General features: G+C 42.5%; 9 protein-coding genes and 1 non-coding gene across 12 annotated transcripts; 8 read left to right on the top strand and 2 right to left on the bottom strand.

Annotated features, from left to right (window-relative positions):
* The first annotated feature begins 10823 nt into the window (after positions 1 to 10823).
* LOC102716387 (NAC domain-containing protein 2-like) lies at positions 10824 to 13229 on the top strand. The gene is made up of 3 exons (XM_006649959.3): positions 10824 to 11140; positions 11274 to 11593; positions 12134 to 13229. The coding sequence occupies exons 1-3, from the start codon at positions 10975 to 10977 to the stop codon at positions 12794 to 12796; spliced, it is 1149 nt and encodes a 382-aa protein (XP_006650022.1). The 5' UTR covers positions 10824 to 10974; the 3' UTR covers positions 12797 to 13229.
* An 8356-nt stretch (positions 13230 to 21585) lies between these two features.
* LOC121054048 lies at positions 21586 to 21724 on the bottom strand. Its single transcript, XR_005811515.1, has one exon. It is a non-coding gene; the product is annotated as a small nucleolar RNA Z247 (small nucleolar RNA).
* Positions 21725 to 31288: 9564 nt separating this feature from the next.
* Positions 31289 to 33308, top strand: LOC102716106 (ricin B-like lectin R40C1). Its single transcript, XM_006649958.2, has 4 exons — positions 31289 to 31847; positions 31953 to 32459; positions 32563 to 32791; positions 33020 to 33308. Coding segments are annotated over exons 1-4 (1122 nt in total). The 5' UTR covers positions 31289 to 31463; the 3' UTR covers positions 33022 to 33308.
* Positions 33309 to 50099: 16791 nt separating this feature from the next.
* Positions 50100 to 52059, top strand: LOC102715831 (NAC domain-containing protein 46-like). The gene is made up of 3 exons (XM_015834391.2): positions 50100 to 50458; positions 50566 to 50843; positions 50975 to 52059. The coding sequence occupies exons 1-3, from the start codon at positions 50257 to 50259 to the stop codon at positions 51557 to 51559; spliced, it is 1065 nt and encodes a 354-aa protein (XP_015689877.2). The 5' UTR covers positions 50100 to 50256; the 3' UTR covers positions 51560 to 52059.
* Positions 52060 to 58095: 6036 nt separating this feature from the next.
* Positions 58096 to 63292, top strand: LOC102715553 (U11/U12 small nuclear ribonucleoprotein 65 kDa protein). The gene is made up of 12 exons (XM_006649956.3): positions 58096 to 58509; positions 58754 to 58825; positions 59004 to 59210; positions 59801 to 59882; positions 59974 to 60156; positions 60243 to 60401; positions 60486 to 60656; positions 61262 to 61349; positions 61465 to 61523; positions 61753 to 61818; positions 62592 to 62761; positions 62831 to 63292. Exons 1-11 carry the CDS (start codon positions 58298 to 58300, stop codon positions 62673 to 62675), a joined length of 1383 nt encoding a protein of 460 aa, XP_006650019.1. The 5' UTR covers positions 58096 to 58297; the 3' UTR covers positions 62676 to 62761; positions 62831 to 63292.
* Positions 63293 to 65809: 2517 nt separating this feature from the next.
* LOC102711244 (thioredoxin-like 1-2, chloroplastic) lies at positions 65810 to 67914 on the top strand. Its single transcript, XM_006651276.3, has 4 exons — positions 65810 to 66155; positions 66463 to 66639; positions 66750 to 66914; positions 67371 to 67914. Exons 1-4 carry the CDS (start codon positions 65934 to 65936, stop codon positions 67638 to 67640), a joined length of 834 nt encoding a protein of 277 aa, XP_006651339.2. The 5' UTR covers positions 65810 to 65933; the 3' UTR covers positions 67641 to 67914.
* Positions 67915 to 77217: 9303 nt separating this feature from the next.
* On the top strand, positions 77218 to 81632 carry LOC102715277. Its single transcript, XM_006649955.3, has 4 exons — positions 77218 to 77361; positions 77989 to 78520; positions 80208 to 80248; positions 80378 to 81632. The coding sequence occupies exons 2-4, from the start codon at positions 78193 to 78195 to the stop codon at positions 81359 to 81361; spliced, it is 1353 nt and encodes a 450-aa protein (XP_006650018.1). The 5' UTR covers positions 77218 to 77361; positions 77989 to 78192; the 3' UTR covers positions 81362 to 81632.
* Positions 81633 to 87242: 5610 nt separating this feature from the next.
* LOC102710681 (phospholipid-transporting ATPase 1-like) lies at positions 87243 to 102993 on the top strand. 2 transcript variants are annotated; one of them, XM_040522060.1, is made up of 7 exons: positions 87243 to 88809; positions 90554 to 90890; positions 100707 to 101391; positions 101472 to 101595; positions 101677 to 101896; positions 101972 to 102430; positions 102517 to 102993. In XM_040522060.1, exons 1-7 carry the CDS (start codon positions 87243 to 87245, stop codon positions 102725 to 102727), a joined length of 3603 nt encoding a protein of 1200 aa, XP_040377994.1. In that variant the 3' UTR covers positions 102728 to 102993. The 2 variants fall into 2 exon arrangements, with proteins under 2 accessions (XP_040377994.1, XP_040377995.1); XM_040522061.1 differs by lacking the exons at positions 87243 to 88809; positions 90554 to 90890 and adding exons at positions 97974 to 99860; positions 99954 to 100260.
* A 2605-nt stretch (positions 102994 to 105598) lies between these two features.
* Positions 105599 to 107132, bottom strand: LOC102710390 (ricin B-like lectin R40G2). Its single transcript, XM_040521565.1, has 5 exons — positions 107025 to 107132; positions 106772 to 106894; positions 106311 to 106664; positions 106097 to 106216; positions 105599 to 106005 (listed from the first exon to the last, which is right to left on the bottom strand). The coding sequence occupies exons 1-5, from the start codon at positions 107130 to 107132 to the stop codon at positions 105772 to 105774; spliced, it is 939 nt and encodes a 312-aa protein (XP_040377499.1). The 3' UTR covers positions 105599 to 105771.
* Positions 107133 to 125362: 18230 nt separating this feature from the next.
* On the top strand, positions 125363 to 128836 carry LOC102710108 (WUSCHEL-related homeobox 6). 2 transcript variants are annotated; one of them, XM_040522650.1, is made up of 3 exons: positions 125363 to 126217; positions 127718 to 127893; positions 128373 to 128836. In XM_040522650.1, exons 1-3 carry the CDS (start codon positions 125446 to 125448, stop codon positions 128388 to 128390), a joined length of 966 nt encoding a protein of 321 aa, XP_040378584.1. In that variant the 5' UTR covers positions 125363 to 125445; the 3' UTR covers positions 128391 to 128836. The 2 variants fall into 2 exon arrangements, with proteins under 2 accessions (XP_040378584.1, XP_040378583.1); XM_040522649.1 differs by lacking the exon at positions 128373 to 128836 and having other exon boundaries at positions 127718 to 127983.
* Positions 128837 to 132652: the final 3816 nt, after the last annotated feature.

Here is a 132652-nt window from a genome sequence, read left to right as displayed (position 1 = left end):
ACACTTGGCGTCAAGAGAAGAGATCGACTCAGATATTTCTTTTCTTCATCATCTTTTATTAGAGCGTTTACCCTCCACGCGCCAATCGGATTCGCGTCGCGCGTCCGTGAGTCCAGCGAGAGGCCAAACGCCAAAGCCAAGCCACGCGCGCGCGCGCGCGCCTAACCCCCAAAACACGTCACTTTCCGACACGCGCGCGCACGCATGGGTCGCCGCCCTCCCCCGACGACGTGACAAGTGACAGGCCACGATCCAGCCGGGGGCGCCCGCCGGTCACCGGGGCGCCGTCTTCTCCGCCCCGCGGACCGGCCGCCTCGCGCGCGCCGCGCTCGCGTCACACGTGTGTAGCGGATGCTTCAACGCAACGAATTGCATGATGGAGCTATTCCAGCTAATGGGTTGGATACAAATGGCTTAAATAATTTGGATTATATTTGGTTGGGTGTAAATGGACTGTAACTTTAAATGATCTGGATCGAATTGGGTTATAGAGACAAATGAATTGGTATGGAGTGAATTTGATTAGATTATTTTAGGTTCTAAATGGATTTAACCCGTGGAGGGTAAATGGATCATTTAATTGGATAGCTAATAGATAAAATAATACACATATGTGGGGCCCACATATTAGAAATCGACCAAAATTTGCACAAAGTTGCTTTTATACATAACAAATCATCCCACTAAATTTTAGTCAAATTTGATAAATTTTTATAGTGTGAATGTGAATTTTAAAATTTTAAGTCCGAGTTTATACATATTAAATGGTGTATCTATTTTGTTAGAGTGAGTTGAATCCATTTTAACCAAATGAGTTGGTGCGGGTTGGGATAAAATTAAAGTTGGATTGGTTTGAATTAGATTCCAATAAAAAATAATTGATGCGAGTTGGTTTAGAAGACTAATTAGCAAAGAAATTAATTAGAGCGAATTTAGATTGGATTACAATCCACTGATAGACTTAGATAGAGCCTCGCCGGCCTCCCCTGAGATCGACCAACTGGCCGGAACGTGGCGGCCGGCCGGCCGGGGGACGTTGGATATATGTCAGCCTGCCGTGCGTGCGCCACCGCTCACGCGCGGTAGCTAGCTGTACACTGATGATGAATTGATGTCTTGATGACGATGAAGTCATGGAGAGTACGTGCGCTTGCGCTCAGTGGGTTGATGCGAGCGCGAGTGAGCTGGTTAACGCCGTTTTTATTTATGGTAATAAATTAAATTTAAAATTTTTACTTTAGAGTTAATGTTGAGGTTTACGATCGAAGATTAATTTTTAAATTGACTTTTATATTGATATAAATATATATAAGTCTTATTTATAAATTATTGTTCGTTTATAAATATACCGTTTATAAAAAATACAAACCATCACAACATAAATTTGAAGGAGATAAACTCCACGTTGCTGTCGAGCGACCACGCGCCCTGTCCAGGAAGGGGCTTTGGGTTTTCTTTTAGTTCATTTGTCTATCTCATACACTCCCTTTTCTTTTGCCAAAACTTAAAGGCTTTCGCTTTTTTAGGTGCTTCGATCGGGTATAAGTATAACCTATTATTTATTTAACTTCTATGTGAACTGTCTTATCAGCTAGCATATTCCTCTACAAGAAAAAAAAAAGGGGGAAATCCGATATTCTAATTATGGCATGGTTGAGACTCTGTACTATTACTCTCTCCATATTTTTATTTTTATGTATGACACCGTTGACTTTTAGAATCACGTTTGATTATTCGTCTTATTCAAAATTTATATCCAAATATGCAAAATTATAATGCATAATTAAAGTTTGTATAATAATAAATCATATTATAATAAAATAATTAATAATTGTATAATTTTTTTGAATAAGACGAATGGTCAAACGTGGACATAAAAGTCAACGGTGTCATATAAAAAAATATGGAGGGAGTATTATTTAACTGCCTATATGTATTTCCCTTTTGCACGGTGCATTCACACGTCTTCTAAGCATGCTTTAAGGCTTTAAGCACATGCATTTCCTGGTGGCTGGTGCTAGGTCAAGAGCAGGTCGAATCCTATACTATGATACAGAGGCTATATATTATGCTTGACTTGTACAATACATACTGTTCGATATGCGTAGATAAACATGAACATAAAAAGGCCATGCATATATGCCATGGCTTGCAAGTACACTTTTAAACTGGACAAGAGGAGAAATGCTATGAGGAAAGAGTCCGGACGCCCCTGTCAATTTTGATCTAAAGGCAAGAAAGCAACCGCTACACATCGAGCATATGATTGACTGTTCAATGCATTATCCTGGTCATGGCTTGAAAACTCGATCTCTAGGAGGAGGGGCCGGGAGGAATATTGCTATCAGCATCTTTTCGTCGAGTGCAACAACTCAACACTTCCAGCCTGTGAAGCTACTGCTAGTCCAAATCAACGGGCGAACCACGAATGATCAGCTCGATCGCTAGCTCCACCTGTTCCGTATTTTCTCTGCATTTTCCACACCAAGTGCGCGCGTACCGTTTCCAGGCGCGCAAAAGGGGCGAGCGATATGGGAAATCGCTCTGGCGCAGCTTGCTAGCCCCAGGAAAAACACATACTACATACGCATGACACATGCCTGGTTAATTAGTTTCCCATCAAAACACACCAGAATCATCAGCCAGGTCTCTCCTGGTAGCTAGCTACTCAGTCCATTCATGTATACTATGTCCGTTCCACGTTATAACATCAGCTAATATTATTTAGATTTATGTAAATATTAATAAAAATAGTGGCATGTATAAACGTATATCTTAATTTATAATTAAATATATCTACAACTAATATCTCTGTTTTATATTATAAAATTTTCTGGCATTGTCTAGATTCATTTGTGTGCTAATTAATCTAGACACATATTCAAAACATATATACATATATATATATATAGATATATGGATGAATTTAGTTAAATCTAAAAGTTTTATAATCTAAAATAAAGGTAGTACATATGATAATATGAATAGGATGGAGTAACTCATAGTCATAGGAATGTACGCGGATTCGCGATGACAATCGAGAGTCACGCAGCTCACGCGCGTTCAGTTTGAAACACGACGTATTCGAACTGGTCTCTCTGCGTAGCGTGCCTGTGCGATGAGCTGAGCTTTAATTTTTCTTTCTCTTTTCCTTTTCGTTCTTTTTTTTAGAGAGAGAAGAACTGACGCGTGCGTGAGATGGTGTGAGGTTGCATTCAGATCTCGATCAAAAGTTCCAACTGAAGCTAGCTCTCATGACCATGATTTGCATTGACCGCCATACCATGCCATACATCTCTCCTGACGTCGTCCGACGGCGTCACCCAGATGTGTACCTCTGCTGCATGCGTGCGTTCCTTCTTGTTTTTCTGTCCAGCTCGCGAGGAGGAGACGTGCAGCGGCCGTCCGCTGCGTGCCGGGGGGGGGGGGGGGGGGGGGGGCCGTTGGGATATGCCGGCCGATCGAAGCCGAATGGCTGGTGGCGATGAGCTTTGCACGCTCGCGCGCACGTGGGGGAATACCGGCCGGCGGCACTTCCGGATAATCACAGGAGGACTTCTGGGACACGCGCCTTTACCGATTGCACTACTCCAGCAAACTCTTCGTCGAGGCCATGCATGTCACCGTCTCCTACCTCGAGCCGAGTCTTTTTGTCTCGTACTGTGACTTCCCCGGCCCCAACCCCGAATTTAGTACTCCCTCTAAATTTTTTTATATGACGCCGTTAATTTTTAGGTACACGTTTGACCATTCGTCTTATTTATATAAATTATATAATTATTAATTATTTTATTATAATATGATTTATTATTATAGAAACTTTAATTATGTATTATAATTTTGCATATTTGGATATAAATTTTAAATAAGACGAATGGTCAAACATGATTCCAAAAGTCAACGGTGTCATACATGAAAATATGGAGAGAGTACTAATTAGCTTGGTCCAACCTCACTCTTTGACGACCCCGTCCTTCTTCACGAGCACGCCTAGGAGAGAGGCGAAGACCCGGGGTGCAAATGCGGTATGTCCGGCGTCGAATAATTTATCGGAAATACTAGGGGATGATGTTCTCCCATCTATCCATTTATCTACGGGACTGCTCCAATGGCAACTGTAGAGGAGCATGTGGAGGATCACCATACAAATATGGTGGATTCTTTGTTTAGATATAACTCCACACCTCATAGGTATGGCTCGATACCAAACTGGTATATGTAAGAGCATCAGTTAGCTGGTACAACTAAAGTGTCACTACCTACATGGTGCCATTCATTTGAATGTGATACATGCTATATCAGCCAAAGTATTATCCTAGTACTGACATCTATTGTCGAGACTATTTTGGCATTGGTCATTACTAATAAGGTATCAGTTGATATAACCCTACTATCAATTGGTACTAACTAATAATCAACCGGTATCTTCTAGTATTATTTGATTCTAGTTTGGTATGAAATTTAATATTGGTGAGGTATTATGTTTGAACCTTATAGGAATCATTCCGTCTAAAATAGGATACTGTACGATAGCAGCCCCCACAACTTATTTACACCCACATCTTTTGTTTCTGCTTATACTTATAAGTCAAAAATTAAATTTTTAACCTTAAATTTAGATTTGATTTTTGGTTTTTTCACTGAAGTTTATTTTCTAGTCTTAGACTTTTAGATTGCTAAGAACACACATATAAAAGTCTCATTCACAAATTATTTTTCGTTTGTAAATATATCATTTGTCTTTTTCCATGAACAATAATTTGTTTGTCTTTTCAGTGAAAAACCAAACGACATATTTACAGACGAAAGATAATTATGAACAACCATTATGCATGTATTCTTAGCGATCTAAAATCAAAGGTTGAAAAATAAACTATAATAAAAATCTCAAAATTAACTCTAAATTTAAGATTGAAAATTTTAAAGTTTGGCTTATAAGCATAAATAGAACAAATGTAGGATCATAAATGGTCTTTCCCACATCAAACGTGCCATTGAGGTGAGGGGCTCACCCACTTATATCTTAGGTCCTTTGTCCAAATATTGGTGTCCCTCAACCTTCACTATATCAGGGCCCCCACCGGCTCACGGTCCATCAGGCCTTCGTACACTGTGTCTATCGAGTCAGAGATGTTAAACTAGCCAGACTCTGATACCAATGTAGAATCGTAAATGACATTTCACAATTTAAAAGCTAGCCATTGATGTGAGAGGCTTCCCCACTTATATCCTAGGTTTTTTGCCCCTCTACAATCAATATGTGACTATTAAAAAAAAAGGTTAGGATTGAGAGCGTTTCCGTGTGTTGTGTAATAGATCCCAACACGTTTTTTTTCTAGAGGTGTTTACCGAGTCTCTTAGCGTTAAAGCATCTCTCTTTTATTTCTAACTCATCTGAGTTTTTACTCATGCTTATTAAAATACCCTTCTGTGTGTCGGTTTATTTTTAAATAAAAAAGATTAACCAAAGGTACGCATGTATATGTTTTAGTGGTGTGTGTTTTTGTGCTTAATTTGACATAGTCACATAGCTATAAGCCTGTTAACGAACGAAGAGTATTGTCAGACTTCAGTTTTAGTTGGTAACAATAATATTCCTTGGTGTAAAAGGCAACACATTATATAGTACTTTTTTGGGGGAATTGGAAGAACAAATGACAAAAGAGAAATGGTACGTACGATTTAGGATGGGAATGGTTAAGATATGGATCAATTAAACCTTTTTTTTTTATTGAGTTCATGAATATATGTTCAATAGTTTCAATCATGCCAAGTTCACTGTGTGTCTGTGTGGATACTGGATAGGTTATCCATGAAGACGTAGAAGAAACCTACGTGGATCTCATATAAAAATAAATCAAAATTTATATAAAAATATTTCTCTTACCACTTTAGTTAAAAATGATAAGATTTTGCAGTGTGAACATGAGTTTAATCTTTATATCTATCTGTACATACTAAATATGTAAATATGGATGAACAAAAAGTGGGTTAAATAGGTAAGTCAATAGGAAGGATCAATTCATAATCCTAGGCTCTTAAGGTTATAATCATTTTATCCATTTAAATTATAGGGACACTATTTTAAATACATTAAAATATATTATATATAGATTCAAGTGGATAAACGGGCCGAAAATAACCGTTCTCGACCTGATTTAGGACACTCGTGATCAACTTTTCACCTAGAAAATAATTGTTTCGTCCATCCGATGATATATTATCTAATCCACTCCATATTTACCCTTGTGTTGATGTAATCTGTGAACAATGACAGAGCTACATCCGGGAGTCCGGGTTGATCATCAGGGTGTCCCGTGGCCGTTCGAACTCCACCAATAGATTAGGAGTCCTATAATAATATATAGAGATTTGCTCTAGTCCAATAAAAAATACCTCGAGTACCGGTTCCTTGAAATACCAAATCGTTTTATACTATTAGATCTAGCTGAGTAGAATATGTAATGTTAGATCAACGATCAGAAATAATTTGGTACCGCGAGCTACTGATACCTCAAAATACTTTTTATCATTTTTTATTGGACTTTAAAATTACTCGTTAAATGAACATCGTCAGCGATAATAGGACGCTCTTCACCACCATTATATACTGAAATGGCCGATTCTCTATGTTCCTTAGAGAGCAGTCTTACGAGGATAAACACAACTAGTTTTCATGGGACTGTCATGATGGAGACTGACAGTGATAGGATCGATCCCAATACCCATTTTCACCAATATCCACGGCTAACACTCGTATCGATTCAATCATGTCTTGTCGAAATTTCAATGGTTAAATCGATCAATAGCAACCTAATTTCCGTACTGTATAAGGGAAATGATCACCCTAACTAGTACTCCTACGTAATGGCCTCCGGAAAAGAACGATACGCTCCAAAGGTAGAACACAAAGGAACTCTATCGGTAGATACGCGTCGCATTCATACGACTTTTGAGACTTTCTACGTGTGCGTACGTGTCATCGCTCACAATATACATCGCCACATTATTGAACATATTTACTTAGAAGAAGAAACAGTATGCAGTCGAAAATTTAACTACTAGCTTTTCTTCTCCTTCTTCCTCCTCTCGTTATCTCATACGCACCAATTGGATATTTTTCTCGCGATCCCGCGCGCGGTTGGCGGAGCAAGCTGAATCGACCGTGGGGGTGATCTTTGCGCAGGAAAAATAACTAAATGACATATTTATAATTAAATAATAATTTACGAATAAAAGATCTAAAAGTCAAAACTAACCATAAAGCACGATAACAGAAATCTTCAGATATACTCTAAATTAAAATTTTAATTTATAGGGTAAGTAAAATAGAAAAAAAAAAGATTCCGTGTTACCGATCGATCTATCCACCGTGGCGGCGCGCGCGCGCACGTCGTCGTCGTCGCGGTCGCTGTCTCGCCCGCCCGCCCGGGCGGCCCACCACCCTGCCCACGGCCGCGCTCTCGCGCCGGGGAGGGCTCGACACGTGTGCCGCCGACAGCGACAAGGCGAATCGCGCGACGACAACCGCAAAGTTACTCGCTATGGAAGGCCCCTATTCGGTCGCCGGATGGCGACGCACGGCCGGCCGCGCGCTGCCGTTTTTGGGCCCCAGCCGGCGGCCCGCGCGCTTCCGGCCTTCCCCATTCCATCGCCGCACCGCTCACCGCTCGGCCTAGCTCGCTCGCACATCCCTCTCTCCTCTCTCTCTCTACTCGCGACGTCATTAGCCTCTATCTAGATCGAGTCGACAGATAGGCTGGAAGATTACACGAGATGCGACCCGAGCCCCCGTCCTCTCTGATCACGATTAGGATAGATAATTACGCGCTTAGGCTAAAAGCTAGCCACACAACCTAGCTGCTAATTCCGTCCATGGAAAGCCACTAAACCTGGCTATCCCCAGCAAGATAATTACGCCATTAGGCCACGGCTTGCCCGAAACGTTCGCTCGGCGTGGGCCCTACTTGCTTCTCCACCGCAGGGGGGAAAAACGATCGATCGGACGTGCTGGGGTCTCCATCGCTCGCTCGCTCGTGTTAGGATAAAGATTAGGTTTTGTCTCGCTCTGCTTAATTACTTCTCTTATTAATTAGGAGAGATATATACCATCATCACCTGGGATTAGATTAGCTGGATTGGTGTTTTGTGTTGTACGTGATGACCTTTAGCTAAACCAGGCTAGAGGCTGGCACACGTGTTTACCTGGCAAAGGCCGGAGACTGATGACCCTTTGCCATGGATTTTATCATTCGCCCGTTTTATTTTTATTTTTTTAAAAAAACTCTCTTGATTTAGTGGCCAAAAACCTAACTCGATACAGCTGGTGGGGAAGTTGACACATGGAAGATTAATTTACGTGAAAAAGAAGCTGATATATCTCTAGATTCTGTTATATCTTCTTCGTACGTGGAGCGGTGAAGTACCCCCATATGAGATGGGTTATGTTTATATGGGATAAGCAGCATCAGGGATTTGGCCTTTCGATAGAAAAAGACTTGGCATGCATGTCAGGTCACAGCTTTTCATCATTTCATTTCAGTCAAGGCTCAGGAGTCAAATACATGGCAGATTGTATCTGTCGAGTGGTTACTGTGCTGTGACGAAAAAAAAATTGACAAGCAATTGAGTTCCCACCTAGCTTTTGGCACCATATATAATTTTTGTCCCGATTCACCTCCGGATCAGATTGCTCAGCAGTGACGAACAAGAATAATATTGTGGTGGTAGTTTTTTTCCTATCACCACTCTCATTCGACACATTATATTTATTTAATTTCTTTTTTAAAAAAGCTAGCTTTTCGATGACGGCAAAATTTCACAGCCCATGAGGTTTGATCATGCAAAACTTCTGGCCTCTTCGCTGTGTACTTTAACGTGATCTAGACTAGTGACAAAAGCATATATGGTTCAAGGCGAAATTAACAAAGACAAGCCATCATCGTCTGATGAGGATGGTACTACTATGTGTACTACAGTTTCTTTGTTTCGCCAGACTAACCTACCGGTCCGGTTTGTCTCTGTGCCCTCTTGCCGAAAATGACCCAACAAACAAATCTACTCTCGCAGCTAGCCTTGTTCTCACACTAGCATCTTGGATCGAACTATATTTAAGACCGTGCTCACTTGCTAGGCCCACAAACTTTGTCAACATTCTTCATTCTTTTGTGCTTCGGGTCCTTTTATATCTCCACACAGATCGACTTGTAACTGTTAAAAGAATGATATTTTCAACTGTCGAAGCTACCAATAGGAGTACCGTAGATATGACTAAAAGCTCATTCCCTACGTCCAAAAATATAATTAGTTTTAAAATTCAAATTTTACACCACAATTAATATACACGTTCCCGCGATGATTGTTATGATTCTCATCACATCAACGGTTTGTTTTATTTATTCTTTGATTGTTTGAGCTATAGCTAATAACATGTGGGGAAATTAATGAACAAACCAACAAACAAAATATAATGTATGGGCAAAACTTTTATAAGTGTTGTCAATGATTTTAAAAACCAATATAAAAAATATTAGTTTGAAATAGTTTTAAAGTTAGGTTTCAAAAATCACAATTTTTCTGTGGCTGGTAAATAGACAAGCAGATGACTAGAGGCTTATTAGTTTGCATGCACGGATCAATTCATCCAAAAGATTTGCCAACACTTTAACACTCTCCCTCGTATATATGAAAGCTACTTTACCCTAAGGAGGGCAAGGAAATTAAATAGGATATACCTTTTTGTTTAATTTTATTAGTGAGGATTCAACCTTGAGATCATTTGTTTTTATATGACACATATTAAATTATAAACATGAGTGAACTCATTCAAAATTTTAACCGGAGGAGAATTTATTCCATACTTAAGAAAATACTTTTAAGTAACCAAAATTGTACTTAAAATTTTGGTATCATTTTTTTTAAAAAAAAGTGTCACATTTCAGCATATTCTAAAGAGGTAAAATTGTCCAATCTAGTGAAAAGCACATATGTAATTTATATGTTGTCACACTAAGGATAGGTGTGGATCGGTCCATGGTTAATTCGTAACCGACTATAGTTTAAATAAATTAAATACACTTTATTTTTGAGACCTCAAACTAAAAAAAAAAGTACGTTTGATCAACTTAGACACGATAATTTGAGAATAGAAATTTGAGGATCGATTCACTATTGATCCATTGAGCTGGCTCTTCCAGTTCCATGTGAGATGAGTACCACTTAACAAGACGTACACACGCCCGATTCGTTCCCGCACATATTCCGAGAGGACCTCTCCCTCTTCAGATGGTGCAAAACGGCTGCATGTTGGGATCCTGTCCGGTTGATGATACGGATGATGACACGCCAACTAGCGGTGGAACTCTCATCCTCCCCCCACGACCAAGAGAAAACCGGCCCGACCGACCCAACCCGCACCGCGCGCGCGCGTGCGTGCGCGCCGCCGAGCCGCGCCAAGGCACACGTGGCGCGGCCACGGAGTTTCACCTCTCGACGTCGTCCGTCCGGGCGCTCGCCTCGCCCGCAGCACCGCACTGACCGCGCGCGCGCGCCGCCCGCCCGATCTCCGGCGCCATCACGTACGCCGGACGCAAGGAGAATAACGGACGACGACACCGAACGTAAACACGGTCCAAACTCCGGCACGCCGCGTGCGCGCCTCCCCCATCCTGCCCACGCTGAGAGCCGGAAACCACAGGAAAAAGGTCCGTGGCGGCCGCGGCCACGCATCGTCATCATGCAAGCGGACAAAAGATCTGCGTGCATAAAAGGAGCCCCTCCCCTCCCGTCCCCAAAAATTCGAGCCCCTCTCCATTTCTCGGCTCCTCTCTCGGTCTCTCCTCGCCTTAGGATGCGAGCTCGCTCGCTCTAGCTAGCTACATAGGCCATCGAGGTAGCAGCAGAGGAGAGTGGTGGGTAGCTAGCTAGCTAGGGTTTCTTCTGGTGAAGGAACGCAGCTGCGTGCGAGATCTCGAGATGGTTCTGTCGAACCCGGCGATGCTGCCGCCGGGGTTCCGGTTCCACCCGACGGACGAGGAGCTGATCGTGCACTACCTCCGCAACCGGGCCGCCTCGTCGCCGTGCCCGGTCTCCATCATCGCCGACGTCGACATCTACAAGTTCGATCCGTGGGTCCTCCCGTGTTAGTACCCTCGCCGATCGGTCGATCCATGCATGCAGATCGATCGATCGATCCCCCCACTTGCAGCAGTACTACTACGCTCCTCCAGTGATATCTGTAATTAATTTGCGATTTGTGCGTGATTTTTGATCAGCTAAGGCGGCCTACGGCGACAAGGAGTGGTACTTCTTCAGCCCGAGGGACCGCAAGTACCCGAACGGGATCCGGCCGAACCGCGCGGCGGGCTCCGGCTACTGGAAGGCCACCGGCACCGACAAGCCCATCCACAGCAGCGGCGGCGGCGGCGGGAGCAACGAGAGCGTCGGCGTCAAGAAGGCGCTCGTCTTCTACAAGGGCCGCCCGCCCAAGGGCACCAAGACCAACTGGATCATGCACGAGTACCGCCTCGCCGCCGCCGACGCCCACGCCGCCAACACCTACCGCCCCATGAAGTTCCGCAACGCCTCCATGAGGGTAAGCCTCCAGCTACTCCAAATTAATCAAACAACTTGTATTAACTAATCATGAACACACACAGAGAAAAGAACTAGCAAACCCTAGCTTGAACTTGCTATGTATGCGCCGTATATCTGTTCATCTACGTGTGTTGTTGCCGCGGTATTAATTGTGTGCTAGCTAGCTCGATCACGCGCACTTGCATGCGCCGTGATTTTTTTTGGGGTGTTGGTTTCTGATGATCGGTACGGGTTCGTCGGCACGTCAGTATTATCGCATCGGTTTGTGGCTTGCCAATAGACGCAACTCGCTGCTTTTAGTGTGTCTGTTTTAAAAGAGGGTGTTCTTTAGGCATACTTGGCATGGTTGCGCAAGTCAATAGATCCGACAATGATAGGCACGATGCATACGTGTTGATGACTGATTCATCTGCATCTCCCCCAGACTGACGTTAATCTGTTTTTTTTCTTACTCTTAATCTAGAAATTCTTGATTACGTATATGCATCCGTGGGTGATTAATTGGTCGATCGATGTGCGTGAATGTTTATATATGCAGTTGGATGACTGGGTGCTGTGCCGGATCTACAAGAAGAGCAGCCACTCGCAGCCGACGGGCGTGCCGCCGCTCTCCGACCACGAGCAGGACGAGCCGGGCGCCTTGGAGGAGAACCCGCCGCTGTACGCGCCGTCGTCGTCGTCGAGCGCCGCCATGATCCTGCAGGGCGGCGCCTTTCCAGCGCTGAACGCAGCCGCTACGCAGAGGACGATGATGCAGAAGATCCCTTCCATATCCGACCTGCTCAACGAGTACTCGCTGTCGCAGCTCTTCGACGACGGCGGTGCCGCCGCCCTGGACATGACGCGGCAGCCCGACAACCAGCACCACCACCACGCCGCGCTCCTCGGCCACCCTGTCATGAACCATTTCCTCGTGAATAGCAGCATGGCGCAGCTCGCGCAGATGGACTTGTCGCCGGCCACCGCCTCGACATCAGCGGCAGCAGGCGCGCACGTCGAGGCGGCGGCCACCGGGAAGCGCAAGAGATCAGACGCCGAGCCACAAACGAGCCAGTCGCCTCCAGCTGCCGCGGCGGCAGCCAAGAAGGCGAACGGTTCTTGCGTTGGTGCAACTTTCCAAATAGGCAACGCCTTGCAGTTGCAGGGATCACTGGGACTGGGCCACCAGATGCTGCTCCACTCTAACATGGGGATGAACTGATAGTTCTTCGTACATACTACTGCAGTCTAAAACTCTGAATATAATTGCACATGGCGAATTGGTGATTTGAACAGTCAGGTCTATTTCAAACGTAAATATATATGTGCAAAACGATAGATTAATATAGTCAATATATTGCAAAAGAAATCGTAATTTGTACTTCTGTCGACTAGCCAGGTCGTCTGATCATGCATGGCTATACAGTTTGTGGTGTGTATACAGTTTTTTTTCCTGCTAGTACTATACTACTATGTACCTCAAGCTAGCTCAGTACTAAAGATTAAGCTAGATAGGGGTTGATAGGACTCTTGATTGAGATAGACCCACTGGAAGTCTGGAACATGAGATCAAGGAGAATGATGTCAAGATAAAAGCCGGATTTATTGCTGATGTTCTTGTAAAACAGCCAATAAGTTATTCTTTAATTGCAGCCACTCATTTTTGTCAAGTTTGTACTGTTAGTGTTTGGTGACTACTAATTACACGCTTGACAAATTTACTAGATAATCACCACAGCTACCACCTGTTCCAGGAATAGAATTTTATACTCCATTCAGAAGAAAGGGAAATATAAACAAGCGGTTGGAATAAATTAAAAGAAAACGTTTTTCGGAATATAATCATATAAACAAACGGTTGGAATATATTAAAGGAAACGTTTTTCTTCGAGAGTTAAAGAAAAGGATATGGAACATGGATATTCAATAATTGGCTAAAGATAGGCAAGTTGTGGATGGTACGTTGTTTTCAGTTCAGGTGGTGGATTAGCCTTTTCCTGCTCAAGCTTTCTTCAGATTGGCGAAGAGGCTTTGTCCATGTAGAATCTCTTGTGAAGCCAAAGCATCGGAATATTGCCATACACATCAACAAGCTCAGGAGCATCAGTGTCACACTGTCACAGAAGAAACAAAAACGAGTACGTTTTGGCGGCTGCGATAGTGAAATTGACACTTCCAATTTGAGTGCAGCTCACCTGGAACCATAGATCAAGGACAACTTTTCTCCATCACAGGTGAAGAAGTAATTACATTTATCATAGTCTATGTCAAGAATCAAGATAATATTAATTCTAACATCAGAAGAGTCAAATAAGAGGAATGGGGCCGTTGATCATAGCTGGACTGTTGAACTGGGTATTGAAAATAGACTAGTACTATTCGATCTGTTTTGAAATGTAAAATAACCGTTCTACTGAAGCATAAATATGAACTTGGAAAGTGTGCGGCTTGACATAATCGATATATTGAGAAACAAGCAAACAAATATGATAATGAAAGCACAAACAGCCCCCTGCAAGATGCACTTTTTTCATTGCCTTGCAAAAGACACAATCCACAAGTACATGGTTCATCAAAGTTTTATTTTTAACCTGAAGATGTTTATCCAGAAGTAAAATTTTCCATGATGCGCACGCAAGCACGTCCAATTACCTACCAAATTAATCTCTATCTAGCTTAGTCAAGGCCTAAAATAAGCATTTCGTCTCGTGCTTTGTTTCCGATGCAGATGAGCTAGCTTTGAAAAAGTAGTAGTAACAAATCCTGAAACTACTGGAATCTCTCCACGAGAGAACGGACGAAGAACTCGTGGCGTAGTTTAACAGTGTTAGAGATATAATCCGAATTATTATCTGTAATATATTTGGATTATATTACTAGTTTTCTACTAGGTTTTTCCTAACCGTTTCCTACTTGGAGTAGGAGTAGGATTAGTTTCCTAATATGATTTTGTTAGCCTTTTCCTATTAGGACTTCTTGATTTTCCCATATATATATATCTCTTGTAAGCTGCACGGGAAGGGTACGACGGCCGGTGTATTCCCCTGCTATTGTAATCATCACCTCATAGTGGTTATTGCCGGTTGGCGCCCGTGGTTTTTTCCCGCAAGGGTTTCCACGTTAAATCTGCTTTCTCGGTTATCTGGCCAATTTTCCTAACAAGTGGTATCAGAGCTATCGGTTGGAAGATCTGATCTACCCGGCGGGGGCGCGATCCGATCTACCCTAGTTGCGGCTTTGATCGTCGCGTCTTTCGCCAGCGGTATATCTGTCGTTTCGTCCGGCCGCATCGTCGTCGTGCGTTTCCTGCTGCGGCACAGCAGCAGCGATCGTCGCTTCTCCTCACGCACAGCGCAGCAACAACTACGTGCCTCTCGTCCTACACTGCCCGTACATGAGCAGCATCCCGTCCTCTGCACGTCATAGCAGCAGTGCTGAAGCCTTCCTCTTCAACTCACGCATGTTTCCCAAGGTGGTGATGATCAATATTCCATTGATTTTTCTACGTGCACACGACGGCTACACCATGAAGATTTTTTTCTCCGTGGAACCATTCATATTTTGATTTACAATTTTTCTCGAACGTGTCTATCAAAAATAGACATTAAGAAATTTCACGGCAAGATCAGTTTCAGCATATGGCAGGTTCTGATGAGAATTTTCTTCTACAAGAAGGTGTTTGGAAGGGGAAAAAACAATTCTCCGAGAAGATTTTGGTTCCTGTTTATATCATATTTTGATTTGCAATTTTTCTCGAACGTGTCTATCAAAAATAGACATTAAGAAGTTTGACGGCAAGATCAGTTTCAGCATATGGCAGGTTCTGATGAGAATTTTCTTCTACAAGAAGGTGTTTGGAAGGGGAAAAAACAATTCACCGAGAAGATTTTGGTTCCTGTTTATCACTTTGATCAAATTTCCCGGGAGATTTCAATACTTCGTTTCGCTGTTCTATTGGGTTCCCCCAATTTATACCAACAATTTCAAGATTTGATCCTACGACGAGTTTTGAAGTATTACTCAATGCTCTTGTTTTAATTACGTGATTCCAGAGGAACTGCTATGAGCACATGACCAATTTTTCATGAGGTTTATCAGGAGATTCAAGTACTTCGTTTTGGTTCGCATCTCTGTTGGGTCCTACCAATTTATACCAATAGGTTTAGAGTTTTATTTCCATTGCGAGTTTGAAGTATGGATCGCTGCTCCTGTTCAAAACAAGCGAGATTCTCGTTGTCCTCAAGTTTGATTCGTGCTTGCTATAGTCCAAAAGACTATTTGCCGCAAAGTGATTTTATCTACATGAGGTTTTTGGTAATTTACAATTTTTATGCTACAGGGGAATTCGTCTTAAGGTGGAGATTGTTAGAGATATGATCCGAATTATTATCTGTAATATATTTGGATTATATTACTAGGTTTCTCCTAATCGTTTCCTACTTGGAGTAGGAGTAGGATTAGTTTCCTAATATGATTTTGTCAGCGTTTTCCTATTAGGACTCCTTGATTTCCCCTTATATATATCTCTTGTAAGCTGCACGGGAAGGGTGCGATGGCCCGGTGTATTCCCCTGCTATTGTAATCATCACCTCATAGTGGTTATTGCCGGTTGACGCCCGTGGTTTTTTCCCGCAAGGATTTTCACGTTAAATCTGCTTTCTCGGTTATCCGGCCAATTTCCCTAACAAACAGTTATCACCTTAGATCCAGAGTATATTCCAACAAGTCCCATTATCCAGCTACTTGCCAGTTTTGGCAGCTCGATCAATGGGACAAACTTCCACGCATCTCCTAACAAAAAGAATTAACAAAGCTAATTAATCAATCAGAAATGGCCACCTGAGTGAGAGTTCGCTCTCGGCTGAATGCAGACAAGCGTACGCACGCTCAGTGCATGCTCCATTAGGCCATTAAGAATTCAGTAATCCATCCAGGATCAGATGCCAGCTCGTATATTTTACAGTCCAAGAGCTAACATGAGTGGCGCCGAACATTGCGGCGATGTTCTACCGGCTACTGGAATCGATCCAGCACACTGCGAGTTCTGGTCCCAAAAGGCAGGTCAAATGCCTGTTGCTAGGCGAGGAAACAGAGAGGGAAGAAGAAGAGTAGATGATCGAAAAGGATGGCTACTTTGACACTGCCTAGAAGCTTTGATCGTTTTGCATGCAGCACTGAATATTATATGTTATCTTAGAAAGTTAAACTTATCTGCTTCATGATTGTTCTCTCGCCTTTTTTCAATTAGAATGCAGTAATCAAGGTGGAAAGCTTGATCACGCATATATAATAGAACCTCGCCTGCTGCCTCAAAGAGTAGCAGTAGTGGGAATGGGAATAATTAACTTTCTGTGATAGATGATTTTTTTTTCTCTAACAGATCGGATGAGAAAAAGGAAGGGCAGAGATAGGGTTGCTGCAAACGAACTACCAGTAGCTAAGCGCGTGTGACAGCGTTGTAGGAGTATTTATTAGCACCAGATATGGATGCGATTTCATATTTTACTTGAGAGAGTGTAACAGGTGCGTGGATAATATCTTCGTTACCTTTGGAGGTGACCCAAAAACACCTGGACCATATACATTATTAGCCAGTTATTTATCTTGCAAAACAGACACCTGCTTATTTCTAACTGGAGCCTACACTCGTGTTAAATGGAGTAGAAATAAGATATTTTGAATACTGCTTTTATGCGTACTAAAACTTTTTTACAATTACATAGAAAAAACTCTCACCCGTTTGTAATAAAATTTTAGTAGTATAGACTTTTTGAAATTAAAACACACAGGCTGGCAGGGCCCTCTGAAGTGTTATTTGAATAGCTAGTTTGATCGGGCTTAGAAAAAGAATATCTAGTTTGATTAAAATATAAACATCTTTAGAATGAAAGTCTATACCACAACATAAGCATCTTTGTCTCGACTCTCATGTTTTTAATTATTCAATGATTCATGATATAATCAGATACTTAAAAAGAGAATCTAATCAATTTAAAAATTAAAAATGACCACTTCAGTGACTAAAAGTTAATCTTTTAACATATACTTACTCTATATTAAACAACCTAGAAATGATTATTTTTAAAACCGATGTATTATAGCCTGAAAAGATGCAATGAACGTACTTGCCGTCTCCGGTGCACGGTGCGTGTTTATATGGATGGAAATAGCCTCCATCGTAGCATGTACAGGATATAGATTACATAATAGAAAATAGAAAACAAACTAACAAACTCTATCTTAATCTATCTGCAAGGTTAGTTAGGATATATATGCATACTTTAACATCCCCCATCAATCACAGCTGTGTTAACAGGTTGAGATTGCGACAAAATGCTTCCATCTGCTGTGCAGGGAGCGTCTTGGTAAACCCGTCAGCAAGCTGATCTTTGGTAGAAATAAAACGAATATCAAGCAGCTTCTGTGCAACCCGCTCCCGCACAAAATGAAAATCAATTTCTATATGCTTTGTTCTAGCATGAAAAACTGGATTTGATGACAAATATTTTGCCCCTAAATTGTCGCACCAGAGACATGCTGTAGAAGGAGCCTTAACTCCTATTTCTTCAAGAAGTTTCTGTACCCACATTATTTCAGCTGTTGCATTAACCAGAGACTTATATTCTGCTTCTGTGCTGGATCTAGACACAGTGGGTTGTTTTCTAGCACTCCAAGACACCAAATTTTTTCCAATGAAGACAGCAAACCCACCGGTGGATTTTCTATCATCAGGGCAACCTGCCCAATCAGCATCTGAAAAAGCGCTAACAAGCATAGATGGACTAGCACTCAGTTTTAGCCCCATACTTACTATTCCTTGAACATACCGAAGTATTCGCTTTACTGCTGTCCAATGAACTATGGTAGGAGTATGCAGAAATTGACAAACTTTGTTTACTGCAAAGCTGATGTCAGGTCGTGTGAGAGTGAGATATTAAAGTGCACCCACTATACTCCTATATCGTGTAGCATCCTCCACTCCTAATTTATCCCCTTGTGTGACGGACAGCTTTTCTGAGACAGCAAGAGGTGAAGTAACAGGTTTGCAGCCTTTCATGCCCACTCGGTTTAACAAAATTTCTGCATACCTTGTTTGCTTCATCACGAGTCCAGACTTGGACCGCTCTACTTCTATACCCAAGAAGTAGTGAAGATCTCCAAGATCTTTGAGTGCAAACTCACTTTCAAGTTCCTTCATCAATCTGTCTGTCGCACCTTGAGAGGAGCTAGCAATGATTATGTCATCAACGTACACCAATATAAACATGGTACACTGTTTTCTATTCAAATAAAACAGAGATGTGTCAGCCTTGGATGGAGCAAATCCAAGGTTCTGTAGTTTGTGACTCAAGCGAGAGTACCATGCACGTGGTGCTTGTTTGAGGCCATATAATGCTTTATCCAATTTGCACAGATGATGAGGGAAGCTATGATTTTCATACCCTGGGGGCTGCCGCATGTAGACTTCTTCCTCTAGAACACCATGAAGAAACGCGTTCTGGACATCCAATTGACGAAGGTTCCATCCATTTGTCACTGCAATGGATAGAATAATTCGAATGGTAGCGGCCTTGACTACGGGACTGAAGGTGTCCTCATAGTCAATTCCGTACCTCTGCTTAAACCCCTTTGCAACTAGTCGAGCTTTATACCTATCTATTGTACCATCGGCCTTTTTCTTAACTTTATATACCCATTTACAATCAATTATGTTTTTCCCGTGGGACGGTGGTACTAGATGCCAGGTTTTGTTTCGTTGAAGAGCAGCAAACTCGCTGTCCATAGCCTGCTTCCAGTTGCTGTTGCTCAAAGCATCAGACAAATTGTTAGGTTCAGCATCAATTGCATTTGTAAAGTGAGCATACCGAATTGTGCCATCAGTGTATGTCTTGGGCTTCCGGATTCCTTGTTGCAGTCGGGTAAGTGGACGAGACACAACAGGGGGTGGTGATGTCGTAGCCATTGGTACAGACGATCCGGAGGACTCTGTTCCAGGTGATGATGGCGATGGCGATACCAGGGTTGTCCCTTGGGCAGAGCCGGGCGAGGCAGCGCTAGGCGGTGGCGATCCCTAGCCGACGTCGACGCCATGGTCCTTGCGTTCCCCCGTAGACGGAGAGCTCGGGCAAGAAGGTGAGTCCTCGGTGGGAGGGGCATCAGAATCAGCACCTGTGGAGGGAGTGGGGCCCTCATCGGGGAGCTCGCCGGGCGGCCAGTGGGCTGGGCGCATGAAATCACGCCGGATGGCTGTACCGTGTTCTCTAGAAGCTGTATGGTTATCAGAAACTGCAAAATCTGGAGGTCGGGGGTTAGAAGAATTAAAAACAGGTTGGTTATCTACGTGTTCATCCCCGGATGAAGCATACAAATGTTTAGGGAGCAGCAGAATTTCAGCACGCAAACGCGCACCGGCATTGGAATGAAGAGAGGCGAATGGATAAATGTTTTCATCAAAAACAACATCACGAGAGATATAAACCCGACCACTGTTGATGTCAAGGCATTTAAACCCCTTGTGTAGATTACTGTACCCCAGGAACGCACAGCGCTTAGAGCGAAATTGAAGTTTATGGGTGTTAAAGGGACGAAGATTGGGCCAGCAGGCACAACCAAAAATGCGAAGGGATTTGTAATCTGGTAAAATCTGAAAGAGTTTCTGAAGAGGAGTTGCACCATGGAGGACCGGAGTGGGAAGACGATTGATCAAGTAAGTAGCAGTTAAGAAAGCCTCATCCCAAAATTTAAGAGGCATTGAGGCCTGCGCAAGGAGAGTGAGTCCCATCTCGACGATGTGACGGTGTTTGCGTTCGGCAGAACCATTTTGTTGGTGGGCATGGGGACATGAGACCCGATGAGAAATACCGATGCGTTGAAAGAAGGTGTTAAGCTTCTGATACTCACCACCCCAGTCTGTCTGGACAGAGACAATCTTACGATCAAGAAGTCGTTCAACAAGATGCTGGAAATCATGGAAGCATTGGAAAACATCAAATTTGTGTTTTAACAAATAGATCCAAGAAAATTTGCTAAAATCATCGACAAAGCTAACATAGTAATTGTATCTGCCAACAGAAGTTGGCGCAGATCCCCAGACATCTGAGTGAATAAGCTCTAAAGGAGCACTAGACTGACGTAAAGACTTTGAATAAGGAAGTTGATGACTCTTCCCTTTTTGACAAGCATCACAAACATGGAAACTATCTGACTCACTAACATAATTTAATTTATTTTGGCTAAGAACTTGATGAAGAATAGCGGACGATGGATGCCCTAGGCGATGGTGCCACCGGGTTGAGGAGATCTTGGCGACTGAAAAGGCTAGTTTATTGGGAAAGGACTTTAAGGGATAGAGACCTCCTTCACATCTGCCTTTGTGGAGCACCTTCTTCGTTGCCTGGTCCTTGATAGAAAAATGATACGGATATAATTCAAGGAAAGCATGGTTATCCAAAGCAAGACGATGTGCAGAGACTAAGCTTTTGCTAGCTTGTGGAACATATAAGATGTTTTTAAGAACTAAGTTATGATTTGGGGTATGAACAATAGATTGACCAATCTGATTAATTCTCATACCTGCTCCACTAGCTGTGTGCACCTGATCTCCTCCATTATATTTCTCCCGAAGTGTGAGCTTGTCCAGATCACTTGTGATGTGATCCGTAGCCCCGGTATCGACATACCAATTGTTGTCAATACCATAGGAGGTAGTGGCAGTAGATGCGCTTCTTTCTTCACCAGTAAAAGAAGCATCAAAACGTTTATAGCATTTTACCACTGTATGACCAATCTTACCACAAAGTTGGCATCTTGGTTTATTCCCTCCTTGGTTGTTGCCGAAGTTATTGTTGTTGCGTCCGCCATTGCCACCATTGCCGCGACCTTCCTGCCGGCCACGGTTCTTGTTCTGATATTGCTGCTGCTGTTGGCCGCGTCCGCGACCTCCTCCATTGTTTCCTCGTGAAGCCGAGTTGACGGAGGATTGATTGATCCCTTGACAAAGCTCCAGTCTCTGCTCAAAGCTGACAAGTTGAGAGAATAACTCGCCAACAGAGATGGGTTCCACCCGTGCGCCGACTGCGGACACCACTGAATCAAATTCGTCATCGAGACCTGCAAGAATATAAGAAACAATGTCTTCGTTGTCTAATTTCTTGCCGGCGGCCGCCATCTCGTCGGCCAAACCACGCATCTTGGCAACATACTCCGCAATCTTCAGGTTGCCTTTGCGTGTGGTAGACAATGCCATCCTGATGTTGATGACACGAGCTCGGGAATGTGATGAAAACATTCCACAGATCGCATCCCAGACTCCAGAAGCCGTCGGGATGGAGACGACCTGGGTGAGGATATCGCGCGAGAGGGAGAGCAACAAGTAGCTGAGAACTTGCTGCTCCTGAGCAACCCACTCGGCATGTGCAGGATTAGCAGCCTGCTCTTACTTGCCTTCTTTGTTCTCCCGGGTGATGCGTGGCGGCGGCTGCTCGATAGTGCCGTCGATGAAGCCTGCCATCTGTGCTCCCCGAAGAACAGCAAGAACCTGCGCTCTCCATAAAGGAAAATTACTGCGAGATAATTTTTCTGTAACAGGATGCGCAAGAACAGAAGCTGTAGCGCTGGCGCCTGATGACGATGAACTCGCCATAGATTGGATGTATTGAGGAAGCTCGCTCTGATACCATGAAAAGATGCAATGAACGTGCTTGCCGTCTCCGGTGCACGGTCCGTGTTTATATGGATGGAAATAGCCTCCATCGTAGCATGTACAGGATATAGATTACATAATAGAAAATAGAAAACAAACTAACAAACTCTATCTTAATCTATCTGCAAGGTTAGTTAGGATATATATGCATACTTTAACATAGCCTACCCATGACATTTTTCTTGAAAGCAAAATATCAAGCAGACCCTTCACCCTTTGATAAGTACGTAAATATTTGTGCCAGAGTCGATAAATCACCTGCTGTCTTTACTCGCCCTCTACTCCAGGTGCACATATTCTGCTTTTGGTGAAAAATAGCCCTCTTTCGGTTGTTCTTCTGTTCCCCCTAGTGCCCATACACCATTGCCGCACACAGGGCATGTTTGATTTAGAGCCAATTTTTACCCAACTAAATTTTGGTGTTGCCAAAACCATGTCAAGTTTTGGCACAACCAAGTCCGGTACTAGTGTAGAATATGAAGTAATGTGAGTAAGATTTGGTCGCAAACCAAACATCCAAATAACACTTAAAAGCTGCAAAAAAAAAATCCAAACCAAACAAGCCCATAATTTCGGCCTTCTCCGGTCTCGCCAAGGGCAGCCCACTGGAAAAGATCGATGCTGTGAGGCCACCACAATTTGGGCCGTGCGGCTGGTTCTTGGACAGATGATGGCCGGACCATTGCTAATGAGTATGGTAGCGATCCATGTTGGCCTAACCAAGTTGGGCCACGTAGACTTGTTTCGCTCACCGGAAATTTGGATCCGAGGATGGGCTGGCTAGGTGTAGCTGTTCGGCCGTACCAAAATAATTCACATTTCCAGCAATCATGCCTCGGGGGGAAAAGGTCGGAAATGATAGGAAAACACCATAAACCGTGACCGTAAATTTCTTAAATAGAATCGAAAACGGTAGATCGGATGTGAAAAATGCAAATATCAACAAATTGAATACAGAACAATATAGATGGAAATATCGACCGGAAGCCAATAATTAGTGTTAGAAACATAGAAGCAGAAAAATCAAATATTCAATTTACATGATTGTATAATATCGTCACTTAAAAGACATGCTTACATCATGCAAATTATGAACTATCTACATGCTAAATATGACCGTGTAATAAATATTATGAATTTAGAAATACAACCATACTATCTTACTACTACCTTCATTTCATAACGTAAAATGTTTGACTTTTTTTTGTTGCAACATTTGAGCATTTGTTTTATTCAAAAATTTAATATAAATATAAAAAATAATAAATCGTGGTTGAAATTCCTTTAATAATAAAGTAAGTCACAAGCAACATAAATGATATTTTCATGATTTTTGAATAAAACAAATGATCAAATATTACAAGCAAAAAAATCAAACATCTTACATTATGAAACGGAGGGGTAATATAAAAGCCTCTAGTGTGGTGACAGATTCAGGCAGTGGATCTCCCACCACTACCTACTCCCATTGTATTTTTACAATTTACTCTTTTAACTTCATAATATTAAAAATCAATTAAATCTAGATGTATATCCATATAAAATCAAATAGATATAGATACTTACTATATAAAAAAGATAATCACATATTTCATGAAAAATATTTTTCTATTTATTCTAGGAATAACATAGTATGTTTGTATCCTTTGCGAACATTGCACTAGTAAAAACAAAAACGGCAATTTTGATCAGAACTAGGGGTGGACAGAAAGCTCGTGCCTCGTTAGCTCGCTCGACTCGTGACAAACTCGGCTCGGCCTGACTCGGCTCGTTTCATTTTTCTAACGAGCCGAGCTAGCATTTTAGCTCGTTAGAGATAACGAGCCAGCTCGAGCTAGCTCATGAGCTGCTCGCGAGCCTAACGAGCTAGATCAAAGACACGAGATTCGCTGGCGTTCATTGATTACACCCCGGAATACATGTGTTCAGTACTTCATAGGTTCACTATGTGATATGTTGGTTTAAACTTTAATATTTAGATACAATTTCATATGATTTTCATGTTTGAACTGAAAATTTGCTTGTATAATCTATTAAAAAATTGTTTAGATTCACTTTTCATACATGGCTCACGAGCCTAACGAGTCAACTCAAGCTTTGTAACGAGCCGTGCTAGGTTTTGAGCTCGTTACGATAACGAGCCGAGCCTAGTCAGCTCGTTATCTTAACGAGCTAGACCGAGCCGAGCTGGCTCGTTATCCACCCCTAATCGAAACACGGAAGCACTCGGCAAAACAACAAAATTGTTTCTGTTTCATTTCCATCCAATTTATGTTGGTTACCGTTGCTAAATTATTCGATCTGTGAAAATCAGAAACGAACGTCACTTAGCCCAGAATTTCCACGACCGTTTTCACCTGTAAACCATCCAGGATTCCGCGGTTGCATAAAAATGACACGTCCCTCTCATCCCGGACGCCACGTCCGCCATCGAGACATTAATCTTTTCAATCATATTTATGTTTATAAGTTAAAATTTAAAAATTTTAAATTTAGAGTTGATTTTGTAGTTTTTTCTTCAAAGTTTATCTTTTAGACTTGCCTTTTTAATCGCTATATATATATAAAATATTTACTATAAATTATTTTTTATTTATAATTATGTCATTTGCTTTTTTTTTAATAAACAAGCCAAAGAATCGCCGTCCAATGGCTTGCCTCGAGTCCACGAGACCACGACGTGTGGTGGAATGCTGCATGGGTCATGGGGACGTACTGCGTACTACTAGCAGTGGAAAGTTTATCACTAATTAAAGAAAAGAGAAGGATATAATCGTCGTTGCTTAGAGCTCCGGGCACAATGATGGTGTCCGCTCTGATACTACCCCATGTTTTAGGGTTGGCAATTTCCCCATGGGGGCGGGGACGGGGATGTTTCGCCCCGCGGGGAGTCGAGGCTAGGGCCCGGGCGGGGACAGGGATGTTTCGCCCCGTGGGGAGGGGCTGGGGGACGTTTTGTACCCGCGGGACCCGAGGAGGCAAATTAAACTTTTGAACGTAAGGCCCAAAACAATAAAGCCCATTAAAAGTGTAACCTAAGTACCTAACTCTAGCTCCTCCTCCTCTCTCTCCCTCACAGTCTCACTTTCTCACGCGATATGCGGCGGCGGCGGGGCGCGGCGATGGCGCACGGTGCGACAGCGGCCGGGCGGCGCAGCACGACGACGGTGGGAGCGGCCGCGGGGCGGCGATTGGGTTGCGCACAGTAGCCCGACGCGGCGGCGGGGTGGCACGACGGCACGGTCGAGACTCGGCAGCCGGCGCGGCGGCGGGGGTGGCTCCGCGGCCGAGAGGGGTGGCGCGGCCGGGAATTGGTGGCCGGCGCAACGGCGGGGGTGGCTCCGCGGCCGAGCGGGGTGGCGCGACTGGGACTCGGCAGCTGGTGCGACGGCGGGGGTGGCTCCGCGGCCGAGCAGGGTGGCGCGGTGGCGCGGCCTGGAATCAACGGCCGGCACGACGGCGGGGGGTGACTCAGCTCTAGCACGATGACATCGGTGAGTCCTCTTTCTCTCTCTGTGCATGGATTGTCGGAGACGTCAGGCCCCGTCCGAGTCCGAGGACCTAGTAGGGACGGGGGCGGGGACCCTTTTTTCCCCCGAAATCCATTTTGGGATCCATTTCGGGGCCGGGATCAATTTCGGGGCCGGGACGTTCCAGCACTCACCGCCCCCGCCCCGTCCCTTGCCAACCCTACCATGTTTCAAGATGTAAATATCATCGCAATTTAATTTTTTTACTAAAAGTTAAAGTATTTATACTAATTACTTAACAGTATTTCCTCTATCTCGAAATAGGTACAAATCGACTACAAGGCTACACTTATTATAAGATAGAGATAATACTATTTATCATATCCGTTACTTAACATTTAAATTTTTTCTTATTTTATTCATAGCTATCTTGGTACATTCATTTATTTCTTATTTATTAAGAAATTATATACTTTTAAAAAAATTAATCCAATTCTTTAATAGATAACTCAAAAATTATTTGCATAAAGAAAGGTAGTACGCAGATGGCAGCAGGTGGACTTTACCAACAGAGAGACGGCGACAGAGGAAAAAAAGAAAGAAAGTGAAGCTACGGTTGCGTCAAAAAAAAAAAAAAAAGCCACGGTTCCGGGCTCGGGGAGAGACACGCCGCGTGATGGCATGACGACCGCGTGGGCGATATGGCTATACAACACAGTACGATCTTATCTGATCGATAGCGTACAGTAAATTTTTTTCTCACTTATGTTTCCTTTTTCACTCCGGCTAGCTCGCCCCGTCCGTCCAGTTGGCATGAGTCGGATGTAGTATCTCCGTTCAAATATAAGATTCTTTTTGTTTTATCTTTTTAAAATAAGTTTATTTTACCATCATACTATCAAAGTTTTAAATAGTAAATAAATATGCTAGAAGTACATGATAATTATAATGAGACTTATATAATGGAATGCATTTTAGTCTTCATGATGAGTGAAAAATAAATTCATCGTACTATGAATACTGTTCCTTTTATTTGAGTGTTGAGCGATTGATACGTGAATCTAGTAGATCCACGTATTGGTGATGCATAATAAAGAGGTGTAATCTAGATAATGCCTCGTACTAACTCCGTCAAGAAAAAGTTCATTTTCAATATTTTTCGATTTATATCTCCAACAACCATTTGTCTTATTTTTTTAAAAAAAATAGCCATGTATTATTTATGTTTTATTGTATATAACAATAAAAATATTAATCAAAAAAAATCAAATAAGACAAGTCAAATATTGTATCAAAAACTAAAAAAATAAATTTATTTTAAAACGGTGGCAGTATCATGCGCTTGGTGAGGAGGTGTTTGGGACAAGAGAAACTTTAGTCTCTTGTCGCATCGAATCTTCGGACACTTATTATAAATTATAAATATAGACTACTAATAAGACACATATATAATCTTGGATTAATTCGCGTGACGAATCTATTAAAGCTAAATCCATAATTAGCCTATGTGATGCTACAAGTAAACATACGTTAATTATGGATCAATTATGCTTAAAAAATTATCACACGAATTAGCTCTCATTTCTATAATTAGCTTTTATAATAATGTATGTTTAATATTTATAATAAGTATAAAATATTCGATGAGACATGAGACTAGAATGTTTAGGCATATCTAATAGGGTGTTTGTTTCTAGGGACTAAAGTTTAGTCCCTAGTCACATCGAATGTTTGAACATTTATTATAAATAGTAAACATAGACTATTAATAAAACTCATCAATAATCTTAGACTAATTTACGAGACGAATCTAATGAACATAATTAATTCATGATTAGCATATGTAATACTGTAGTAAACATTTGCTAATTATGATTAATTAGGTTTAAAAATATGTCTCACAGATTAGCTCTTATTTATAAAATTAGTTTTTATTAGTCTATATTTAATACTTTAAATTAGTGTACAAACATTCGATATGATATGAGACTAAAAAGTTTAGTTCAAATTAACAACACCTAAACACCACCTGAGTCCTTTTGGACCAGATATGTTCATACTGAAATCAGGGGTCTTTTCAGACGAGACTGAACTAGAGAGGAGTACCGCTGTAACAAAAGATGCTTTGAAACACCGGTGTGACCGTGTGAGGGGAAGTTTTTGCTACTTTTACCGTGTGGTGAGTGGATGACAAAAGGCTGATCGATCATACGGACCCGCTCAGATCGGAATCCTGCTTTATTTCTCGTGCGCGAATCCTGCCATATGTCGTCGGATGCACGCATCGGACAGTGATCTGATCACCTGTCAAGCATGCATGTCGGAGTACTACCCATACACCTCGTCTTTTATTTTTATTTTTTATATACTTATAATATAAATTTTAAATTTAGAGTTAATTTTAAAGTTTTTTTATTAATTTTTTTTTCCTTCTCGCTCTTAACCGTTAAGTATACATATATAAAAGTTTAATTCATAAATTATTTTTTATTTATAAATATGTCGTTTGATTTTCTAAAAAAACTAAATAGTCACCCTGTACACCACAAAAAAGTAATGGGAGAAGAAAAGAAAATCATACCTTCCTACTCTCGAGTCTTTATCATATGTTGTTCCCCCTTTAGACATGTGGCGAGAAGGTGATCAACACACGTATGTAATGGCAAATATTACAAAACTACGACCAATCTAATTAGTAAGAGAATCCGAGGATGCCTGATGCTTTGATCATAGATCGGATAACACGCCTAATGTTAAAAGAATCTAAATTCTTTAAGTAGTTGTCTCGTGTGCAACCCGCACGATTCTGGTTTGTTAGGATGTGTTCTGTCTCAACATTTAACTAGGATGGATCAAAGCCATCCTTTTTTACGTGTGTTTAGTTTGAGAACCAAATGAAATAGGATAGACCCACCCGAAAATATTTCTCTTAGTTTCAGAACGATGGGACCGTGTCATCCCACCTTTTCCCGCGTGACTCACGTGTGGTGCACGTGGTGTGAGAAAGAGAATGTGTGCACAGACGGATGCTTAGCAGCGAGCAAGTGAGGATGCATCGAAAGGAAGCAGCACGACAACAGCACTACTGCTCACGAGGTGGATAGAGATCGGCATAGGAGGCGATTTCCGGTGGAACGGTCAGTGCCAAACGACGCCCATGAGGGGTGGCAGTGGCTTCAGCGTTGGGGAAGCAGTGGAGGGAGGCATAGGTGGTGGCGCTCTGGTGCTCGAGCAAACCGGAGGCGAACTGGAGACAATAGGTACGCAACGATGGCACGCTCAAGGAGTAGATTATGAATGTGAAAAGCGGGAAGGGGAAAAGGTAGGGTGGTGGCAACGTCATTGACATCAAACGACGATCAGGTGCTTCTTATCCATTCCTCTCCATGCTCGCTTATGACTCACTTGTCATTGATCCCAGCTTTCCAAATCAATCGTCTACTTGCCACCACCCTGAAGAGAAACACCTGATCGTCGTTTAATGTCGACGAAGACGTTGCTTCCACTGTTCTTTGTCGACTGAGATTTAGTTGAATTTTTAAGGGATTAAAACTATCTAACTAAATTCTATAAAATTATATTAATTCATGGTAACTAATATAGTATTTGAATAAATTTTATATAATTACTTTGTGTTAATATGTTAAATATGAATCAATATCATTGTTTTATTTAAAATTATCATTATAGGAGATAACCTCATCAACACCGAATATGGTGGTAACCAAGTCCAGCCATCTCACCTCTATCTTTCCATGGCTTTAATTTATCCCACCAATCAATTAGGAAAAAAAAGACCAACTCATTATACGATCTTGGGATGGATCTACCCTATCTACTTAATCCATAATCTAGATACATCCCAAAGGTGAATCCAAACCCAACAAGCCTCAACTAGTAGTCTATAAAATCCTAGTAGGTAACATAGCTTCTAACCTAGTGTGGTCTCAGCTAGGTCCAAGAGAAGTTCACCTAATCATTAGAATGCACATAAATTATGCTTCCCTACTTAAGAGTCGTGCTTGAGACACTAGAGCTTCACATAGCTCCATGGAGTCTCGTGAGACCACAACCCCAACAAACACGTCAGCTACGACAGGGTATGGCCACTATGCACATCATTATGTTGAGTAAGGGGTAAGTATATGAACAATGCACAATTGTCCCAACTAGACGTCTGGAAGAAAAGTTGATGCATGTAGGCTAAAACTACTTTAGGGTTATCATTCCTCTCGTGAATATATAGTATGTTCAAGTGGATCATATCCATATTTCTCTTTCCGTCTCTCTACTTTTCTCCAAATACATATGTCCACTGCTAATTCGTATTTACCTAAATCTTATAAAATAGCCATTAAAAAAGAAAAGAACATCGTATCGATACCTTATCGTTTTCATCCCTTTTCTTCTCTCTATCTCCTCTCAAACGACGATGTTGTTGTGTCCTCACTACATCCATGGCTAACTGTCGCGCTTACTCCACCCATGACTAGCTGCTACCCTCCTTCGCCCATCAACACGCATCGTCCTTGCTCAACCCATCATGAGTCATCACCGGATGCTAGGAGCATATGTCCACTCAGACTCATCACCCCATCGTTGTCGTTGGGCTCTCCCCTACCCTCCTTCTCGGAGTCCGGCATGCCACCTCCACTCACCATAAAATCGTCGTTGTTATCATCTAGATATGACGGGAGGTTGTTGGTTGTCCTCACCGAGCATCAAGGACATCATTTCATATTAATAGGGACATCTAGTTTTTTGTCACTCTTACGAATATTTATAATAGATTTGTCATTGAACCCACTTGTTATAGACTTATGAGTGTTCACATATCATAGACAGTAACTGATAAATCTGTTTTGACCATTCGTAAGAGTGGTAAAAAAAATTAAATTTCTCCCACTTTAATGAAGAACGACGGTCATCCATGAGTGTTGTGAAATAGATTAAACTCTTATTATATACCGTGGTAAAAAAAAAAAAGTCGCTATGGACAACATGTTTGTTGTCGAACCATATTCTCCCTCCTTAAATCACTGTGGCATCCAAATAATCCACGAGGAGCGTGAGACCATGGGCATGAAGCCACGCATTGGCATGGCCTAACAGTAACAGCTGTGCGTGAGACGACCAGTTTCTGCTTCTTCCATTTTTTTTCCCTTTTTAACACGGAGCTTTGCTAGCGTGAAGCCAACGCGAACAGATCGCTGATACTCCAAAGTCCAAATGACCTCACTACATTTCTTCTTTTCATTGAAAGAAAAAAATGTTGTCGTCGGCAAAACAGAACACACTCTCGAACAAGCTTTTTAACACTTTACCTTAATATACTTTGCACGCCGGGTTCCAGATGCACAACAGTTGTGCATCCTGCTCAGGACAAATCGATACTGCACTCACTGCCTTTACCTGTACGCAGTATTTTCGAAAGGGTTAAATTCTGCTTAGCTAGCAGCTCAAACTGGTGATGAAAACTCAAGCGTGACCGATCAAACGGATCCATTATTAACCAACCGATCGTCCTTGCTAATCAGCACACCTCACCAGTATAATCACGCGGTCACGCCCAGCATCCAGAACGTTCCTCGGGTGTGGGCCCCACACGCCATGGACAGGAGGCGCCCAGGCCAAGCGTCCACGTTTTTTACCGCGGATTTTCTTCTCGGTTGCTAGTAGTAAATCGGTAATAAATGGCCAGTAAATCCGCTCTATAAATGGGACCCCAACGAGGCACCGCTTCTCATCGCCCCGTCTCATCGAGACATCACACAACCCTCCCCAAAACCTCCTCCCCGAGAAGAGCTAGGATGTTCGGCTTCGGGCACCACGGCCAGCCGGCGCAGCCGCAGCACGGCGGCGGCGGGGGGCACCAGCCCACCTTCAAGATCTTCTGCCGCGCCGACGAGGGCTACTGCGTCGCCGTGCGCGAGGGGAACGTCGTCCTCGCGCCCGCCAACCCGCGCGACGACCACCAGCACTGGTACAAGGACATGCGCTTCGGCGACAAGATCAAGGACGAGGAAGGCAACCCGGCGTTCGCGCTCGTCAACAGGGCCACCGGACTCGCCATCAAGCACTCCCTCGGCCAGGGCCACCCTGTGCGTGCGCGCCCCGCCCGTCTCGATCCGTGTTGCACCCGACCCATCGTCGCCGTCGGCATGGCCGGTTTCTTGACTCGTGTGTGATGCTCGTGTGGGTTTCAGGTGAAGCTGGCGCCGTTCAACCCGGAGTACCCGGACGAGTCGGTGCTGTGGACGGAGAGCGGCGACGTGGGCAAGAGCTTCCGCTGCATCCGCATGCTGAACAACATCCGCCTCAACTTCGACGCCTTCCACGGCGACAAGGACCATGGCGGCGTGCACGACGGCACCACCATCGTGCTGTGGGAGTGGGCCAAGGGCGACAACCAGTGCTGGAAGATCCTCCCCTGGGGCGACGAGGCCTACGCCGGCGGCAGCGCCAACGCCCCCCGCGGCGGCTCCGAGCCCACCGTCCGCATCTTCTGCAAGGCCGACGAGGGCTTCAGCGTCACCGCTCGCAACGGCTCCGTCTGCCTCGCGCCCACCAACCCGCGCGACGAGTACCAGCACTGGATCAAGGACATGAGGCACAGCAACAGCATCAAGGACGAGGAAGGCTACCCCGCCTTCGCCCTCGTCAACAGGGTCACCGGCGAGGCCATCAAGCACTCCCAGGGAGAAGGCCACCCTGTAAGCCACCAAGCTGAATCACATTCCACCCTCATCATCCTGCTTGGTTGCTTGTGAATCTGATCAAGAAATGCCATGGCGGCTCGTTTGGTCCATCAAACAGGTGAAGCTGGTGCCGTACAACCCCGGCTACCAGGACGAGTCGGTGCTCTGGACGGAGAGCCGCGACGTGGGGCACGGCTTCCGCTGCATCCGCATGGTGAACAACATCTACCTCAACTTCGACGCCTTCCACGGCGACAAGGACCACGGCGGCGTCCGCGACGGCACCACCGTTGTGCTCTGGAAGTGGTGCGAGGGCGACAACCAGCGCTGGAAGATCGTCCCCTGGTGTAAGTTGCCGCTTCCCGATTTCCCCCGAACGGGGCAACCTCGATCACTCGCTGCAATTTGTTACTAACTTTCTTGATGAAAAGTACACAAAGTGGTACAATTTTTTTGCTGTCCGTGGAGGCCGATAGCTTATCTGCCGTCTTTAGAATTGTTAACCTGCTAATAATCTCGCCGAAAGGAGGATTGTTGGTTCGATGATGTGATCTGATTGTTGCTTATGTTTGCAGAAATGCGGTGTGCTGGAGCTGCCTGCATTGGTCATCACCGTGATCTGGAGTTGGGAGAGTTGCCTGCTGCCCCCCCTGCGTTGTTGGCTTGTTGCTAGAATAAAAGTCGTGTGAGATGATCAGTGGTGATGATGTGTGTCCTGGTCCATGTGTAATGCTTTTAGTCGTTTTCCCGAGTCCTGGTTCTGTGAGAAAATGGAAGCCGTCTGGCCGCGTTTCAGCTTGTGCTTGAGAGGTTCAGAGTTTCAAACATTTGTTGAGTAATGGCACCCTGTTTTCTCATCTAGTACTATGGTTGTGTCCGTTTTGAGGGGTTGGGAACTTATCACAGATTCACAGCGCATGTAAAATGGAGCAACCCACTAGCATTTTAGCATTACCAGGGCAGTACTTCGTAACTGAACAGCTCAAAACACAGATTTCATTTTCACTGTATCAACCATAAATAAGCTTTATAAATAATACATAAAACATGTAACAAAGAAAAATAACATACCAAATCTAATGCAACTCAAAAGTTATATGCAAGAAATTAGCTATCGTTAACATTTTCTATGAACAAAAAATGAAATAAACTACAAATGCAATGTTTTCTCAAAGCAAAATCTGAGGAAGAAGCAGGTGTTGCCGTTGTTTGGCCGGCGATCCATCCCATTATTTATATTAGTTAAGTTTTTTTTCCTAACAATTACTAAAACTAAAAGTTCAACCAAACGAACAGTCCATTATTTAAGAAACTTAGACTTAGCACAAACAATTTATCACCTGCTTCCTGCAAAACTCGAACAGGAGGCTGAGATACCGAGCACACTTCTTAAACGTTGCAACGATCGACTTTCCCTTTACAGTTTTATTAGAGCAAGTACAAATAACAGACTAAGTACAATAGGTATAAAAAATATTTTAAAAAGATAAAAGATAAAAGAAAACTATAAATTTATAGTCAGCTACGGCACGAACTCTAACACAACGTGTGTATGATAGATATGACATGATAGCATATGTTTTGTAGATAACTATTGTATAAATTAGTTATTAGATTGACTATATATGAATTGGAACTAATAGTTGGGTATAGTATTGAACTTTCTAGGACTCTTTATAGTCTTCTCTTAGCCTACCTATATAGTAGTTAGCCACATGTCTCATACAAACATAGTTTCTTGATTCTCATACCGTTATAAGCTTATAGCATACTTCTTCTCTCTTTTCTCCGATCTCTCCTCTACATCAGCATTTAGCCGGCTTATAGCAAATAAGTCGACTAAATGTTGATGTAGAGGAGAGAGTAGAAACGAACAGTAAACTTATAGCCATCTCAGGACTTTGTGAGAGATATGTAAATCCTGTATTAATGATAAAGAGCTAACTGCTATATAAGATAGAACGTAAGAAAATACGAAGAGCGTTATACACAACTTGTTAACTATATTATTAGCGTTGCTCTTATAATCTGATATTATTCTTGCTCTAATCAACAACTTCTTCTCAGCGAGGCCTGGTTGGAGTGACGTGGCAGTGCCACCGAAAGTGATTTATTAGTCGTGCTTTCAGCAGTTGGATCTTTGTTTTCATCTCTTCCAGCACACTGACGAGACTAACGTACTTTAAGATATACTCCCTTCATTCTTTAATAACATTAATTTTTTTATACACGTTCAACTGTTTATTTTATTAAAAAATTTACTTAATTATTAATTATTTTTATATCATTTTAAGTATTATTAAATATATTTTTATGTATATATATAACTTTATATATTTAATATTTTTAAAAATAAAATAAATGGTCAAACGCATATAGAAATCACGCCGATATTACTTGACATTTTCTCCTACTAAGCTAAATGATCACCACCATGGTTTAGCGCATCATGCATGCGTGACGAGTGTCTCGTCGGAATGCGGGAAACATAGCACACGCCGCGGAGTTCGGACGTGCAGCGTGCTGCGCACAAAGGAGTGGAATACAGTATGATATCCTCGCAAACCTGTCAGGGTGACTGAGCAATTTTAATAAGAAAGCAGATTATTAACTATAAATTTTATTAGAATTAATCCGTATTGTAGATAAACAATAAGTTTTATAAGGTTGACTTTAATCTGTTTTTTTTCTCAGTAAAATATTTAATATATTTGTCTTAAAATATACGTAGAACACCGATGCCATTCTTGAGTTGTGGAAGCTTAACTCTATTATAAAACATATCACTACTTTTTTTATTTTGGTTCAGAGCAAGATTAACTATAGAGTTAACCTATTAGCTATAAGCACACATAAGTTAACACACAATAGATATAGCGTTGGCTCTAATTTTTCTCTCGCCAATACATTTAATACATTTTTTGTTGAATTTATGGATAGAGCTAGCTCTTACATTAACTCTACATCTTTTTTTGTTTTTTCTACTGCTCCACATCAGCCTATAGATAGCTTATAGACTATTATTATCCTTGTCAGCTTGTTGTTTAATCCTATAACTGTTTGTTGGTTATATACATGTATCATATCATCTAAAATTATTTAGATATAATTAGATAGGTACATCCTATAATAGTTGATTATTGACACAATAAACAAGAGATATATTTTATTTATATATTTTTAAACATGTATTTATCTTTATATATATTGACTATCCCACGTATTGGTTGTGGACTTTATTTTCTTAGATTTATCGTGTAGCTAGGTAGTGGGTACTCACCTATACATTCAGTCCAGTGTGGAGTATTAGAGCAACCACGGTATATCAACTCGAACCAGTCCATATAAATGGGTCCTAATGCAGGTGGTAGTAGTTAAATTATAAGTTACAGTGTATCCGAATAAAACAGTCTATAGAGGTGGGTCTCAGGGTAAAATAAAAAATCTCATCATAATAGGTGTTTAATGTGATTTGTTAAATGTACGGTGTAAATAATATTTCCTATTGGCTATCCATAGTGCTATGGGTGGCTTTTGCTATTTATTTCTTATTGATCAGTGTTTCAGGTACAAAATATTTAATTCACCGCAGACTACTTTTTTCTAACACTTTGTCGCTCTTAGGCCATTCACAACCCAATAACTAGGATGGTGGCCATAACATTAAATAAGTTGCCACCTAGGATGAAAAATAATATGACAAATAAATAAATGAGAAAAGAGAAATCATGTCTTGCATGAGATATGGTTTCTACACAACCTCCAACATATCATGTGAGATAACTGACGTTAAATTGAAATATGAAATAATGATGTTTGCATGAAAGAGTAGTATCTAGTACTAGTTTCTTGATGATGGAGATTTTATAGAAACTACAGCTAGTGTTATGGGTTGGGAATGACATTAAAACATCTCCAATGGATATCTATAAGATACACTATATAATTTTTTAATAGAAGAGAGATAAAAACTATCTCTTAATCAAGAGATAGTCTCTTGCACATATTTTAATATTAAGTGAGAATAAATTATAGGATCATTTGTGCTATAAGTTAATTACTAAGAACTAGACCATTAAAAAGTTATCTTTTTAGATAGCTTAGAGATAGTATGGTACAGAGGTACCCTTAATAATCCATTGATACAACGCGAGCATTGGCAATGCCCGAGTGCCCGTAGCCGTTGGCTGTGGCCGGTCCAGTCCTTTGTGCTGCTGCTGTTTTTTTTTTTTGGGGGGGGTGGGGGGGAGGGGGGTTGGTCCCTTGTGGTACTCCACTTTATTCAATTATTGCCGTCGAGCTACTCCGAATAGCATAAACTTTTCATTTTTGCAAGGGGATTAGCACAAACTTTTTCAACCGGTGTAAACTTTTCGCGTTTGCTTTCCGTTTTGTTGCATAAACTTCTTGTATCTTGTATCAAAATATAATTATTTCTGACATTACTTACAATAATGTTTGTCTCATCATTTATTTCTTTTAAGATTTTTTTCTATTTTATGCTCATGTGTCCTTATGCTCCTATTTATTTCTCATTTTGTAAGTAAGAGATTTTTTTATCAATTATCTAATGAACAATCATAAAATGATTATATTCTGGTAAGCGTACTGCTGACTCCGTACTACTCTAGCCTACTGTTTAGGAGAAATTTGAGATTTTGCTACTGCTTAATGTTGGCTTCGATGTTATGCCATCCCACAAATAGGCTTCGATAAAGAGCCACGCTTAACTGGGTGGGCTTCGATCTTTTGCCATTTTAGCTCATTTAAGCGTTTTAAATGTATTTTCAGTAAAATTTCGAGATTGTGTGATTGGGTTGCCCCTGTCTCGTTCTCTCCCATTCGCTGTTCTGCAGGAGCCAGGAGGAGGCGACGGAGTGCTCGCCGTGCATGGCCGGCGGCGATGTCACGCCGCCGGTGGCGCCCTACCCAGCCGGCAATGCCCCTCCCGACTCAAGCTCGTTGACACCCTCCGTCGCCGACACGCCTCCCCCTGACGGCGGTCGCCCGACTCGAAGCCCCTCCCCTGGCTCGAAGATGGCGGCACCGGCTAGCCGACGGCGGATCTAGCATCCCTTCTCCCTCCCTCCCTCCAACGCCGCCCCCTCCCTGTCCTCGTCTCGCCGGCGACGAACCGGCCAGCAGCGGATCTGGCCTCCCTTCTCCCTCCCTCCAGCGCCGCCCCCTCCCCGTCCTCGTCTCGGTGGCGGTGATGGCCCTGCCGACGGTGGATCCGGCCTCCCCCTCCCTCCCTCCACCGTCGTCCCCTCTCCCTGGACCCCATCCCCGTCTCAGCGGCAGCGGATCCGGCCTCCTCCCTCCCCATCTCGTTGGCGTGTGGGGGCCTGGGCAGCGTTGGATCTTGTCATGGGAACGCGGATCCAACCTCCTCCGTCCCCATCTCGTTGGCGCACGGCGGCCCGGGCGGGGCGACGATGATTCGGTGCGGGCGGCGTCGGATCTGGCCATGCAACGATGGACTAGATCGGAGCAGTAGTGCCGACGGCGGTGGATCCGGGGAGGAAGAACGTGGCAGGGGCAATTCGGTCACATAATCCCAAAATTCTACCAAAATACATCTAAAATGTATAAAAGGACAAAAATGGCAAAAGATCGAAGCCCACCCACTTAAGCATGGCTTTTTATCGAAACCCATTTGTGGGATGGCATACCATCGAATCCAACATTAAGCAGTGGCAAAATCTTAGATTTCTCACTGTTTAGTGGCAGGCAGGCGTGTCCCTTGGTGCTTGATTGATCCATGGATCCCTCCGATTCTTGGAATATCCTCAAGGTTGTAGTGGATGCCGATCCGTTATGGTGTGGAGTGTTTGCATACACCTGGTTCAGCTCATGTTATTTAAGATGAATGATGTTGGCTTGTTTAGTTGCTTACTTTTTTAAGTTAGGTTCTCGGAGGAAGTTACATGTATACGGGTAAAATGTCTAAACACAGCTTTATACGTAGCTAGTAATAGTATACGTGAGCTGCCTGCTGCTCTTGCCAGCTAGGCCAGCACGAACCGTAACTAAAATGCGTTTCCATGGAGCTAGACCCATATATCTGGATTGGGATCAGCTACAGTTGACTGTAAGTTGAGCAGTCTCGATCGATTCACCATTCACCATTTTAATATGTTTATATATATATTTAATGCTTCATTTAGATATCTAAAGATTCGACGTGATATTTTTGAAAAAAAATTTGGAACTAAACAGCCCCTCAATACTAACAGCTAGATTTAAGGCATCTCTTCTTTCCTTTCCTTGGTAGTTTTCAGATCATGGATAAAAATAATGCACTGAGGGCTGCGTTCGGTAGTGGGTTGGGAGTGAGTTAGTTATGTAGCGCGGAAAACGTAGTAATAGATTAGTACATGATTAATTAATTATTAATTATTAAAAAATATAAAATAGATTAATATGATTTTTTAAAACAACTTTCATATAGAAAATTTTTACAAAAAATTACACCGTTTAGCAGTTTGGGAAGCGTGCGTGCGGAAAATGAGAGAGTTTAGATATCTAAACCCAACGGCCGAACGCGGCCTAGATAGAATTAGGAATATTTCGGTTAGATGAGATAGGAATATAATGGCCAAATTAGTTATGCTTAAGGTGTTCTACCCTAAAAGAAAAATGAAACTCTCAGCTTAAGAGCCCCTTTAAATCATAGGAATAAAAAACGGAGGAATAGGAAAAATATAAGATTCTGACATTCCAATAGGAAAAATATAAGATTCTGACAGGAATGTAACTGTAAAATAGAGGATCACAAAATACAGTAAAAACGTAAGAACGAACGTTTGATTGGACCACAGGAATTTAAGGAGAGATAAAAGACACAAAGGATTTTTTTTCTAATACGTTCTATCTCTTATTAAATTTTCTCCAAAACTTGTATGAGAAGAGACATTCCATAGGAATTTCATAGGATTTCATAGGGTTTATTCATTTGATTCAAAGGACTTTGTAAGAAAAATTCCTATAGAATTGCAATCCTCTAAAATTCCTATGAATTTACTTTGAATTAAAGGGGACCTAAGCAAAGTTTACATCGCTGGGTTTGTTGGCAAATATTTGCATCTAAACAACAAACTATACTTTATAGTGAAGTTTAGAATAAATTAATTTGCTAAGTAGTTATGGGGAAAACTGAGGGAAACGAGCAGCTTTACTTTCAGCCATTGGTTGCTCATTCAACGGTGAGATGGATGGACAGCTTAATGTGCCTCCAAAGCTGTAACTGCAGCTAATCGTGACCCTATACTTTGAGCATGAACTAGCTTGGCTAAGCACGCAGAAAACGCTGCACTATTGCATTGCATGCAGTGAACCAGACGGATAAAGGATGCCAAAACCTACACTCTTGCATTGCAAGGAATCATCATGCAGAGCACCAAAAATACGGGCGCATCATACATTTGGTTGATGGTCAAAGTGGAATAGAATATAACCATCTATATTTTTAGCGATACAGTGATCTTGCTTTATATTTGGTTGGATGGATAGAACGATCTAATTTTTTGTTTGATTGGTTGGATGATGGATGGGATGAACCTATTGAATTACTAATAAATAATAATATAAATTAATTATATTATCAATAAAATATATTTATCATCATTAATTAACACTAATTTAAACTTATTAATTACTAATTAATGACAAAACAAGCTAATTATCACTAAACGATCACTGTTAGTGAGCGTGGATGAGCTCACGTTCGTGGAATATTCCCTTTCTACCCCCCATATCCAGTTTCGCCCACGAACCAAACACATAAAAAAATCTGAACGACCTAAACGACCATCTTCCATCCAATCATATCCCATCAACCAAACACACTTAAAACGAGCTCACCGGTCATGGCCCCAAGTCATCATGCCGTGCTTTCAGTGGCAGCGGGACCAAGCCCTGTCCTCAGCCCCACAAGAAGGCCAGAATTCTGGTCGCCTGATCCGTGTATTCTCCAAGGCCCCATAACATCAGGGCCTACAAAGTAGGAGTACTAACACCAAGGCATCCACAAAGAGAGATGCCTCACCGGCCCAAAAATATTGATAGAAACCTCCGTGCGGCCCATATGACTCCACGCAAAGGCCGAAAAGGTTTCCTAAGAGACGGCCACACACACAATGGCCCAGCATGGCAACAAAACTTTGAAATACGCGCGACGGCGAGAACGCCAGAGGCCCATACCCGCCGCGCGCTAGCTACAACAGCGAGCGGTTTTACCCGGTCACCGCCCCGAAACCGTCCAGCTCCGGCCGCTTGCCCGCGAATCCAGCGCGTTTGCCGTCGCCGTCGCCGCGGCCGGGGCCCCATGCCCGCCTGATCCGCGGACGGCAACACCGCAGCAGCAACCGCCACCGAACCGGGCGGATCCGTCCACGCGCAGCGCTCGGCGGCGGTGCGGTGCAGCCACAACCGGCAACGTTGGTTTCGCGGGTCAAGACCGGGCCGCTGCTTGCTCCGGGATACCGGGGCCGTCTGCTTCGTCGTTCCAGGACAACGCGGTGAGACGAGATCCATCCATCGCTCATGCATGCAAGCAAGCAAGCAAGCAAGCGCCGCTGCTACATTCCGTTCCGCCTAGTACTGCCTGCCTGCCTGCCTCATCGGATGGCCGGATTCGCGGGCCTCCCTCGTGCAGATCTGGTCTCCGCAGATTCCATGGACCAGTATTTTGTGTCCATCCATCATCGGCTACTGCAACCGCCGTTTTGCAGCTTGCGTCGATCCCCCATTCCTGGGCCTCGGCGCTCTGCTCGTGCCGGCTTTTTGACACTTTGTTCGGTACGAACCAGCTGGTTGATCCCCGTAACATCGCTTGCAACCAGCTAATATTTTACGTGAGGCTGCTCCATAAATTTTGCATGCTTACTTGCTTATTCTCGGCGTCAATCACATGTCAACAGGATCATGAATGATATTCGCTGTAACTGTGGAACAGCAGGCAGGCACCATCGATTCATCGTTATTCGTCCTCTTTGTAAATTGTGAGCTCATGATCCTGGGAACGATTTGATGGATCTATCATTCGGTCGTAATTAGGTCGGTCACCAACTCACGCTAATTTTTTTGACTACACAGCGCTAGGTATAAACATTTCGAACCAGCAGAGGTCAATGCTCCCAAGGAATTGTTGCTCGAAGATGAGCAACGCTTCTCGAGGAACTCGATGATCTCAGATCAAAGGATAAGAATGCAACAATGGCACAATGCAGCATCTATTCCTTATTGCACGAGTAGTTTATTGTCTCGTGCCTTATCCTATCCACATGATCGAAATTTTGTAAAGGTTAAATCACCGCAAGTTGCGCGGATGTCAACTGATGGGAAGGTCTATAAAAAAACAGTCTAATACTACAGTATAACCCTGATTTTGTTCCGCATGAATTGGGAAGGAGAAAAAAAAGACAATGACAGATTTTGAAAAGCGCAATATGAATGCCACGCAAATTCTATACACAGTTTTATAATATCCCTTTGTTCGTGATGACGAATACGACGTGTAACTTGCAATAGAATAACCAACCTAACCAAAACGATCACCAGGCGCACGCAAAAGATAATCGAAGAACTGGTGATATGTTTATTTGATCTCGCTATTTAACTCCCTTTTTTTAAAACAAAGAGGTCCCTCACGGGCATTTACTCTTCAGTACAAATTCTTGACCAATATAGACAGCCCACAGGACCTGATCGTCCATTCAGCCAATGGGCCAGTTCGCCGTTTCGACACGTGCCCCCGCTTCCAGACCAGCACAGCCACAAGAGGGCATATACCCATCGACGAGCCCCATGCAAAATCACTCGCGTGCACACAACAAGAATAACATGTGTAAATCAACTGGAACTCACTGGAGTCCTGCGTGTTAACCTGTCCCCGGATTCGTGCGCTCGGTCTTCCAGCTCCCTGTCGCTTGTCTCGCTGGGAATGTGTTGCTTTGGTGTGTTGGTGAAGCACGAATAATGAGCTAATCTCCAAACGGGATTTGGTTTGTTGGGTTTTGTTTATCCGCCTATCCGTGCAAGATTTTCGCCCAGACAGGGGAGGGGGGCTAGCGGAGCAGCAGGGGAGGCAGGCATGTGGCTAGGAGAGGGTTGGCGCGTGCCTGGCACTTGGCGTGCCGACGCACCAACGCGCACGCATGCGTGCGTCGCCGCACAGTGGCCGAGATGTCCGACGTGCGGCGCTGCGACCAACCCAATCGATCGATCGCGCGCACCGCGAGTTTTGGTTCCATCCTCACGCAAACACGCCTCGTTTCATCGATCGGTTGATCGTCCGCCGGTCGGTTCGGCAACCCGTACACCCCTATTTTTTTGTTGCGCATGTTTTACAAGCCAAAATTCAAATTTTTAATCAGTTGATTTAAAAAATTAACTTTGTAAACACTAAAAGTAACTATGTAAAAGTTTTTTTAAAATTATTTTTTTTATAAATATATCGTTTTTTTAATAAAAATCGAACTAATCATCCCATAAGGCGCCAGTGTTTTTTAGGGCAATGGGTTAGGTGGTGACGAATATTCTGGCCACGCAGATGGTACTATTCACCATGTAGCTGGCACGCTAGTTTCCTCTGTTTTCTTGTCTGAAGAAAACGAATTGCACGTACGTTTTGACTTGGGGGTGAATAAATAGTGTAGTCGAGCTGGCGAGCCTATGAGCAATATATGCCCGAGGCTGTACGTGTATGGTGGAGGGTGCCGTCGTTCTACCGGAAGAATATTTGTTCGATCTGACAGAGCAGCAGTGGCTGCAGATTGAAGGGTCATCGGCTCATCTCCGTAACACTCCTAGGTGCTTGCGTAATTTTAGTGCAAACAGGATCACCATGGCCAGGCATCTAGGCATTTTGCATATAGTACTGTAGCCATAACCAATACTCATGCTGGTATTTCAAAAACTTTCTTACCAGTATTGTTTAAAAAGAACGTTTTATTGTCAAGTTTCGAATTTTAATTCATTTATTTATGCACTCAAATACTCCAATTGTCATTAACTCATTTTAATCTGTTGTGTACAACTATGAAGAACACATCATAAATGCCCCTTTTGATATAAATGATGGATGATGGCTAAAACTAAGCTTAGGACAATTATTCAAGGTCACAAATGAATAAATTAGAGACAAAGCTAGAATGAAATATAGAGGTACCACTCGCATGTTTTTTGTGCTTTGGACCAGGTTTAGGCTTTTACGGGTGTCTCAATATAGATTGAGTGGTGCATATACGGTGAAATAGACGAATTCTAGTCTAAAAAAAAGTATGAACTGGGTTTCTAGAAACCTCTGGCTTCATGTAGCTGTGCCCCTAGAATAAAACAAATATTAGAAAACTGAATGGTTGAATTTAAAAGTTTTTGTAGGAAATGCCAGTGAAAAAGTGATATCATTTAGAAACATGAATAACGTTTCTACAACAATTTAAATCCATAAGACGAAACAAACACATGACCTTATAAGGGAGGAGGAGGGGGTGGGAAGTTACATGCTCTGTACGTGGATGTATAGATAAAATTGTACTGTACTATTCATAATGCTTACAACGAAAATAACTGGAGCAAGAGGAGGAGGATCTCGGAAGAAATGACAGAGCATCTTACGAAGGTTCCTGCGTTTTATGTTTACTAGATAGGATTGTATATTCATATTTCGTCAGCCGAAAAGAACCGAACCTTTAAGAGGGAGGACGATGGAGGAGGAGTTGAGAAAAATTGACAGAGCACACAAGTTCCGAGTTGTACGAACGTTCATGCGTTGGTGCGCATGCGTAGATCGGACTGTATCGAGTGTCATATTCCTATATGGTACAATCTAAATCATATCTTATGGAGTAGTTGTTGTAATCGTCCTATATATCAGCTCGCTGCGCTAGCTAATCACGTCGAGTCGCCGTTGCTCGTGATCAAGTATTTGTGTGTCGTTTCCGTCCATTATTAATGGATAACAGGGTACAGTAGGATACGATTCTCCTCTAAAGTGACGGTTCAGTGCTTGGAATTAATTAAACCGAGTAGACGCGCCGCGCTCTTGCCTGCATGGCTTGGCGCCGCGCAGCAGCGTCGCACCTACCCGAGCGTACGTACGTGCTTGAGCGATCGTGACTCGTGGGGTGTATCCCTCAGCTGCACACGTCGTAGATGGAGTGTAGAAGCACGCATGCATGCGTGTTGATTTTGCCCCCCGGTGTTGTGTTTTTTTTTTGGGGGGTTTGGTCGTACGTACGGCAACGGCGGCGCGCCGGGCATCGCGAGACCGCCGCCGCTGCCCGCCGGCGGGTTTTGCGGGGTGGGAATCTCGAGGAGTTACCGCCGGCCGCCGCCACGCGCATATGTACGTGCAGGTTTGTATCAATCACGGTGTGATTGATACTGCTCGTCAGCTGGTGTTGCTGTAATTACCCTCGCCCATCATTGGAGCAAGGCAGCGCGCGTACGTGTATGGATGAAAAACAAGGGGGTGGCTTATCGTAAAAAAACCAAAATTTATATTTGTAAGAAAATAATTTATGAATTAAACTTCTAAAAGATATAAGACTAAAAAATAACTTATAATAAAAAACTATAAAATTAAATCTAAAATTAAGACTTTCAAAATTAATTTTTGCTTATAACTCGAAAAGACGAGGATGCAAAACCTTCCGCGGGAGTGGTGGTACACTGTTACTTCGATTCTGCCCGGCGGCATTGCGCGTGTGATTTGAATGACTCGGAAGTGACAAGCGAGTGAGAAGATTTCCTCGTCTTTTTGGCAGGGTTAGTTACTAACCACAATATTTGTTATACGTGTCGCCGTTGCAAGAGTTTGTCGACCAAACTTGCAGGGCTTGCAGCGTTGGACGGTAGCACAGTATCTACTGGCTCTGAGAATTATTACGTCTTGCCCTATGACTATTCGTGCAGCTGGAAATAGAAACTGCGATAGATGATTGGCACTTTCCTACTGGTTGCTACCAATCCGGTTCATTAGCTTCTTCTAGAGTGTGTTTAGTGACCAATGCCTCCAATGATCAACCTGAAAATATCTCGTAACCCTAACTCGGTCGGGTGCACTACGCCGTGCGTAGGTATACTGTTGTACAGTAGTATATATAAACTTTTTATGTTTATTTATGTCTTTTATTTAAAATGTTTAAATATTGGAATTTCATATATACTGATGAGTCTCAATTGGGTATCATCCTGAAAATTAATTCTCAAATTTGGAATGGAATTAATTGTCACATCTTGCTCGGTTTGTAGTCACGGTTACAACTTTTTAGTGAAATTAATTTTCCAAAAATAGCAAACAATCAGTATCAAAGTTATCCTGGACATGGATTTTGGATCATACTGGTATATTCCATATTAAATACATTTTTTATATTTTGTTGCATTAATAATATAGATTTTTGGGATTAGTATACTACTATTATAGCTATGGATACGAGGTATCCCATGGACACCCCTGTCCGATCAAATCTTCGATCCATCCATGCCATTCCGTGCTTCACCTCAACACAGAGAAGCAACGAAACCGAGATGTAAATCGCTTCTACTGTGCCGATCGATTGAAAGCACGATATGATTGTTTGGTTTTCTTTAAAAAAACAAAAGATATATGTGAAAACGAAGAATATTTTGTAAATTAAAAATAATATAGATATTCTTAGTGGTCTAAAAATCAAACCTAAAAAATAAACTTTGATAAAAATATCTTAAAATAAACTCAAAATTTAAAATTTGACTAACCGCGCGGCGCCAAAAGCTGCCCGACCGGTATTGTTACGGGTGCACGCAGTCCCGCTCGGCGATCGAGCTGCGGTCACTTGACATCGTATATCGATCGGGCCACGCCCCCGCATCGCACCTCTGTCCCCACCTGCGCGCGCGCGCGGCGACCGGCCGGCCGGCCCCTGTCGCAGCAGGCAGCCCGCGCCGCCCCGCGCCGCACTGCGTGCGAAAAGGCCGGGCCCCGTGTGAGATGAGCGGATGAACGGCGCGCGAGTCGTGACCGCCCGCGCGCGTGTAGCCTCCAACCAATAATACTACTAGGCCGGAGACTGTAGCTGTCCTAGGCTGCGACTGTGCGGGTACAGTCGATGCGACGGACCGCGACGTCGCCACGCTTGCCTTTCTTCCAAGACTCGACGAGCGCGCGCGGTCACGACTACACTACAGCTTTCCGTTTTTTCCGCCGCTCTGGGATCAAACGCGGGAGGGAACGGGGACCCCCCCCCCCCCACTCGTTCGAGCCCAGTCACTCATCGACGGATCGCAGCGTTGCACACTGTTGGGACATCGAAGTATGATGCATCGTCCGTCGCAGGAATGGCAAGCTGTCACGCAGAGATAGCACTCCTATGTATGACGCCTCCACTTTATGCGAGGGTGGATGGAATGGATAGCTACTAGCTCTTGCCGTTCTGTCTGTAACTAGAACTACCCTAATCTGGCCATTCTCGCTGTTCATTTTCTTACTTTCTTCCGGTCTTCGTTCCTGTGCATTTTTCTTGCATACTTCCGGTCCTCACCAGAGTAGAAGTCGAAGTACATTTCTGTACATGGGATCTGGTCGTCTACTACTCCGTATGTGCGTGCGTTGAGCGAGGTTTGCCGGGAGCGTAGGATTTCTCCCCGTGCTTATCCCTACGAGATCAGACGAATCTTCTCACCGGCAAACAATTTTGACACATGGTACTATTACTGCTGCCCCTCCTGTTCAGCTAAAGCCTATCAACTGGCCTCGTTTCACGAGTGTGCGGGCGACACGTGCCCCCCAATGAGCACACAGGGACAGCAAGGTTTGATAAGTTCAATACTAGTACCATCTAATTACCAGATTACAATATGGATTAAGGCTTATCCAATCGCCCCTGACAAAAAGCGCCGAAAATAATCTAATTTGGGGCTGGATAAGCGGGGCCGAACAGCCGGCAAGGACGCAGCAGCAGAAACAGCACACCTGTCTGAGCTGGAGGCCGCGCCGGGAAGAATCTCCTCTCCCATCAGTGACGTCTCTTCTTTTCACATATATTTATATTTATAAATTTAAATTTAAATTTTTAATATTAAATTTGAAGTTGATTTTATGTTTTTTATCGTACTTTATTTTTTAGACTTAGCTTTTTTATCACTAAAAACACACACATATATAATTTGCCTTCATAAATTATTTTTTGTTTATAAATATATCGATTTATTTATTTCTCTAATAAATCAAAAGATGTTTGGTCACCTTTTTCACCTCACCTACACCTGCATTGCATGCATGCGCTGGAATTCTGGCTTGCCGTAATTGGACGAGAAGACCAACTTGCGGCCGTTTCTTTGGTCCGATCGTTGCAATTCATATTCGATCAGGTCGCCGTTCTTTCATGAAAAGCTTCGGTTGCTCGCGGCCTGATATAATTTATTTCCTAGGGGCTTAGGCGTCAGGTTTTGCTACGAGTGCAATGCACATTTGCGCTGATAATTTTGACGCTTCCAATGTGATCGTCTCTCTTGATGCTTTAATGTACAGTCATATTTGAACCCATGGTTCCGGGTTATATGTAGGGAGGTTAATAAAAATGCTCATTCAGTTGACTCGGCAGCTCGGTTTAAAATTGCATTAATTGATCTTGTTTTTCTTTCATATTGAATTTTATTTAATTTTGAGTGAAATTTGCCCTGGCTTGGCTTATTAACAACAATAAGTTGAACTAAGAAAGATAAAAAAAACAAAAGCTCGATAAAAAACCTGACCAATCGCTTTTCCCCCGCCACTAGTTATATCCTAGCCTTTTATGTTTGAATGCACCCTCTAGATGATAATTTTCGGGTGCACTGTAGCTGTCGGAAAATGACGAAATATGTTAATGTATTTTGTAGTTGACAATATTGTTGCTAGGGACGGTGGTACTGAGATTCTATTCCAGGAACTAGTCAATGCAAATATGCAATAGTAGTGGTTGGTACAACGAGTTGAAAACCAAGTATATATATCAACTTGAAGCCTTGAAAATGATTTGTTTATGTACCCATATATGATTACAATTCGGTGCTGCTTAACGCAGCGGCTATTGAACATTGAACATGCCTACTGGTTACAAAACATTGACCCGCAAGAGAAGTACTACTACTTGTTGCTATTATCGCCTAATTTTACATGTTTTCTCTCCGGAACTCAAAACATGCTGTCATAGGCATCCTGCTTATCTGACTTCCCCTTAAACAATGATATCTACTTTTTTAAGTGCTCTAAAGGCATTTTCAATGGACAGTGTAGAACTTTGTTAGCTTGACTCGATCTGTCCTTTAATTTTCCTCCCTTTTCTGAACTTGGGAAAGCTGGACTTTTAAAACTGTACTTTCAATGCCAATAAGTCGTTCACGTTAGGCCAACCCCCTTCGATCGATCGGCAGCGATCTATCCATTGGCGCTCGCTTAACATGTGCAATGACGGGCACCAGCAAAGCCAATAAAAAAAAAACAACTAGATTTTGCTGCAACGTCATGCCGCTGGGGCCGCAGGGACGCAAGGCCGGAACAGAAGCATGTAGCCGCTTGACATTTCGCCATCCTGACGCCGGGAACTCGGGGACCGCCCCCCTCCCCCTCCCCCTGATGGCACCGTGGACACCGGGCGTGTTCACTTCAGAAAGGGAAAAACGCTGCCCCCCATGGGGGTCAAATTTTTCCAGCACTTTTCTGGGCTCGGCTGCGCCCATACACGGGTAAAAGCCCGTGCCAGTCTTTGCAGAAAATTGTCGTGGTCGCGAGCTCGACGGCTCATCACCCGGTCCTCTCATGGACAGATAACGTCACAGCACACAGCAACTGGAAGAACTTCCCGAAAGAAGCGAGGGAGCTAGCAGAAAAGGTGGGCGAGATTTGGCATGGACCCATCCATCGGTATCGGTATCTGCAAGGTTTCAGGAGCAGCTGCGATGTGTTTTTCGATATCTGATCGTCGAAAGGAACTGCAACTCTGGAGGTGCTAGCGGTTGCATGCCTGGTGTTGTGTATGCGCTGGCTGGGGTGTCCCCAACGGCTGATGCCTGGGTTGAAATTTTCTCGCAGGGGGCATGTGGGGAGGGAGAGACCCAGCGAGATAGCTCACTCTTTTTTTTTTTCCAAGTTAGAGAAATGGAAATTTCATCAAACGCATAAATGTGAACAAGTTGAGCTATTCTTTTAAGGGGAAAAATAGCAAGCCTTTTTCTCCGCTGCGGCACAAGTTGAGCTCTTTTTTTAGGCGAAAAAAAAAAACCTGCAGGTTTTTTTCTCCGCTGCAGCACCATCGTTGCAGCGTTAGCTGTGGAGGTCTGGATGACTGAATATTCCTCGGGCAAAAAGCAGCGGTGGTCGGTGCCTTGGTGGGGAAGAATTAAGAACAGTGAAATATTGGAGGGTAGCGAGCTGCTACTACTAGCAGTAGTTAGTGCCAAGCCGTCAGGATTAGCACGGGTAATTAGGTACAGTAATTAGGACAGAGAGTTTTCGCGCGGTGAAACACATCGTGAAAGACGTGAAGCCCCACCCCACCACACCACCGTGGGGCGGGCTGGGCGACGGAGGCTTTCGGCCGCAAGCCGCCTCGGCACGGCTCCTCCTCCTCCTCCGCTCCGCCTCCGCGTCGAGTCTTATATAAGCCGCCCCTCGGTTCCTCCCCCCCAGTCCATTCTCTCGTTTGCAAACCTGCATCTTTCTCTTTCACACACGCCTCTCTCTCTCGCTCGCTCTCGGCGTTCATCTCCTCCTCTTCGTCGAGCCTGTGGCGGCGTCGTGCGGGAGGAAAAGGAGGGAGCTTTGAAGATCAGCAGGGCGGAGGAGATGTCTGAGGTGTCGGTTGTAAACCAGCCGGAGGTGGAGGAGACGGCGGCGGTGCTGGACCTGCCACCGGGGTTCAGGTTCCACCCCACCGACGAGGAGATCGTCTCGCACTACCTCACCCCCAAGGCCCTCGACCACCGCTTCTCCTCCGGCGTCATCGGCGAGGTCGACCTCAACAAGTGCGAGCCCTGGTTCCTCCCAGGTTTGTTCGTGCATCCACGGCCAAGGCCGCTTCGTGATTCCACCCCTTGTTTTTCGTTCGTCCGTGTGAACGATCACGGCTTATGTTCCGTGCTTTGATTTTGGCAGGCATGGCGAAGATGGGGGAGAAAGAGTGGTACTTCTTCTGCCACAAGGACCGGAAGTACCCGACGGGAACGAGGACGAACCGGGCGACGGAGAGTGGGTACTGGAAGGCGACCGGCAAGGACAAGGAGATCTTCCGCGGGAGGGGCATCCTCGTCGGCATGAAGAAGACGCTCGTCTTCTACCTCGGTCGCGCGCCCCGTGGAGAGAAGACCGGCTGGGTTATGCACGAATTTCGCCTTGAGGGCAAGCTTCCCAACCAGCTCCCGCGCTCCGCCAAGGTCCGGCCGTTGCGTCGTTGCCCATGCCAGCTAGTTTCGCTTCTGTTTACTTCTCCAAGTTTGAAATTTTCCTTCCTTTCTCGGTCGTTGTGCTAATTCCTCTTCTTTCCTCGACGCGTTCCGGCGAACAGGATCAGTGGGCGGTGTGCAAGGTGTTCAACAAGGAGCTGGCGCTGGCGGCGAAAAATGGGCCAATGGCGGTAACTGTAACGACTACCGACGACGAGGAGATCGAGCCCGACTTCCTCAGCGAGTTCATCGACCCCGAGCTGCCGCCGCTGACGGACCCTTCCTTCGTTGCCGACGTCGACGGGGCGGACGACACCAAGGGCGGGACTACATCCACCTCCGGGAAGGCCGCAGTCGCCGCCTACCATGCCACGCTGGGCGGGAGCTACCAGCAGGTAAAGGTCGAAGAAACCCTGCCGCTGCCGTACCTGCACCAGCCGCAGCGGGCGCTGTACTCGGGTCAGTACTTCTCGCTCCCGGCGGTGCACCCCGGTCACCTGACGCCGTCGGCGATCCGGAAGTACTGCAAGGCGGAGCAGGTCTCGGGGCAGACGTCGGCGCTCAGCGTCTCACGCGACACCGGGCTCAGCACCGACCCCAACGCCGCCGGCTGCGCGGAGATCTCGTCGGCGGTGTCCCAGCCGTTCCCGGAGTTCGACGACCCAATTCTGAGCATCGACGAGTTCTGGAACTATATCCACGCCTAATGATCCGGAGCTAGCTGCCTGCCGGTCTTTCGCTACAGGATTTTGCTTCGGGCTGGTTGATTAATTACTTGATTTGATTAATTAACTTGGTGTTTCGTGCTTGGGTAAATTAGTGGCGGTTTGTTGATGCATCCTCCTCTTCTCTCCGAAGGCTTCTCGGGATGGGTTCGGATGATCAGCTTATTAATCATCCATCCAGACCTCCAGGGATTAGCTAGGACTCCCCCCTTGTTAATTAATCCTGGCTAGCTAGGTTTCATGTCTTGATCTGATGTAAATACTACTAAGTACTGGTATCCTGATTGTGTCTAGTAGCATGATGATTGATTATACAATCGATGGGGTGTAGATTAGGGGTGGATTTATTTACGAATTGATTAATTTGGCATTTGATGAGCCAGCTAGCGCTAGCTTTATAAAGCTTATAGTTATGTACATGTACCATTAGTTGCTTGAGCTAGACATCTCATTATATGTGAATTGATGCTTCGGTTTAGCCTTTTCCTGTATCTACACCTCTTCAACATGCAACATGTTAATCAATCCGCACTTATTACTCCCCTGCTGGTGCAACCTCGACGCGACGAGGTGAGATAGGTTAGTACAGCGTACTGCCGCTGCTCGATCATCATGGACGCCTTCCAAAATCTATCCTGTTGTCCATGAATCTATCCTATTGTTCGTGGCCCGCTCGTCCAATCGGCGAGCTACGTTGACGCGTAGCTCGTTAGCTACTATTAGGAGCACATACGTAAGCCGGTAAACTGGCGCGTGCCCATGCGCCAGCGCGTTGCTGCGGCTTAAACCTTATCCCGTTTTGGAAACCTAAAGCGCCTCCCTGATCGTGTATGTATGTAGGCTGGGGACGGAGAACAGAAAAAGGCTTAGCCGATGCAACGGCCGAGACCGGGAAAGGGAAAAACGAGACGAAACGGCCACATCGATCGTAACCAACTACCAGCAAACCAACCCCCACCCCCCGATCGCTCGTTGTGAAAACTTGTCGCGCACACGCCGCAGCAGCAGGCAGGCAGGCTAGCTGCTGCTGCTGCTGCTAGTGGGCGACGGCGACGAGCGGTGAAGGGGACAGCAGCCGAGCCCGCCCCGCGGGCGTACGTGCGTGCGAGCTGATCCGTGCGAGGCGAAACGGTTTTCTTTTGCCGAGGGTTCGCGTTGCTTCCCGTTCGACGCAACGGCAAACACGATCTCGACGAGTCGACGGCGGCCGGCAGAGCCTCGGGTTGCGCGGGCGATGGATGGGGATGTGGTTTTGCTATCCTCACGCGGTCGGTCGCGTCGCGCATCAAAACCCGGCGCCGAATGCTGGCACGGCAATGGACGGGGAAGCAAGCGAAGCAAAAGAGGGTGGTGCATGCGGTGCGTGGTTTTGGCCAGCGCGGGACTCGGTCATCCCGTCAGGCGCAACCAGCCCGCCCAGTCGCGCTCGCGAGAGTCGATTTAGCGCGAATATTCTCCCTTCCCCCTCCTCTCCTTCAATCCGACGCCAATAATATACTCCGTAACACGGTTTAGATTTATGGAGGAGTCGTGACATGGAAATACTACTCGGAGAGAGTCACGTACTGTGGAGTCTCGTGTCCTAAGAGGGACCCCCGGAATCCGGATTGGATTAGCTGTCCATGTCGCGCCGTGACGTCACAACTTTAGGCTTAGCTCCTCATCCGATGGCACTTGCGTTGCACCTTTCCATGCTTTCTCTTTCTTACTAGTATTTTTCTTTCTTTAAACAACACCACCCCCCTCCTCTGGTGAATGATGCATCATGGATGGACAGGCTAGCGATGGTTTATACTAATCACAGGGGGAGGTTTAAAGAAAGGTTAACTTGATAGATGTCACTAATTGTTCCTCCCGGGGGATGCATCCATGCTTCCCCCTAGCTAGGCTCGTCACTACTCTATTTGTTTGCCCTCTGGGGATTTGGTTAATTAATCCGATGTAGATGTCCAGATGCAGGTTGCTTTCAGGCTGCTGATTAGGGCCAGGATTTTTGTAGTGATTTTATCCGCTGAGACTATTGACAAGCCATGGCTAGTGGCGGTTGACGTGGGGCCCTGTGGGCCTATCTCTCATTTAGATATCGCTTTCTTTTTCTACCCAAATAAAAGTACCGGGTATATGCTGCTCTGAAAGGCTTTCTTTTTCGCATGGGAGGCCATAGGCCGCGCGAGTATTGACTGTATTGTATTCCCCAAAGTTTGTCTCCGTCGGAACAGAAATTGTTCTAATGCGCTCCCATGATTCGTTTTCGTTTGATGGCGTTTGGACGCAAACGGAACGGATTAGGTGACCGCTGCACTAGCAGTCTAGCCGGTGTGTGAATATGATCGGATCGGAGCAGGACGAATCATGGGCCGTCTTTAATTAATATTTGGGGGGTCAAGGTACACCTGGTGATCGAGTAGTGACACCATATGGACAAATATGCATGTCATTACGAACTAAACTATATGATAGTACTCCTACATGGAGTACCTGAAAATTATTACGTGATCGAGCCAAGCCGTGCAATCATTTTGCGAGAAGAACATGCACGGTTCACACGGAACAGGTTAGGACAGCACTGATACCGGCCAGCAACGACCTAGAAAAGGTGTTATGATATTTCTGCGATAGCCTCGAGCCTGTAAGGCCCCCCAGGTCATTGTACATACAGTACAGCTGATACGCATCGTCATATCAGAACAGAAGCTAGGTGCTGTGTCCACCGATGAGCAGATCTGCTCGTTCGCAAACCGTGGTCGGTTTTCCGTTTGGGCGCAAGAGGGCGACACGTACGCGTAATGTACGTGCTATTTTCATCAGAACCGCCCACTTCCGCTTCACCTGGGACCGTTGCGCTGCATCTGCCCAAGATTAGTGACAGCTATGCGACACCCAACCCGGCACTCGTTTGCTTTACTCCGTTAGCAAGAGAGAGATTTCTTTGGCGAGATTAAATGATGGGACGAGATACTCGAGTATTAATGACTGATTAACACAGTAGCAGTAGGAGTACCGTACCTGACAAATGACAAGTAAGTTCCCCACGCGGTTTCACTTGATTTCTGCACTTGACTTCTTTGTCAGAGCTATAATTAAGGTCATTGTAACATTTGTAATTAATTAAATTAATTAATCACTAAGATCTCTCGCAGAGGAAAAATCACTCCTGATGCGGAGTCTCCGCGGGGACCCTGTCACGGTGCCACTTGTGAAACATGGACGTTTTTGGTAGGTTTCGCGCGGTGGCGACGGGGGAGTCTGATCCGCGCGGCATCGCCGCTACGCTCCACCGCGGGCCACGTCGCCCTCCCACCCGCGCGCGCGGACGGACGCCTGAGGCGCGTGCAACTGCAACGGCGCGATGGCCCCACCCGGCTCCACCCCATTGGTCGGTTCAGTCTTGGTCCGAAAGAAAAAAAAAAAAAGATCTCGAAGCCAACTGCCCAGCTGGGACCCACACCTGTCTACCTCTCCTCTCCGGTTCTAGATGAAAGTTTTTTTTTCCTCCACCGTTTTCTGCCGCTGCAAGCGTTTCTTTCCTAGCAGTGGATCGTGATGGATCAATGCTTTCATCTATTTTTACTTGCCAATTGCAATCTTAATCAAAACGAAGTGACTAAACCGCCCTGTGAAGCGTCTAGAGCCCACAAAGCAGCAGAGAGTTGCCTAACCTAGATGGGCAAAAAAGGTTCGTACTGTGTATTGGATCTGAAGTCATATGCTAGAATCAAGTAGTAGCATGCAGCACCAGCACTAATCTAGGCTTATGCCCATAACTTGGAATCATCTGACGGCCCAAGCAGCCGCAGCTAGCTTGGCTACTGTGGCACGCAAACTTTCTAGCATACACAAGGCATGGATCACATGGCATATATATAACGTCTGCTTCGTCTGGAGCATGCACACACTTGTGACCTCGACGAGTCACCAGTTCATTGGTCCATCCGTAGAGATAAAAGTGTCCGCCAGAAAAAAAAAAGAGTGGACAAAATTAGCCCAACCATCCATTAGGTCGGTCTTGATAATTGATAGGAGTGTTCACTAAGCTCAGTCTCCGACACTGCACGCCGGCCGACACCGTGCACCGATGGGTATGGTGGTCGATGTGTCTCTCAAAGCAGTATCTTAATTAAGTTCTTTACGACTACTACATGGAACTGCAACGTGAACTATACATGCTGTGGTGCAGTATTAGTGCTACCTCTACCGACGGCGTGACAAAAGAGCTGATCAACTCATCAACGTGTGTAGATAAAATTTGGTAATTAGATGGATGCTTCTAAACCTACCTGCTTCGATCGATCTCTAGGCCCCCCTGGTTTTTCCTCCCTGCGGTTGGTGCACGCACTTGTCACTGTCACCAGTGGTAGCGAATAAAGTACGAGTACAACCTAGTCAAGTGGCACTTTTGCCCGTGGCTCGCACCATAAACAATTGCATTTTTGTCAAAGGATGCACCATTTTTTTCTCTTTCAGTTCTCATGTCCACTTCCAAAACTTGTGAAAGCTAACCGACGTGCGTCATGATAGCAATCGAGGGAGTTGGAGGTGGCACGTAGATAGGTGCATGCTGGTAGCTAGGTCTCACACAGATGTACCGTAATCCGTACTGGCGTCTCACCTGCACACTTGGAAAAAAAAAAGAAAAGAAACGTGTGTATCAGACGGGCCCAACGAAGCCTGTTCGTGTATTCAGTTATTCGCCATCACATCTTCTCATCCGCTGGTCGCTCACGTATATGGCGAGCGTTTTGGAGGCTTTTGAAACGAGGTAAATAATATCTCCGGGGAAACGTGCCAGGATATAGGCCGTTTTGGAGTCGTCGATCCGATGAGGAAGCTAGGATGATGTTTGCCGTTTCGCCACTCCAACCAAGGAGCAGTTTCGACATGATCTACTGCTGCTTTGGGCGAGGACTCGATCGATCGAGCTGGGGGATCCTGCTGATCGAGCCAGACGGCCGTGATGTCAACGGCTGCAATTAATACCATCGCATTAAGAATCGATCGATCCGTCACGGCGCTGCGTGCTCTCCTGCCCTTGATTTTCTCCGCTCTTTTTCGTTGGCTCGTCCAAGAATTTGGCAAAAGTGGCGCGAGAGCTGCGTGCGTGCGTGCCTGCCTGCGCTGCAGGGATTGGTTGCCAGGTGTGGTTCGCTTGAGTGTGCCAAATGGGAACTCCGATGGCTACGTCTACAGGCCACTTGGCTAACAGGTTTGCACGTACCCAAGGACGCATGCCGCAAACCACATGAGCACGTTTGTAAAAATTGTACAAAATCCGTTTCGAGAGTTTTACAAGCAACGGCTAAGATATTTTCAAACAAAGGATTGGCATACTGGCGAGATATGCAAATAGGACGAGGAGGCGGAATAATGTTACGTACGTGTGGTAGTTTCTGGCCTAGTGAGACGTTGTTTTATACTAGTAATATCTACCGGCCTCGTCCGTGGTCAACAAGCCACTATACACATCTGCATCGATCATGCAGGACGTCGTGTGTCGAAGGTTTTGTCTGCTAGTTTAAGATTGGACAGCCCAAGGTGTTAGCTCAGGTTGCGTCTGCTGATGAAGAGGTGTTTGGAACTTTGGATCACAAGCTGAATATTCACAGTTTGGTCAATTCTAATGAAACACGCACCGCCGCCACCGAGAGTTCGCCGCCGTTGCATGCGCTCCGGGTCATGCCCGACGCCATCGCGTGCCGTCCGGCCGCAGCGTACGCCGAGTTGGAACGAAATGACCATAGTTGCTAGTGTGGCACATTGGCACACACATATCGCTCGTGCAGCGGCGCGGCGAGATGATGATCACGAAACGCGCTGTTCGTGTGAGAGCAGGCAGCTGACAAAATTTGGCCGGCAGAAAAGAGGAAAACTCTGCACGTAAATGGTCCATAGTTTGCGGTGGGCTCTTAAATTCCAGTCAAAAGCCCACGTGTGAAAAATCTCTCTAAAAATTAGGGGGGAGGGGGGGTCCATGTCTTCCAAATAGACTTGAGTCGGGTTGTGTCTCGACAGAAAACATTGAATTCCCTCCAGCTACCAACCTGTAAAGGCCTAACGTGGCCTGCAATTTCATGGGCTATTATTCGTGAGAAAGTCTACCAGACATCCTTCCACTCAAACCGGATCTAAAATGAACAAAAGGGACGTGCTCCATGCTGCTTCGTCGCCGGCGTCGGCTTTTTTCGTTACTCCGTCTCTTCATCTCCATCCCTCCGCGCTGCCTCGCCGCCAACGCCGGTCTCCCTCGCGCTACTCCCTTTCACCGCTCTGCCTCTGTCCTTTCCACACGACGGTGCAGGTGGGCTTACCATGTCGGCCGCCGCAGCATATTGCAAGCCGCACGTGGGTCGGCCCGACACACGCACGATTCGTCTGGCCCGTTGGCCCATGGTTCTCCCGTGGGTCAGCCCTGAGCCAGCCAAACCTCAAAGCGGAGAAACGCGGCCCGACCCACTGCGCCACACGCCACGGCCTCGTCAGTTTCTATCGGCGGACGGACGAGACGGCCGCCGCCCCTCTTCGCCGGACGGAGCCCGCCGCAGCCGCCATCCGCGCCGCACGCAGAGCAGCAGCGCGGGCGCGGCCCCTCCTCCCGCGCTTCTCGCAGCAACTCTGGGTTCGTCGGCCAAATTGGCCTCGCTCGAGCCTAGGCACCTCGGCTTACTAAACCCTACGGTCTACGGCTCTTCCCAAATCGACGCCTGGCCCCCGGCTCGACCCCCAATGGCGTCGTTCCCGCCGCCGCACGTTCGTCCCACGCCCGTGACTCCGCCCCCCGCGCCACCGCCGCTGCTGCAGCAGCAGCCGCCTGGGTCAGCTCCGGCGGCTGCGACGCTCCTGGTGCGGCACCTTCCAGAGGCGATCCCGCAGGAGATGCTCTCCCGCCTCTTCTCCCACTACGGCGCCACATCCGTCCGCCCCTGCGCCGGTGGAAAGTACATAGCCTTCACTTATGGGCTGCTTATTTATTTTTGCGATGTGCTCCGAAGTGTTCAATTGCTTTGTCGCCCTGAATTTATCAACCATATAGAAATTTAGGTAATGGAGAAATGTCGAGCCGTGTTATATAGATTGAATATGTGCCCAGCTTATCTCCTAACTTCGTCTGGCATGTGCAGCGATGAAACTATTGTGGTATTTTTCGTGATTACTGAAACCATTTTCGCTTTTCTGCAACAGGTTGAGGAATTGCGCATTTGTCGATTTTAGAGACGAAGTGGCAGCCAGTCAGGCACAGTCTCTACTGAACAGGTTCTTTTCCTCAAGCAGATGCTCTACTCGTTGCTCAATCACCTGTAAAATGTTTGGTCCACCTTACTGCACCAAGATGACTTGAAGATCTTGTCTTAACATTGTTAACCAGTCCTCCATATTGCTCAACTGGACTTACATGTTCCACATTATCCTTTTCAATAATGGATTTCTGCAGGTTGAGGTTCCTTGGGAAAGTTTTGATAGTCGAGAGAGCAAACCAGCCAAATTCAAAGAATTCTAGCGAGAAGCAACACGAGCAAGCAGCACATGGGACATCGCAAGCGCCAAGTTTGAATTCCTTAAACCAGAAGAATCTCATATCTTCTTCTGAACCAATTGCGCCTAGGCTTGGGGTGGACTATCCATTTCCTCCGCACCTTGAGTAAGTTTCAACATCATCACACTTTCTTTGATCGCCTTCTAACATGTTAAGTTTCCTGGGCACAGACAGTTTTTGTTCCACTGAGAGACAGTTTTTGTAAATAAAAAAATAATCAAAGATCTTAGCTTCTATTTGCACACTGAGAAATCAAGGCTGAGTAAGCATCTGCCTAAGTTTACCTTGATAGTCATCAGCTCTACATTATTTTTCCTAATTGCAAATTGCATCTCTTGTTACAACACTATGCTTGGATTGTTGAGAAACTAATTGTTTTATCTATGTTGAATTGTTAAGCTTGTTAATCATTTCGATGAATTCCTTAATCTAAAGGCCTGTGAGTTGTCAAATGCAATATGCAATGCATCTATGTCCCATGTTAGTTACAGTCCATCTGGAACTAACCAAAATCACATCAGTGTATTCTCCACTCTTATATATTTTAGTTCAAAATCATTGTTTATATTTATATAGGGTCAATAGCTTGTTCTCTTGTGAAGATCTGTCTGTTATACATTTCTGAAATTCCTAAGCTGCCATAGTTGCTTGAGTTTGTTCTTATTGCACTTTGGAATGTCTTTTCTTTTTTGTAGGTACGCATATCCCCCGCCAGATGGAAACATATTGACAAATATAGTCAATGCTCTAATTGCTGTCCCCCGATTTTACACCCAGGTTTATTAGGATTTCAACCTAGCATGTTATTGCATGGGCATGATTTTGGGAAGTGTAGATGCACTTCTATTGATGTATGTTCTTTATACAGGTGTTGCATTTGATGAATAAGATGAATCTTCCAGCTCCATTTCGAATGGCCTTGCCTACTCCACCTCTACCATCACAAGTGCCTGCTCCAGCACCACCACCACCACCTCCACAGCTTTCTGCAACAAATAAACTTCATTTGACTGATTTATCTAGTGATGAGTCTGAGTTGGAATCTTCTGATGTACGTGCTGCTTCTTCCTTTATTTTCCACCCTATAATTTCTTTGCCATTTTAATCATAAATCATGGTGCACTTTATTTATTGCAGGAGGATGTTGATAAAAGGAAAGTCAAACGCATGAAGCATGAGACTATTGTTGGTCCTGCAGTTGATAAAAGTATTGCTCATGAAGCAGTCGGTGTGAAACCTGCTGCATTAGTTTCTAGTGAGCTTCAAGTGATAAAGAAGAAAAATCCAGTTCTGCAGGTGAACAATTCTTTCCCACAATTCATAGCCCAAAGGTTTAGTGCTTTTAAGCCTTTTCGTTTCTAATGCAATGACTATCTACAGATAAATATTACTGCAAAGACTGCACAGAAGGAACTTACTGTTCAAAGTACTACTGACAAGGAATTGGTGCCAACAGATGAGCAGGTTGAAGAAAAACATTTTGTCACACCTCAGGATATAGAAAAAGAGAAATTACCCCCAGAGGAGATTTTGTCCCTTCCTATGTTCAAGGTACACAAACTTTTCTTACCAAGCCTAGTTATCGATCAATTTGGTATTATGGTGGCTTTTACAAAGGTCTTATTTCTTTTTACCTCTGTTTTAGGATGAAAATAGTTAGCTGAGCACAATTTTGTGGGCTATGACAGCAAAATCTTATTTAAATTAGTACATATCACTTTCACTATCTAGATCCAACAGCAGTGCAACTACAAAGTGGCCCAATGTAATTTGCAGGGTATTTTGGTGATGCAATTTTCTCTTGGTATTTCAATGTAATTTCAAAAATGATGAATACAAGTATATGCCACCATTATTATCAGTTGTTGAGTTGTTTTCATCATCTTGACCTGAGAAATGGGAAATTACAAGTTCAAAGATTGGTCTTTTCATAAACTGCTTTATATTCTTTGTCAAGCTGGTATATCGCTTTGAGGTTGCAAAAATGGGCCTGTTGATTTTCAGCATGACCATTTTTTTTTTCAGTTTTGTTCTCCTTAAATTGGAGAATTTATTGCAAGCCTAGAAGTTACAGGATTGCCCTTTCTATTTCTTTGACATAAAATACCATCGTAATATCCATTTTTGTGTGTTACCTTCTTTTTTTCTTTTGCCAGAATTACACACCAGGCAATCCTGCCAGTGTGTTGTATATAAAGAACTTGGCAAAGGATGTCATTCAGGATGACTTCTACTATGTCTTTGGTGAGACAGATGGAAACTGAATGCATAATATATTAACTACTTATAGAAAGATCACTGCAGCACTTTCTCACCTCTCATATTGTCTTGATAATGTCTGTTTATAACTTCTCTCCAGGGTCTCTTTTTGAAAACATGGAAATTGCGAGATCAAGTCTGAGCATCAAGCTAATGCAGGTTAGATGTGCATATTTTCTTCTTCCTTTCACTTTTTATCGACAAATAAATTCCATATAAAGCACCAAATGGTGTTCCTTACTCTGCAATCATGTTATTTTTGATGAAAATTATCAGAGAACTTGCTGTTTGTTTGAGACCACATAACTTTGTCTTTTTTGCCCTGCTTTGTTGCCTCATTTTGCTAATGAATTATTCTATTGCATTATCTGTTCTGGTCATATACCAGGAGGGACGGATGCGGGGCCAAGCATTTGTGACATTTCCATCGGTTGAACTTGCTCAACGCGCACTGGTATATATTATTAGTTGTTTAGACAGCATAATATAATTTTGTTGTTTTCCACAGTAAGACACAAGTAATTGACCGAATTCTAGTGACTAAGCTACTGGCATCGATAATGTATCTAAAGCTTCTCACTAGGCTCAGCACTGGCAAATGTCAGTTTAAGTTGCTTTAGCACAGCTTTACTGAGGAAGAAATGGTTATTTATGTTAATTTTCTTGAAAGTGCATGCGTTCTACTGTTCAATTCCTAGGATAGAAAGTGCAGTGGGTGAATGGCACATCATCAAGTGCCTACTTAAGATTGTAGTCCTCTAAGAACTCCTAAGTATTGATGATTAAGGTTTGCTGTTTTCCTGTTATTTAACCGGATATAGACCTGTCTAACCAATTCAAGTGGATGAAAACTAAGTCTGCTATGCCTTACGGTGGCTCTAAACTTAACCAAACTTTTTGTGATTTGTTAGTATGCATGCTACAGTTTAACCCATGCTGATGCAGTTTTGCTGAATTCTCACACATGGCTTAGCTTTAAACTTAACCAAACTTTTTGTGATTTGTTAGTATGCATGCTACAGTTTAACCCATGCTGATGCAGTTTTGCTGAATTCTCACACATGGCTTAGCTTTAATTTGATGTACTTAGCCTTCTATGATTATTTTGTGGGTAATCGAGTCTTTTGGAGGGATACATGCTGAAGTCTATGTTTATTTAGTTATTTTTGTAACTGAACATATCATACCCATGCATGCTAAAGAAGGGCTTAATTCCTGGTTTTGCAGAGTCTAGTACATGGTTGTGTGTTCAAAGGCAAACCAATGATTATACAGTTTGGCAGAAACCCTGCTGCTAACAAATCTTCCTAGGAGGATTGCATTCTTTCAGATACTGATGCACTTTTAAGTCAGTTAGGACTGGCAAATGGCGACCAATATTGTGGGTGTTTCTTGAGGTAAATTTGTACATAAAAGTTGGGTTCCGATGTTGGCTTTTTATTGAATGTGCTTTACTGTGCTGCTAGACCTTTGGTGGTGGAAGGGCAGTGGCTGTTTCAATCCAACGGACAACCATGTTTTTCGGGTTGTGCTGCACTTGTATTGTAATGGTACAATGTGGAAAGAACTGAACCGATGTACAGAAGAGTGAAGATTGAAGAGCATCCTTATTCATCTATGATGCAGATAAACTTTGTACAGAACCGTGTAGTGGTTCTATTCTGCGGTCTGTAAATGGTGGTTATGGAAACAACTTGAGTGCCCTATACTGTAAGCATTTCTTTACTGAATTCTGTGGGAGCAGACCAATTAATTCGAGAATCGGACGAGATTCCTGAGCGAGGTCAGAACTAGTGGAATTTAATATTACGAGTGGAAATCTAGTGGCAACACTTGTTTTATGATCTCTGTGGAATCCAGGTCTAAAATACTGCCTGTGTGTAATGCAGTTAAATTATTTCAGGGATGCTGCCTTTTGTTTTCTTGAGCTAAGCCCTGTTTAGAGCAAGTTCAATTTTGTTTTCTTGAGCTAAGCTCCGTTAATAGTATAGCCAAATATTAGGTCATCTATAGTTAATCTAATAGGCAATTCATACGATAGTTACCTACAAATCATTAATACATGCTTTCATATGTCATACACACTAAGTGTTTTGGAGCCCGTACTGTAGCTAGCTACAAATTAGTAGCCTACTTCTTTTTTTTCTTTTTAAAATGTATTTATAGCTAGCTTATACTCTACTATTATACCTACTCTTAGTTCCAAAAAAATCACATCAAATTTTTAGATACCTAAATAAAGCATTAAATATACATAAACATTAAAACTAATTATATAGTTATATATGATGAATCTTTAGAGCCTAATTAGTACATGATTAGCCATAAGTATTATAATAACCAACATGTATTAATGATGGATTAATTAGACTCAAAATATTCGTCTCGTGGTTTCTTGTTGGAATTTGAAATTTATTTTATAATTAAACTGTTTAATACTTCGTACGCGTCGATGTGACGTCCTTTCAAAAAATTATTCGCAACTGAACGGGCCCTAGCTGAGGAAGTAATTACTCCATTCGGATGGCTATTTGCCAATTTCACTGCTCCCTTCGTTTTATAACGAAAGATATTTGACTTTTTTTATCGTAATATTTGATCGTTTATCTTATTCAAACAGTTATGGAATATTATTTATTTTGTTTGTGACTTAATTTATTATCAAAAGAACTTTAAGCACGACTTGTTATTTTTATATTTATACTAATTTTTTTAAATAAGACGAATGATTGAAAAAAACGTTGCAAGATAAACGTCTTAGGTACGAAGCGGAGATATATTTGTTTACGTTATGACTCATTGCTGCTCTTCATTGTTGTGTCATCAGTCCTTCAGAGTTTCAGGGTTCTCGTGTGCGCCATGACAGCGGTAGTAATAGTGGAATCGCAGGAAACGCCTCTTTAAATAAGAAAAAAAAAGTAGTGGAATCTTGGTTGCTTGGCAAAATGAGAAATACGACTATACATATTTTTTTTCTGAATTATATTTCTTGCACGGTCGTATATATTCGTAGGCCGAATTTACATGGCGATCATATGCCACTTTATTATCAAAGTAGTAGAGTAAGAGAACAATTCGTTAGCAGGACAAAGCAACCAGAAATGAGAAGATCATTTTATTAGCCAAGTAGTATGAGAGCTTTTTTTAGCCGGACCACGAAACCAAAAGTGAAAAGATAATCTTGCAGATAATCAACGCGTGGTTGTGCTTAAAATAGACACCTAATAGTATCATTGATGGCCATTTTGGTCGCCATCGATAGTGTGAATACGGATAATATCGTTATTTTTTACGGATAATATCGTTCTTTATCTGAATTGGTTACTATGAATAGGATTTACCGTCCCCCGCTGGAAATTCACCGCATAATATCATCTCTATCTAAACAGTTTACTATTAATAGTACTGGCCCGGTTGATAGTCCACTTCCAAGTAAAAAAAGATTTTAAATATACATGATGGATATGTATAGTGCTGTTTTCTTTAATGACCCAATTCCCCCCAAAAAGGAAAGGGAATGTAAATTAACAGTTGAAAGAAAAGAGAAATATAGTGGATATGTAAGATCAATACTCTCAAACACAAGACATTTGTTAAAACTTTCTTGAATTAGTTTGATCACAGCTTGCAATTAAAAATGAAGATTTACAACATTAAATAAAGAAACGTATCATGCTAATGGTGGTAAACATTTGGTAAAAAGCATCTGTAATTCTGTAACAAAAATTCTTTATTTAATTGTCGCCGTTGACCATTACTATTTCAATTTTAACCATTAATAATAATTAAATAATTAGTAAAAGTTATACAGATATATATTTATACGTCATACATTAAAAAATAACATATTTTGGATACACAATATTTTTTTTAAAAAGACAAATGGTTAAAGTTTATAAAATAAATAAAAAATAAAGAAATAGTAACTAGTATCAATTATTTTAAAACTATTAAACGGAATGGGAGGCCGACTTATGACCAACCCATACACGAAAGCTTGGGAATGCGAATCGGGTGTCGCCAAACAGAACCGGCCAGTCATGGGTCTCGCCGGTTTAGACAGTTACGTCCACTTCGCTGTACGCTGGGCCCCACCTCATCCTTGACCAAAACGATCGTCTGCTACGTGCCCCCCGCGAGCTGCACCAAGCTCTCCCTCCCACACGTGGCACCCTACGCGCATGTGAGCCCCAATTTTATTTCCTTTTATCCGGAATATATCCGTTCCTGGAAATAAAAACCAGGGGAGCACCAGAAGGTTCTCTCTACCCTACGTGGCGGCCATCGGACGTTGGAGGGGGTGAAACGGACGGCCGAGATCGAGGGATGGGTTGCAGGTGAGAGGAAAAGGAAAAAAAAAGGAAAAAAAACCGTTTTTTAATTTTATCCGTGGGCCTCCTTTTTAAAAGGAGCAGCTTTCCTTCGCCGCTTCTCCATTGTTTCATCTTTCCCCTCCTCTCTTTCGTGCTCATCTCTCCTCTCCTCGCGTGCTTTCTCTCTCCCTCTCTCTCTCTCTCTCTTCCTTCCGAGCGTGTTGATCCGTGAGAGCGGCGGCGGAGGAGGGCCATCATGGCGGCGACGGGGCAGGCGGTGAAGGGGAGCGTGGTGGTGTCGCCGTGCGGGAACCGCGGCTTCCTCGGTCGGCGGAGGGGCGCCGTGGCGTCGGCGCGCATGGCGGCGGCGCCGACGGCGTTGCGGATCGGCAGGAGGAGCCCCTTCCTCGGCGGGAGGCTGGCGGTTGGGCCTAGGAGATCGAGGCCCGTGCCCCGGAATCTCGTCGCGCCGGTGCAGGTGATTTGACTAGCAATTTTTTTTCCTTCCATTTTTTCTGGGTCTCTCTCTCTCTCTTTTTTGGTTTGTATTGTTTTCTGTGCAAGTTTTTAATCATCATATAGTCATAGAATCATCTCATCATAAATTTCTCTTGTTCTTTTCTTTGTTCAAACTTTGTCTATTTTGAGTTTGACTTTAGAGAAAAAGATTTCTTTATTTTTTCGGAAAAATAGAAATTTCCGATTTTCTATTTTCTAGAGGATAAAAGTTCGATTTATGCCCTTTTCAAGCTTCTAATATGATTTGATTGCTTTTAATGGGGCAGATGAATCTTGCGTTTGCGAAAGCCGTCAAGTGGTGGGAGAAAGGAGTGCAGCCCAACATGCGGGAGGTGGAGTCCGCGCAAGACCTCGTCGACTCCTTGACCAACGCCGGCGACAGGCTCGTCGTCGTCGACTTCTTCTCCCCTGGCTGCGGCGGCTGCCGCGCCCTCCACCCCAAGGTAAAAGCCAGAACGAATGAAGTACGGATTACTACAATTCTGCGGCTTGATTCTACCCTTCATGAGATTTCAGCGGTTCTGAAAATTTACAAATTTATTTCCTTGCGCAGATTTGTCAGTTTGCAGAGCAGAATCCGGATGTGCTCTTCTTGCAGGTGAACTATGAGGAGCACAAGTCTATGTGCTACAGCCTGCATGTCCATGTTCTCCCTTTCTTCAGGTTCTACAGGGGAGCTCAGGGCCGACTCTGCAGCTTCAGCTGTACTAACGCAACTGTAAGACCTTGTTCTGATCTTGTGCTCTTAGTGCTTTCTATTTGTTCTGTTGTTTATTCGCATTGCAAGGAAGCCATTCCCCAACTAGCCTTTGTTTGATCATGATATAATTGTACCCTAGTTCATGTTTAATCTTCTATAGATTTTGGGTCCCGAATATTATGGATTTGTAATTCAATCTGGAAAGTTTCTCTGGAGGTCACAGTGAGGCATCTTTTCCTGCATCTTAACTCTAGGTTATATTGGAAAAGGAACAGATTTTTTTTTTTGCTAAATCAGAACATTGAAATTGATGAGGATCACGTGTTTTACCTCTTTACTGATGTACTGTTTTCAACCGGGGTTCTGTACCGTAACTTGGGTCACATGTGTATGCTTTGCGCATATGTGGTGTGCAGTGTCATAACTTATTACATTTGATAATGTTCTCATGATTGTATTTACATCTATGTGCAGATTAAGAAGTTCAGGGATGCGCTTGCGAAGCATAAACCAGATAGATGCAGCCTTGGCCCAACCAGGGGGCTCGAGGAGTCAGAGCTGTTGGCGTTGGCTGCCAACAAGGATCTACAGTTCAACTACACCAAGAAACCAGAACTGGTTCCGAGCGGAGATGCCACAGCTGCGCAGGAAGTTGCTCATGAAAGGCCAAAGCTTTCTCCACCTGTAAAGCCGTTGGTGAAGCAGGGCTCTGAGGAGAGATCCCTGGTCTCATCGGGCAGATGATGAGATTAGGCTGGATGAGATGAGATGCTGGTCTGTATGATCGCATCCCTCAATTCTGTACAGTCTCTTGATTGTTCTTGATGTGTACAGGTTGTGTGCCTTATGGTTGTTGGTTGAGTGCAGGCTTAATATTTTTTGATTGTGAAGCCTGCCCACCAGTACGCTTGTAGCGTAGCAGTAGTAGCAGCAAAGTGTTGTACTAGGCATGTAGCAATGCCAGGGAATTGTATGGTAGCTGTATGAATTCATCTATATTTTCCCTAGTTTTTAGTAACCTCCCGCGAATAATTCTGGATGAGTAGTAGTGTTTTTTGTTTTGAATTGTGTTATGCAAATCATAATTCTGGTCACATACGGATCTCCCGTTGTGAGGTTGAACTCGTCTGGTAGACTGGTAGTAACAGATGGCTGCTCATCCAACGTTGGTAACTTGGTGTTGCGATATTTGGAACATGATTTGTGGTTGGTTCCTTATTTGGCCTTTGTGTGGCCGCGAAAGTGGTGAGAGAAGTGATGAGTTCGCAGTTGGATCCTTGTAACTGCAGTATTCGACAAACTAAAATAGCAGCATCTGAATGGTTGGTTTGAAAACTTCAACAAGCAGCATGTAAAAGGTTAGGCCCTGTTTAGTTTGAAAACTTCCTGTTGAAGGTATAGGAATTTGCGGTTGCCCTTGGTTGAAGTCGGATCCAATTTTTTTTAGGTTCGTCATCGGATGTTTAAACATTAATTAGGAGTATTAAATATAAACAGATAACAAAAACTAATTGAACGTTAATTAGAAATATTAAATATAGACTAATAACAAAACTAATTGCATAAATAAAAGCTATTTCATTAGATAATTTTTTAAGCCTATTTAAGCTACGATTAGCAAATGTTTACTGTAGCATCACATTCGCTAATCATGGACTAATTAGGCTCAATAGATTTGTCTCGTGAAATAGTTCAAAGTATGAGGTGAGTTTCATTAATAGTATACATTTAATACTTTTAATTAACATCCAAACATCCGATGTATTAGTGACTAAAAGTCCGTGGAAACAAATAGACCCTTATATGCATAGGCAGTTAATTTAGATGGGACTGAAGCTTTTTTTTTTTCATGTCATCAGATGTTTGGATATTATTATAAATATTAAACATAGACTAATTATAAAACTAATTACATAAATGAGAGCTAATTCGCATGACAAATTTTTAAGGCTAATTAATCCATAATTAGCGCATGTTTACTGTAGCATTACAAAGACTATTTATGGATTAATTAGGATCAATAGATTCGTCTCACAAATTAGTCTAAAATTATGGATGAGTTTTGTTAATAATTTACGTTTATTATTTATAATAAGTATCCAAACATCCGATGTGACATGGGGTTAAAAATTTTAGCCTCATTCAAACACTACCTAAAGCTTCTCAGTTTTTTTTTGCTGGTGTTGAGGTTATAAACTAAAATTTAAATTTTAATATTTAAATTTATAATGGATTTTAGAGTTTTATTATTATAGTTTACTTTAGCATTTACATTTAAATTATATAAATATATAAGTTTTATCTATACATTATATTTTATTCCTTAATAAGCTACCTCGCTTGTGGTTATTAAGAACAAAACGATGAGACCCTCAAATCAGCTCTCCACTGTTAGCATCTCAGGTGTGTGAAGTATCCGAAAACAAACCTTAATTTTATACCACGACGTGAACCAGTGGCATGTGCACGCTTCGATATTGCTTCCCTTCCAGCATGGGCGGATCTACCACGGACCAAGAGGCTTGAGTTGAGTCCCTACTATTCTTATTAGGATCGTCTCCACTAAGTTTATTTTAAATTATATGTTAAAAATTAAGGAAAATATATGTTGTGACTCTGTCTAATTTATTTAAACTTATTATCTTTTTAATACATCCATGTATTCCTACATGCTAGTGTAGTATTAGTACACTGATCTGGTCGGGCTGGAAGCATGGAACTTGTAGGATCTGTTATCTTGAGGCAGATTGTCATTTAGTTTCTGCACGTAAGCCTTTTAAAATGCTAAATAGCGTGTTTTTATTTAAAAAATCTATATAGAAATTTATTATATTTGTAAAAATATGTTTTAGTTGTATGGCTATGAATTTAACTTACCGTTCAAATTAATAAATAGACATTAAAAAAACCAGATAGATTGTCATCCCTACTCTCTAGAGCATCTCTGAAAGTACCTAAAAGTAATCCTGAAAAATGAATTCTATGAATTAAGCTAGAAAACATATCTTGAAGGGTTCTTAAGTCTATTCTTAATTCTCAATATTTACACATGACTAAAATTGACTCTCCCGTATCTTAAATTTAGAAAAAATAGACATCCACCATGCAATACGTGTTATTCAGTTTTAGATTTATCTTGAAGAGGAATGTACTCTCTCCATTCTTTTATGTTTGACGTTAGTTAGTGTAAAATTACACTAACCAACGTCATATAAATAAAGATGAAGGCAGTAGATTTTATACATAATATTTTTTGAATGAACATAATATAAGGTAAGCAAAATATTAGTATCTTACTAGAGATACTCTTACTGCACAAAATTGTCCAGAAAATAAATATAGGAACGGTGGCTCTGGAGACTTCGGCCATGCTAGTCGAAAAATATCTGAACGGCAATACGACTACGTGGCGCGCTGGGGGATTCCAATTTGCAACGCCCATATCTGTTGATGATCTGATCCACTAGAGCTAGGACAAAATACATGATATCGTTATCCGCAGTTATCTGTAGTATATGCGTTGCAATATGGAGCGTAGTACGTATGCACTTGCATGAAATGGAATATTGACCCCTCCGACTCCGAGGAATCAGAAACGTCGACGAAATACAACTGAAAAGAAAAGAGAAAATCGGTAAAAGATGACAAGAAAATATCGTGCTGGTTTTGTAGCTTGTACACGTATCCGTGCCTGTAGCTTTCTGACGTTAAAACTATGTGCAGTTGCGAGTGGTGCTAGAAAAAAGCGCATTTTTTTTTCTTTTGCATTTTTTGTTTTATCGCTTCATGCATCTTTTGAGACCATGGAGAAGTGCAGCCATATCTCGGCGTCTCACGCTCACCACCAGTTTGGCCCTTCAACGCACCTACTAAAATGCTGGGTTGTTTGGATAGTGTACGTCTAACAAAAATCACAACTCATCTTAATTAAGAGTAAGTTGCCACATTTTCTGTGGCTAACGAAGGCCTCAATTGTGGCGAAGGGAAGATAGGGTCTGTTTTGGTTGGCACCTTTAAGGTTGCTACATGAGCCACAGTTTAAGTGCATTATGTTTGGTGTCTGTCACATCTGTAAGCAATCTAAATCTTCACTTAGCTCATATATCATTTACTCTATCTATTTTCTTGTTTACCTTTGTCTAAACTTAGTTTATCATCTTAGTTTGCCCCAAAAGTGTGTCAATACTAAGTTAGCTAATTTAGTCTAGAACGTTCTATGGTAATGTTAGCTCTTAACAAACATGCTAGTAATGTTTTGAGTCTATTATACGTGGACTAAGATGCTAGAAAAGGTGGGATAAGCCTTATCAAAAGAACGAAATGAACACATGGCTAATTGAGTATGATAGTTTAAAATGGGGCATAACCATGGTTATCGGGGTACACGGTGCAATGAATTTCCACTCTCATCTTACTTTTTTATTACGTTTATAAAACAGAATTTAAATTTTAACCTTAAATTTAAAATTAACTTTGAGGTTTTTCAATGCAGTTTTTTTAGTTTTTACTTTTAGCTCGCTATAAGCGTACATATAAAAGTTTTATGTATAAATTATTTTATATTTATAAATATCTTGTTTGACTTTTTTTTCTAGAAATGTAAAAAGATGACCCCATCGTTTATCTCATGGTAGGATTTAACATGTTTAGTTCGAACTTTTGAACGTAGGGCTGAAGATAAGTCGCCGGTGGTCGACGTGAGGGCCATATGAAGTTCTGAACGACGTGTGTACATCAAGGTAACCGGTGTGTTGTGATGTCGTTTTGCGTTTTACATAGAATCGTCCGCGGATACAATAGTGTCCGATTGGACTTTTCGGCCTTGCGTGTTTGAATTCCAAATTAACCTGCCGGTCAGGTCAAGGTCGCAAATTATTTTCTATCAAGAAAAAAAGGTCGCAAATTATTTATCAACTGTAGAAGCTCTCTTTTGGCGCCGGTTTCTATTGATGATTCAGGTTCTGTAAGCAGCTGTATTTTGGCGTAATCAGAAACAACCTCCGAAATCAATGTGAAAGGAAGCAATCTGATGCGAACTTGAACTCCGTGGCGTTCGATTGCAAGAATAGAGTCGTAGATACTCTCTCTTCCATCACTGTATTCTCGTGAACGCGCCGGCCGCCATAATAGTTTTCCTAATCTTTTTTTGCGGGCGAGCTATCCTATCTGAAAACCATACGGAATGGCAACGGAATGAACGAGGCGTGGAGCCCCTCAACTCGATTGGCCTCTGTGATCTGACGCGTATAAGCGCACTCATCGTCCCATTTTTTACAGTTACGTTTATAAACTAAATTTTTAAGTTTAAATTTTAAGTTAATTTTAGAGTTTCTCGTGAAAGTTTATTTTTTTATTCTTAACTTTTAGGTTGTTAAAAATATGTATATAATGTTTTACAAATTATATTTTCGTTTGTAAATATATCATTTGTATGAAACACCCAAACAATCACCCCTGCTGACTGCTGAGTTTGAAAACGCCGATAAGTTAAGACTCGAATGATCAAATTTTCGTGACAGATATTTGATAATATAAATGACTAACTACAAAAAATATGAACTAAAGAACACTGTTTATGAGAATTTTCAAAAAGTTTATATGGAAATTTTTTTAACATAAAAACTAAAAATAATATTTTAAAAGATTATATGATAATTTTTTTAATACGAAAACTAAAGAACAGACTGTTTATAAGCTTGACAGACGTATTTATGACAATCAAAAATCCATAATTGAACCCAAACGGGCCTAACATACTGGAATTCTGCATCGCTAGCTGGATGTCATGCACAGGTGTAAGAAAAATCAGGCCGCGACGAGAAGGCCGTTGTCGAGAGGCCCCCGGAGGTCTCCGGTACGTGTCATACGCCGCGGGTAGCCGGTTATCCTGGAGAGAAACGTATGGGCAGGCGACGAGTTCGTTCATCTCACAGGCCGCGCGGACCGTTCGCATCCGAGAGGCGGCGCGGCCACGGAGCGCGAAAAACGCCGAGGATTTGGATTTCGGTGGGCGCGGCGCGGCGCGGGCGGCGGACGCGTGGTGGGTTGGGTGTGTTTTTGGCCTCTTGCTCCGCGGAATCCCGCCCGCCCGGTCCGATTCCTCGCCGTCTCGCGAACGTTCGGGAGAGTGTTGGATGCTTTCGGGTCCATGGGCGTGTTAGTTTTGTGGTCGTCGGCTGGGTAGTACCACTCCAGCTGAGCCGAGCCCCTGCGCGCCACACGCCGGTGCTGCTCGCTGCGTGCGGCGGCCATCTGCACGCCCGCATGACGCACTCGTCGCGGTGGGTGGAAAAGATGTGGCAAAATCGGAGCAGATGCTAGGATACGACGGCGCGTCACCGAAAATTGGCCCACCGAAAATTGGCGGCCTCGTGCGGACTAGAAGCCTGGGAAAGGATGCTCCTTGGGCCATTATAGATTCGGCTCTTTTTAATGTAATTATATAAACTAAACATTTGAACTTGTTTGTCTATCAAACAATTGTTAATTGATTATTGTTTAAATAAACTTTGACAAAATAATAGTGAATCAATTAATAGTGACTATTACTGCTTCCATAATTAATTATAGGCTAGCAAAGTGCAACTATAAGTTTGGGTGGTGATCCAGAACTTGCAGGACCAATTTACACTAATTTTAAGAACATCGATACATTACTTTTAGAATATAAAAAAACAAGTTCACACGTTGTAAGGATAATTTTAGTTAAACAATTTATGTACACTACTAAATATGTTGAGTTTGTATATATCAAATGAATAAAATAATCGTGCAATTTTCAAACAATACTTTATTGAAAGTCTAAATTTTTTATGAGTTTAGAAAAAAATTGTCGTATCATCTTGTGTAACATAAAAAATATTTAAATCAAATATCAGTAACTAACAAATATTTATTGCACGAGTTATTTTCAGTTTTTAAAATATATGACAGTTTTAACCAAGTAAAATTACTAATGATGTTTCCATTTGTTATGTTTTTCGTTTGTTATTATCAGGATGTGTACATATTGTTCAATAATATTTCTACCAGATATTTAACTCTGAATTTATTGCTAGTGATTTGGTTATTTGGAGGTCCAATAATAGTGATATAGAGCCTTAATCGATCTTATAATTAGTGCAATATGGTATGATATTAAACATGATTTTATTGTCTTGGTATTGTTATCAATATTCTAATGGTGTTTCATGTCGACTTGTGCATTTCACTATCCACACAAATGTGGTGATTGGACTTTGATTTAAAGGTACAAGTGCATATTTGTAGGAAATTTTTAATTGGAAAATTATATGTTTATCTTTGTATAAAGTATTTAATATATAGAAAGTGTATGGCTTGTTTCTAATTGGAAAGGTAAATTCTAACATATGAAAACTTATACTTGGTTAGATACTTTTTAATTTGGAAATTCTTTAATATATAGAAAATCTGCGTAAGGAGAAGTGGAGTTCATCCAGTTGTCTAGGGGCGATGGTTTGCGTTTTTCTTTAAAAACGTCAAACGGTATTTTACAAAGAAAAAATAATTTATGAATATTTTTTTATATATCTATTCTTAGCGATTTAAAAGTCAATGCTACCAAATAAACTTTAGTGAAAAGCCTTAAAATCGACTTTAAATTTAAGATTAACAAATTTAAATTTTGGATTATAAGCATGAGCAAAAGTAAAAAGATGAAGGTACTAATCTTACAAAGATGATTTTAGCCATCAAATTTAAAAACTGAATAATTAGTAATATCAGTTGGTACACTATATGACATACTATATGACATACTAGGAATGAGCACGAAAGAACAAGAACTGACATGAAACGAAAGTAAAGATCCGCCAATAAAAGGGAACATTTTATATTGTCTCTATCGGCGGTAGAATTTTTTCTTAAAAAAATGGTTATCCGCTTTTCAGGAAGTGAAACGCCAGTGTAAAAGTCCGCTGTAAATATTTTCGGTATGTAGTTTACCATTCACCTGAGCGTTGCCAGACTAGACGTGGTGGTTAGGATGAGGCTAGATATTTGTTTTTAGATCAACTCAAAAATATCTTCAACGTTGCATGATGAAAATTGAAAAGGACATTCCATCTCCGCTGAACAAAACATTCATTTTAGCTTTTGTGCCAAACCTATGGAGCCACAGGCGGAGGCGACATGATTTGTTGGCAAAATTGATGTTTAAACCTCTCTCATTTACATCATCTTATGGTCACTACTTTAAGTTGTTTGATTGACGGCTACCTAATATTCTTTGATTGGCCCCGGTAACCGTCAATTTTATTTCTCCCTCCTCAAGTCTGAAAAGTATATATAACAACAAATAATAATTTGGAATAACCTATCGAAAAGTTAACAGTACAACAAAGAAATCAGCTAGTGCCTCAGTACTTTCAACGCTACGGAACTATCTGCATGTTTATTCAGTGTAAACACTTCTTTTCAACATTTCTTCCTGGGCCCATGATCCAACCATCACTCTGTCGGTAGCAATCAAGCAGATAAGATAACGAGCACCTTAGGGTTGTTTAGATAGGCTAAACTCTATGTCACAATGAATATTTAGACACTAATTTGAATTATTAAATATAGACTAATAAAAAACTAATTTTATAAATTAGAGCTAATCCATCAGACGAATTATTCGAGCCTAATTAATCCATAATTAGCAAATGATTACTATAGCATCATATAGGCTGATCATGGATTAATTAGGCTCATTAGATTCGTCTCGCGAATTAGTCTAAGATTATGGATAAGTTTTATTAATAGTCTATGTTTATTATTTATAATAAGTATCAAACATCCAATGTACATAGGGGCTAAAGTTTAACGCCTAGAAAAAAAACCCTACCCATTAACCCAAGTACCACACCTGTACGCAAATGGAATTAGCATAAACAGGACCAACAAGGCAACAAGGTCAATTATATATCACCCACTTGTCAGGCTAGGTCCCCTCATCTGTCCTCGTTTCTGCATATCAGAACAGTACACGGTGCAGGTTTATGCTCTGCAAATTAGCAAAATGTATCAACAGTAACTCTGATAGCTGCATGCCGGACTGGTATACATATTCAGTCTTAACAATAGATCAGCAATATATAAGTATGATGTTGGCATGGCTTCTCTCATTCCTGTCTGCACGTTTCTGAAATAAACAATGTAATGCAATTGGCTGACTTTGAGCATGTCATTTTTATTATAAAGTATGCAAACGGTATAAAACATTTTTCTCAGCTAACATGCAACTCAGGTACTAATCCATGATTAACGTACGCAACAACATTTCAAGATCACGACCTCAAGATCACGACCTACCAGTCACAACAAACAAAGAGCACATGCAGGATATTCCTCAACTTCCTATCTTTTTTTTTTACTATATTGCGTATGATCGTGTTTATAAATTCTATGGCATGTCTCTTCGAACTTCATCTACCGGTATTCACCCAAGATTTATTCACTTTAATTTCGAATGCTAACTTAGATGCTCGTCTATGTTCAGACGCGCCATTAGAGCTGTAACACAGAGAAAGATAGTTGGGCACGATTAGAGTAGATCTTGATGCCAAGGTTTTATAAAATTTTATCCGACTTCCCTTGCAATACAAGTAGCCCTCTATTCCTAAATAATGTAAGATACAAAGTTTGTATCCCTATATCAATGGCTTATACAGGGTCCAATACCATAAATAATCATAATCTAAGACACAATGTATATTAAAAAATAACTCTCTCTAGAAATAAAACTCCATTAATAATATGTGATAGCAATTTTTGATTAATTTTAAACTTGTATTGTATACTTCTTATGGTGTATTTATGTTATATAACAAATTTATATAAGTTGAACTACCAAAACTTAGAATTTTAGATACATCATTCCTTAAAATAAACATTTTAGTTCATGCATTCAAATGCACAGAAATCTTCGGCCCACAAGTGTTTCGGAAGAAAATATAAGTAGTTCCAAATTCTTTTTAAAAAATATAAAAGATCACCAAAGTGACTGAAATAGAATAGTTTGTTTTAAACTACCGTATTTGCTACGTAACCTACTCGTCCATTATGAAATATAAATTTATGCACGGTTTTCAAAATAGATCTAAACATAATTATAACTATGCCAAAAGAGGAATTTGAATCACATATAAATTCTATATAACGAAACAAAAGAGGCAGAAATGCATTTAATAAATCTTTTTTGTTTTTAGAGGGAAAAAGAAAAAGTAGTGGCGAGTCCTTTTCCATCCCTTGTCCGCATTTCTGCGTGCGAAAACAACCCAGACAAAATAGCCACCGGCCGTCCTTGCTTCTTCCCCCATTTCCTCTTCCCCTTCCCCTTCCCCATCTCCCCCACCGCAACGGCTGCGCCGATTGGGTTCCCCGTCGATTCCTCTCCGCCGCACGCCCGCCCGCCTACCAGGCCTCCGCCACGCCGCCGCCGATGAGCAGCCGCGGCTCGAAGGTATCCCTTCTCTCGTTGCTGCTCCTCTTCCTCCTCCTCCTCCTCCACCACCACCACGGTACTGAGCCGGACTGGAGTGGAGATCCATCCGGATTCGGATTACTTTCTCCTGTTGGTGACGAGCTCCGGCTTGCTTGGATTGTTGCGGATTTTCGGGGACTGTGCTTTTACCGAGCCGAGCCTAAATCTTTTCACCTCAAATCCATCCGCTCGTTTTGTTTTGGATTTGTTTGATGCTTGGTGGATAGTATTAGGAGCAGCTTATTTCCAATAGGAAAATTATTGGAGTTCAGCTGGAACCCTCGTACCCACGTTAGGTCTGGCGTTGTTTGACATATGCGACGCTGTGGGGAAAAGCTGAAACTTTATGAAAGAACTGAGTTTGTTTGGTGAACTTCAATCTTTATGTGTATTATATGTTTGCCGTTTTACTGCATACAATATGCTTATTTGCATGTTGGACAAGAGGTGTAGTGGGCTTAGATATGGGCTGGGTTTATGCAACCAGGTTTTCATACTTGTTAATTCAACATAATAACCCTTTTTAAGATTAATATTGTAACTTTTTTGTTTAGGCAAAAGAGGAAAAACCACAAATATTGCTGACATGATTTGTAAATGCAACAGGTGATACTATGTGGTTGATGTGCTCTGTTCCTTGACTTGGATGTAACCAGTTGTCTGCCTTATCAGTAAGCCTTTTGATCCTTCAAACAAAAAGGCAGTAATATTTGCACGTGATTGGCAAAATTAGTCAAGACGGGTGCTCTTTGCTGCGTGGCCGCGAGGCCACATGGGACAAAATCTAATCTTGCAAGCAGAGACTGTTCTATGGATCCTAATGAACCTTGTTGGCGGATGAATTCGAGCTTCTCTCCTCCAATGTCAAGGAGATGGGACTGCAGGAATCCATCTGATGGATTTCCCCATAGGGTTCATGATACTCCACATGATCATCCTCCTTATGTATCATCACTATCATCCCATAGTAAAGGAAGTAGAAGTGCATTTGGCAGTGACCAGTACTTGAATCACCAGCATTCTGTATCAGATGGGGCACTGTCTTATTTTGGTAGTCCAGCTGACAGCCTTCAGGCTCCACGATGGACACCCTCTCTTCAAAGATTTGATCTCGGCGAGTTCTCTACACCTGCAGGAGGTACATACTTTTACCTGGTTACATATGGTGGATATTAACATGAAATGATTATACATGGTCTATTTGCTTATTATGCTTATATATTTACCAGAAAATTTTGACATATATTAGCAGCTTGGCAAAAGAAAGAAAGAACAGAGAGATGCAAGGATTAATGAAAGCATTCACTGAAAAAAACTACATATAAATCTAAACTGATTTATGTCAGGAAAACAATCGGAAGCCTAACAACATCCTTAGCATAGGGTTGTCATTATTATATGGAACAATATGACTGGGTAATCTTAACTTCTGCATGCAAATAGTTAGTGTGAAAAGTCAGTTCTAACTCTCTCAATATTGGAGCTGTGTTCTTGTTTGATGCAGCTGGATGTTCAAATCCAGCATGCACACACAAAACACTTAAGAGTAAACTGCCTTTTTTCTTGGATTTAGGCTGCGTTTAGCTAGGAAAAATTTTTGAGAGGGAGGTCACATCAATGCGTACGGTCACACATTTGAAGTATTAAACGTAGTCTAATTACAAAACGAATTTCAGATTTCGCTTGGAAATCGCGAGACGAATTTTTTGAGTCTAATTAATCCATTATTAGCACATGTTAGTTACTGTAGCACTTATGGCTAATCATGTACTAATTAGGGTCAAAAGATTCATCTTACGATATTCTCCATAACTGTGTAATTAGTTTTAATGTTCATGTATATTTAATACTTTATTTAGGTGTCCAAAGATTTGATGTGATGTTTTTGGGAACTAAACAGGGCCTTAGAGAAAAACGGATTTTTCCTGGAGAGACACATTCCGTCTTTTTTTCTCCTAATATTATTGTTTACTGAAATTTGGGTTAGACCAAGCAAGTTCCCTAGTTTTGATATATACTGTTGAAACTTATCAGTTCACTTTAGTGTCACTTGGCAAACTTCATGTGTATACCACTCCATCACAATTACTGAACTGATATCATCTTCCCCCTTGCGGGGAAAAAGAAAAATTCTGTGCACGGTGTGCACACTCTGAGTTGCTTAATTTCTCTGGCATGGTTCTGGTCTGTGACAGCGTCTGAACTCTGAAGAGGTATTGGTGGCAGACTTGGTGATGGCCAGCTGTGGTCTCTTCTCTGTGGCAGAGAGTGATGTAGGTGCCCTTGGCAAGATGTAGCACCATGAGCAAGCAAGAGAACAGGGAGAGGGGGGAGGGGGGAGGCACTCCGTTTGATCTTGTTGAGGGGAAACAGCAATTTATGTTCATTAGAGAAAGTTACCTTGTGATAATTAAGCGATTTTCTATATGATTTATTCCAAGCTTAAGTTGGAGAACTACAATTATATATTGCCCCTCATATTTGAGTTATGCATATAATGGATATTTATAATTTATTGCCTAGGGGCACATTAAACTAATGGTTTTGCACATTTAAGTTATCCAGTTTTCCATTCTCCCTGCTTTTCAATTTTCAAACAAAAGAAGCCACCTTGGCAACTTGGACTTAAGATAAACTGTTAATTTTGTGAACATATGCAATAAGATGTAAACCGCTGGGGTACAAGTTAAAGACAGCTGCTCGTGCAATTGCTCAAAACTATTTATTTCAACATGTTTTCCTGCAACAATCCGAAGCAGGCCACAAGACATTCCTTGGACCCCCATACTGTTGAACTAACATTTACTTTATTTTGTTTGGTCCAGGATCAAGACCGGACACTTCTGATTATCCCCACTCCAGTGAGGTAACCCACACTATATTTTTAATGAGTTAGCTCTGCAATCCTATGGCAGTTTCAGTTCTTAGCCCAAATAGGCAAGAAATTTGCTGTCTGTATCATGTGGTTGATGCATATTTTCATTGTATGCTGCAGAGACATTTAACTGCAGTAAGCAGTTTCAGTTCTGCATCCCCCTTCTCAGAGTCAAGTCAGCTGGCATCTTCTAATAAACAGCCATACATGCATTTACCTCGCAATCATCTGGGAAGGCGATCTTTCATGTCAAAACCAGTGTACCCGCTTGTCTTCCGTAATCCAGTATCGGAAGCAGAAGCATCTGGGATGCCTGAAGCTAGCAATGCCGGGCGAACAACACCTAGTGAGGATTCTCCTCTGTGGCGGCGCAGCTTGGCAAGTCCTGAGCTCAAGTTCCACAATGCATTGAGCGAATTTCGGAAGGTAGAGGCTTCACCAGAGCCAAACACAAGCTCAAGAAGGGAAGGATTCAGATGGAGCAATGCTAGCAGCTATGAGTTTGGATATGATGGTGATGCCATTGAAATTTCAGATCATATTAGTGTGGAGTCCCAAAGATCCCCGACAAGTTCAGTGAGGTTTCTTAAGTGTGGCTTATGCGAGAGATTCCTGCGGCAGAAATCACCATGGACCTCGAACCGGATTGTTCGAAATTCTGATATGCCAGTAGCAGCGGTCCTTCCATGTCGACACATCTTCCACGCAGATTGCCTGGAGGAAAGTACTCCAAAGAGTCAAGCCCATGAACCACCTTGCCCTCTGTGCACACGAGGCACCGATGATGAAGGGTGTGTGCCATTCTCGGAACCATTGCATGTTGCCCTCAGATCTGCACGTAGGAATCAAGGCAATAGTTTTCCTCTTGGTGGTGCTGGTGGAAGTACTAGCGCAAATCCTTCTCGCAATGACCATGCCTTGAAGAGAAATCAGTCTGCTCTCGTGGCAAGACAAGGTGGCGCAATGTTCCGAAACCGTTTCAAGAAGCAGTTCCCCTTCAAGGGGAGGTTTGGGAAAGACCTCTTTGCCGGTAGAGTTTTCAGGAAGGTCGGGTCATCCTCTTCTTCGGGCCAACAGGACGACCGTCGACAGCCCAAAACCTGACTAATAATACAGTGAAGTAGCTAGTATGAAGTCGTGCGAGTATACTGTGCCCTGCTGCTCCTCTGGCCCTTCATAAATCCAGTCTTGTGTCCAGAAGTCGGTAGTCCATCATGTATAATTTATCATCGTAGAAGGTGAAATTCTGTATGCAGGCGCTACTAGCGTTTAGAGGGTGATGCTTTGTTTGGTTGGACTGGAGCTTTGCCTTGCATGTGGCACCATGAATACCCTTTTCGGCATGAATGCTTACTGTTAAGTATTGACAGCTATCTTCGGTTTGCTGGCGGCTAGAATCTGTTTACCCCCTTTTTTTTTTTGGTTAAGCAACAGGCCAACGGACAGTGTTGACAGCGAAAATTATTTGGTAGCAACCACGTGCAGCGTACTCATGCAGTAGTATACCCTATTTGTAACGTATAGTGCGTAGCTTTGCGCACCGCGTGCGTTTCGACGGCGTCATGGTTCGTTTTGTACCGTAGCTCTGGGGTTGACCGCGCGCGCCGGTGTTGCGGCCCAGGGATAAATCTGTAGCAGTACTCCGTTCCAAAAAAAAAAAAAAAAACTAGATTGACAATGAATATGACATAAGGACAATGATCTAACATGTACGGAGTAAGCAGGATCTTGGGCGCGAGTGACAGACTGATTTTTGTCTCAATTCCATGCACGCGCTTTGTGAATTGCTTGCTAAATGGTATATTTTTAAAAAAAATTATAAGAAGTTTTAAAAAATTAAGACGTCTGCGAGTGACAATAGAGGATAACTTTTAGATCTTTTCTATACCTATACTTTCTAAATTGCTAAACGATATTTTTTTTAAAATATGCATATATAAGTTACTTAGAATAATCAGATTAATTTTTAAAATTTATAATAATAAATATTTAATTAATTATGTGCTAATAATTTTCTTAGTTGATTAGCCTAATTGGTACCGGGCCTACCGGCAGCTGCGAGCGCGGCCCATGATTGGAAGAAACGCTGGAGCGCGCGCGGAAGCCCACAGCACAACGCCCCCGGCGGCAGCAGCCGCCGACCGCCACCTAGTTTCCACGTAACGCAGCGCAGGCCAGCCAGCGAGAAAACGAGCCTGGATCGAGCTAGCCTTCTAGAACGGGGTGGGGCCGTGGACGAGACGACCGGCCGCGCGCGTCCTCTAGAAGCGAAAAAACAAATACACGCGATACCGGGGAATTCGAAAAGGGGAGCCCAAGAGTTGAATATACATATACCACTACTACTAGTACATGATGATTGACCTCCGCAGGAGAGGAAATTCTTGTGTTCACGCACGGCACGCACTCCCTCCTCCATGGCTCCATGCATGATGCATATGTGGTGTACTCGTGGCTGGCGCTGGCGTTGTCGTCGATGACCCAAGCAGTGATGCAGAAGCTTCCAACCAAACCCATTTTCCTACTGGCGATCTAGAAGCCGACCGTGTTAAAACAGAGCCTATAGACCGAGTGCACCTAAATATTTTTGTTACTAGCCAGCTTAGCCAACCCCGGCCAGCTTTGTAGAGTATTGTTGCGGCCACTCTAAAGAATGGAGGAGCTTAGCCAACCCCGGCCAGCTTTGTCTGTTGTCTCGCTAACTGATGATTAGTTTATTACAGTACTGGTATCCGAGGGGTAATATAAGTTAGTAGGTTTTTAATTTAAGCATAGTACGTTGAGTACTTATAGTGGACAAATTTATGATAACTCTTGAACTTCACCTTTTAGTGTAGAGATTATAACTGTCTAATGTACATACAGTAAGATGGATCGACACTAAAAATATTGAAAAGGTTAAATCGCTCTACGATAGCTGATTATAAGCCAACTATAAATATATTTTAAGTAATAAAAGAGAAGAGTAGTGAGCTACAGATTTGTAACCAACTGCAACACAGATTTCAAGACGCAATGTATGTATAACAAGTAGGACATGGTAGCATATATTTGTATGTAGCTATTTTATGAATTGTCTATTAGATTGACTATAGATGAATTAGAGTTAGTAGTTATCTATAATATGAACTTGCTCTTAAATGAAGTGTATCGAGCGGAAGCCATCAATTCATTTAAAATCGTGGGAAATACTCCATCAATCCCAAATTGATCATCATATAAGGTTTAGGTACAAAGACCAAGAATCTATTTAATTAGCATTAGAAGACTAGAGTTACAAATCTCAAGCTGCATGTACATCAAAGCTGATTGGGTAGATGTATGCAAGCATTTAACGTGCGTATTAACTAAAGGGTTTTTCACACTATAATTAATGCATAATAGACTCTCTTCTTTTATATGATGATCAATTTGGAATTTCTAATTTTCTCTTATATAACAATTAATTTGGGATGGAGGGAGTATATACTAAGATATGATGAGGGCAAGGGATTTGGCGATAACTAAGTTCAATATGAAAAGACCGGCAGAGTGCAGTGGTACTTGATAGAATTAATACACGACTTAATTAGCCCACAAATGTCTACTCATGTGATATGAATTTTGTTAACAGTACGAAAGGACAATAATATCCTGGTCGATATTCTACTCCCTGTCTCCCTCCATCCCAAACCACTTTAATTTTAGCCTAGATCAGATACACTCCCTCTAATTTAATAATTTATTTCATTTTGATAATATTAAAAACAAACTTTTAAAATTTTGACTGTTAGTAATTTCAAAAATATCTAGCTTGGAGATGCTAGAACAACATATATATAGATAGATATTTTAATACAAGTAAATACGTATTTATTTATTGTATATATCAAAACGGAAAATCATAGTCAAAGATAGATTTTGGAGAATGTGTTATTGTTCAAAATGACAATAATTATAAAAATTGAAGTGAGCGACAATACAAAGTCATAAAGACTAGAATATCCTTTACATTTTCAAACCCCAATAATTTTGTCTCATAAATTTCCAAATCTCATTATCTCAATACATCTATTCTCTACTTTACCAAACACAATACAATAATTACTTAAAAATAAAGTTTTTGTGGGACAAACACAATGAGCTAAAAATTAGGTGTTTTTGGGAAGGAGGTAATCAGGTAGTACTACCAAAGCTTTCAAAAACTGCCAAAAATCATCACGGTTACCGTGGTAAATGTCCAATGCTAACGCACGATAGCGGCTAACGTTGGTTTGGTTAATACAGAATTTTGACCAAATTCAAAAAATGGAAAAATGATAAAATTCATGGTAATACATATGGATTTATAAAGACGTTTGGTGATGAAAACTTTCCAAATAAACATTTATACAATCGAATTGGAAGCCGAAAAGTCCATTGCATTTGAAAAAAAATGAATAAATGATTAGGGGGAGTACCGTTCATTCAGCCATGGTTGGTGTTGTAAGGGAATATAACCCCCTTGCTTCGATTCATGCGCATAGTGAGCCACCCAAGATTCCTAGGGCATGAACAGGTCCCCCCACCTCACTTCACGGTCGTTGATGTCTAATTCACCATTTTCGCTCGTTCGATGGCCAAAAACTATGGTTTCATACAGTATTCGTGGTAGCTGTGGTGACACTCATCTAGAAGAAAACTCATGAGTTAAACCTTGGCATCCTGGTGGTTATCGTGGCTTTTAATCTAGAAACTACACGGTATGCGGTTTTCGCAGTACCATGCAGTAGCCATGTATTATCACGCGACTAAGTGGGGTTAGAAAAAAAGGAACTGCAGGGGGTAAGACAAACCCCGGGCGGCATTTAAGTGTAGAAGAAGACCTTCTAAGGCGTGTCAAGAAAACCTCTGAACACCTGTCCTACACTTACATAGCGGCACCATAGTCCACGTGAGAACGACCAACGGCCCAATTAAGCCTCGTTCACGGGTATGTAGGCAATTCTTCATGTACTTTTACAAAAAAAAAGTTGTCTTGCATCATCAACCCATGGCCCATTAACACAATGCCAACATTTTTAGATATCTGAGCAATTCTTCCTACTGCTTTTAGAAAATTACCATGTGTATCATCAACGACCCATTACTACAATCCCAACACTTCTAGTCCCTAATCTGACTAACATTATTTCTACAAGACCTACCCTACTGCTTTTAGAAAATTACTATGTGTATCATCAACGACCCATTATCCTACTGCTTTTAGAAAATTACCATGTGTATCATCAACGACCCATTACTACAATCCCAACACTTTTGGATTCCAAATTCAGAGCAATACCCCTAGTCCCTAATCTGACTAACATTATTTCTACAAGACCTACCCTACTGCTTTTAGAAAATTACTATGTGTATCATCAACGACCCATTACTACAATCCCAACACTTTTGGATTCCAAATCAGAGCAATACCCCTAGTCCCTAATCTGACTAACATTATTTCTACAAAACTAACCAGCTTGAAATTTTCTCAAACGGGGAGTTGAACCCACGACCTAAGGAGTGCTACTAGAACCACCTTACCAACTTAGCTAGAGGCCTGTTTGATGTATATTGTGCCATGCATTTGTCAGTCCTTAGGGGAAATCGGAAATTAAGTTTGTCAATGTTTTGTGTGTGTGTGGGCGGGGTGGGGGGTGATATTTCTAGCGTAATATATGTATAGGTACTAAAAAATATTCTGGGCATATAGTGTTTCAAATATCTAGTATTTCATAAGTTGAATATATTATTTTGCAATATATCAATAGGTTATTTTGAACTAACTGATAGCATATGCTGGATAGTATAGCATTTCTATAGTTTGACGTTGTATTATGTTGCATGCATGAATTTTAAGTATTACTTGTATTGTACATTGGTTATTCAATTGGGTTGTCATTTATAATTGTTGGAATGTCAAACTTTTAGCAAAGTTTATGCCAATATTTTCTACTTACCAACTAATATGTCCTACATGCAACAAGTAAATCATAGTAGTTATTTCATATGTTCTATTTTTTAAACATTTTATGATAACTTTTAATTTATATTTTTCTCGTACTGAACTGACCATGGTTTTCTGTTAAAACTACGCTGTAATCGCCTGAAACCGTGTGGTTTTGTTAAGAAAACTGAAGATGCCGTGAAGTTTGAATTCAAACTTTTTGGACACGAGTTCATCACGGTTACCACGGTAACTATGGCAGCAGTGGGCGGCAATAATGACTCAATGCATGGTTTTGAAAAACCCGGTAGTTCGAAAGAAGGATTAGCAAATTATTGTAAATCTTCTCCTACCAACCGTCATAAGTATTGATACACTCGTGACATTTTCTACAAAGTTCATGGTAAAAAAACACCCTTTTGTTTCGGATAGCTTCTCCAGAAAAATGGCTGGTTTTATTAGATGTCAGACATGACGGAGGTTTTCAGTAAGTTCAACAAATAGAATTGCCAAAAAGGAAAACAGGAATGGTAGGCTACTATAATGTACACAGTAGCTTAGTATTAAGAAAGCACCGAAGGGAGGAATTCGATCAAACATCTGAACAAACCGTGTTGGTTCGTGCAAACAGCCACGAATTCCCTTCTCGCGCGGTCGATCCAGCCCGTGTAACTGTGTCTGAAGTTAAACCCGTGAACTCGGTCCATGCGCGGCCAGCGGCGGCGCCAAAATCAAACGCTGACACCTTCCGGTCCAATCGGTGCACCCGCCATCATCCACTGACTTCCTTTTTTCTGTGTTCCATGCCATGGCATCTGTCCGTCGGCGTAGCCATCAGCAACCTCACCACCCTCTCTGCTCGGGACGACCAAGCGATTGATCCCTCCAAAAACTTAGCCACGCGCTCTCTTGTAAGCTTCAGTGCAGCGACAGGTTTTGTGATGATCCCTCCTTGCTAAAAACCCAATCTTTCTTGCCAGTAGGTGCCAGTGCGAAGTGCCAAGCATGCCACAGGAAGCGACGCCGGGTGAAGAAGCCATGGACGTGCCGACCAGGCTGCCGGACCCGGTGCCGTCGCCGATCCTGAGGCACTCGCCGTCGTCGGGGTCGGCGATGTCGCGGTCGCTGCGGTCCTTGGCTGACATGCCGTCGGTCACGTTCGCGGCCGACATGAGGTCGGGCTCCACGGCCGAGTCCACCGCGTCGTCCTTCGAGAGCTTCCGGCGCGCCGGGTCGCGGACACCGGGCGCCGTCGCGCGGCTGCCCACGAGGCGATCCGCGTCCGAGCGCGCCGGCTCGCAGCGCGACCTCCGCGACGAGGACGCCCGGTTCGTGTACATCAACGACGCCGCGCGCACTAACGCGCCGCCGGCGAGGTTCCCGGACAACTCCGTGCGGACGACCAAGTACTCCATCCTCACCTTCATCCCGCGCAACCTCTACGAGCAGTTCCACCGGGTGGCCTACGTGTACTTCCTCATCCTTGCAGCGCTTAACCAGGTGCCGCAGCTCGGTGTGTTCTCGCCGGTGGCGTCCGTCCTGCCACTGGCCTTCGTGCTCGGCGTCACGGCCGTCAAGGACGCGTACGAGGACTGGCGGCGGCACCGGTCAGACAAGAACGAGAACAACCGCACGGCGTCGGTGCTGGTCGACGGCGTGTTCCAGCCGAAGCCGTGGAAGGAGATACAGGTGGGCGACCTGGTGCGCGTGGTGGCCAACGAGACACTACCGTGCGACATGGTGCTGGTGTCGACAAGCGACCCAACCGGCGTTGCCTACGTCCAGACCATCAACCTCGACGGCGAGTCCAACCTCAAGACGCGGTACGCCAAGCAGGAGACCATGTCGACGCCGACGGAGGCGCTCGCCGGGCTCATCAAGTGCGAGAAGCCCAACCGCAACATCTACGGCTTCCTCGCCACCGTCGACCTCGACGGCCGCCGGGCCGTCTCCCTCGGCACATCCAACATCATGCTCCGCGGTTGCGAGCTCAAGAACACGGCCTGGGCAATCGGCGTCGCAGTCTACACCGGCCGGGACACCAAGGTCATGCTCAACAACTCCGGCGCCCCCTCCAAACGCAGCCGCCTGGAGACGCACACGAACCGCGAGACCATCGTGCTCGCCGTCGTCCTCACCATCCTCTGCACCCTTGTCTCGCTCCTCGCCGGCATCTGGCTGAGCGATCACCGCGACAAGCTCGGCGTCATCCCCTTCTTCCGCAAGTACGACTTCTCCGATCCCAACGAGGTCGACAACTACAAGTGGTACGGCAGGGGCGCAGAGGTGACGTTCACATTCATGATGGCGGTGATCCAGTTCCAGGTGATGATCCCCATCGCGCTCTTCATCTCCATGGAGCTCGTCAGGGTCGGGCAGTCCTACTTCATGGTCCAGGACAAGCACATGTTCGACGACAAGACGCAGGCCAGGTTCCAATGCCGGGCGCTCAACATCAACGAGGACCTGGGACAGATCAAGTACGTCTTCTCCGACAAGACCGGCACGCTCACCGAGAACCGCATGGAGTTCCGGTGCGCCAGCGTGCACGGCGGCGACTTCAGCGAGACCGTCGGCGGCGCGGCGGACGGCCATGCCGTGACCGGTAAGTAACTTTCAATTTATTCGGTTGGAAATCAACGCTAAGGGCTTGTTCCTAAAATTTTTTCCAAAAACATCATATCGAATTTTTGGACACCTAAATAAAGCATTAAACATAAATGAACTAAAAAACTAATTACATAGTTATAGAAGAAATCTTGAGACAAATCTTTTGAGCCTAATTAATCCATAATTAGTCATAAGTGCTACAGTAAACAACATGTGCTAATGTCGGATTAATTAGACTCAAAAGATTTGTCTCGCGGTTTTTAGACTAGCCGTGAAATTTGTTTTTTCATCCGTGTCCAAAACCCCTTTCGACATCCAATCAAACATTTAACGTGACACTTCTCCCAAAAATTTTCTCAATCTAAACACCATCTAAGCTCGGCTGACTGGTCATCGATTTACAGCGGCTAGCCATTTTAGGTAGCACACCTGGACTGACAGATAAAATTAGTCGTAGAAATGGCACTTGTCAGTTGCATCCCCAGAGACGAAACCCCTAATGGCTCAACCTTGATGTGCTGGTAAGCTGGTTGAAGCTTCTACCAATGCTGACCTAGAACAGAAATTGGCACACCGGTGGACCAAAGCACAACTGGTTTTTGCAGAACTGCACGAGTTGTTTTTTTTGCATAACTGCAATTAAAAGAAAGAATTTAATTCCTATAGAAATGAAGTATATGAAAACTAAAGGAAAATTTTCTTTCCTTCAATTTATTGAAGAGAGAAAACACAGGAAAAATTTATGTAGCATTTCCATTTCTTTATTTTTTTTTCTACATTTATATATTAAAGTTTCTTTAAACCGAATAGACCGTGAAATCATTAGACCGCCTGGTATCCTTGCAGTCTTCCACTGGCATCTTAATACTATTGGTCAATGCATAGTACTATTTGGTACTGTCGAAGTCAAAGCCTTTTCAATAAAGGTGTTGTTTAGATTGAGAAAATTTTTGAGAGAAGTGTCACGTCAAATGTTTTACCGGACGTCGGAATGGGTTTTTGGACACAAATGAAAAAACGAATTTCACGGCTAGCCTAGAAACCGCGAGACGAATCTTTTGAGGCTAATTAATCCGTCGTAGCACATGTTGGTTACTGTAGAACTTATGGCTAATCATGGACTAATTAGGCCTAAAAGATTCGTCTCAAGATTTATTTCATAACTGTGCAATTAGTTTTTGGTTTATCTATATTTAATGTTTTATTTAGGTGTCCAAAAATTCGATGTGATATTTTTTAAAAAAATTTTAGGAACTAACCAAGCCCAAACTTTTCGCCCCTCTTTGATGATTTGATCCCACGAAGAGAAAAGGCCCTTTTTCCCGGCACTTGGACATACGGTGCTCAATGTTGATTCTTTTGTTGCCATTTGACTGTCTTGTTCGTACTGTATCTTGTTTACTCCGGTTAGGATCATCCATCCTAGATGCCATCCTCACCTAATCCAACATTGATCTTGCGTTCTTTAGGGATTCCACTACCAATAACGATGAATCATCATCACCACTCATATCACCAGGTTTCAAGGGCTGACGCAGTAGTTCAATTACCTGGCAAAAATGCAGTACACCTGCTGATGTTAATTAACCCAGTCATCAGAAAGGGGAAAAAAAATGTGGCAGCGCTCAGTCTGGGGGCAAGCCAGCAATGCTGACCGATTCAGCTGCAACTCATCTGAAATTTTAGCTGCAACGATCTTTGTTTCTGAATTATGTCTGGTGTACTTCTGCGTGGTGCAGACGACGGCGTGGTCCTGCGGCCCAAGACGGTGGTCAAGACGGACCCGAAGCTGATGGCCACGCTCAGGGACGGCACCGGCGCCAAGGCCGACGCCGCCCGCGACTTCTTCCTCACGCTGGTCACCTGCAACACCATCGTGCCCATCATCGTGGACGACGACGAGGAGGAGGCCGCCGATGGCGACCCGGCGGCGGCGAGGAGGAGGAGGCTGGTTGAGTACCAGGGCGAGTCCCCCGACGAGCAGGCGCTGGTCTACGCGGCCGCGGCGTACGGCTACACGCTCGTCGAGCGGACCTCCGGGCACATCATCATCGACGTGTTCGGCAACAGGCAAAGGTATGGACGACGACGACCCCATCACCTGCAAATCCTCGCTTCTGCTTGCATTGCATTAATCCTTTTTTTTTCTTCTTGGTGAAATTGCCTTGCTTGATTCTGATTGGATTGCATTGCTTTGGGTGATATCTCTGATTGCTTGCTTGTTTCCTAGCGAGCTAGGATGGCATCTTTTTTTTGTTGCTGTGAGAAGTTGGTTAGGATAATAATAATGGGGTGTGTAGGGTTTATCAACATGGTAGTGAAGAGTGTGAGGCAAGGGGAAAACAACATATCAGGATAAAGTTGTCGCAAATGTCACCAAATCTTGGGCCCTGACGGCTGATGGTTGCATTGTTCTGCATCTGCTCAGCACAGCGGGCTGCCAACTGCTCCACCTTGCTAGTACAAGTCAAAAACATGTGTGGCTGCTGGTTGCTAGTATAACAACAGATCAGGACAAATAAGCTCGTTATTTAGTTAGTACTACTACCGGTTAGGTGTGTCTAGTTTGTATCGTACCGTGGCCTCTTGAGTCTTGACCAATCATATCTGCCGGTTCTAACCCTGGTTCATTGCATACAGTATATATGCACGTACGGCAACCCATTTTTCAGGCCAAAATATTATAGTGTCTCAATTTTCTAAGCGTGATTATGGACAAATTGGGTTTGTCATGGTCGTCGCCGTCACGGAATAGAATTCCATGGGCCATGAACGCTTAGTTAGGGCATGATTGGCCGGCGGCTTGGTTAAATGCACATCCAAAAACGTCTGCTTCCATCAGTAACCTGTAGTTACATCTTATCCTATCTTCGGTTGCTTCCAAGGAAAACCTCGAAGAATATTCAGCAAATGGACTTTTAATCACCCTGACCTACCAACGATGAAAGCTATCGGAATGTTCCCAGATCGTAGCAAAATTCCGAGACCTTTTTAACTATTTAAACACAGTATAAACGCAAACGTTTATGTATTAGCAAAAAATTTCACGAGGATTTTGCAGTAGGCTAACATCAACAATAAATTCCGATATGGAAACGAGAGAATCTGTCATTATGAAAATGAAATTGTACGAACCATCTAGAAGGACAAGAGTTAGGCAAATACAAAAGACTTTAATCAATGCGAGTTGGAGTACTTGTCACGTTGTCCAAGGGTATGAGCGGTAGCGACGAGGGTGCACACCTCTGGCTTACACGTGGGCCCGGCCGCCCAAAACACACGGGATTCATGTGGCATCCACATGTGCACAGTGCACGTATCTTGCTTTCAGCTATGTCCCTCTATCAGAAAGTCAAATACGAGAGGATTTTCTACGTCTTTTGTTTAATCTGTGAGAAGATCGCCGGGGGTGGTACTAGCGGCGTAACGTCATTGCAGAAATCATGCCACCGGTGCCACACATTTTAAATAATAACCAATACTCTAAAAGAATCGCAAATTCTGAACGGAGCCGATGGCGATGCTAGCCGTATCTTCGTAGAAGAATCATAACCCTGATATTGTACACGATTTAACTATAACAACGATTCTAATAATACTAAATCCACAAATTCTGAATGGGTCAATCTAGCACTGCGATGGACGGGCCCACGGACGAGCAAGCACAGTTCTTGGAAAGGCGTACCCTAGTCTTTTTGCTTCTAATTAGTATACAAAATTTAAATTTATAATCTTAATTTTAGAGTTAATTTTAAGTTTTATATTATACATTATTTTTTAGTCTTGATTTTAGATACTATAAACACATATAAAAGTTTTATTTACCAATTATTTTATATTTGTAAATATGTTGTTTGACTTTTTCATTGTAAAAGCCAAAAGATAATAAGAGGAGCCTTGTACATCCTCCTTATCGCTCTCATCTTTCACTATGTCTATACAAGTTTTATTTATAAACTATTATTTATTTATAAGTACGACGATTGACTTTTCACAATCACCTCATGTTTCTATCTGTTTTTTTTTCTTTTCCACGTGATACTATTTTTTCAAAAAAACGGGGAGAAAAAAAAAAGCGGCCATTTGACCAATGCTGGCTGTCAGCAGTGGCCCGGACGGCCAGGATCCTCCCGTGCTGCACAAGCAGCACAACGGCGGGCCGCGTGTCCAGCCGGCCGCCAAACCGGGCGGTGCCACCGAGGAGAGGAGAGGAGAGGCGGCCTCCGAAACTTCCCACATCAACCTCCCTGGACACGGGAGCGTCGCGACTCGCGAGAGCGAGACCCACCTGCCTGCGTGCCTCGCTCTCGGTCTCGGACCCGGCGCGCCACGCCGCGGGTTGCCCGGTTGGGGTGGCTCGCGCGTTTGCTGTTTTCGCCGTGCGCGGCGCGTTTGTTTCACGGTCGCGCGGCGCGGCTGCGACAGGTCCAAGCCAACACGGGGTCGTCCTTGTTACCGTCCCCCATGCATGTAGTGGTGGGCATTAGCGTGCCGTGTAGAACGGAGCACATGGAGTGGGGGGTTTTCACCGCCTCTCGTCTTCTATTTTCCACGCGGCACATTAGCATGTTAGGTATTTTTGCTTTTGCCCGTGTCATCTTAGAAATCTGATCCTTTTGGTTTATTTAGGAAGATCAAACCATGGTGAAAAACACATCGTTAGAAGATTAAGTTAGCAGGTGCTTCTGGTTGATTTAATAAGAAGGCACTTTTTGCGTGTGTTAATTTGGGGTGCAGGTTAGCACGTGTAGTAGGCCTATCTTTTTCCCGCACCTTGGTTCGTTAGTCCGGCGGCCAATAGTTTAACGGGTTTGACCCCGAACTAATCAATCTTGGTTCGACCCCACCACATGATTCTAACCGATCCTTTCCTTGATCATATCCTCCTTGATTATATGATTGTCTTCTAGTACCACGCAATTAGTCAATTCTATACAGCGAAGATATCCCTTAACCTCATCTTTTTTTTAATTGAGGGGATGATGGCTTGGTTTTTCCGTTAAAAAAATTAACTATACATTTGCAAACGAAAAATAATTTGTGAATATAGAATTTCATATATGTATTCATAGTGATCTACAATCCAAGGATAAGAAATAAACTTTAGTGAAAAAAATCTAAAATTAACTTTAAATTTATGGTTGAAAATTTTAAATTTTAGTTTATAAATATAAGTATAAGTACAGCTTCATGGGCAAGAAACCTCATTCACAATAACCAAAATTGACCCAGCAAAATTGTTCGATGCGAGTAGTGCATTGTGACATTCATGGTCAAACAGTTGGTTCGGAGCCTAGAAATGGACGGTTTATGCGGCCTTTTCCTGGAACCACAAAAAGCACCATGGAAGCACCAAGCTGATGATCCCGGTCAGGTTTGTGCATTCGGTATCATATGGTGTGATTAGACGGATACGAACAACTCAGATGAAAATTAAATATAAATTCTTGAATACAAATAAGGATGGAATAAGATAGAACACGAGGAAGAACATATATATTTGTCGCAACAGGATATTCTCTCAAATTGCTTACAGAGATAAAAGTATTCTCGTATAGTTAGCTAATTCTATATAAATACATGTCTAATTTAATTTACACATTTAGCTTTAAATAATGTTAATAAAATGTATTAGTGTTGTCTATTAGAAAGTTAAGAAAATTAGATTAGTTTAGCTAACCAAAAGAAATAGATATATATTTAGTGGATGTCCTTATAATAACATAACCGTATATATCCATATTCATATCTATATTTATTCAAAATAACCATACTTCCATGTTATATTTGTATTTAGGTATAAGAAAAAATTCATATTTATATAGTAGTATAAATTAAGATTATCCGCTCTAAAATATATCAGTATTTATTTTTTCTTAAGGGAACCAAACTATTCACTCTATTATTGAAATATTTTTTTTAAAAAAGAGTACCCTTGTCTAGTTGTCTTCCCCTAGCTACCTACTACTAGCTAGCCCTCGATCGAGTACTCCTCCTGCAAGGACAGATCAAATCCAAGCATAAAATACTATTTCTTTTTTCTTTATATCGAAATGGATTCTTCCAGTCAAATCCACTGTGCGACATGGCGTGGGTCACCCGGCCACGCCCTGCGTCTGGCTTTCAGGGACAAGCGCCTCCCGTTCGACCATCTTTTCCAGGGGTTTCAGCTCCAAATCGAATGGTACCAATTCGAAGCATTTCCGGCTCTGCGCTATGTCCGGCGAGCGTCAGCCACTCAGTGCTATTCACAAATTTATATATATATATAATAAAGAATTAAGAGGCTGACCCGTGCATATTATTTATGGTATAATTTAATTCAGACCGCTAATCTAATTTATTGAGCGGTTGTGATTAAATTATACTACTAACAATTTTAGGTGTAGTAGAATTCTGAGAGAATAATATCGTCTTTTTTACCGTGATAGTAAGTAGGCTTTGCTGGATTTTTTTATCCGTGCATAATGTGATAGAAAATAATAAATACAAATAAAATATTAATCAAAGAATAAAAATACCCTTTTAAATCAATAGACGAGATTAGTTCTACTGGTACTACTATCAAGTAATATGTACCGAAGCGTTGCCCAAGAATTAAATATTAGTTGATAAGAACGTAAATAAAAAGAAACACAATAATGTATAAGATATAATTTTTAACCATATTCGAATCACATTCATATGTTGAGAATATTGAGAGATAAGTGATATTAACAAAATATGAATTAGTAGAGTTTGGTGGTATAAGTTAGAGTTTGTGTCGAATATGTGTGGCTTGTAATCAGCGTTTCGAAGAGTAGGCGGGTCCGAACCTCATTAATAAATATTGTGTCTCTATATCGTGGTCATGATTCGATATTATATAATAATCGTTTCCGCGTTTAGCAACCGAAGTTGATTTTGGGCCGAATTTCTAAATGTAGGAATATTATTTATTTTAAAGATATAAGGTGAAGTATACAGTAATACAGAACTAATGACTCTGACTAAGTATAAACAGAGCTCGCACGTCCGCGTTGCGTATCCTAGAACAGCTTAACATGCTTCTGCCAGCATGCTACTATAGTGGCATGGCGCACGCAGTGTCGTCACCCGCGTGAGCTTCTAGAAGGACACGGCCGATGGGCGATGGCTCGTCGATGTTTCAGGGGAAGTTAGCTCAATGTCAACTCTGCGTAGGACAGTAATTAGATTATGATGGCGTTGACCGGCGGCTTATCGAATGATTATTTACCCCTGCACAGTCATCCTGGAGCAGAGTAGTTACCTTCGTGCCAAAGATTCTACCGGGCTAAAAAAATCGTCATGTTTTATAATATTAAACACCCCCCACTTGTTAGTTTGGCGTGATTGAAAAATGTTAGTAGTATTGGATTGCCTTGATTCGAATTGAAACGCTGAAAGGGGTGGTTAGTCTTGGCGGAGCGGAAGTCAATAGGTCAGAGATGGTGTTTAGTGATTGCCGTGCAAGTAATGCGAAAGTGCCTTTTGAATTCTACTATTCAAGTCTTTCGGATATTTGGTTGGGATTAGAAACTCAAAGTCATTATAAAAAGGAAAACAAATCAATACATTGGACAGATTTCAAACCCTCTATTTTCAGCATGGCTTCAAGTCCCTAGCCCCACCTAGAAAACTAAAAAAACTGAAATATATTTAAAAAAACATTAAGAGAAGTTATATAGAGAAAGAGGAATCGTAAGGCTTAAATAGCTTAGGCGCAAATAGAGATAAAAAACACAGTGGATAGATAGATAATGCTCCTACAGTATTCGTCCCTAGACCCATACACCGCTTCTTGAACGACCGACAACAAACAAACAACCACACAAAGTTGTTATTCAGCTTATAAACTGGAAAAAAAAACTTGAAACCTACCTTTAAGTTTTTTCTTTCATAATTTCTTTGCAGTATTTGATTATATATATATATATATATATATATATATATATATATATATATATATATATATATATATATATATATATAAGTACATAATTTAGGCCGTCTTCAAAACAAATGTTAGATCAATCTTATAAGGTGCATGCAAAATGAAATGGCCACTAGAACACCATAAATTAAGTATAAGCTATTTGTGTAGAAATGTTTTTTAAACACAATGTTTAACCGTTTAAACAACGTGATCAAGATAGATAAATCAGTTAAACGAAACACCGCCTTATAATTAGCACAATTTTTCACTCTAATATTTTCGTTTCTACTTATAGATCAAAATTTAAATTTCTAACTTTAAATTATAGTTGATTCTGATTTTTTTCATAATAATTTATTTTCTAACCTTAAGTTCTAAACTGCTAAGGACATATAAAAAAACTATTTATAAATTATTTATAATTTAATTTTAACATACTGTTTGACTTTTTAAAAAAACCAAACAATCATCGTTTCAACTAGATAGAAGATAAACTCTATTGGAGGCCCCACCAAAACTGTCAGTGGCCAAAAGAACCATCGTCTGATCGTCTGCGACCCGCTTGGCCTTTTGGAAGCTTCAAGATATCCGCCAAAAGAGCAAAGCCGGCCGGCTAAAACCCAAGTACCACCATGCCGCCCTCCACCGTCCGTCCACTTTGCACGGCACGTTCCCGTCCGTCCGTCCGTTCTTGACCCGCACCACCATGTCCAGATGTACTCCTGCCAGAACTCGATGACAGCCAATTATTAAGCCGCCCCTAAAATTAACTCAACTTCGTAGGATAAATCACTAAAGAATTCAGTCTCTGTTAGCCTCATTCCCTTGTCTCCCTCTGTAAGCCCAACCAGCGCTACGAATCGATTAGAAGCTTCCAGCAGGGCAGAGCATCAAACACATACATATTCATAATAACTCGTCCTAATCCAATCCGTAGACCTTCTCATCTCGCATCATGCCTCACCCAACGACTATTACAATGGAATAATTTGGATTCCTTACGACATAAAGCACAACCATCCTGTATTTTTGTTTTTTGCTTATACTAAATTAAAATTTAATTTTTTAACTTTAAACTCGAAATTAATTTTAGAGTTTGTTTACTGTAGTTTATTTTTAAAATTTAACTTTTAAATCGATAAAGACATATACATACTTATTTATATTTTTTATTTATAAATATATTTTATTTTATTAAAAAACTAAACAATCACGGCCAGGAAGAAACACATACAAGCAAGAGCAAGAGCCCAACGTACAAGTCCAAGGTCCATGCTCATACAAACGGTGCGTTTGTTTTGTCCTCACCGACTCCACTCTGCCAGATTTTAAGCGCCATGACCAAACCATCTCATCCTCTTCTAGTTCTAGCTCTCTCTCTCCCCTTGCTTGCTGCTGCTCTTGTTCATCTTCTGCACCTGGGATAAAAATTTGGCCTTTTTTCTCCTCTGGTAGCCAAACTTTTAATGCATCGCTTGCATTAGTTACTTCCAGGCGTCCACTTCGACCCAACCACCCCCCTCCCGCTTGGTTCGTCGTGGTTGCCAAAGCCCAACTCGTTCTCGTCTCCTCCCCTTCCGTTCCCTCCCCTGTTTCTTGACCCTGATCGGGCTCCCCGTGCTCCCTCCGATCCGGCGGTTGGGATTTGGCGTCGAGGGGCGCGGCGGGGTCGCCATGGCCGGGAACGCGAGCGGCGATTCGTGGTTCTGGGTTTGAGGCAGTGGGCCAGCGGTCGACGCGCGCCGGCCCGCCCGGTATGGCCGAGGACCACCACCACGGGTCGTCGCGGCACATGTCGGCGTCGCAGAAGGAGCTCGGCGACGAGGACGCGCGGGTGGTGCGGGTGGGGGACGCCGAGCGCACCGACGAGAGGATGGAGTTCGCCGGGAACGCCGTGCGGACGGCCAAGTACTCGCCGCTCACGTTCCTGCCGCGCAACCTGTTCGAGCAGTTCCACCGCCTCGCGTACGTCTACTTCCTCGTCATCGCCGTGCTCAACCAGCTCCCCCAGCTCGCCGTGTTCGGGCGCGGCGCGTCGGTCATGCCGCTCGCGTTCGTCCTCATCGTCACGGCCGTCAAGGACGCGTACGAGGACTGGCGGCGGCACCGCTCTGACCGCGCCGAGAACAGCCGCCTCGCCGCCGTGCTCTCCCCTGGCGCGGGCACCCAGTTCGCCCCGACCAAGTGGAAGCACGTCCGCGTCGGCGACGTGGTGCGCGTCTACTCCGACGAGTCCCTCCCGGCGGACATGGTCCTCCTCGCTACCAGCGACCCCACCGGCGTCGCCTACGTGCAGACGCTCAACCTTGACGGCGAGTCAAACCTCAAGACGCGCTACGCGAAACAAGAGACTTTGACCACGCCGCCCGAGCAGCTCACCGGCGCCGTCATCCGCTGTGAGCGCCCGAATCGCAACATCTACGGATTCCAGGCCAACCTCGAGCTCGAAGGGGAGAGCCGCCGGATACCGCTTGGTCCGTCCAACATCGTGCTGCGCGGCTGCGAGCTCAAGAACACGACCTGGGCCATCGGCGTGGTGGTGTACGCGGGGCGCGAGACCAAGGCGATGCTGAACAACGCCGGCTCCCCGACCAAGCGCAGCCGCCTCGAGACGCAGATGAATCGCGAGACGCTCTTCCTCTCCGCCATCCTCGTCGCGCTCTGCTCGCTCGTGGCCGCGCTCTCGGGCGTGTGGTTGCGCACCCACAAGGCCGAGCTCGAGCTGGCGCAGTTCTTCCACAAGAAGGACTATGTGAGTCACGACACGAACGGGAACTACAACTACTACGGCATCGCGGCCCAGATCGTGTTCGTCTTCCTCATGGCGGTCATCGTGTTCCAGATCATGATACCCATCTCGCTCTACATCTCCATGGAGCTTGTCAGGCTCGGTCAGGCCTATTTCATGATCCGGGACACGAACCTGTACGACGCGTCCTCCAACTCGAGGTTCCAGTGTAGGTCTCTCAACATCAACGAGGACCTAGGCCAGGTCAAGTGCGTCTTCTCCGACAAGACCGGCACGCTCACCCAGAATAAGATGGAGTTCCGGTGTGCCAGCATCCAGGGCGTCGATTACAGCGACGTCGCGCGGCAGCAGCCTGTTGGTGGTAGGACTAGATTTCTCCTCTCTTATCCTGAATTCTTTCCATTCGGGGCGGGAGCCATGGATGGGGGAGCTGATAGCTTCTGATTCATGGCAGAGGGCGACCGGATTTGGGCGCCCAAGATGGCGGTGAGCATCGACAGCGAGATCGTGGAGCTGCTGAGGAATGGGGGCGAGACAGAGCAAGGAAGGTACGCACGGGAGTTCTTCCTTGCGCTGGCAACGTGCAACACCATTGTTCCTCTGGTTCTTGATGGCCTGGACCCGAAGAAGAAGGTCGTGGACTACCAGGGCGAGTCGCCGGACGAGCAGGCGCTGGTTTCCGCTGCCGCAGCGTACGGTTTTGTGCTAGTTGAACGAACCTCCGGCCACATTGTCATTGATGTCCTTGGTGAGAAGCAGAGGTATAGATCGAGACACACCCTTGTTGGCGATTAAAAATGTTTGCACTTGTTTGGCGCTTTCGGTTGTGCTCCACTGAGATTAGCAGCATAGAGGAATAGGGACAGAGGGGCGTGCGGTTTTTTACTCTCGTGGTATTGGTAGGACATTTCGCTGTTGGCTCCTGTCTGTTATTAGTTGAAACTTTGTTGGTTTGTGGCTGTTTCTTGCGTTGCTTGCATCCTCTTTTTTGTTTGCTGTGCGTAAGTGACCATGCTATTTGTGGTGGCTCAGTAACTGAATAACTGTAGGAATTGCTTTACTTTAGTTGACTGTCAGACAAGGCGCTCGTTGCTGCAGTGCTGCTCCATTTTGCTCTAGTATCTTTTTGCACACTGTAATTTTCTGTTCTGATAAACATTGGGTTATGAATTTTACTTAATTTTCTTTATGGGACCTTCATGTGCAGATTTGATGTTCTTGGACTTCATGAGTTCGACAGTGACCGAAAGAGGATGTCTGTTATAATTGGTTGTCCTGATAAGACTGTCAAGCTGTTTGTAAAGGGTGCAGATAATTCGATGTTTGGAGTCATTGACAAAACAATGAATCCAGATATTAATCATTCAACCGAGAAGCATCTCCATGCATATTCCTCATTGGGGCTGCGAACGCTTGTTATCGGTATGAGGGAACTTAGCCAAGAAGAGTTTCAGGAGTGGCAAATGGCCTATGAGAAGGCTAGTACTGCACTACTAGGAAGAGGAGGCTTACTCCGTGGTGTGGCTGCCAACATCGAACGAAACCTGCGGTTATTGGGAGCCTCTGGTATTGAGGATAAGCTGCAAGATGGTGTACCCGAGGCAATTGAAAAACTGAGGGAAGCTGGGATTAAGGTTTGGGTCCTAACTGGTGACAAGCAGGAAACTGCAATCTCCATTGGGTTTTCCTGTAAACTTTTGACAAGGGAGATGACGCAGATTGTAATCAACAGTAACTCGAGAGAATCATGCGGAAAGAGTCTAGACGATGCAATTTCAATGGTTAAGAAACTCCGGTCATTATCAACGGACTCACAAGCTAGAGTTCCCCTTGCTTTGATCATTGATGGTAACAGCCTTGTCTACATTTTTGACACAGAACGCGAAGAGAAGGTAATCAATCATATACTGTTTCTGAATCATCCCAGTGAATTCCATCATAATCAGATACTCATGAATTATCAATTTTGTAGCTTTTTGAAGTGGCAATAGCTTGCGATGTTGTTCTATGTTGTCGGGTTGCTCCCCTACAGAAGGCTGGAATTGTCGATCTAATAAAGAAGCGGACAAGTGACATGACTTTGGCTATTGGAGATGGTACAGTTTCTTTTTCAGCTATTCAGGAATTATTTGATTTTACTACATTTTTTTCAATCTGAAAAGAAGTACCCTTTCCAGGTGCAAATGATGTATCCATGATTCAAATGGCTGATGTTGGCATTGGCATCAGTGGGCAAGAAGGCAGGCAAGCTGTTATGGCATCAGATTTTGCCATGGGACAATTCAGATTTTTAGTTCCCTTGTTGTTGGTTCATGGTCATTGGAACTACCAGAGGATGGGCTACATGATCTTATACAACTTCTACAGAAATGCTACTTTTGTATTCGTGCTTTTTTGGTAAGTGCACTCCAATCTTTGCTATGTTTGCTCACCTGCGTTAAGAGTCAAAAATAAACTCCTTAACTACTGCAGGTATGTGCTTCACACTGGTTTCACCTTGACAACAGCAATAACTGAGTGGAGCAGTGTGTTATATTCTGTGATCTATACTGCTGTCCCAACTATTGTTGTTGCGATTCTTGACAAGGATTTGAGTCGGAGGACATTGTTGAAATACCCCCAACTCTATGGTGCGGGACAGCGTGAGGAGAGTTACAACCTAAGGCTGTTCATATTTTTCATGATCGACTCCATCTGGCAGAGCCTCGCAATTTTCTTTATCCCTTACCTTGCATACAGAAAGAGTACAATTGACAGTGCCAGCCTGGGAGACCTCTGGACACTGGCTGTTGTCATTCTTGTGAACATTCACCTTGCAATGGATGTTATCAGATGGAACTGGATCACGCATGCAGCAATATGGGGCAGTATAGTCGCAACGCTGATTTGTGTCATGGTCATAGACTCCATACCAATATTGCCTGGTTTCTGGTATGGCGCTCTTTCATACTATTTGTTGGTATTTTTTTTTTCGGGAAGAACAATACCTCGTTGCTGACCATGCATTTGTATGACAGGGCAATATACAAGGTGATGGGAACTGGATTGTTTTGGGCATTGCTGCTCGCGGTAATTGTGGTTGGAATGATTCCTCATTTTGTCGCCAAGGCCATAAGGGAGCATTTCCTTCCCAACGATATTCAGATTGCGAGAGAAATGGAGAAATATCAAGATTCTCATGATGTTACTCATCCAGAAGTTCAGATGAGTACAATGGCTCGAGCTTAGGTTAGGGTCCACATAGTGATCTTTTTGTTCATTCAGATAGGATAGCTCTACACTTTTCTTTGGTTCTTTTTACTGTGTGTATACTAGGCAATTCTTTCTGTAGTAAGCACATTTCTTGCTGCTTGCTACCTTGTCGGCTATCCAAAGGATAGGTTCTTTCTTGTAACCCATGCTGTGTATCCGCCTGCCAAATTTTGTTGATTTATACGGAAAGGAAATCATACAGAAGTGAAATCATACAGGAGTTAACTGTACATTTTCAGAAAGTGGCACTCTTGATTCTACAAGACTGCAGGAACACACTTGCGGATACGGACCCTTGTTTGTCTTACGATGGTTTCAGATATTGATTCCGTAATCCCAGAAAAACGATATTATCTCCGCAAGGATTTATTGACTGACGAGCAACTGAGCAACAAGCTCAGAGGTGATTGTTTCGGGTATATATTTAAACATAAAATAATTTATAAATAATACTTTTATATATGTTTACTTAGTGATTTAAAAGTCAAAACTGGAAAAATAAACTTTTTAGTGAAAAAACATTAAAATCATCTTTAATTTAAGATTAAAAGTTCAAGTTTTGGCTCATAAGCATGAGCGAAAAGACAGTGTCGGTAATTGGTCATATATATATATATATATATATATATATATATATAAAGTGCTGATCTATAAGGGGTAATCCACGTGCGTTGCGTTAACTGTAGAGTTCAACTTCACGATAAAATCATCAAGGCTGCAACGCTGTTTCTTTCTTTTGACAAGTTTCAGGCTACCAACACAGCCTGCTTAAATAACGTTTGAGCAAGTCAAGAGACACTTGATTAGCTACCTTATACACGTAACAACGAACAAAAGAGGCTTTAAAATTCTCTTAGATCGGTGTCGCTAGGCCAACTGGCTAGTATTATTATGTAACCGAGCTAATTGCCTCTTTAATTTATCAGATAAGTTACAGACTTTCAGAATTTAGTATACCCAAGTTTGTTAAGTTTAAGCAGATGGGCAGACGGTTAAACTCCACAATGGCACCCTAATAAATGCATCATATCAACAAACATGTAATATAAAACATTCCCAACCATTCACCCGCCTGGATTCGATCATGTTGGGCGCTTAGAGCACATAGCCATACTAAATATTTCGGGGATCATAATAAAGCTTCCTCTAAGATGCACCTAGTCACATCTAGAGAAGAAAACTGTTCGGAATCTTTTCGGATTCTGGACCAGTTTTCGAAAACGGAAATTATCGGTCAAATTTTTTCGGAATTTATCAGAAATGGAAATGGATTCGGAATTTTTTCTTGGAAACGGAAACGGGAAGGGCACTATCCGTCGGAAATCGGAACCGGTCGAAAACTTTCCAGAATTTTTTTCGAAATTTTTCTGCAGACCTATATGACATAAATTCACAATATCAACCCAACTGGCTCACCCCCTTCAGCTAGCCTTAAGTCCTTAATCAAAACATATATACAAACACTTTATTTTGTAACAACTTGTATGATGCACACTTTATTTCATAATATGATAGTGAACTTTTATAACATGTGATTTGCACTTTACAACAATAATTTATAAATTATATCCTTTATTTGGTATTTAGACCATCATTAACAAATTGACTTATGAACTAAGTTGTAATAATAAAAAATGGCATGGTTAGTTGCTAATATTTGAAAATTTTGATCTACTGTTTTCAAAAAAATGAAATCTCGGTATGAGAGTTTTTATATTGCGATAAATTCCGTTACCGTATCCGCTCTGATTCGAATTCGTCCCGTTTTCATATTCGATAATATTCGATTCCGTTTTCGTATCCGAGGTTTCCGATTTTGATTCCGAATAAGAAAAAAATATGAAAATGAAAACGGTAAAGGTGGTTTCGGTCCGTTTCCAAACAGTTTTCGTCCCTAGTCACATTAATTGAAATGCAAAATAGAAAAGAAAAGAATAGGCATATTGCTCCCATTGAAGAAGCAAAACAGCTCCAATTTTTATATAGTTTATTTTGTTGGATTATTTTAAGGTACAACAAATTATTTTACACCATACATTGTCCATTCATGCAAGGGCTACAGTTACTTTTACCTCATGGGTGGTAAAACATCATTTATTTTAATTTAAATGCTATGTAGGGTAGTTGTTTTATACTCGTAAGGAATGCATAACTGTTTCCTTAATTGGATATTCAAATTCATAATTCAATTAAATAAAAATTGAACCTATTTTGAATTAAAATTTCAATATATTTACATACTATAAATTTGAATTATATTTAATTTTAAAGATGATTATCTTCTTTTTCAAATTAAAATTAGTGTGTGTAAAAGGTAATTTCAAATCCTCAAAGTTATATGAACGTGCATCTTAAATGGGAATTATTTAAAATATGATGTTTTGACAAAATAATTCAAATAATCAAAATTCAAACAAAATTTATTTTTATCTGATGTATAATTTTCTAGATTTAAAACCACCATTAATTGGTTTTATAAAGTTCAACAATTATTGCATATCCCTTGTGTTGCATTGTTTAAATTTAGAAAGCATGATTATGGATATTAATAATTTTCTTGGATGTTATGTTTTATTAATTAGGATGTGTATAAATAAAATAAATGAAGGTCTTAGTTCTTCCCTCTACGGAGGTAAGATGGAGTACGAATATAATTTTGCTTCACAAAATTATTGTTATTAAATTCATTTTAAAAGTATTTTATTATTTATAATATTTTTATATCGCATAAGTACTATATTGATAGAGTAATAATTTATTGATTTGTATTCAGAAGGTACTTTCTTATGATTATACCTTTGATTTATATAAGTGACACATTAACTGAGTAATATTTAAAGTTTGTCCTAAACAGATAAAATTTGACTTATATTTTAAAGCGAATGACGTTATGCTGATACAACTATCCCCTCTGCATTTTGACCTTAAGCTGTCCAGATTCCTAACAACTATTCCAAACGCAAACTCATTTCACTATCACTCGACTGAGGTCTAAACTTGTTTTGAGATCCCTGCCATGGTCAGTGCAGAGGAAACATTGCCCACTTCTTGTTGGATCCGCCATTCCAAGGGAACACAGTAATTGGCGTCCCGTCTTGCGCCTTGCCGGATCCGGGCACGCCTTCCGCCGCGTCAAGGACGAGATCAACGTCGCGGACGGTGCGAAGGCAGTGGAATCCCCCGCTGAGGTCGTCGCTACGAGTCCAGAGCAGCGCCACGTCCACCGAGTCCGGGCTGTGGCCGACGAGTTCAACCTGCAACCGTTCACGTTCAGGGAGTCAAGGAGACGCCCGGCCACATCGCGCAGAATGAACAAGAAACAGTGGGCAGACGACCGAGGCGTACCGGCTCTTTGTCACCGGAGCGCTTCATCGCCTTCCCGGTGGACCTGTTCACGAGGGCAAACGACCGGTGTCCTTCCCCGTCCGTCACTCGCCCGGTGTTCCGGAAGCTCACGATCCATTGCTGCCGATCGAGAAACGTCGACGTCGACGGCATTGACAAGTTAAATAATAAGCTGATGATCTGCGAGGCAAAGCATATATAGCGACTGGTATACCTGTTTGGGGTCCTCACGGTCCACGCGGGCGAGCTCGACCGCGCCGTCTCGGACAGTGAGGCACAAGTTCTTGTCCCTCTGGCAGACGACGCGGACGGGTGGCCCGTGATCTGGCGCTTGCTCGGTGCACGGGGCCATCCGCCAGAGCTGGTTGTCGCCGCCGTGCCACCGGAACAGGATGAGCCGCGTGCCGTCGCGCGCGCCGTCGCACTTGGGGTCCTCGGCGTCGAAGATGTAGTCGGCGTTGTTGATCATGTGGATACGCCGGAAGCCGACGCGCACGTCGTGGCTCTCACTCTCAGTCCACAGGACTGACTCGTCCAGGTAACAGGGCTCGAACTTGACGGCTCGTACCTGATGGGAGAGAGGAAAAAAATGCACGTGTAGCAACTGACGGTATTTGCAATATATCTTACGAAGAGACGGCAACGGGGAGTTGTGGTAGACTGGCAGTGGCTTACGGGGTGATTGTAACCGAACGAGTGCTTCAGCGCGTAGCCGATGGCTTTGTTGACGAGCGCGAATGCCGGACGGCCGGCCTCATCCTTGAGCCCCGCACTGTACGTCACGTTCTTGTACCAAACCTAGATCACGCAAGGGTGCAACACATGAAAGATGCTGGCTGCGTACTGGCAGAAGGGAGCATGGCTTCGACAGGAGAGGTACGGGGACGTGGTCACGCGGAATCGAAGTAAAGGAGCTAGAAGGCCTTGCCTGGCGGTCGTCGCGTGGGTCGGCTCTGGTGAGGATGACCTCGCCGTTGACGAGGGTGAGGCTGAGCTCGTCGGACGCGCGGCACTGGATCCTGATCGTGTTAGCCATGGCTGTGGACCTGTGGTAGCGGTGGCGTCGCGGCTCGGCTCGGGGAGCAAGCAGAATATATAGTACTAGTACTCACCGAGAAGATGGGAAGGTGCATGATCATTTTATCCCTTGTTGATGGCGTTCAATCTTCTCCAAACTTATTAAATTGACGCGACGGTTTAGATAAGAGACGAGTCCCCAGGCGTCACGACGAGCTACGGCTAACGAACCGAGGTCGTCGAAAGGGCCGATGGGCTCGTGCGTCGGCTCGTGTCACCTGGTAGTCGTGCCGACGAGGTACGACTAACGCGATCAAGGCCTTACCCGTGTCACCTGGTGGAAATCGTACTGCTCGTCGGCTCGTGCGTGGGCCGGCGCTACCAGACGGAGGAGTCGCCGATGCAGACTAGGTGAGAGGCCCGTAGAAAGCCCAAACAAGATCGCGTATACCGGCCTGACGATTGCCCCTCGCCGCTGAGAGGCCTTTTATCTGACCGACACGGCCCATGGCGTGCTTTCACCTGCTTACGAGTTACGAACGCCTACGCCGCAACGTCGACTTCGTCACGCACTCACGCACGTAAAATTTCAAGCTCGGCCGCCGCACCTCTCCCTAGCTCCCACAGACTTTATGCGGTTTTCCGGGTACACGCGTCGTCTTCCCTGACCAAAACCGTTCTCACACACAAGTGAATTCGACAAAAACTCCTGCTCCGATCCCATTACACACTCGTGAGTCGTGTCGAAGTTCAAAGCATGGGGGGGGGGGGGGGGGGGGGGGGGGGGCAGCATGCAGGTACACATCCACGCTTCCAAACAGACACACTTTTCCGTTTTGTTTATGCCTTGTATGGTGTGTTCGTAACAACAAACGCATGTTGGAACACGGCCAGCCAGAAAAGGCGCGGCAGCTACCTGCAAAGCCTCTGCCAGAGATTGACTTCGATGGAGAAAAAGAAAAGCCGACGTATCGATCGATCGATCACCCAAGGGACACACGAGCGCGGTGCGTCCCGTCCCGACCCGCGGAGACAAGCCCCAAGATCCCGGTGCTACCTGTGCCGGCCGGGACGACGTCTTGCACGATCGATCGGCCGCGAGGGCGGGCATGCACGCGTGCTAGCTTGCTCCAGACAGCCCGATTGATTGGCCGCGCGCCTCGCGCGTCTGCGTGTGCCGTGCGTTCTGCTCCACCGGCAAAGTAGCAAACCCTGGCACACGCGGCAAACCCCGCGGGCAGGCGACCCAGCTGCCGGCTGCCGCCGACGAGACAGGATCGCTCGCACGCTCGCGCTGGTCTGGTGCGTCGATGGGGGGCCAGAAAACGGCATACTGTGTGCGATGGCCCGCGCGAGCGACAGCGCCATTGCCGTTCGGTCGCTCGGTTGCATATGGAGCTAGGCAGCACACTAGCACAGCACGCGCCAGGGGTCCCAGTAAGCCCGGCCGAGACGTGACGCCGTGACGGTTTCCTTGTCCATCGGTGTTCTCTGGTCTCTCGTCCAGTGATCCAGATCTCCTGCGATATTTTGTTGTGTGTGACAGCTGATGGTCACGGAGCGGAACTAGTAGTACTTTGTTACCAAGATAACACCCAGCGGCTTCAACCGTGTCGGCTAACAAAGCACATGGGAATTAAGGCATATAGTCAGCTGCTACCATACAATGTTTATTGTGCTGGGGGCGATTGAGATAGGGCCAGTTCAGGGTCGATGTTCAGACAATGTGGGGTTCCTTTCAGCATCAAGGTGAACTTTGTTCAGACTTCAGAGCAAACACATGTATGCTAGAAAGGGCAACTGCATGCATCATGAAGATATCTCGACCAGTTTCGGACAAGAAGCCAAAATGTGCCATAACCTTGATAACACACACTTCACCAATTTGCTTGTTAGTCGTTAGTGCTGCAACAGATATATGCCAATTCTATATCAAAGTACAAGTTTATCCAGTATTTCCTCCACAATTCCACAGAGATATAAAGTGCACGCAAGTATGGACAGGATGCTTCTTCTTGTGTCATCATTTTTGTAGTGCGTACTGTAGCTGTGGCAAGAATATTTCCACTAGGCCACAATCCTTATGTGGTAGCTAGGTACTCCAACATGCTAAACCTCAAGTGAAGGACGGCCGTTGCTGATGATCCAACTACCGACAAAGGCGATAACGAGCACGTACACCCAGTTGCAAGTTAAACCGCAGCCAAAGCTTCCACACAGTTTGGCGAGAATGGGCACTTCAAGTCAAGCAGATATTGCTGACCAAGTGATGACCATACCATGGATGCGAGGGGGTGATTCTTTGAGTTTTTATCTTAATAAGAGTCAAACGATGTATTTATAAAAAATAATTTATAAATAAAACTTTTATGTATATATTCTTAACAATCTAATTGTTAATATATTAGAATAAAATTCAGTGAAAAATATTAAAATCAATTCTATATTTAAGATTAAGATTTTAAAATTTAACATATAAACTTAAGTAAAAACTAAAAGACGGCAGACACAAGTTTTGCATAGTGCAGTGTGAGGGCCGGCATGCAATGTCTGCAGATATCCTGCTTCTAGGGAACAGATCGGTGCTGAGACGTGAGAGGGAGACCACTGACCCAACAAGAACCTTCTCATGGTTTTCGCTCTCAAGGCTATCGTTAGTTTTAAAAAGTTTTCTAAAAAACATCGCATTAAATTTTTAGACACATAAATGAAGCATTAAATATACACAAATATTAAAACTAATTATACAGTTATGAAAAATCGTGAGACAAATCTTTTAAGCCTAATTAGCACATGATTAATCATAAGTGCTACATTAATCCACGTATGCTAATGACAGATTAATTAGGCTCAAAAAATTTCTCTCACAGTTTTTTGCCAGAATTTGTAATTCGTTTTATAATTATACTACGGTTAATACTTCAAATAGATGTCCATATCTCTGATGTGATGTTTTTGAAAAAAAAATTACAATCTAAACGGGGCCTAATACTTAATCTCGACACATTTTTCTCTTAGCTAGTCCTAGCTAGGTCTGGTCATCCTCATCCGCCTCTTTCTGCATGTTTTTTTAATTAAAAAAAATCTCCATAGCCCACTTGTTTTTACTCTCTTTGTTGCACTCTTGCACACCGTCTCTCCAGGAATTTCAGTTTGATCATTGGTCTAAAATAACTAAGACACAATTGGGGTACACATACTCTTCATACATATTCCTATAATTCAGTCAGAGTTTATGCCATCCGCCCTGAACAAATGTAATAGGCCACAGATTGGTCATTAGAAATTCTGAATGCAAAATAATTATAGAGACATTTTTTGAAGCCCCATCACCGGAGAAATCTTTTTTTGAAGCCCCATTGTAGAGAGTTAAATGCGAAGAACAAAAATACCAAACATGCATCTTTTTTCGGTTGAGGTGTACTTGAAGTGAAAAGAGGGAATAAACTGGAAAAAGACAGCCCGAAGATAAAGATGGAAAATTGTGCATGAGATCTCTAAATACTACTGCCCCATTTTATAATGGAAGATATTTGACTTTTTAGTTATAACGTTTGACCATTTATTTAAAAATTAGTATAAATATAAAATATGACAAGTTATGTTAAAGTTATTTTAATAATAATAAATTTTAATAATAATAAAGTAACTTACAAGCAAAATAAATGATATTTTTATAATTTTTTGAATAAAACAAATAGCCAAACATTACAACCAAAAAAATCAAATATCTTACGTTATGGAACGGAGCGACTATTGGGTATGTCTCGACAAGAGGTTTAGACCCTTTTTTTTCCTCTGACTTTTTTTTGTCCCTGTCATATCGAATGTTTGAACATTAATTAAAGGTATTAAATATAGACTATTAATAAAAGTCACCCTATACTCTGGATTTTTTTGCGAGACGATCTATTGAGTCTAATTAGTCCATGATTAGTGAATATGATGCTACAGTAAACATTTTCTAATCGTGGATTAATTAGGCTTAAAATTTGTCTAATGAAATAGTCTTTATTTATACGATTAGTTTTATTATCAGTTTATATTTAATACTAATAATTAACGTCAAATATTCGAGATTACAAGGGATAAAAAAAAGTCTCTGATCCAACCCGCCACTTAACCACGGAATTTTGGGGTTGAAAAAGCGAAGATGTGTGTGAGGGTGGCGACACGTACCTCCCGATGAGCAAGGATGGCTCTCTACTGGACTGAGAAATTTGTTGACACCTAGTAGCGAACCGTTTTCTTATTTTTATTTTATGATTGACCAATATAAACATCAAACTTCAAACCGGACTTATTTCCCCTCAACAAATAAAAGTTTAGGGTAAAAAAATAATAGGTATTCTTTGGTAATTAAAGTCCCAAGAGGCCAAGACCATCTATTTTTCATTATAAAGCAAATAAACCAGGAAATGATGGATTTTCCAAATAAGTAAAGTTCATAATATAGGAAATTATAAATTTTCTATAGTTTTGTATTTACATTTTGAAGTGACGTGACAATTGTTGTAGATAATTTTCTCAAACTTTTTTTGCGATTACACCATAGACTCTCTCTCACGCGCACGCATCATTAGGCCATCCTCAATGTAAGTTTCATGGACATGATTACCTAGAGTGACATGTCATCTAAAAAGTTTGAAATTAAGATAAAACATCCCTCTCTCAATGCATAGTTTCATATATTATTGTTTCTAGGTTACATGTAAGACATAAGCTATCTAACAGCGTATAGAAGGATTCTTCTTCATGAAACTTATTTCATCTCTCTTTATTAATACTTTGTCACATAATTAAAAATGTCTACGTAGCACCCTATTTATTGCCCATAAAACTCTCATTGAGATTGATCTTATACATGCTTACCACACTAGTAAATACATATCCTAACACACGCTCAATGTAAGAAAATCTTGCGATAAATTAATACCTAATTTATCTAATTGAAATCCTATTAAAAGCGTAACCACGTGTACATAATGACATAATGTTTATGCGAACCATTATTTAAAGCATGGTGAGTGGAGTATGCAACTGTGGCTCCATCAACACACCAATTTACACAATCACTTTAAAAATTACTCATGAATCGCTCCTCAAGTGGACTTACAACTAGGCCTGCTAATAGGTTGGATGGAAATAGGTTAAATGGGTTGGTTCTAATTCGAACTGTGTTTGGTTGGGTGCAAATAGATTGTAACTTCAAATGATCTGGATTGAATTGGGTTATAGAGACAAATGGATTGGTATGGACTGGATTTGGTTAGGTTATTTTAGGTTCTAATGGATTTAACTCGTGGAGGGTAAATAGATCCTTAAATTGGATAGCTAATGGATAAGATAATAGACATACGTGGGGCCCACATGTAGAAATCGACCAAAATTTACACAAAGTTGCTTTTATACATAACAGATCATCCCACTAAATTTTAGCCAAATTTGTTTTATAGTGTGAACGTGAGTTTTAAAATTTTAGGTCCGAGTTTATACGTATCAAATGGTGCATCCATTTTGCAATGGTGGGTTGAATCCATTTTAACCAAATGGGTTGGTGCGGGTTGGGCTAAAACCAAAGTTGGATTGGTTTGGATTGGATCCTAATGAAGAATAATGGGTGTGGGTTGGTTTGGTAGACTAATTAGCAAAGAAATGGATTGGAACGGATTTGGATTAGATTATTTACAACTCCTGTCGATGGGTCTTGTAGGTCCATCTTAAAATAATAAAAACTGATGCTTTATTTATTGCATAGATCTCCACTAATTTATAATATGTTGTAGCAAGGTTTATTACCATCGCCTATATATATGAATCTTCACTAAGATATAATATGCTGTAATAAGATTTATCACCATCGCCTATATATATGAATATGATAGTTGTTGACATGGAATGTAAACAACCATCATCTCTAATGTCAAATATTAAAGATGTGCACAAGAACTAATTAAGAAAATGGATTGATATATTTACTTAATTTCGTATACTTTTTAAAAGTGCGTTGAATAAACATCTATTCGTGATATTGACAGCAATAAGAAAGACTACGAGCAATACATTATTAAAGGGTAAAAAATAGCCAAAAATAATACAACCTCCAGAGTTGCCTATATTTAGAGAGAAAATAGGAAGACGGAAGGTCTTATATTTGGAATCAAAGGGAGCACATATATAACTTATCTCTTGTGTCGACAGATTAAACGGTGCCCTCACAATTATTGGCTAACTGCTTGGCGAAGTCAGTCACTTCCGGAAGAACCTGCGGCTGGGTCGTCAAAACGCAATCTTTCTCGCTCTCTATGCTTCTTTTTTTTCCTTTTTCTCCCTTTAAGCACAAGACACATGCATGTAGCCGCTGGTTTGGCTTTTGGGGCGCAGTTGAGGTATCTATGAGCAGCGATGGTATTGTAGCTAGAGCGCCGCGCACTTTGGCCGCTTTTAGTTTTCAGGGAGAGGGATCCACCCGTCCATGCATGCACGCAGCTCAGCTAGCTGCCCTTTCTCTAGCGATCGAATCACGCTATTCATTGGTCCCCCACGCTAGCTAGCTGCAGAGAAACGATTTGTCCGCGGGCGCAACGTTCTGTGTCGGAGGTGACACATACTCCTATATGATATATCGACCGATCAGTCTGTGCTTGGTTGTTCGCTTGTTCTCTCTTCGTTAAATTTAGATATAACTTGTTTCTTTAGAGAAAGAAACATCTTATTACCTTCGTCCCATAATAATTTTATTTTTTTATTTTTTTATATAATATTTTAGCTTTTCGTCTTATTTGAATTTTTTTCGATTAATATTTTTATTATTACTAGATGATAAAATATGAATAGTACTTTATGTGTGACTAATGTTTTTAAGTTTTTTATAATTTTTAAATAATACGAATGGTCAAACGTCGGACACGAAAAAAACGAAAAATAAGGTTTTTATGGAAAGGAGGTATTATGTGCACCCTTGCTCCATTCCCGAGAATATGTACCAGCTACATATGTTCACTTGATGCTACATAACCAATGGATGAAATCGGTGACAGAAATTTCCGATCCACCGAGTATTGTTCCCGTAAAAGTGATAGCCGTTTCTGTTTCTAACCAAGCATACAATTTCACCCTTTTTGCGAATTTCTTGTAGCGTTGAATTACAATCAACATTCAATAGTGAAAATTCCCAATCAACTGAAAATCGCCTCGCAAAAATGGTATTGCTTCCGACTGTTTTCCTGCAGCTTTTTTTTTATGTAACCAAATTATTACTACGGGTCATTGTTTGGCTTTTTTAATGGACAATCTTAAATGAAAAAGAATTATTAGCTCATCATTATTTGTAAATTAAAACCAAATAAAACTTTTATATATGTGTCCTTAGCGGTCTAAAATCAAAAAATGAAAAATAAACTGCGATGCAAAACTCTAAAGATAAAATTAATATAAGGTTAAAAATTCAATAGTTAAGTTATAAATATAAAATATAAGCAAAAATATATGAAACCCGTGGTAGAATAGAGTTATTGTTAGCAGCATTTAGTGCTACATGCGTAGAAGCAGGAGCAGAGTATATATGTGGTTTTCCTTTATGCCACACAGTGATGTGCCATCGATTAGGGGTGGAGTCGTGAAAGCTGGGTCAATGACAGCCTTGGCTTGATAAAGAAAACAAGTAGAAAAGATTTCTCGGTTTGGCTTGTTTCAAAACTTGTGCCGGCTCAAGTTAGTTTGGTTAGGGATACCAGCTGTGCGGGAGCGTTAAGATCAAGCAGCATAGGGGAGGGAGGCGGCGCCGCCGCGGCGGCCGATAACTCCTCTTGTCACAGTCGTGCTCACTGTCTCGGTCTCGGTGTGACGACGGCGCGGCATCATGAGAAGGTAGGAAGGAGATTCTCTTATACGAGCACATAAGTTAGGTTTTCTCTATTTCTTATGTGTAGATAACTTGTTAATGAGTCCGGTTAGTTTTTTCACAGTTTGACAAGCCTATCGAGCGGCTTGCGAGTTAGCTTGGGCTCGGCTTGATTTGTAAACGAGCTATGGAAATAGCTTAGGCTTGGCTCTTTTAGATTTCGAACCGAGTCGAGCTTCACGAGCTTAAGTCAAGTCCGAACCGGAGCCCAAACTGTTTATCCACCCCTACCATCGATTGATCGTATAATCATTAGTTGCATGCGTATTTCCAGCAGGAAAACGACGATGCATGACTAATAATCCCTGGCTGAAAAGTTCCTGTAGGAGTATACATTTTTCGGTTACTCTGTATGTGGACTTCTTTCGGATACAGGGGCCGTTGGGTGACGAGGAAACTAATAGGACCAGAAAGACGTTAATAAAACCAGCCAGCAGCCCAGCATAGCCGGACGTATCAATCAATTAATGAATTCCAGGTAACGACAAAAGAGAGAAAAAAAAGAAGGAATAACGATCATTGCCAATTTAACAACGAGCTGGTGCTACTTAAACTAAGTACTCCATTTGACTGATCATTATCTGCTACGCCATCTCAGTTGCACGAGTCTGATGATGCTCAGGTAAGGTGGGCTTTTGAGCGAATTTAATTAAGCAATGCGTGTAATTACATAGAGTTGTAAACGGTTCTAAGGCTCTCATATGCATGCATGTGTTTATTGTATATATTTATATTAGCACAATCATTAGGAATGTAAAAAAGCAGACCCCGACACGGAGCCAAAAGTTTACAATGACTCATGCTCCATTGTTCTCCCCCATTTTTATCGATCTCGATCGGCCATGAGCTCGCGGAAAGTCCACGGCTAATGCCGCAGCTGTCGCGTCGACATGAAGCTCCTTTGATAAAGAAAATGCCGGGTGAATTTATTCCAGTCCTTTTGGTTAGTGTTTGTATGCATCATTATTAAAGGACAATAAGTTCTTTATGTTAGTGCCATTCCTATAATTACCTCGCTTAGTTTAATTGTAACATCAGTATTGACCTATCTTTGCACGAACGATAATGCATAACTGTAGTTCTTCCCATCATACATGTTTTTGGCATCAACATGATTTCCCAAATGGCGAACATTGTAACTAGTTTTTGACCACTAATTTCTAATTTACTTGTAGTATTTATAGAATCCTATTTGGATCACAATACTTTTGAAACATCACTACAGTTTATAGGCCATTTTCCTATGCCGGGTATTAACAGAAAACCCGGAGCTTATTTTTATATATGCAATCTATATTCTCAGGACAAATCAATGGTTGAGGTTTTAGACGTTTGAACGGAGGTTTGTTCAAATAGTGACAAGTATGCGGCAGTTCCATATACATGTTCCCTCGGAACATTCTCCAGCGTATATCTGTAGATTTTATTTAAAAATATGTTTAATAACAACTGTAGTAATATATTTTCTATTTATTGAAGTATGCATATATATATATATATATATATATATATATTATTTGAGATATTGAGGTTTAATAATCACACCACATTCTACGGTATCATTTATGTGACAATTAAGGTAGTATAGAACACACATGATAGTTACGGGGCAAATTAATATCATGTTTCACATGGTATATCTGGTCGATCAACATCTTGCTTGCTACAATTTTATTTGAGTAAATTGATTTTAGGCCACTTTTAGTGTCTAAGTTCCATCTTTTAACATATTTTCACTTTTGGTGAGATAATTTTTTTATGGTTGTAATTTAGACCTTACTGAATAACTTTTGTAGCAATGTCTAATATTTCTTTCAGTAAATACACAGTAAATATATGGATAACATGTAAATGAGAGTTCATCGGTGCAAAGAAGCTAATCTGCGGTGGCGTCATTGGTATCACCTTTTTTATATCATTGGATCATTCCAGTTGATGTCATGTGACACAAGAAAATGAGCTTAGCTCCTTCCTGGTTGATGCGTACTAAAAATATTTAGGGTGGTCCAAATCACAATGGGAAATTTATCTGGTCAAAATTTGAGGGGAAAATGTGGCACAAAGTGTATTTTACTCATTTCGTTGGAGACACACTACAATATAATTTGGACCCAACAAAATCAATGGTGCAGATATTTTTCTCTAGTTTGGACATGACAATTTGTAGACCTTGCAAGTGGCCACTGAGGGTTTTCTTTAACTTTTGAGAATATATAAATGGATTAAATATGTTTATCGATGTTGACTTCACTACGATTGCGTGTTCTATCATGCAAGCCTAACTCGTGCCCTCGTTTCTAGGGTTATGTTTGGTGGATGGATCATTGCGCGCGTTAATTAGCTTAACCCCTATGCAGCTTTTTCACGCAAGATTCCATCGTCTTTTCTTTGCAACCGGTAATAACTTTAGCAACCCAGCAAAGGAAATAAGGTCAAATGTGTTAGGCATGTTTGCATCATTGTGGTTTGGTTAGAACGGTGAGTAGTAACAAGTAAGTAGTACGTACACCCGATCGAGGTCGCCAGGTCGGTTTGTCCACCCGGTACTGCCGAATTTTTGGGCCATATTTCACGCGTGAGACAAAAAGATTTACAGCAGCAATCGAGGAACAGTAGAGTCCAAACTAATTTAATCAACAAAGAGTCCAAACATTAAGATGAGAAATGAAAGGAACATAAAGTATACAGTACTCACTTATCATTTGACTTTTTGTCACGTATTTAACCATTCATCCTATTTAAAAATTTATATAATAATTTATTTGTTTTATTAGGATTGAATTTATTATTAAATATATTTTAATTATAATTATATTTCATAAATTTCTATAATTTTTTAATATAAGATGAATGATCAAACGTTAATTTAATAGTGTCATCAAAATACAGAGGGAGCAGTATGTTCTTTTCATGGGAGCAAGGAGTAGAACTAGACTCTTGTACATTTGTTCAGCATTTGGGATAGCGACTGTCCAGGTTGTGGGGGAGACTGTAGGTTCGCAGTACTGTGGCTATCTAGTAGAAGTACTTGTACATGTACGTACTAGTAGTCTTTTTTTCACCTATCACTCTCATCGTTTTCTTATATTTATGATTATAATTCATAATTAGAATTTTTAATTTTAAATTTAGAGTCGAGACTTTTTATCTTATTTTATTTTTCAGCCTTCGCTTTTACTCCCTCAAGTTCCTAATACTTGTCATTAGTTACTATTCACTTTATACGTTGATCCCTCGTCTATTTTTACGAAAAATTAACATATACTTAGAAGTTAATCAAACTAATAATGTGTATTGCATATTAATACAAATATATACTCCTTTCCTTAGTTATAAACTAAACATTTAGAAGTTATTAATGGTCAAAATTAAAATACTAGGATCAGAGTGATAACTATTTAAAACCGGAGGCATTAGATCATCAAGGAAAAAAATTTTATTCACAAAATATTTTTAAATGTACCCTTTGTTTCCTTAACAAGGCTAAAAGATGGGCACATATGTAATTTTTTTAAGAAGTAGAGATTTAAATCTTTTATGATATGGTTGACTGGCATATACTAGCTCCGTCCCATAATAATGTCATTTTTTGATTTATATGCACAACGCTTTAAGCATTGGTCATATTTAAAAAACTTATACAAAACTTAAAAAATTTGATCACGCATAAAATACTATTCATATTTTATCATCTAGTAACAACAAAAATATTAATTAAAAAATTCAAATAAGACGAAGAGTCAAAACATTATATCTAGAAACTAAAAAATAACCTTATTTTAACATTAAACCTTACGGAGTATATTTTTTATTGGCACCATGCCGATGATCCCATCCATTCATAGTCATAGGAGCAGAGGGAACAGTGGAAGACAATGGCACGGCCTAGGACGCATATGATTGATGCATGCATCGGGATCTGCAACCACCGAGCCACATCGATCCATTAATCTACAGTAACAGATGAGAATGCCAGCCAACCAAACAGCATGCGTGGTTGCGTGCGTGCGGGGGCGCAGGCAGCGGTGAAAAGGTGTCCGACGCGCAGTAACTTTTGATCGATCGACAAGTGCAGATCCCCACGACCTCAGCTGGCCGTGCGACCAAATGACCCGGGCACAACCGCCCAACGTCTCATGCCTCTCGCTCTCGCTCTCGTCTCTCGACCGAATTCGAGGGCGACGACGACGAGGCGCGCGGCCAGGAAAAAGGCACAGCGCGCGGCACGGCCAGCATATATCGATCTCCCGGCCCGCCCCGCCCCGAGGGGGCCCCCCCTCTCCGCGGCGTCGCGTCGCTAGCCGGTGACCTCTCGCACACCTCACCTCACCTGCGGTGGTGCGGCACGCGCGGTTTGGGCGAGAACGCGGCCGGGCGCGACCGACCCACGGGGCCAACCGCACGCCGCTCCGCCAGCTTAATTGTCTCCTTCGGGGCCCCTTTTTTTTTTGCCGTTCTTTTTTCTTCTGGGAGAGCAGCGTTGTTTGGTAGCGGTGCCGAGACGTGGAGGGAAAGGGGGCTCCTTTTCTCCGGATCTGTCGTCATCGGTGCCTTCGGACGGTGGTATTCCCTGCTCACCTGCTGCACTCTGCCTGGCTTGGCTCTGCTGCTCCCTCCTGCAACAACTGACCCTTCTGCCTGCTCTTGCTCAGGGTCGGTCAGGGTATAGTCACTTCGGCACAAACGTCAGCCCTAGTCACGTACTCTGCAGGCGGGACCGCTCAGTTGCTGATCCTCTATACATAATGAATGGAATCCCCCTTCCCTATATTATTACTGCCCGGCAGGAAAACAATAATCGAGAGTGAAAATGGAAAGAAAAAAAAAACTCAGTTCCAAAATCTTCCGGTCTACCACCCTCGTCTTTTCTCTTATATTATACTTATAAACAAAAAAAATTAATTTTTACACCTTAGATTTAAAGTTGATTTTGAGTTTTTTCATCGAAGTGTATTTTTCAGCATTAGATTTTATATCGCTAACAATACGTATATAAAATTTTTATTTATAAATTATTTTTTATATGCGAATGTACCTTTTTCATTAAAAAAACCAACACAATTACCCCTATAAATGACTGTATTCAGTCTGGTTAATTCGGTCGACGTGTGAGGTATAGTTGTTGAATTATGATTAACATGTAGCATTAAGTAGCCTTATATAGAACTTCTCAATCTACTCTATTTTAGTGTGTTAACTTATCATCTTCTGATAAAACTCCAAAAAGTTTGTTACATAATTTATATACACAATACTTAAGTATTAGAAATATCGTGGCATATATATGCATGATTGGTGATCCAAATGGCCGGCGAAATTCCTGAATATTGTCTCCACGATATGAATTGTTATTCTCTCAATAGTTTTATCAATTCCAGTCAACCGTGCTACCACTTTTAAATCGATGACATCCATGGCATAAGAACGTAGTAGATATGCGTATTAAGCTAGCAATGATGATGGTTCCTTCCAAATGTCACAAATTAAGATGGTACTTAAGAGCAGGTACAACTATTTTAATGAGACAAGAGAGAAGAGAGAAAAACAGTAGGCTACAGATTTGTAGCCAGTTGTAGCACGGATGTCAAGATACAGTGTGTGTGACAGGTGAGACGTAGTAGTATATATTTGTAGATAACTATTGTATAAATTAACTATTAAATTGACTTTATTTATAAATATATATAAGTTAGAGCTTGTAGTTGATTATATACTACTGAACTTGCTATAAGATGTGCCCAAACAAAGAATCCGCCGTGTAGAATAACATGGCAGGGGGCGACCCACGTTCCGATGCGCCCCCCTGAGGCTTACGGGCAGAGCCTGGATGGCCCCCTCAAGTTGAGGCCACACCCAACAACACTTGCACAATCCCTATTCATAAATCCAAATCCTGCCCATGCGTGGCCAAGGCAACTATATACTTAGGCAGGGCATATATATGAAAGATACCTAAGAAAAGCAAAAGCTTGCAGATCAGGGTGGCCCAGCAACCACACCATCCTAATAAGGTCATGGCAAGCCAAATTGCGGGGCCCAGCTGTCCCCTCTTACCTTCTAACAGCACATGTGATTTGGACTCTCTTTGGGGGTGATTGTAGAGGCAGAGGAGCATCTATCTACCCTAAAGAATGTAGAGGGGTGGTAGGAGAGTGCATCTTCTTTAACTTGATGTAAATAAATTCCATTTATACACATATAAATGGAGTGTGCTCTCCTTGGATGGATTAATGCACGCATTTTTAAACTCCTAAACGTTACGGTATTTTTAATGTATTTATATATATATATATTATTTTGTCATAAAATTGTTCCAAATTCGTTTTCAATGACTTTATAATGGTTAATTCATTTGTCTGCTCCATTAAATAGTTACCACATAATTATTCAGCTATTCAGTACAAAAGAACACACCCCGTGGTGATTCAGCAGCTCGCAAGAGTTTGGTTGTGTGTTGGACTTACGTACATAGGGAGCATGACGTTGGTTTAAATGTGCAAATTCCACAGTACTGAGTTTTTCCACAAAAATCCGATGTTTGTCCGGGGCCCTGGGACACATATAACTCTTACACCTGTTGCTAGAAATTTCCTCGATTTTACATTTTTTTTTACATTTTGATCTATTGGATGAAGTACAAATCACAATAAGATAGTAACTTTTCTTCCACAATTTTTCTGCGCACAATCTTTTAATGAAAAACGGTTGTAGGATACATAGCTTTTTTGGTCAAAAAGAAGGATACATAATTCTGATCCAATAGTCGTATCACTAAGGCTGTTCAAATTGGGCCCAACCCAGTCAACCCGACCCGACTTGACCCAAAAAGGCACAAGCCCTTGAGCAAGTTACTATAGGAAAATACACGTTAAAGACAATCCTGCAGATATGCTCACGAAGTCATTTTTCAATACTAAGTTCAAGCATTGCCTGGATTTTGTAGGTGTTCATGGTGCTTAGTTACCCTTCAGGGTTTTGGAGATATTTCTTCTAGTTCATATTTATAGATATTTTGATTCAAGGGGAGGTTTGTTAGGTTACGCTTCAATTTCTCTAACAAGTAGATAAAATCAGCTTGCTGAAGAAAATGTCAGTAGATCGAAGGGCGCCAATGTTGACGTCAAAAATCGATCTGGTCTGACGAACCAGCTGGCGACGACAGATTGCAGCTCGGAACTCCGCTCTGATACCTCTTGTTAGGGAAATTGAGGCATAACCTAACACATTTGTTTGGGATTAAACGAGAATGTACATATGAATATATAAGACGTTCATTTTTCCACTGGAGACAAGAGATTTTAGAGGAAATCAAAGAACTGATACTCAATAATGTATCCTTCAATAGAAAATGTATATTCCCAATAATGTCCAGGTCAAAATTCCAGAGAAAAGGAGATACAATACATATGTTTGAGCTGTTGGCAACAGCACTACATAATTAGTGTGTTGAGAATATCACAATCTAATTGAGGCTAAAGCGAAGATGAAATTTGTGCTATATATAGTCCCGGCTTTCGTTGTTACAGTGCCGCTTTTAGTTGCCTTTATGGACTTTTGTACAGCACAGTATAGCTATGTTGGTAGGGTTATAATGCCCATCACACAGTATTTACACAGGTTTATTATTTAAAGCTTAAGCAGTTGGTAGTTGAATGACGCGCGTACGTGGCTGTTAATAATTCGTTTGCCCACATCGACCAGGATAAGACAATTTGGGGATCGTAGTGGACACTGATGTTGCTCCTCTTTCCAGCGTTGAACGAGAAATACACAATCACGGATGTCTGTTCTTATTTGTTTCCGTATTGTCTGTGCGATTTGATGGCCACGAGCTGAGCTCTTTTTTGGTGATGTTGATCGATATGATGCACCTCACCATTTGATTGGAGAGGAACCTAATCTGTCACAGCGCCGTTGATCATGGACGTTAGCTCTAAGACAATGTACACGATGCAATGTATACAGAACTATATATATGATAGAAATATTTAAGTCGGGAGGCGTTGGTCATGTTAGTCGTAAGCATCTCAAGCTTGGAAGAGATATATAACTCACAAATAATTATTTTTTCGAAGAAACTCATAACTAACTTAACTAACGTACGTTTCAAGATAACCATTAGTAAAGCACTGTGGTATCCAATTTGCACCCTAAAATGATTAGGTAAGACGGTGCACATATTTCTTTATACCAAAAGTTAAACCTAGCTAAAATTGACTAAAAGAACTAAGAGTTCCCACATCAATCAAGAAAAAGAGAATAAAAAAACTTTTATATATATATGTGTGTATATATATATAGATATAATAATAATAATAATAATAATAATAATAATAATAATAATAATAATAATAATAATAAACATTCCTATTGGTGATAGCTGATGGTAGTGAATCTATCACCTAACCTACATGTCAACCACCTCCACTAACTCTCTATTTTTTCTGAGAAGAAAAAATATGCAATAAATATATCCACATATCAGTAACAAATATATACAGTAAGTTAAGAGATGATACATGAAAAAAATAATATTTAAAATTCTATTGTAATGCATGGGCAATATGCTTGTATATATGTATGTACGTGAGTGTGTATGTGGTTTGGCGTATTCTAAGAGTAAAATCAATCTCCATAATTAATGTAGGAGTATTATGTAGCTACCAATCTCTAGTTATATATATGGATTTTAGCCGGTTTTCCTTAATAAACTGTGCGGATGTGAGGTCCTTGTTCCGGTTTTCCTAATAAACTAGGCATGCTCATTTTTCTTCTTAATGTAAAACATAAACTCCATATCCTTCTCGGTCGAGGTTTTCCTCAAAAATGATCTCTAGTTATTTATATAATGCTCCCTCCATCCCAAAATAATTGTCTCTAGATTATTTAACATATATTAATGTTTAATTAAAACATACCATAATATGCTTTATTTAGTGATACTATATGGTTAGGAGTTGTGGTGGGAGGAGTAGTATGAGAAATATTTGGGATAAACTTTAAATTCTAGAAAGATAACTTTTCGGAAATGGAGGGAACAAGTATATTGAGATAGAGTCCGAAAATAGACCACACAAGCTATTTCAAGAAAGTCTACATGGGCACACTATCTACTGGAATTTTTTTTAAGTAAAGTTGTATACAAATGATTAGATATATAAACGTAATAAACGTTATAGAGAAAAAGATCAAATACCTTATATTCCTACGCTAAAAAATGACTAAAGCTATTAAATAAAAAGCATGATTTCCATGCAAATGCATGTGTCGATGACTAATGTAGTATATATAAACATATGTATTGTCGGTATAAAATGGAATATGTGGATCGATTTGTGCCGTATATCTATATCCAAAATATATAATTGCCAAAGGACTAGTAATTAGGTACCAGCTAGGCGGAGACCTAATGAGGGTTAGATGCAAAGCACCAGGGTAAAGATTCTTTTGTGATCTGTCTTCTGCTACTTAGTAACCCTGACAATGTTGCTATCAGTAGAAACATAACACTATCGCATAAAACCAGCCAATAGTAATCAATTAATAGGCATATTAGTCATCATGCCATACCTACTCTCTCCTGGAGTCATGGTCTCTCCTAAACTATAAGGCCTAGTTATCTCACCACGCAAGTACTACTTAGTCATTGCTAACAGCACAATTATCAGTTCCATCAAAGCTATTGCTAGACATATAAGAAAAAAGCCAGTGAGCCAGTGGGTTCTCCACCGGTAAGTACCCCGAACAAAAGCATGAATTTTTTTTTTCAGACCAATCAGCAACAGTGTTGCTTCCATACATACACAATTAATAATAATCACCTCCCAAAAGTTCAGTATTAGTTACTCAAATAATCCACATTAATTAAACCAATGGAACCAAAATCTCCACTTAATTTAAAATTACTGATCAGACTAGAAGGGGACTACCATAGTCTGATTGGCACCTAACCAACACTAGCTAATAAGCCCATCCCATTCATCCTCCTTTTTTGTTTTTACACCCCGGGGTGGGGGGGGGGGGGGGGGGGGTAGCAGTAAATAATCATGCACAATTAATACTTCCTCTACTACTCCACTTCACTGGATAGGCACCATCTCATCAAGTAGTAGATCGAGCTTCAGGACATTCTTACATTATTCTTCTCCTCCTTCCCTAAGCTGCCTAGGCCAATCCTTCTCCTATAAGTACAACCTCTCACAAGGACATGAGAGTGCAAGCATGGTTGTCTCGGCCCTTAATTGTTGCCTCTCTCAAGCTAGCTATTAAGCTACTCCGATCCTCTCCAGCTTATTGAAACCTAGCTAGCTAGCTACTGCTTCAGCTTCACACGTAGTGCGTGCTGCCAAGAACCAAGATTATTCCGAGGTAACCAACGCTCGATCTTTACTTACCCTACCTCCGGCGAGGATCGGCAGAGGATCGATCGATGGAGGGGAGCAGTAATAGCCCGGATAGGCAGTCGTCCGGCGGCAGCCCGGAGGAGCGCGGCGGCGGAAGCGGAGGAGGAGGAGGGCGTGGGACGGGGGAGCCGGTGCGGTCGCGGTGGACGCCCAAACCGGAGCAGATACTGATCCTGGAGTCCATCTTCAACAGCGGCATGGTCAACCCGCCCAAGGACGAGACCGTCCGCATCCGCAAGCTGCTCGAGCGATTCGGCGCCGTCGGCGACGCCAACGTCTTCTACTGGTTCCAGAACCGCCGCTCGCGCTCGCGCCGCCGCCAGCGCCAGATGCAGGCGGCCGCTGCCGCCGCAGCTGCGGCGGCATCTTCGCCTTCCCCCTCCGCCAATACTACCTCTCCCGCAGCCGCGAGCGCCGCCGTGGCGGGCCTCCCGTCCGGCGCCGTCCACACCATGGCCATGGGTGGGAGCGCGTGCCAGTACGAGCAGCAGGCTAGCTCGTCGTCGTCGTCGGGAAGCACCGGGGGGTCGTCGCTGGGGCTCTTCGCGCACGGGCCGGGGGCGTCTGGCTCGGGAGGCGGGTACCTGCAGGCGTCGTGCGGCGCTTCCGCGTCGTCGGCGCCGCTGGCGCCCGGGCTGATGGGGGACGTGGACAGCGGAGGCAGTGACGACCTCTTCGCCATCTCGAGGCAGATGGGGTTCGTTGGGAGCCCCCGCTGCTCTCCGGCCTCGCCGGCGACTCCAGGCTCCACGGCCGCCGCCGCGCAGCAGCAGTTCTACTCTTGTCAATTACCTCCAGGTGAGTTGAGTAGTACTACACGTCGATCGATCTTGGTTTTGGCGATTGCAGTTTCTTCCGATCCCTTCATTCATTCATGTTTGGTTGGTTAGCTACTCATCATCGTTCAATCTCGTATTCTCATGCATGTGTTTCCCATGTATGGCGATCGCTTAAGGATTAGGTTATTTTGTTCATCTTTTTGTCGAACGGCTCTAATCTTTGCAATATTTACACTACAAGTTCTTGTGATTTCTACAACTACTGTATGTGCATCTAGCTATGTACTGAAGAAACTTTTCAAGGTGTAAATGCTTATTTCACCACTAGAATTTGTTTGTTTTGTATTGTAGTGATGCTGAATTCAAGGAGATCCAGTTTGGATCTTTTGGCTGCATAACTTATATCTGGTCTTCCATATAATTATTGTGTCAGTTCTTGTTCTCTACCTCTTCATTCACTATACTAGTTCGGTTACAACTTACACCTCCTAGCTAGTATACTGGCGCATAAGATCATAGTATGCATATGTCGTCCTATCCACCATGACATATTCCTTTCCAACAATCACTATGCAAGATATGTTCCCAAGTTTGTGAAGCCTTGCTCTTGTCTATGTTCATATATAAGTGTTTGCATGGTGTATTAATTATATATTCTGGAATGAATTGTACATTTTCAAATTTTTACGGACCCTTGCTTGGTGTTAATAATAATCATTGATATGCAAATACAAGACGTATAGTATAATTCCAGGGTGAATCATACAATCTTAATTACCATTTAGCCGCAGTACCTAAAAATGAGAATGACAAACTTCTCAAATTAGCAATTCCTCCTAGATTGTAAGCATGCACCCACCCATTCATGTATCTTCAGATCCTTTTCACCCTGTCTATATGTTGTTTGTCAATTATATTTATCTGAAGCTCTATATAGCACACAATAGAGTTAACACACATGTTATGCATGCATGATCCAATCATTTGATGCTTTGTGTGTCAAACAGTAAATTAATTTTGGCAATGCAACTTTGGTTACATTACGATTCAATTTCCTAAATGTATGCATGCATGAGAATGTTATTTTCTCCATTTCCCACTGCTATGCTATGCATGTATACAATATATCATCAATTTACCCCCTAGCTAGCTAGCTACTTCTTGGCTAAAAACAAATATCACAGTACCTATAATTCATGCATGTTTGCATACTTGCATGCATGCAAATGTATGTATTGCCCATATGCTGTCATGCATTTTCAGAACTCTAGCTTTGGAATCAAAATAGACTAGGTACATATGCCAATATGGTAGAGGTCCCAACCGAGAGTAGTAAACGGTAGTACCGACCAACTAATTAACGATATTGATAATCTGATCATGGGATAATTTGTTTGGCTTATGCATCTGTTTACTAATTTTGTCGCCCAATTTGCTGTTGATATTTCTTGTGAGTGGATTATATATATGCTGGCTAGCTGCTGATTGGTTGGCTGGTTTGATTGCCTGCTAATTCCAGCGACGATCACGGTGTTCATCAATGGAGTCCCAATGGAGGTCCCAAGGGGTCCAATAGACTTGCGAGCCATGTTCGGCCAGGATGTGATGCTCGTCCACTCTACTGGGGCCCTCCTCCCAGTCAACGACTATGGAATCCTAATGCAGAGCCTGCAAATGGGAGAGAGCTACTTTCTGGTAACCATCCATCTCCAAGCATCACTGGTCTTTCGTCTCTCAACCGATCTCAGTCAATGTAGTTTCGTCTTCATGAAAGCACCACATTAATTTATAGGCATGCATGCATGTTAATTTACATATGGGTGTAAAATGTGCAAATAAAACTAGCTAATTAATTAGTAGTCTTCCATTCATGCACATATATGTATATGTGTGTGTGAATTGTGAAATGCATGGCTATATATGATCTTGTGCTGTTCTTAATTTCCTGCTTAACTAGCTAGTACTTCCATCTGTTTCTTGTTATTGAAACAATGTTTTAGTATTATCGGATTTACCCATTGATCAATATATATGTTTTACATATATGGCTAGACTCATTAGCATCTAGATTAATCTATGATGGGTTTAAACATCTTATAATATTGAACGGAGATAACACATTTGTATGCATGTGTTTCTGATCATCTTGCATTGCTGTGTTTCCTGATCGACAGATCGCCAGGCCAACTTAAAACCGCCCTCCTTGCAGTAGATAGTCAGATATATATATGTCTACTCGATCGATACTCATTGGATCAGATGCATGAGCCGGCCGGGTGCAGTTCTCCATCAGCAATCAAGAATGTTATCTTGGATTGAAGACCATGGATCGAGTACGTCTATATATATCGATCGATTGATCGCCTATATCGAGAACAATGCTCTAAATATATTAGCTAGGTACGAGAAGCAGTATATGTATTGCAGCGTCGATCAACAAGTACAACAACTACTTACTTATATCTATAGGAACTCGTCGCTGTGGTCGAGTTCCTCATTAGAATACGGATTACCATATGGTCGCGTCTCTCTTCTCATCATTTCCATAATTCCATTACAATAATATATATGTATGCATGCATGCCTGCCCTTGGCAGTCGAGCTATATATATTCTTTTATTTGAGCTAGCCATAGATGCACGTTTGTGTATTGGTTTATTACCGTGTGATGTAATGTTATATACATGTGTGTGTGTCAGCCAAACGCACTTGGAATGTTGGTGCCTGATTCAAGGCCGGTTGGAATCTAAACTACCATTTTTCTTCGTGTTTTTCTTGTCTTTAGCTTTTAGGGCCGGCTGTCCCATAAACATATGCCGTGCATATGTCGGCAGGCTTGACTCATTTTTCACTCTACAGCTGATCAATGTTCAGGCGTGTATGCTATCAACAATGAGTGCACAGATTCTACTGTGTGTGCATCTGCATCATATCATGTCAAATAATGTTCAGGTGTAGAGTTTGTTGCACCAGGGTATGTGGGTGCATAACCAATAGTGCAAACCATATGGCCCATGCATACATACATGAAAGATACACTAGTGATCGCCAAAAAGTTTTGGTGTTATATATACAGTGAAAGTGAATTTGTCCTCGATCGATGGAGCCAAACAACGCCAGGTGGCCGCACCTAAAAGTTATAATTTATATTTAAAGTACCTTGGATAATAAATTAAATTAAAATAAAATAATTAATAATTATATGTTTTTAAAGACTAATGATCAAGAAAATTTATAACTATGCCATTATAATTTTGTAAAGTTAAAGATATGTCGTTGCTATCTCACTAACATATGGGCCACATATAAGTCAATGGAACATGAATCAGGATGATATATTTCTAATTTAGTAAAATTATAATGACAGTTTTATAATTTTTTTAATAATCAAACAATGAACGACGTTAAATAAGAAAACGGAACAAGTACACTCGAGAGCACATGAACGTACACGTGTTGTCGTCTCATCATCCAGCATAGTCCATGTTCTACTTTTTCTGAGCAAAGGTTCGATCTCTCCGTTGGTTAATCCTCCCTGATGTTTCCCTTTTTAAATTTGCTCCCCCTCTAGGTGTCACGACCGTGGCGCCCAGCACATGCATGTTGCACATGAACTCACATGTGCATGCAGGAGATCATACCAATATCATAATGCTTCATACTCTCCCGACACGGCTTACTACTCGTATGCACGGGAGAATCAAAATGAATAGATACTCTCAGGTATGAGCGCTTTTCGCAATTATAGCGACGGATACGCTGAACATTGCTGCGGATCGCAGAACAGAGCGGCGCCAAGATCGGATAATTTGACAATTAATTAAAGTGTCTAAATTATTCCTGGGTTTTTTCCGCTTTCCAAACAGTTAACCAATGTATTTGCTAAGAAAAATTTTATATAGAATTTTATTGTAAAATTTGATATCTTATAGTACATAAGGTATCAAGAGATACCAGATTTTAAGATTTGCTCCGGTCCAATAAAAAGTAACTCGAGATACCAAATTGTTTTCTATCATTGAATCTAGTTGAGTAGGATGTACAATAGCTCCAACGATAAAAATGATTTGGTACCACGAGATATTTCTTTGGTTATTTTTGTTGAACTAAAACAAATTTTCCAAATTTTAAGTAGAAAATGCGGTAGCTCTTGCTAAGAAAACACGACCGTAGTGTGGTGACGATGAGCAGGCCGGGCCCGTAAGCCGGCCGATTTCCCGCGAGCTTGACGCGACGGACGGGTGCCAGCTCGATCGATCTGGTGCAGCTAGCGGAGACGCACATGTCATGCAAGCCAGCGCGCCGCGGCGCCCGGCAGGCATGCATGCGTCGCCAACCGCCACCGCCCCATGTAGCCTATCGCGACGGAAAACGCGTCGCGTGGTAGCACCACCCACTCACTACTCGCGCGCGTCGGTCTCTCCAGCATTCCTGCAGCGCGCGCGCGATCGATCCATCCATCCATCCATCGTTCCTTCGCCGCCCTGGAGAGCCAGGCATGCAGCCGCCCGGCGCCGCCCCGCGCGCGCGCACGACGGTTTTTTAGGCGCTTTCCGCTGGCGAACACGCGGTTTTGGAGCCTTGGATCCGGTAACACTGCTCCTACCTAGCTAGCTCCAGTGACCCGCATGATGAAAACCAAATCTATTTCTTGGAAGTACGCTGCGTACATGCATGCACTAATTCAGGGTTAAATGTGATCGTGAAAAAAGCCAAATGATATATTTATAAACGAAAAACAATTTATAATTAAAAATTTTATATAGTTATTATTAATGATTTATAGCCAAGACTGAAAAATAAATTTCGGTCAAGAAAACCACAAAGCCAACTCTAAATTTAAAGTTAAAAATTTAAATATTAGCTTTTATAAGCATAAACAAAAGTAAAAATGATGGTGTAATTTTGGGGGGAGAGCGATCAACGAAGATATGTCGGTCGGGTACGTGTCGTATAGTGTCATGTTCTGGTGATCTGGTCCACGAATCGCTCCCTTAATTCCTTTCCTCGTCTTGCCAAATTAAGTTTGGCGTTCTTCTCTCTCTCTCTCCCAAGGCAGCTGGGCCTTGTGTACTATAGTCAAATTATTTTGGACTATGCACTCGGTTTTGCTTTGAATAGTACACACACCACACCAGCATTCGGCTTGTTCATGCATGTGTGGTTATACGTGTACTGATGGAGCAGCTGTTTAGCCCGTCGAACAGCTGCCTAACATTGAGATCGGTCACTCTCGTGATCCGTCCGGCTGGTCTTAGTTTGTGCATACAACAATGATGCAAAACATATGTGCTTCATCACAAACGATGAAATTATTCGTTGGGCTTGGGCGACTTCTTTGAGAGGCCAGAAAGAATAACTTAACTATCGCTGTAACTTAAGCCTAGCTTGTTCACTTTGTTACCAATTCGGCAGTACCAAATTTTGGTGTGTTGCTAGGTACGTTAGTTTGCAGCCTTTCCAGATTTATTGTAATGTTTTCATGAGAGGAAACTTCCGGGACTTTCAGTTTTTAATTAGTAGGGTAGCAATGGATCATGTCCAGTTTCAGCTGGTTTTGTTACCCTACCAAAATTAATTTGAAAGCCTGAAATGTCAATAAAGTAAAGAACCCCTTAAATAACTTAGATAGATGTTGAGTGAACAACAACTGAACATCGAGCAAGCTAGTACTGTATATTATCATGTCCAGAAGCATGTCCGTAACTACTCCTGCAGTGATCAATCTTAATGCCAAAAGTAAGTTAAGTTCCATTTGGAGGACAAGCTAGGACAAAGCAAGCAATGGAAGTGTAAAGCAGGAGTCTGACGTAGCAAGCCGAAAAGGAGCATCCTAGTCACCACCTACATTACCTTCGCTATCTCATCTCCGAAGAACTTATAGAGTATACTTAGCTAGTGAATCATAAAGTGTGCTTTACGACTTGAGCGGCTTGAGATAAAAAAATTAAGATGCTGACAGAAAAGCATCATGCCGGGGATGATCTATGATGATCGGATGGAGCTTGGATAATACGCATTAAGCAAACTGACGTATGGACTAATCGCACTGCAGAAGTGCATGCAGAGAGAGAGCGAGCTGCAGAGTCAAGCGTAGGCAGAGTAGTCTATTCCAAAGTAGCATTTGAAAGAAAGAAAGCACCAAGGTTATCATCCATCCCGATGGAGAGTGAGTGCGTGCAGAATTAGGCGGCCAAATTCTGCGACGACCTGCAGTTGCGGTACAGCTAAACTGAAGAGGACCCTAAGCTCGTAGACGGCCTACCTTCTGTGTGATGAATCTTTCATTCTTTTGTCAATACTTGCCAGTTGCATTTGCATGGCCTTTTTTTTCTGGCTGGGTTAGCTTAGCATTTGAAGCATTTTTACTACGCTCCTAGATAATACCTAGCTAGTTTCCCGGTCGATTTTGGTAGAGCAGTGTAACAGTGGGCACGACTGCAGAGCTAGCTGA

This window comes from Oryza brachyantha, chromosome 3 (genome assembly GCF_000231095.2).
Source record: "Oryza brachyantha chromosome 3, ObraRS2, whole genome shotgun sequence".
NCBI classification, from domain to species: domain Eukaryota; kingdom Viridiplantae; phylum Streptophyta; class Magnoliopsida; order Poales; family Poaceae; genus Oryza; species Oryza brachyantha.
Note: the sequence above shows the minus strand (reverse complement) of the source record. Positions and strands in the feature narration are given on the sequence as shown.

Bases quoted from the DNA above. Each gene is read 5' to 3' on its own strand.
- LOC102716387 (XM_006649959.3), top strand. From the start codon at position 10,975: ATGGTTCTGTCGAACCCGGCGATGCTGCCGCCGGGGTTCCGGTTCCAC. The intron at 11,141-11,273 runs GTTAGTACCCTC...ATTTTTGATCAG, and splicing joins CGATCCGTGGGTCCTCCCGT to CTAAGGCGGCCTACGGCGAC. The intron at 11,594-12,133 runs GTAAGCCTCCAG...TTATATATGCAG, and splicing joins TCCGCAACGCCTCCATGAGG to TTGGATGACTGGGTGCTGTG.
- LOC102716106 (XM_006649958.2), top strand. From the start codon at position 31,464: ATGGGACCCCAACGAGGCACCGCTTCTCATCGCCCCGTCTCATCGAGA. The intron at 31,848-31,952 runs GTGCGTGCGCGC...TGTGGGTTTCAG, and splicing joins CCCTCGGCCAGGGCCACCCT to GTGAAGCTGGCGCCGTTCAA. The intron at 32,460-32,562 runs GTAAGCCACCAA...TCCATCAAACAG, and splicing joins CCCAGGGAGAAGGCCACCCT to GTGAAGCTGGTGCCGTACAA.
- LOC102715831 (XM_015834391.2), top strand. From the start codon at position 50,257: ATGTCTGAGGTGTCGGTTGTAAACCAGCCGGAGGTGGAGGAGACGGCG. The intron at 50,459-50,565 runs GTTTGTTCGTGC...TGATTTTGGCAG, and splicing joins CGAGCCCTGGTTCCTCCCAG to GCATGGCGAAGATGGGGGAG. The intron at 50,844-50,974 runs GTCCGGCCGTTG...TCCGGCGAACAG, and splicing joins AGCTCCCGCGCTCCGCCAAG to GATCAGTGGGCGGTGTGCAA.
- LOC102715553 (XM_006649956.3), top strand. From the start codon at position 58,298: ATGGCGTCGTTCCCGCCGCCGCACGTTCGTCCCACGCCCGTGACTCCG. The intron at 58,510-58,753 runs GTACATAGCCTT...TTTCTGCAACAG, and splicing joins CGCCCCTGCGCCGGTGGAAA to GTTGAGGAATTGCGCATTTG. The intron at 59,883-59,973 runs GTTTATTAGGAT...TTCTTTATACAG, and splicing joins TCCCCCGATTTTACACCCAG to GTGTTGCATTTGATGAATAA.
- LOC102711244 (XM_006651276.3), top strand. From the start codon at position 65,934: ATGGCGGCGACGGGGCAGGCGGTGAAGGGGAGCGTGGTGGTGTCGCCG. The intron at 66,640-66,749 runs GTAAAAGCCAGA...TTCCTTGCGCAG, and splicing joins GCCGCGCCCTCCACCCCAAG to ATTTGTCAGTTTGCAGAGCA. The intron at 66,915-67,370 runs GTAAGACCTTGT...ATCTATGTGCAG, and splicing joins TCAGCTGTACTAACGCAACT to ATTAAGAAGTTCAGGGATGC.
- LOC102715277 (XM_006649955.3), top strand. From the start codon at position 78,193: ATGGATCCTAATGAACCTTGTTGGCGGATGAATTCGAGCTTCTCTCCT. The intron at 78,521-80,207 runs GTACATACTTTT...TGTTTGGTCCAG, and splicing joins GTTCTCTACACCTGCAGGAG to GATCAAGACCGGACACTTCT. The intron at 80,249-80,377 runs GTAACCCACACT...TGTATGCTGCAG, and splicing joins ATTATCCCCACTCCAGTGAG to AGACATTTAACTGCAGTAAG.
- LOC102710681 (XM_040522060.1), top strand. From the start codon at position 87,243: ATGGACGTGCCGACCAGGCTGCCGGACCCGGTGCCGTCGCCGATCCTG. The intron at 101,897-101,971 runs GTAAGTGCACTC...TAACTACTGCAG, and splicing joins TTTGTATTCGTGCTTTTTTG to GTATGTGCTTCACACTGGTT. The intron at 102,431-102,516 runs GTATGGCGCTCT...TTTGTATGACAG, and splicing joins CCAATATTGCCTGGTTTCTG to GGCAATATACAAGGTGATGG.
- LOC102710390 (XM_040521565.1), bottom strand. From the start codon at position 107,132: ATGGCTAACACGATCAGGATCCAGTGCCGCGCGTCCGACGAGCTCAGC. The intron at 106,665-106,771 runs GTAAGCCACTGC...CTCTCCCATCAG, and splicing joins CGTTCGGTTACAATCACCCC to GTACGAGCCGTCAAGTTCGA. The intron at 106,217-106,310 runs GTATACCAGTCG...CTCGATCGGCAG, and splicing joins ACCGTGAGGACCCCAAACAG to CAATGGATCGTGAGCTTCCG.
- LOC102710108 (XM_040522649.1), top strand. From the start codon at position 125,446: ATGGAGGGGAGCAGTAATAGCCCGGATAGGCAGTCGTCCGGCGGCAGC. The intron at 126,218-127,717 runs GTGAGTTGAGTA...TGCTAATTCCAG, and splicing joins CTCTTGTCAATTACCTCCAG to CGACGATCACGGTGTTCATC.